Source organism: Brassica napus, chromosome A9 (genome assembly GCF_020379485.1).
Source record: "Brassica napus cultivar Da-Ae chromosome A9, Da-Ae, whole genome shotgun sequence".
In the NCBI taxonomy this organism is placed as follows: domain Eukaryota; kingdom Viridiplantae; phylum Streptophyta; class Magnoliopsida; order Brassicales; family Brassicaceae; genus Brassica; species Brassica napus.
In genome coordinates this window covers 24,180,890-24,321,482 of record NC_063442.1, presented here as the reverse complement: position 1 = coordinate 24,321,482, position 140,593 = coordinate 24,180,890, and the positions used below count along the sequence as shown (strand labels likewise).

The 140,593-nt window shown below is 36.4% G+C and overlaps 15 protein-coding genes, 1 long non-coding RNA gene and 3 pseudogenes across 23 annotated transcripts in view; 7 read left to right on the top strand and 12 right to left on the bottom strand.

The window, feature by feature from the left end:
• Window positions 1–2,591, bottom strand: part of LOC125577572 — a 3,668-nt gene extending 1,077 nt beyond the window's left edge. Inside the window, exon 1 of the long non-coding RNA XR_007315981.1 lies at window positions 638–2,591. This is a non-coding gene — a long non-coding RNA (uncharacterized LOC125577572). The remainder of the gene's footprint in view (window positions 1–637) is intronic.
• A 4,376-nt stretch (window positions 2,592–6,967) lies between these two features.
• BNAA09G23490D lies at window positions 6,968–7,804 on the top strand. The gene is made up of 3 exons (XM_013862025.3): window positions 6,968–7,322; window positions 7,402–7,516; window positions 7,598–7,804. Exons 1-3 carry the CDS (start codon window positions 7,095–7,097, stop codon window positions 7,669–7,671), a joined length of 417 nt encoding a protein of 138 aa, XP_013717479.1. The 5' UTR covers window positions 6,968–7,094; the 3' UTR covers window positions 7,672–7,804.
• Window positions 7,805–7,836: 32 nt separating this feature from the next.
• On the bottom strand, window positions 7,837–9,793 carry LOC125574815 (immune-associated nucleotide-binding protein 9-like). Of its 2 annotated transcripts, none has more exons than XM_048739000.1 (6): window positions 9,605–9,793; window positions 9,136–9,390; window positions 8,781–9,058; window positions 8,539–8,703; window positions 8,325–8,459; window positions 7,837–8,149 (listed from the first exon to the last, which is right to left on the bottom strand). In XM_048739000.1, exons 2-6 carry the CDS (start codon window positions 9,380–9,382, stop codon window positions 7,943–7,945), a joined length of 1,032 nt encoding a protein of 343 aa, XP_048594957.1. In that variant the 5' UTR covers window positions 9,383–9,390; window positions 9,605–9,793; the 3' UTR covers window positions 7,837–7,942. The 2 variants fall into 2 exon arrangements, with proteins under 2 accessions (XP_048594957.1, XP_048594958.1); XM_048739001.1 differs by having other exon boundaries at window positions 9,507–9,640.
• Window positions 9,794–15,155: 5,362 nt separating this feature from the next.
• LOC125577571 (zinc finger BED domain-containing protein RICESLEEPER 2-like) lies at window positions 15,156–21,963 on the bottom strand. The gene is made up of 3 exons (XM_048738998.1): window positions 17,936–21,963; window positions 17,523–17,850; window positions 15,156–17,457 (listed from the first exon to the last, which is right to left on the bottom strand). Exons 1-3 carry the CDS (start codon window positions 20,006–20,008, stop codon window positions 17,375–17,377), a joined length of 2,484 nt encoding a protein of 827 aa, XP_048594955.1. The 5' UTR covers window positions 20,009–21,963; the 3' UTR covers window positions 15,156–17,374.
• A 187-nt stretch (window positions 21,964–22,150) lies between these two features.
• Window positions 22,151–25,413, top strand: LOC106421209 (regulator of nonsense transcripts UPF3-like). Of its 4 annotated transcripts, none has more exons than XM_013862061.3 (13): window positions 22,151–22,451; window positions 22,543–22,649; window positions 22,724–22,918; window positions 22,991–23,070; window positions 23,176–23,274; window positions 23,380–23,500; window positions 23,617–23,705; window positions 23,806–24,037; window positions 24,121–24,264; window positions 24,344–24,394; window positions 24,492–24,619; window positions 24,701–24,758; window positions 24,888–25,413. In XM_013862061.3, the coding sequence occupies exons 1-12, from the start codon at window positions 22,306–22,308 to the stop codon at window positions 24,737–24,739; spliced, it is 1,431 nt and encodes a 476-aa protein (XP_013717515.1). In that variant the 5' UTR covers window positions 22,151–22,305; the 3' UTR covers window positions 24,740–24,758; window positions 24,888–25,413. The 4 variants fall into 4 exon arrangements, with proteins under 4 accessions (XP_013717515.1, XP_022546595.1, XP_048594956.1 ...); XM_022690874.2 differs by having other exon boundaries at window positions 23,170–23,274; XM_048738999.1 differs by lacking the exon at window positions 24,344–24,394.
• A 33,929-nt stretch (window positions 25,414–59,342) lies between these two features.
• Window positions 59,343–70,105, top strand: LOC106421072 (annotated as a pseudogene).
• LOC106421071 (agamous-like MADS-box protein AGL53) lies at window positions 70,087–71,676 on the bottom strand. The gene has a single exon (XM_022692006.2). The coding sequence runs from the start codon at window positions 71,206–71,208 to the stop codon at window positions 70,351–70,353; it is 858 nt and encodes a 285-aa protein (XP_022547727.1). The 5' UTR covers window positions 71,209–71,676; the 3' UTR covers window positions 70,087–70,350.
• A 123-nt stretch (window positions 71,677–71,799) lies between these two features.
• Window positions 71,800–77,624, bottom strand: LOC111207990 (annotated as a pseudogene).
• Window positions 77,625–90,450: 12,826 nt separating this feature from the next.
• LOC106373794 lies at window positions 90,451–92,629 on the bottom strand (annotated as a pseudogene).
• A 634-nt stretch (window positions 92,630–93,263) lies between these two features.
• LOC125577570 (putative methylesterase 14, chloroplastic) lies at window positions 93,264–95,464 on the top strand. The gene is made up of 5 exons (XM_048738997.1): window positions 93,264–93,717; window positions 94,260–94,502; window positions 94,578–94,721; window positions 94,809–94,943; window positions 95,040–95,464. Exons 1-5 carry the CDS (start codon window positions 93,481–93,483, stop codon window positions 95,310–95,312), a joined length of 1,032 nt encoding a protein of 343 aa, XP_048594954.1. The 5' UTR covers window positions 93,264–93,480; the 3' UTR covers window positions 95,313–95,464.
• BNAA09G23380D (light-harvesting complex-like protein OHP2, chloroplastic) lies at window positions 95,452–96,627 on the bottom strand. The gene is made up of 2 exons (XM_013862000.3): window positions 96,076–96,627; window positions 95,452–95,712 (listed from the first exon to the last, which is right to left on the bottom strand). The coding sequence occupies exons 1-2, from the start codon at window positions 96,477–96,479 to the stop codon at window positions 95,598–95,600; spliced, it is 519 nt and encodes a 172-aa protein (XP_013717454.1). The 5' UTR covers window positions 96,480–96,627; the 3' UTR covers window positions 95,452–95,597.
• Window positions 96,628–96,852: 225 nt separating this feature from the next.
• On the bottom strand, window positions 96,853–98,694 carry BNAA09G23370D. Its single transcript, XM_013862066.3, has 3 exons — window positions 98,550–98,694; window positions 97,709–98,214; window positions 96,853–97,282 (listed from the first exon to the last, which is right to left on the bottom strand). The coding sequence occupies exons 2-3, from the start codon at window positions 98,212–98,214 to the stop codon at window positions 97,213–97,215; spliced, it is 576 nt and encodes a 191-aa protein (XP_013717520.1). The 5' UTR covers window positions 98,550–98,694; the 3' UTR covers window positions 96,853–97,212.
• Window positions 98,695–110,089: 11,395 nt separating this feature from the next.
• LOC125577569 (UDP-rhamnose/UDP-galactose transporter 6-like) lies at window positions 110,090–112,215 on the top strand. Its single transcript, XM_048738996.1, has 5 exons — window positions 110,090–110,560; window positions 110,664–110,848; window positions 110,927–111,127; window positions 111,198–111,359; window positions 111,703–112,215. Exons 1-5 carry the CDS (start codon window positions 110,431–110,433, stop codon window positions 112,030–112,032), a joined length of 1,008 nt encoding a protein of 335 aa, XP_048594953.1. The 5' UTR covers window positions 110,090–110,430; the 3' UTR covers window positions 112,033–112,215.
• A 16-nt stretch (window positions 112,216–112,231) lies between these two features.
• On the bottom strand, window positions 112,232–113,626 carry LOC106421175 (40S ribosomal protein S18). Its single transcript, XM_013862019.3, has 4 exons — window positions 113,484–113,626; window positions 113,115–113,275; window positions 112,694–112,882; window positions 112,232–112,570 (listed from the first exon to the last, which is right to left on the bottom strand). Exons 1-4 carry the CDS (start codon window positions 113,484–113,486, stop codon window positions 112,465–112,467), a joined length of 459 nt encoding a protein of 152 aa, XP_013717473.1. The 5' UTR covers window positions 113,487–113,626; the 3' UTR covers window positions 112,232–112,464.
• Window positions 113,627–118,331: 4,705 nt separating this feature from the next.
• LOC106421173 (tryptophan aminotransferase-related protein 3) lies at window positions 118,332–120,309 on the bottom strand. The gene is made up of 5 exons (XM_013862016.3): window positions 119,853–120,309; window positions 119,455–119,752; window positions 119,071–119,369; window positions 118,704–118,984; window positions 118,332–118,611 (listed from the first exon to the last, which is right to left on the bottom strand). Exons 1-5 carry the CDS (start codon window positions 120,137–120,139, stop codon window positions 118,397–118,399), a joined length of 1,380 nt encoding a protein of 459 aa, XP_013717470.2. The 5' UTR covers window positions 120,140–120,309; the 3' UTR covers window positions 118,332–118,396.
• A 6,301-nt stretch (window positions 120,310–126,610) lies between these two features.
• Window positions 126,611–129,300, bottom strand: LOC111198734 (probable S-adenosylmethionine carrier 2, chloroplastic). The gene is made up of 11 exons (XM_048738995.1): window positions 129,132–129,300; window positions 128,723–128,836; window positions 128,559–128,641; window positions 128,343–128,419; window positions 128,140–128,230; window positions 127,858–127,911; window positions 127,673–127,768; window positions 127,459–127,548; window positions 127,235–127,348; window positions 127,038–127,118; window positions 126,611–126,935 (listed from the first exon to the last, which is right to left on the bottom strand). The coding sequence occupies exons 1-11, from the start codon at window positions 129,184–129,186 to the stop codon at window positions 126,819–126,821; spliced, it is 972 nt and encodes a 323-aa protein (XP_048594952.1). The 5' UTR covers window positions 129,187–129,300; the 3' UTR covers window positions 126,611–126,818.
• A 100-nt stretch (window positions 129,301–129,400) lies between these two features.
• Window positions 129,401–131,415, top strand: LOC106421031 (probable choline kinase 3). 4 transcript variants are annotated; one of them, XM_013861877.3, is made up of 5 exons: window positions 129,401–129,644; window positions 130,204–130,622; window positions 130,800–130,921; window positions 130,990–131,191; window positions 131,260–131,415. In XM_013861877.3, the coding sequence occupies exons 2-5, from the start codon at window positions 130,269–130,271 to the stop codon at window positions 131,302–131,304; spliced, it is 723 nt and encodes a 240-aa protein (XP_013717331.1). In that variant the 5' UTR covers window positions 129,401–129,644; window positions 130,204–130,268; the 3' UTR covers window positions 131,305–131,415. The 4 variants fall into 4 exon arrangements, with proteins under 4 accessions (XP_013717331.1, XP_013717330.1, XP_022543559.1 ...); XM_013861876.3 differs by having other exon boundaries at window positions 129,408–129,644; window positions 130,207–130,622; XM_022687838.2 differs by having other exon boundaries at window positions 129,414–129,949; window positions 130,207–130,622.
• A 596-nt stretch (window positions 131,416–132,011) lies between these two features.
• LOC111199046 lies at window positions 132,012–134,066 on the bottom strand. The gene is made up of 4 exons (XM_022688492.2): window positions 133,987–134,066; window positions 133,538–133,774; window positions 132,174–133,396; window positions 132,012–132,091 (listed from the first exon to the last, which is right to left on the bottom strand). Exons 1-4 carry the CDS (start codon window positions 134,064–134,066, stop codon window positions 132,012–132,014), a joined length of 1,620 nt encoding a protein of 539 aa, XP_022544213.2.
• A 5,590-nt stretch (window positions 134,067–139,656) lies between these two features.
• Window positions 139,657–140,593, top strand: part of LOC106421032 (probable choline kinase 3) — a 1,110-nt gene continuing 173 nt past the window's right edge. Inside the window, exons 1-4 of the mRNA XM_013861878.3 lie at window positions 139,657–140,177; window positions 140,276–140,323; window positions 140,405–140,505; window position 140,593. The exon at window position 140,593 is cut by the window's right edge and continues 173 nt beyond it. Coding sequence (XP_013717332.1) covers window positions 140,120–140,177; window positions 140,276–140,323; window positions 140,405–140,505; window position 140,593 — 208 coding nt within the window. The 5' untranslated portion in view covers window positions 139,657–140,119. The remainder of the gene's footprint in view (window positions 140,178–140,275; window positions 140,324–140,404; window positions 140,506–140,592) is intronic.

Here is a 140,593-nt window from a genome sequence, read left to right as displayed (position 1 = left end):
CTCTCACATTACAAAGCTTCAAAATAACTAAAGTAAGAGTCATTGTGTTTTTAGGTTTTGGCGAGAAAATGCGTTCTTCGGTTTTTGCAAGAAAATGCGTTGTTTCCGGTTTTGGCGGAAAAACGCTTTTTTTTTGCGGTTTTGGCCGGAAAATACTTTTGGAGTTTTGGCGGGAATATGCATTTTTTTTGGGTTTTGGTCGAAAGGTGTGGTTTTACTGGTTTAGCCGAAAAATATGTTTTAATGAAAATGTGTGTTTTATGTTTTTTGCGGAAAAATGCATCTTGCGATTTTAGCGGAAAAGTGTGTTTTTCGTTTTTGCGAGAAAATACATTTTTTGGTTATAGCGGAAAAATGTATATGCAAAAAAATAGAATTTACGGTTTGAAAATAATATTTTGATTTTAAAAGGTCATTTCTGTCATTTTTCATTTTGGACTGAACTAGATGCATCTGCATCCAGATGCACCATCAAGACTCACCTTCATTTGGATGAGAATTTGAGATGAGTTTATAAAAATTCAGCTGGGTGATCCATCTGGATGTAGCATTATAATGCACTAAACGAACATCAATTTGCATCTTCACCCAGATGGATCAGCTGGGTGAGCAAACGAACAGGGCCTTAGAAACTTACTTGTCTTTGGAGATACGTTTGGATTCAGGGCAAAAGCTGTGTTTGATATTGCGAAGAACATTAGATACAGCATAGTTATCAACCAAACCACAGCTTTATTCATTTTCGTTTTGCTTATGTATAGTATGAGTTTCTTAACGTCAATCCGCATATATATATATATGGATCATGGAACAATGAGAGCCCATTTTACATAACGTAGGTTAGCGTTTACTTTTTGTTTTAAAATTAGGAAAGCTGAACAACAAACACAGTTTCGAAAAGAAATTAGGAACCTAGCATATGTTTCATATTTTCATGTGTTGATAGCTTAACTAGTACTAGCTAGCCACCTTTAATGAGAGATTCTTTCAAAGTATACGAGTTCGAGAACCAACGACGGAAAATGACCAATTAACCAGCCCTAATCAGTGAAAGACCTTTAGATTAAAAATGTCAAAATCTTTTTAAAAATATTAGTAACAAAGTGTCAGGCATATTCACTAATCACTAGTCACACAGTAGAGACATTAGAATATTCCCTTTGATTCAGTTAATATTTGTTGTTGTTTGGCTAGTTCTGAGTAAAAGAGTTTAGGGAAAATTGTTTTTTAGGGCAAAAAATGATAACTATGTCATATTATGTTAATCTCATATATTTATGGCCTATTAGTCTAAATATTTTCAAAATGGCAATATTGTCCTCAATATCAGTTAAAAATTCGAAATTACAATTAATAAAACAATTGTTAAATATTAAAATATAATTTTTAACTAAAATAATTAAAAAAAATCCCCAAAAAAAAACCTAAAGTTCAAAGTTTTTTTTTCTCAAAAGGATAGTTCGATCCCGTAAGCAAGTGTTCGATCTGAGCCTGTCGATACTGATAAATATATCCAGAACAACAAAAATATGCGGAGCGGATATTGATCGACCAAGCCCAGGTCAGTCAATTGCTGAAGCTCGATCCCACTTCGTCGATCGGTCACGTCTTTGGGATCAATCGATCACGTGCCCAGGGTAGTTTTCCAAATCGATTTCTTAGTTTTCGTCGGTTAAATCTGGTTATTCCCACTTGATTTGAACCAAACAAACATGAGCTGAACACTTAAAACTCGATTTCTGATCAATCAAACCCATTTTTCTCTTCTCCTTGAAGAACAAAGGGGATAAGAAGATGGCGTGAGAAGAAGTTTCCAAATTGATGTTTTAATTTTTTTAATTTAAAAATTGATTCTATAAATCACAATTTTTTTTTAAATCGATTTAATAAATATAAGGAAACTGAATATTTCCAAATATTCTCCAACCATATTTTTGGAACTGGTTATCCTTATCCGTAGAATATGTATTATACTTTCTTATATGTAGAACACAATAAACATGTTTGAAATTGGTTTCTACTAATTTTAGATTTATAGTAATGTGTAGATTCTAATTTCTATAGGTTTTAGATTTATAATAATCTGTAGATTCCGGATTCTACAGATTTTAGAACGATAGGTTAAGCGTAAAATGTATTTTCTAAATATTTTTAGATTACTATTATTTACGTAGATCACGTCTTCTAAACATATTATAGATTCAATGAAAAAAGTGGATTACATTTTCAACTGCGTAGAATGTCAATTCTACTTTTTGTAGAACAAAATATAAAATTATGATTTAAACATTTTTAGAACTGGAAAAAATACCAATAAGTTGATATAGGTTTTCATCAATAGTTACTATTTTTGATTTTTTTTTTTGTTTGTAAAACTATTTATTTGATTTATTTTGGAAAATACTAAATGGTATCAGAGGAAAAAGTGGTAAAAAAAAAGAAATTAGCCTAATAGGACATATTATCATTTTTTGGCCTAAAAAAACAATTTTTCCAAGAGTTTAGAATATAGTTTGGTTTAAAAATATATTTGTTCAAATAAGCCTTGATTCAATTTTGTTTGGAAAATAAAACCGAAAACTATCTAAAAAGGATAATTTTGTTTGAGTTGGTTTATTTTTTTTTTGAAAAAATTGTTTTTGTAGGTCAAAAAAATGATAACTATGTCCTATTAGGCTAATCTCATATACTTTATGTCCTATTAGTCTAAATATTTTCAAATTGGCAATATTGTCCTTAATATCAATTAAAATTTCGAAATTACAATTAGTAAAACAATTGTTAAATATTAAAATATATTTTTTAACTAAAATAATTAAAACAATATAAAAATCCTCCAAAAAAACCTAAAGTTTGAAGTTTTTTTTCTCAAAGGGATTGATCGATCTCGTAAGCAAGTGTTCGATCTGAACCGGTTGATCCTGATAAATATATCCAGAACAACAAAAATATGCAAAGCATATATTGATCGACCAAGCCAAGGTCAATCAATTGCAGAAGCTCGATCCCACTTTGATCGATTGGTCGCGTCTTTGGGATCGATCGATCCCGTGCCCAGGGTAGTTTTCCAAATCGATTTCTTAGTTTTCGTCGATTAAATCTGATTATTCCCACTTGATTTGAACCAAACAAACATGAGCTGAACACTTAAAACTTGATTTCTAATCAATCAAACCCATTATTATCTTCTCCTTAAAGAACAAAGAGGAGAACAAGATGGCGTGAGAAGAAGTTTCCAAATCAATATTTTAATTTTTTAATTTAAAAATTGATTTTATAAATCACGATTTTCTTTTCTTTAAAAAAAATAGATTTAATAAATATAAGAAAACTGAATATTTCCAAATATTTTCTTCCCATATTTTTGGAACTGATTATCCTTATCCATAGAATATGCATTCTACTATATGTAGAACACAATAAACATGTTTGAAATTGATTTCTACTAGTTTTAGATTTATAGTAATGTGTAGATTTCAATTTCTACAGGTTTTAGATTTCTACTGCTAAAAACACATATCTTTGAAAGCGAAGCAAAAACATAAACTTTGATTTAAGTCATTTAATTTTCAATTTTAAAACATTTATCCTTTTTAAACTTTATTTTATGTTATTAATTAAACCGTTTTAGATACAGAAAAAGTGAACAATTAAATTGATTTAGTGATAGCTTTTCACGTATTTAAAATAGCTTGACCAAAAAAAATGAAATTTGAAATGGACAATCTTTTAAGTAAGAAACTAGATTTTGACCCGCGTTTAAAAAACGCGGGTTTATTTGTTGAATTTAATAATTTTTAATATAAACTTTTATATAAGATAGTTTATAAGTTTGGCCATATTATCCGGAACCAAATAATCAACCCATACCAAATTGAAAAAATGAAACCAAACCTCAACTAAAATTTATAAATAACCAAACATATAATATATCTCTAGAACCAAAATAAATAGATACCTGAATTTTTAAAATACAAATTATATACCTACAAATATTAATTATATATAATTTCTAAATAACCAAATATCTTAAATATACTATTTATAAGCTGAATTATCCAATAAAAACAAATTACTCAAACATTTTTTCAAATATTTAAAAAATATCTTAATAAGTCCTCAACATTCAGTCTAATTTTCCAAAGGAACCAAAACACCAATAAGTGGTATCCACAGTCAAACCAGTAAACGCACTCACCGTATATAAAAATTCATTATTTAAAATCTTTTAAAATCTAAAACCCCTATTAACTCGTGAATCTATACCAGATGATATGGTAAAAATCTAAAATAACATGATAATATTTTTCAAAATTTGATCAAATTTCTCATATAAATTTTACTAAGATATAAATTTGAATAAACTACATTTTTTTATGTTATACATTCTAGTTTATAGGTTTTATAATGCCTATTTTAAGATTATATTTTTGAGTTTTAGAAATAAAATTATTATTAAGTTGAGTATAGTTGAGTTAACTATAAATGTTAAAAATAAATAATATATTTTATTTAAACATAAAAAACATTCTAAAAATGATATAATTTCCTGAAAAAATATTTATACAAAACCCTTTCCCCCAATAAACCCAATTGTAAAAGATTTTCATCACAAAAATAACCTAGGAAGGTTTTCAAAGAAAACACTATAATTTTGTTATATAATTAAGCTTTTTTTTGTATTATGAAGTATTTCTCTAATCGTAATTGGAAATTAATATGTTTTGACCGTCGAATGGTATCATATTTTTAACTTTCTGTTAACCGTACTTGCATCATGTTTTTATGTTAGTTTGGGTCATAAAACATTTAATATGAATTAAAAATATGGTATTGCTCAGATTTTAATTACCAATAAATCCAAATGTTTTTATAGTAACTGTTGTTGTTAAAGAAAAATGATTGTGGGTATGATTATTAAATCAGTTATAAAATAATCTGTTTTTTTTTAAATAGGTATAGTGACAGAAAAGTAATATTCCATGGAAAAATAAGGGTAAAATATAGCAATGATTCTTAATTAATAATATTGATATATAAATCTTGGTGTATCATAGTAAGTTGAGTAATAAATAAAAGCATTGATTATTTTAGAGTTAGAGAAATATAAGGTAATTGATTATTGTATAGTTAGAGAAATATATGATTAGACCAAAAAATAGTTAAGTCTAGTGAATAGGTCCAACAACCTTTGATAAGTAGATTTTTTGGGACTACTTCCCTTTTAATAGTATAGATTAAATAGGGCAAAATCTTATATATTAAAAGAGAAGTCACAACCTTGATTCATGTGTGATTTTTTAAAAAATGGACCTAATGGATTTATTACTAGAAAATCATGTTACATTTAATTTCTAATCTTATCATTTAAAATTTGGGCCTACTAGAAATTTTTATTGGGCTATCAATAATTGAATTTAAACAATAGATAATTCATTAAATTTATATATATATATATATATTATAAATTAAATAGATATAATTTAATGTTGTAATACTATACCTCCATATGTTAATTATTTAAATATTTGTCGATGTTAACTTTTAAAATTATAAAGATTTTTTTAAATAACAAAAATTATATTATCTAATAATGATTAATCTTTACTATTTTAAACCAATGAAAACAAAATTTAAATTATAGAGTTTATTTTAAAAATTAAACAAAAACTAATTATTTAATTATTTACTCGATAATATAAATCTACGAAGCGAAAAGTTTAATTTTTTAAAAACTTTCTAAATTTGTGAAATGTTACAATATTTTTGAATATGACAATAAAACAATATTTTACTAATCCTTATATATATAGTTACGATTTAATAATGAAATAATAATCCGAAAATATATATATAGAAGAAGATACAAATACATGTGAAAGTTTGAAACAATCTATTTAACGAAAAAAATATACCGTAAACTAATCTTATATATTAAAACAGAAGTCATGACTTCTTTTCATGTGTAATTTTTTTAGTTTGGACCATTTTTAGAAAATATCATATTTAACATAAGTTCATTATTATATCTTTTAATATCTTTATCTTTTTATTTGAAATACAAATGAATATATTTAAAATATTCTAACAAAATCTTTTTAAAATCTTCTTAGAATCTTTTTAAATTTACTTTAAAAAATTAGTTAGTTTTAATTTAAATTATCATAAAATATAATTAGAAATTAAAATTGAATATAGTTTTGGTTTATAAACGAAAATTTAAATAAAATGAAATTAATTAATTTCACAAATACATTTAGTAATAATTTTTAAAGATTTTGTTAGAAATAAATATTTATTTTAATTTTAATTTTTTCAAATTTGAGCTTAAAAATGTGTGATTAAACAACAAAAATATTTCTGTAATATTTATATATATTGAACAAAATATGATAAAATTATTTTAAATTGATAAGTTAACATATTTTATTTTCATAAATATAAAATATTTATACTAAAAATATAATATGTTGGTAGAACGGGTTAATATTAGTAAACTATATAATACATGTATAAAAATTTAACTTATCTTAAACTTTTTAATATACAGTAATTTATTATTTAAAATTAATAAACATTAAAAAATTACTTAAGAAAATCTAACGATTTGAATTACGGATCATGATTATAATAAATTAAATACAAAATTGTTTTCATATATGTTGTTTCAATCATTAAAAAATTTAGTTTAGTAATCAAACGCAAATTCAATAAGACAAATATATAATAAGCAACATATATATGTGATGATTTTAATTTACAGCATGAAAACTATAAAATTATTATATTTGGTATAATTATACAAACATTTAAATATGTGAGTAACATTAAAAATATATAATAATTATGTAAAACAAATATCTGTATATATAAATGTGAAAAGATATACCCGCGCGGTTGTGCGGATGAAAATCTAGTAAAAGTTTAAGATTGTTTATTTTTGTGTGTGTGAGTTGGAAGGTATGGGACAATTTATATCCCAATTGGTAATAAGCACAGCTCCGCAACCAAACAAACAATATCTTCGGAACCCTTATCTCACCAACGAAAAACATAACTCGCGAAAGTTGAGGGATTTGGCCGAAGAGAGAGCAATGGCAAAGAAGAAAGAGCTCTTATCCAAAGCCCCGTGGAGAGGCGACGACGATGACTCGGACAAGTTCAGCGGCGCAAAGCTCAAGGTCACCAAGGAATCTGACGGTATGTCGAAGATGCACGTCCCTAGCCGTGGAGCCAATAAGGTTAAGGGTAGTCTCTCCGATGACGAGGATTCCCTCGAGATCGATCCTCAGCTTCGCTACAGCTTCAATCGAAACTATCAGGTCTCCTTTCCTGTAATTAAGGTCACTTAGTATATAGGTTGCTTGCTTTTTAAAGAAGTCTGATAGTCTTTAATTACAGTTCCTGCAAAGAGTGTTCTCTATAGACACTGTGGTGAAGCCTCTTCCTCCTGCCGTGGCTTACAATGTCTCTCGCAACTTGGGCTTCTTCTTCCGCATTTTCACTCAGTTCTTTGGTGAGACTTTGTCAAATGTTTTCTTTTCATGTGATATCAACAACTAGTTACTGATCAACGAACCTTGTTCTATTTGTGCAGATCCTGAAGGCATTGCAAATGCACAGAAGTCTCTTGGCTTGGGACAGGAAGACAAAGCTCGTCGGGTTCGTTGAACACCTTTGAATGAACCCTGCAGCGTTCTTGTTATGTTATTCAAATGTCTTCTTAAAGATAATTTGTCTGCTTTTTTTTCAAAGTTCATTGAAAATTTCAAGTTAAGCGCTAGTTACATATAGCGCAACAGTTTTTTGATGTTTCGAATGATCTTAGGCTAAATCTTAAACCAAGGCAAAATAAAACCAAACTCAAAACTCAAATTTGTTCACAGAAAATAAATAAGTGAAGCACTTGTCAGAGACTAAAAAAGAAGTAGAGATATCTCAATCACAGATTGATGCACTTTCCAAGCTTTTTCTGGAGTTCCTTTGTTTCTTTCTCAGCTTTCTCCAGATTCTCTCTCAGCTTCTTGATCTCATCGCTCGACCGTTTCTGAGCCTCATTTGCCCTCTTCTCAGCTTCAAGTCTTGCGGCTTGTTCTTCACCAAGCTGCTTCTCCAGCCTCTTTGCCGTTTCTCTCAGCTTTGTCTCCACCTGGACAACAACAAAACATATGTAATAAAAATAGCTTTTAGCTCAGGACAATATGGTTAAGAATTCATCCAGAAAAAATCATCAGGACATTTTGCAAGTTGAACTCTGTTAAACAACAACCTATATGTTAGGATAAGAGATTAACACTGTATTAAAGACTGATAAATAGAATTACCATCTCTGTGATGCGGTCAAGCTGTCGGTCATACGATATGTCTATTTGCTTTTTGAACTCAGATATCTCATCCTTTGAATAGCCCTTGAGCGATTCAACCTCCTTCTTCTGGTCACGTAGCTTGATAGCCTCTTCCTGGGAAGGCAATAATAACAATAATAATCATTCTCTGCTTCAAACACACATTAAAGGAATACATTATTATAATCTTCACCTGAAGTTCATGGAACAATTCATCTGTAAAGGGTTTTCCATTGTTCTTTCTAGAGATGGAATCAACATGTGAAAGAAGCTTCTGAACTTGCGCAGCTTTCTTGCGCTTATCCTTGGTCTTGTTATCAAACAGTACCATTCGATTGTCACATAGCTCAAGCATCTCCTACAAACCAAACAGTTTTAAAAATATACATACGTATGCTGAAAAAGGCAAGAAAGTAAGAAACAAAAGACACAGACTTTCAGAAACTCAGGGCAAGCCTGAGCCAAGTACTCCTCCAATGTCTCTTCATTCTCTTCCAGCTCATCACCACCAGTGAACACAATGATCATATAATCAGCGATCTTACTACCAAACAGAGTTTGCAAGTGATAGAGAGCAGACTTCTCCTCTTCAGAAAGACGTCCCCTCACAGAGAACACCAACAGAACAGCATGGATCCCATCTTCAGCCAAAGTCATGCATCTCACAATTTCTTTACAGATAAAAGCAGCTGCCATCGACACATCAAACAGACCTGCAAAAAGAATACCAAATAAGCCTCACATAACAGATCAAAACTGTAACACAATTTGACTTAACAATTAGGTTTACCAGGAGTATCAACGACATTGATGACCTGGCCATCTTCTTGTTCAACTCTATGCGACTCGCATGTGGTTGTCACTCCTAGAGTACTTACTCTTGACCTAAAGGCTTTCTTCCCAAGTATACTGTTCCCTGTTGCGCTCTTACCGTTTCCAGTACGGCCCACAAGAACTAGGGTTCGAGTTGGGTTTGACGATGAAGCAAATTCCCAATCATCTTCCATCAAATCTCCACCCATCTTCAACAAACTCATATAACTTTCTGCACAACAAATACAAATAAATAATTATTGATCGCTTAAGTAAAGTTCTGATCTTTATGTAATCAGAAAAAAAAAACAACAACTTAGATTATTAGGATTCCGACAGTAACAGTACTTGCTAGCAAAGAAGAACTAACACTCCAAGACAGAACTAGAAGAATCAACAGATCAAAGACAAACGATGAGGTAAGAAAGAGGGGGATAGAAGATTACTTGTTGCTTAAAAAGAGGAAAGCTGAAACGAGGAGGAAGTTTAGATAACAACAATAGCCAAAAAGCAAATATATCTTTAGCAGCAATATATATACGGAATCAGGAAACCTGACTAAACCGGAAGAAGTCTTCCTTCTCTTAATACAAACAGGAAGTTATCACATGCCACGCGGATCACCTTGGTAAAGTGATCATAGACCGTAGGATACAATTTTTTAAGTCTATTTATCTAAAAAGTCTATTTCGTAAATATTAAAGTTTAAGATAAGTTTTGAATGGTAATCTAAAGCCCGATAAAAAATCTATTTCGTAAATCTTAAAATTAAAGAACTACAATGTTGCGACATAATATCTATTTATCTAAAAAAATTACTATATGCAAAGGGATTTTTCGCATTTGAAATCTCACATTAAAAATTAAAACGGTTAATGTCATTGTTATCTTTAGTAAAATTAGATTATAATTAAATTTATTTTATATAAATAAAAATATCAGTTTCATAATTTTACAAAATATTGTAAATAGATATATTATCAATTCAAAAACCACTAGATAAATTATTTTTATGTTTTGAAAATATTTGATATTTAATTTATTATTATTTTTTATCTGACAAAGGTAATTTTTTCAATTTATAGTTTTTTTCTCACGGATTTTAACATCTATTTTTTGATAATTTGTTATTTGTTGATGTTTATGAATTGTGACTGTTTCTAATGATATCAATGTCAGTGGAGTTTTTGTCAATACATAAGCATGTTTCTTAACTAAGCTTTTTTGGATTACATAATGTAAAATCTCTTTAGATACTGATAATAATAAAATTAATGAAATTCATTTTAAATTTACAGGTAATTATACATTAATAAATTTAATTATTTATTAAAGTTAATAAAGATTTTAAGCGTTATAACTTTTAACGTGAGAGCAAAAAAATCATTTTGCAAATAATATTACAATTATTTTTGAAGTCTCTGTCAATTAGGTAATTTTGATTGTCCTAAAAAAATATCTTATAAGGTAGATTATTAATCAATACTATTAAAAGGGAAGGAGTTTAAATAAATCTACTTAAAAAATATTGTTTGGACCATTTCATTAACCAATAATATTTTGGTCTTATTTTGATTTAGACAAACAATATCAATATTATTAAAACAGTGCCACTGCTTTATTTAAAACCTATGTTATTTAATTATATTTATTTTTCACTAAATCTATTTAATTCCAATAACTACTTATTTTTAAATTTCATTTCTCTTCCAGCGTAGTTAGTTAAGATAGCAAACATATCTTTTTTACTGTCAACACAAAACCTACCGGTTTAAAACATTTGCCCTATAATAATTTTTGTGTATACTTTCAACAAATTACTATTAATATACATTAACAAGACTGTTGTTTATGAACATTCTAAATATCATTTTATGGTTCGTTTAAGTATTATAAGATCATATGATAGGGCTATAGAATATGTTTTAATAACATGATAGTGATATACAATATGTATTAATATAAAAGCAGTCGAGATTTTTATGCAAAATTTCATTTTACAACCAAATTTCCCTGTTTAAAAAAAAAAGAAAAAAATTCCCTGTCATTAAATTAACTCATGACACCGTATGACCTACAAATACGCGACTTCAAAACTTTAAAATATTATTGGATTTGTATTATATTTACCACATTAATGCTTAGATATCAAAAATTGTACCCTTTTACACGTATATGCAAGCTAATCTTCAAAGTATCTACACTTAAATAAAACAGGATATTCAGAAATATACCTATCAAATTCAGTCACTGTAGAATACTTAAAATAGTATAATAGAAAATATAACAATACTTAAATTCATAAACTTTTAATGTCTATGAATAGTAAAAATAAATTTTAAATCTAAAATAAATGAAAAGTAAAGCTTTAGGATTTTCAATAAGAAAAAAAAAGAAAACCAATACCAAAACACATAAAATATCATCGTTCAATTTATTATTTTAGGTGGTATAGTGAAATCTTCACCAAAATCTAAAAATCATAAACAAAATAGTTTAACCGATGTTATATGATAAAATCAGAAAGTTCAATACAAGTTTGGAAATAAAACACAGATTTTACTAATCGAAACTTATTTTCTTTTTTTTTTAAATAAGTAAAATCACTTGCTGGTTCAGCCGGTGGTTCAACGGTTGTTAGGTTACCGGATTTAAGGATTTTTAATGATGTTATCGGATTTTTAAATAATGGATATTTTCTAAAACCAAACTGGATTATTTACTGAGTCACCGGGTTTATCAATTTGACCACGGGTCCGGGTCAGACATCAAAACACTGCTCCAGACTCTTAAAAAATTTTAAGTATCTATTGCAAAATCATAAACTAATAACATTAAATTTTAACATAGTCTTGAAGAGTTTTAATTGAATAACACCAGAATCACTATAAAACCTAAATCTTTAGAAGTGTTTATAAATAATCTATCCAATAACACCTTCTTAGTAACATATAGTTTCTTTGTTGATTATTTTACCTAATTTCCCTTGATTCAATATGGTGAGTTAAAAACTCGTGGTATTCAAATTTACACATCTACACAAAACACATTGTGTACACATGAAACGTAATTGTAAGATTATTACTATGCTATAATATAAATTTATAAGTTATAAAATAAAGTATTTGTAAGAGAGACAAAGCGCGAGTCAAAATCTAGTTATATCTTAAAATAAAACCGGTTTAATATTACTAAACCAAGTACAATATAAATATTATGAAAATAAATTTAATACTCCCTCCATTTCATAATACTTGATATTTTGTAATAATGCACAAAGATTAAGAAAATTAAATTTCTCTAAAATAGTATTACAAAGATATAATTTTAAAATCAATTAACCAATTATAAAAGAGACCGTAAAATATAATTGGTTGAACAGTTTCCGATAAAGTTAAAGTTAATCTTTAAATCTCAAAACTTCATGTAAATTAAAACAAAATAATCTTTCAAAAACATCATTTATATTGAAACGAAGGGAGTATAAAATTAACTATGATATTATCGTTAGATTTATTTAATTATTCTCAATATAACTATAAAATTATCAGTTAAATCATAAAATTATTTATTAAAATTAATAATTGAGCATAGAATTTGATTAAATATAAAATTATGGGGAACATGACAAATCAACAAGTTCACTTCTTAAATTATAGTATAGAGATCATATGCCACTGAATTAATTAAAAATACTACCATTAATATTTTTGTCTTTCTTAATTTAATAAATCACAATACCGGTTTGGTTTAAGTGGGAAAATATAACTGTTAGTAAACACAGAACCGATTTAATTGGAAATAAATCGAACCAGTTTAAGGTGAAAAATGCAGGACCGGTTCGATTCAAAATCAATTGATTCAGTTTTTCAAATATAACCGTTAGAAAACGCATCTTTAAATATCTTTTTTGGGAAGAATTATCTCGATCGAATCTTCGAAGATTTACAAAATCGTATATTAGTAAGTGTTTCGTTATATTTAAATCGGTTCACGTTTGAGGATTTTAAAGCTGAGAGTACCTATTTGATCGTTGTTTTGATTCCTGGTTTCCAATTTTTTTTCCCTGAATTGTTCAATCTTTTCTTTTTAAAGAGATCTTGATTTTTTATTTTATTTTGAAGGTTGATCCCGCCTGAAACCCGATGTGATTGTTTGGCTTTCTCTCACTCGTTGTCGAGGTACGTCTCCGTATATCTTAATTATGGTTTTGTAAGATTCGTGTTTCGCGATTTTGTTCTCGCGTTTTCAATTTACTCATTGTGATCTTGGTTTTAGGGTTCTTTTCCCGGTTTCGTTTCATCTTTGCTCTCATCGTTGCTACATCACATACACTGTCCGTTTCTCTGCATGAAACCATCGTCACTAAGGCAATGTCTCTCTGTCTATGAAACTAAAATGCAATTTTGTTTTCGTTTTTAAAATTTCTGTCTTTTTGAGGATGGAATTCTAATCGATTTCATAGCAATTTGAAATCCAAAAATATCATAGGCAAGGACTAATCTAATAGTGTTGTGTCCGATTTTATTTTATTTTATTTTTGGTAAAATGTTAATTTTTTTTTTTTGGTACATTGTCCCTTGAGGAATCTTTTGATTGGTAATGCATTATTAAAGACGGATGTTATGGCGATATGGAATATAAGACTCAGAAATAAGAATCTATTGGTTGACAAAGTCTAAAGACAAAGACTCTATGGGGATGAGAAAAAAGAAATGAGGTTTAGTATCCATTATCTTCTTTATCTTCTTTTGATAGTGATATAAACAATGTAATAAGGTTTAGTATCCATTATCTTCTTTTGTTTTCTACCATCATTTTGAACGTGCGTACATTTATTTACTCCTTACAACTTGGATAAAGATTACAAATTGATCTATGTCAAAGCTACTGGCTAATTAAGAATCTTATATCTTAAACAGGTTTCTGCAACTCTTATCCTTTTGTCTCTTTGTGAAATGTGAAACGTGCTTACTAAGCTTTCATATTCATTCTTTTTTTGCTCACGAAACAAGAAAAGAAACTAAAGGAGAGAATGGGCTTATTGCATCAGAAAAACAACAAAAAAAAAACTAACCGATACATCAGAAATTTCTACTGAAATTCAAAGAACAAAACAAAACGCAGAGGAGAGTCAACAATTTAAGACATCACACAAACCATCACCACAGTTTCTCAATCAAAGCAAATCAAAATTTATTCATTTACTTTATGGAATTGGAGGAAGCAAGAGAAAATTTAGTTCTGGTGTTCCTCACATTGTTCTTTCATGGTAACGTCAATCTCTCATTCCCTACTGTAAATATATAAAAGAAATGAAGAAGTGTCACAACCTCACACTCTTTCCCTTTGTTCTTTTTTTTAATAATTTTGAATTGTGATTGGTGTTTTCATCTTTTTTTTTTTTGGTGGAATCTTTAACTCATTGATTTAACACTAGCGCTATGTATTATATTAGTTTTTCTTGCATAGAATTATGTATGTCTAAGAAACACGTTTTTAAGTTTTCATACCATAATATATCACTAGATTTTGACATGCGCTTTGAAAACGCGGATTTATAAAAGACTTAAATTTTTTATCTTTATTTATCGTATTTCATTTTAAATGACTATTTATGTTTAAAAAATTAAACTTTATTTCTTTAATGAGTTGGTATAACTCTGATATATTAATTTTATTATGTGGTTAATATTTTAATAAAAAAATTTATATACTTTTAATAAAGATTTATACTTTTCAATGAAAAAATTCAATTTGTTTATGAATGCTTAAATTATATTAAGAAAAGAAAAAAAATAATAATTAAGAATAGTTGAAAAAAATTATTTGAATTTGGACTCAATGGCCCAAAGGAAAAAAAAATGTGAGAATTGAATCTGATTTCTTAATCGGCCCAAATGGCCCAAGAGAGATCTGATGTGGGCTGGATCCGAAAAAAATGACCCAATATAGATGTGTTATTAATATTATTTGATTGCCCTTAATGAAACATGCAATGTTAGTAAAGAAAAAAGCAGATTAAGGTAAAAAAAAAACAATAGGATCCTGCTTTAATAGTATAGATTAATGCAATAATTTTGTCTTTTCTTTTTACATTTAAGATATAAATTATATTCAATTATAGGAAAACTCCTCAAAAAACTATTTCCGTCCAAAAATCAAATAAATCATATCATTCAGTACCCATTGTTTTCTAAGTATGGACGAAAATCCATATTTGCATTCTTGTCTTTGGTGTTGGTTATATAAAAAAGAATTTAAAGAAAATAACTTGACAAAATCTATATTGGGCTAGATTTACGAAGCTACCATTTTACATGAAAATATATTGTTGGGATTTATTAAACCCCATGTCCAACTCTATATTCTCTAATTAGTACGATATTGTCCACTTTGAGCTTAAGAGACTGGTCCGCATGGATTTATTTGTGGTTTCCATCCCAAAATGCCTCATACTAATTAGAGTTGGACATCTCTTTATATATTAGCTCTCCTTTGTTTAATTTCCAATATGGGACTTAGATTGACATCTCACATTCTCCTCCTCAAGCTAAGGACCACACTCATCTCGTGTATTCTTCCTTCAGCGGATTATCTTAGCACCACCTTGTACCAGTAATCGCAGGGATTTCCTTTGAGAATGTGTCTTTCATAACACCTCGTTCCTTTGAGAATGTTCTCCCACAACATCACAGGTTCCATGATCTTCTGACGTTTCTGCCACATACCTCCTCTTCCACCTTGAATGGTCTCATTCCTACTCGAATGGTATTTTGGTCTTCTTGTAGTTCTTTGTCAAACCGCTCTGATACCAATTGTTGGGATTTATTAAACCCCATGTCCAACTCTATATTCTCTGATTAGTACAATATTGTCCACTTTGGGCCTAAGAGACTAGACCGCATGGATTTACTTTTGGTTTCCATCCCAAAATGCTTCATACTAATTAGAGCTAGACATTTTTTATATATTATACTCTATTTTGTCTAATTTCCAATGTGGGACTTTGGTTGACATCTCACATATATAAAAATATAAAAAATACAATTACGTGTTACCGCAACAACATCAAAAATCAATGTCAAATGTATTTTTAGTACAAACAAGCTAAATAATTTGTGTTCATATTTTAAGCAAGAGAATTCGGGTTTTACTTAAGAACTAAATTAGAGTTTTTAAAAAAAAATTTAAAACCAATCAATTTAGCAACAATATGAAACCAAAATTTCGTTTCAAAATGGAACTTCAGGACAATAATCGTAGATTTAAAAAATTTCTCTGTTTAAAAAAAAAACAACAATGATAAACTTAATACACACAAAGACATATAACATCAAAAATCAACATAATTCTAATGATTACCGAGAATAGATATAAAAATAAATGAGAATATACAATTGTAAACACAAATTAGTCAAACTGAAGGACCATAATACCTCAGCCACCATAATATCTCAACCTCGAAGATCCAGTATTGCAAAATATTTTACAACATATTATTTTATACTTATATAAATTAACCAAATTTTTTAACCCACAAAAAAAACACTTTAAATAAAACAAAAATAACATTTCTGCCCAAAGCACAGACAGACCACTAGTCTCTCATAGGAATGTCAAACAGGTCGTCCCGTCCCGTCCCGTCCCATCCCGCCGCGGGCTGAGCATCTCGCGGGTCGAAGCGGTCCCGTCCCGCGCGGGCTGCGGTCTAGAGAAAGCCGGCCCAGTCCCGTACCGCATGATTGCACAGGCCCTTACAAGCCGTCCCGCGGGCTGGACGCGAAAGGAGTGCAGCATGACGTTTCTCGACGCTGCAGGCTGCTCCAGTGACCACTACATACATAATGAATGATATATGAACACATGACCCATCTACTATTGGAGCTTAACAACTTTTACATATATTAGTCTTGTTTTGTATTTTTTTTTCAATCTACGAGAGCATCGTTAGAGCCACTGGCTATTTCAGCAACTCGTATATATGTTAATTACTAGCCATTCAATCTGTTTCTTCAGATAATTTTGAAGAACTATAGTTTGTTGTTTGATCGTGAGTATAAAAAATTAAGTCTCAACTAAAGTAAAATTTAGAGAAACACCAAATGGTCCAAATCATAGTATTCAAAACCAAAAATCAGGCAACTTAAACAAAAAAACAGAAATTGTAATTGCAGCAAAACACCAAATCAAGATAACATTTCAAACTTGCTCATCTACTCATCTTCATCTTCCCCATCAACAATGGACTCAAATGTTGGTAATTTCTCTTCTTCTCCATCACCATCGATTTCTTCATCTACAAATATCAGTGTACAAGTCAGTAATGTTACTCTTACTAAAATTATAAGGTGAGTTATTTACCATGTGCGTAAGATTCATATCCTTTGATCCAATTCCTAGTGCATATCAGAGCTTGCACATTTTCTGGGAGTAGACGACTCCTATATTTGTTTAGAACTCGCGATCCAATACTGAAGGAGGACTCCGAAGCCACTGTTGTGATTGGAATACTTAGCAGATCACATGCCATTGCAGCCAAGTCACCATACCGATGCGCATTATCTTTCCACCAATCGAGGATGTCCAAGCTCTGGAAATTAGTAATGTCCAAAGGTGGTTCTTCAAGATAAGCTTCTAGAGGTGTCTTTCCACTAACAATTCCACTGACTTTGCGAAATGCAAAGAAATCCTAAGAAAGTTTTAAAAAAAAATATCAGAGAGGAAAAAAAAAATTGGAAGCTGACGACAGAAGGAAAAAAATTGAAAACACTCACATTGTAGTTCCCAAACAGTCCCATTGATCCTGCCGCACAAGCTTTTTGCGGAACAGTGTCACGTGGCTCAGTGGAAGGTGAGTTATTCTTGGAGTTTTTGTCGTATGTCTCAAACAGAATACTGAGCTTGTCACGCAAGTTCTTCACCTTTGCATCACGTGTACTTATGTCAAGCTTCCCTAAACAACATTCAACAATTGAAAGCTTAAACCGTGGATCAAAGACTGCTGCCATTGCAAAAACACCACTAACTTCATCCCAATATTTGTCAAACTTCTCCTTCATCGGTCGCACCATGTATCTGACAATCTCATCTGCGCTTTCCTCATTTCTCCGAAGCCAATCATGGATCAACCAAACCTGATAGAAATACAGGTTTGCAGTCGGGTAATTCGAACCAGACATCAAGCTTGTGATCACAGCAAAAGGACCCAAAAAATCGCAGATATTAGCGGCTCTAGTCCATTCCTCATCTGTGGGCGCTGTTTTATAACCCTTCTTATCAAATGTCTCCAACTTAACAAATGCTTTACGGTACTTGAGGGCTCTTTCAAGCATATAGTAAGTTGAGTTCCATCTCGTCGACACGTCCAGTATCAGCCACCCACTTTCTACTACACCCGCAGCATCCACACATTTTTGGAACAATTGTTCACGGCTTTCCGATCCTAATACATACTTAACACTCTCTCTTACTTTCTGCAAAGAGTCTCCAATAACCTTCAACCCATCTTGCACTATGAGATTAAGTATGTGAGCTGCACATCTTACATGAAAAAACTCTCCTCCACACAACAAATCATCATTCAAATTCAGCTGCGACTTCACAATGTCCTGCATGGAGTCATTACTTGTAGCATTATCTAATGTGACTGAGAACACCTTCTTATCAATTCCCCACTCTTTCAGTGACGTGAGGAGTTGAACCGCAATACTCATACCGGTATGTGGTGGTGGTAGAGCACAAAACGTCAGGATCTTGCTGTTCAACTTCCAATTCCGATCAATGTAATGTGCTGTCACACACATGTATCCTTCCCTTTTCACGGATGTCCACAAGTCAGACGTGAAGGAGACTCGTCCAGGGAGAGTCGCTAATTCCCTCTTGAGTGTGTCTCTCTCGCTTTCATAGAGTCTATACACATCTGCTCTCGCCGTGTTTCGACAAATGGTTTGGACATCAGCATTCAAATACTTCCACGTGTCTCTCACTCTTTCATACTCCACGTACGAGTAAGGTAGATCATGCTGGACTATTGTCTTAGCTACCATCTGCCTAAACACAGTATGATCATACTTGCGAGATACCACTTTCCCTTCGATATTGAGTTGTTGCTGCCTTCCTCCATTCCTTGGATACATTTTACATCTCTCCCGATGTCTTCTCAACCCACTGGTTCCATGCGAATGAGATTGCCATGCATACTCACGTTTGCAATGATTGCATGCAGCTTTCAACTTTCCATTCGGTTTTTCGACCACCTTGAAATCTTTCCAGACATCTGATTTTTGCCTCTCTTCCCTTTCCTCTTCACCGATTTCATCCCCATCAAACTCTTCTTCATCCAGTTCATCACCAAGCTCGGGTATGTCCTCTGCGACCTTCTCCTTCTTCTTTTGCGACTGAGTAGGCGAAACCTTCTTCTTTTTGGACTTAGTAGGCGACTTTCTTCTCCCTCCACGAATCACAGACTTCATAGGAACAGACTTCCCCTTACTACACGCCTGTGCAGACGAGCCAACACCACCATCGATAGTTGATTGCAACATGGGTTTCCCCGTGGCTGTTCCGAAACTGGTCTGTCTGCGAGGCTTGGTTTTTTGGGTTGGTTGACTGATTTCAACATCAGAATCATCAGTATCATCAACAAGACTGATAAGCCTTTTTCTGCTTCCTTGATGCTTCCCATCAGCACGAGTTACACCACGTTCCTGAGAAGCGATCTGATCACCAGCCTCAGCTGCTGCAGCAAGAGTAGCTAAGACTGCCTGAGTTGCAAAGTCCACAGTATTTGGCGGGGTGTAATTCGGATCAAACGTCGACTGATCTTCGGGCTGGCTCCTTGATCCCATGGTCTCTCTCGCTCTCAACTCTCAAGTTTTGTGTTTTTTTTTCACGCCGTGGAATGAAATTAACTTTTTAGGGTTTCCTAAATTTTGTCTATTTTTTAAAAAATTTCTTAATATATTTTTTAAAATCTGTTATAATTGTTGATTTTCAAAATTCCAAATTTTATTATACAAGTACACAAACACAAGTAATCAACTAATCAAGCAAAGCAACGTAAAAAAGCAAAGCAACATAAACAGCAAGTGATCCGATAACCTACGCAAAGCCATCTAAACAAGTTAATGTTCTATCATATACGGAATCAACCTAAACAAGTCAGTGATCCGATAACCTACACAAAGCCATCTAAGTTTCATACGTTTAAGAGCTTTCTAACCTGAGAGCTTTCTAACCTGAGGTCCTTAAAGATCCTATATCGGCTGAAGCTGGAAACTACTCGACCAGGTGGTGTATGTACTCGTGCAATCCTTCATTGTTCTCATCACAGGACACAAACAAAAAAAAAAAGACAGTTCATTCAGTTCATAGAACACAAAAAAAAAATAAGTACACGTGATGAAACAAACGATACTGAACAAACATATCAGATACTGAATGAACATTGGCACACAAACATTGTTCAGTTCATAGAAAAGACAGTTCATTCAGTTTATAGAAAACAAAAAAAAAAAAGACAGTTCAGGACACAAACCTTGGCACGCAATCTCCTTTGGCGCCAGCAACCGTCTTGGTGAAGTCGTTGATGAACATAAAAAATTGAAGCACGCAATCTACTACTCCGCTTGATCTCTTCTCTGTATGTACAAAAGAACAAAAGATGAGACATATCACTACTCAACACAAGACAATAAGATTCGCCGAACTAGTCAACACAAGACAATGAGATAGCGAGTTCTCCTATCACTGATTAATAGTTCTGGGTAAGAGAGTGACTAACCTGATGTTCTGAAGCTGTCTAAGAGGAGAAGAAGATGACCAAGTCGCCTACTTTCTCACCATCACTCCATCACCTCAACACAGAACACAAAACAAATACAACGCGACAAACAAACATATCAGAGACGACTCTGCATTCCTTAGAGTTGGTTAAGTTCGTTACTAAACAAATACAACGCGACTAAGTCCAAAACCAAAACCAAAACACAGGTTTTAAAACCAAAGAGTTGGTTAAGTTCGTTACCAGTTTCGTCGGACAATGTTCTTTGCAAGGCTTTAGCGTCTGGAGCGTTTCTAAAGACTGATCCGGTGAGAAAGCCGTGTCAAGAACCGGGAAATAACCTAAAGAAGAAGACATAAAAATGATCAAACTTGTTGTTCAATTTGTTTACATGGATCGCTAACCTAGATAAGACATAACACAAACTATAGATCGCTAAGCTACATCACTACCTTACGGATCTTGTTGGTCTTCTTATCTAACAACCTGGAAAAAAAAAACAAGAGTTACAGCAGAGATTATAAGTCCAAAAGAACTTCAATTTTCTGTCTGAAATACTAACTCTGTACATGCATGTCCGATCTGTGGAGTTTGGAAGCTCAGAGGGAAGAACGGAAGCGACATCGAAGAAGAAGAAACTAGGAATGGCGGACCCTCATCGTTTTAGCTCCACTGCTGCAGACTGCAGTTCGAAGACAAGTTGTGAGATGAAGCAGTGTCGGGAGAGCGAACCGCCGTCGTCATCGGTGGAGCTCTGTTTCATTCCACGGTGGAGGTCGCAACCAAATCGCCTTTCACTCTATCTCTCTGACTCTCTCGCGTTTTTTTTTTCAGGTGCTGAGCAAATGGAAAGTCGATTAGGGTTGCGGGACATGGAGAAACCCGCGGGTCACTGTGGGCTTGCCCGCTTTGGGTCCGGTTCCGCGACAAGCCTCTCCCGCGAGGCCCGCTTCTTTGCGGGACGTGAAATCACGGGCCCAAGCCCGCCCCGCCACAGGTCTAAACGGGCCTATCCCGCGGGCCGCAGGTTCCTTTGACATCCCTAGTCTCTCAATAAAAAAGAGAGTTTAGGATATATCATATTGGTTTGGTTTGGTTTGGTTGGTTCAGTTTCTATAGACTCGAAAGCAGATGCGGGACGAGGCACATGATAGGCCCAAATCGTGGCCCATATAGACTCTCGTCTGGTTTCGAAATGAGAATTTTCTTGTTTTTATTTTATTCAACGTTTTTTTTTGGCTTTGTAATGTTTTACTAGAGAGGAAGGGAAACGAAGAGTGGGGAACAAAAACTAGGGCAAAATTGCGTTCGATTTATTGACTGATGTGTGTCACCCCCTCTCTCTGAATCTCTTTTGATCTGATGATGATGAAGGACCCTTTAGCGAAGAGGAAGGTGGTGGTACGGCACTTGCCGCCTTCTCTTGCTGAGTCCGATCTCTTATCCCAAATCGACTCTCGTTTCGGTGATCGTTACTATTGGTTCTCCTTCCGCCCTGGCAAGTCCAAGTAAGCCCTATTTCGATTCTCGATTAATCGACGAAGATTACCGATTCTTGATTCTTGAAAGTGTATCTTTCTTTATCTTTTGTTCTCTCAGCTATAGAGCTCAGAAGCATTCACGGGCCTACTTTGGTTTCAAGGCACCAGAAGATGTTTATGACTTTGCTGCCTTTTTCAACGGCCACGTCTTTGTTAATGACAAGGGTATTATTATTTTGAACTTTAATCTGTGTTTTTTTTTTCTTCTGGAGATGTGATTGTATGGTTCTGTTGTTTAGGTGCTCAGTTCAAGGCCATAGTTGAATATGCGCCTTCACAGCGTGTGCCCAAACCATGTGACAAGAAAGATCCTCGTGAAGGCTCTATTACCAAAGACCCTGATTATCTTGAATTCCTTAAGCTTCTTGCTCAACCTGTTGAGAATCTCCCCAGTGCTGAAATCCAGTTGGAGAGAAGAGAAGTTGAGCAGTCTGGTTCGTCTAAGTTCCCTTTTCTTTTTTTTAATGAATTCATTGGACTTACTAACAAAAATCGCTTTTTTTTAGGCGCTTCTAAACCGGCTCCCATTGTCACTCCTCTTATGGAATTCATACGTCAAAAACGTGCTACTGTGATTGGATCACAGGTACGGATACGCAGTAGAAAATCAATAATTTCCTTTGGACTGTAGTTTTATATGTTCCGAAATTGAATATGTATTGTTGATCTCTGGTTTCTGTTCAAGCAACAGGGTTCATTAGATGGCCGAAGAGGAGGCAGGAGAGCCAGAGCTATCTCTGCAAACAAGCCAAGTTCGAGACCTTCGAAACGAAACTCTGAGAAGAAAAAGGTGTGTCTCTGACTTTGTAGGAGTGACTTGTAGTCTGCCATGTCACTCGTATGTGTGGTGAATCAAATTTTGCGTCCATTTTCAATTTCTTACTTTTCTTAATAGTATGTGGAAAAAGACAATTCGAAAGGTGTGCCCCGGACGGCTTCATCAGATGCCGGCAGCTCCAAGCAAGATTACAATCAGGCAAATTCAAGTGGAAAGGACATACCTGCAACTGGAACTGGTAATCAGTCAACAGTTATATATGTATTCCTAACTAACTTATCGCATATTTTCCTTATTCTTAAAAGACCCACTGTGTTTCTGATCTATTTTTTTTTTTCCTCTACGCAATTGCAGCCACTGTCATTGATAGCTCTCTCCCAGGGATTGCCTTGACTATGGATTCTGGGAAGAAAAAGATATTGCTCCTTAAAAAAGACCCTGTTGTAAGTTTTTGGCCTGTGCAGAACAAAAAGCCTTGATTTCTTTTTCATTCAGTATAGTTGTAGACAGAATCATTAGTCATTTGGCAATGTGTTTTTATAGAACTCTCCACAACAAGCGGAACAGCAGACGGAAGCTAATCTCTCCGGAAGCTCCTCGACTTCAAGACAGAATCAGAAGATCGATGTTGGTGGGAGGTTGATCAAGGGAATACTTCGGAGAAATGAGACGCGGCCTAGCCAGGCTTCATCTTTGGTCCTGCCTGAGCAAAGAGTGGAACCCACAGACGCAGAAAACTCCAAGCGTCCTCCTCGGCCAGCCAACATTCGAGCAGGTTTTAGTGGAGTACGATTTCAGTAAAAATGTGAGCTAAGCAAGTTAGGCTGATAAATTAAAATAGAGATGGTAAACGTGCAGGGAAAGATTATCATGTTTCTGGTACCAGCAGTGAAAAGCTAGAGAGGCGTGCAAGAAACAAGGACAGACCTGATCGTGTTGTGTGGGCTCCTCGCCGTGCTGATGGCTCCAATATCACCGAGGATCAGCCTACATCTTCAGCAGGTTCTGTTCGTGTTATCTACAAATATGTAATTAGTGTAGGTTTTTTTGTGCATAACATCTGAACTCATCATCTATACAGCAAACAATGGAGAAGTGGTGAACTCCTCTGGTGGGCACACTCTTGAGAATGGTTAGTTCATTTGAAGTTGGAGCATAATGTGCCTTGTGTCATTATATGAATAAAGAAAACTGATACTGGTTCTGCCAAAACATTTGACTCTATCCAGGTTCTGCTAGACATTCTAGTCGCCGTATTGGAGCTCGCAATAGAAAGGAAGACGGCTTTGCCATGACTATTGAGGGTAAAACATCCCGGAGAGGTGGTGGTGGTGGTGGGGGTCCCAGTTCACATGAGGTAAGCCAAACTAAAGCCTTTTTACCGCCTTATTCTCATATAACACAATGTTTAGAAGACTCATTTTTTAACGTGCTGCAGAAGCAAATGTGGATCCAAAAATCATCATCCGGTACTTGATATATTCACTTTACATATGGTAAGCTTTAGTTGCTCGCGCGCCTTCCTTCTATCATTTCCAGCGTTAAACATCAATTTCTTGTTCTCTTCATGAATTATTAGAAGATGGATATATCAAGAAAATGTTAAGTTTGTTCTTATTTTTCAGGCTTTATGTATCAAGCCAATTCCAATGGACTATGATGTCCTTCAACGGGAATCTATAGATCTGAATCGAAATGGGGAGTAACACTATCAACATCACTCTTGGTTTTTGGGGACATTTGGTCCATCGTCGTAGGTCGTAGTATTGCAGATAAAAGAGACCCTTCTCATAGTAGGAATCAGCTCAAGATTTAAGGTTTTAAGACAAGAAAGACTCGGTTGCTACTTGCTTGTGAAGGCTTTTAGCAATTCACGGTACCTGCATTCCCTTTTGGCTTGTGCTGTGTTACAGACAAGTGGGTGAGAAGTGACAACTTACTCCCGAGTCTTTAAGTAATGATTTAAAGTCAAAGTGTATAGGGAGCAGGAAACACCTTACCGGGTTATTATTTTTGGTTCCTGAGAGGTCTCGGACTGTGATTTGCAGGATTTAACCATAATAGTTTTATCACTTTTCTTGTGGGAATTGGGTTTATTTCATCTGATTGTTATATAGCTTATATTCTACCAAAAGAATGTTTCGCATGCCACCAAGATTGCTCGGTTTTCTTGTGAAATTTCTATGCATCAAAGTAATAATAATAACGTGGATCTGATAGATCGGAAATTACAGTAATGGAGATTTTTGGAGAGTCAAAATCTGAGTACTTTGGTTGCCAGCGAAAAGAAAAAAAAATTGTATCACCATCTCCAAGAATCAAGAAGGTAAGGAAATGGATATCCATTAAGGGAACAATTGTTGGTAGATTAAATTGGTGAAAGAGGTGTGATTGTGATTGATAACGTTAGTGCGGTACGGATTTCATATACTGTAGATGGAATTGACAAGATGCTACCATTCATAAATAATTTAATTAGCGGGACGGTTTTGTGTCAATAACACACTTGACTAAAATTTTTTTTAAAAAGTTTTTTGTTTGTTCTATTGATATCAACAAACCGCACTTCTTGCATCCCACATCCAATATGGTGTGGTTTTGTGTGCGTTATTGGATTTTGCGACTGTTAATATTATTATCATTTAACTTAGAAATTGATATTTACTTTTTTAAAATTACATATATTGTAGTTAAATCAGTTATATGTATTTACTTAAATATTTAATCTTTGTTTTATTTAAGATAAATTTTCTAAGGTAGTTCTTTTTAAATTTTTGTCACAAAAATAATCTTCAACGAATAAAATGACCAAAATAAATTTTATTAAAGGTAAAAATGACCAAATATGTATTTTTATCCTATGATTAACTAATATAAACTTAGGGTTTAGAGTTAAGGGGTGGGGTTTTGGGGATAAGGTTTCAAATTTAAAAAAATATTAAAAATTTCAAAATAAAAAGAAGCTATTTTAGTCATTTTTTTTATTGAAGGCTATTTTTGTGACAAAAAACTTTTTTAAAAAAACTATTTGAGAAAATTACCCTTTATTTAAATATAGCAAATTATGAAAATTAATTTTACATTAGTTTATTCTTATTCAGGGTCGGCTACTGGGAGAAACGGTACGACCATTATGGATCCAAACCCGTGTCACTATATATTAATAGTTAAAGGGGTCTAAGTTTTTTTGTAAATGTATATTTTGCATAAAAATATATATATAATATATAAATTGAAAAGCGTCCAAAAATATTATATATTTTATCACAAAATATTACTGATTAAGTTTTAAATATTATAAATATTAAATAAATATAAATTTTAAAGGATTAAAAAAAATTTCCGAGGATCCGAAACAGTGTTAAGTCGACCCAGCCTTTATTATAAAATTAACCAAAATTTATCAAAACCGCACTATTTTTCTATCAAAATCGCACTATTTTTTATCAAAACCGCACTACTTTTTAATCAAAATCGCACTTATCCCGCAAACTGCATGAACCGCTGTTGGACCGTACCGCACTTCAAATCCGCTCCGCTTATATTACCAAATCCACCGTTACCATTCGGACCCATAAGACTACAAGGGAAAGCACTTGGCTACAGTTTTTCCTTGATTACAGGAAAATACAGAAATTTTCTGAAATAGTTTTTTAGTTTATTTTCACAAAACAATCATCAAGTAGAAAAATGATCAAAAGTATGAGTTAACTAAGTTAGATTTAGTATTTAAAGTTAAGAGGTAAAGTTTTGAAGGTGAGATTTCAAATTTTTTAAAAAAATTAAAATTAAAATTTTCAAAATAAAACGGGACTATTTTGGTCATTTTCTTTTTTGGAAGCTATTTGGTTGATAAAAAATTTTAAAAACCTATTTGAATTTTTTTTTTCTTCATAAATAAATATTTGTTTATAAAATATTTGAAAATATAATATTAATATTTTAAATAAAAAATAGAGAGAATTACAAAAGGTCAAATTTACTTACTAGATTTTGAACCGCGGTTATTGTTTTGATTAATTTGGTTTTAAAAGCAACACTAAAATTGGTTTTAATTTTAACATTTGATCGAGTTTGTTTTGAATCGGGTTATGTCTTAAATAGCTCAAAATCTAAAAAGAAAAATAACAAAATAACAAAAATACTCAACCTATATAAATTATTTTAAAAAACAAATTAAATATTCTAAACTAACTAAAAGCATTCAAAATAACAAATAAAAACTACAAAAACACTTCAAATACTAAAAAAATATCTAAATTACCTTTACATAAATGAAAAGCTAACATTATTAACTAGTTTCCGATATTTTGGATCCTAGTTCGGATTTTCGGTTCGATTTAAGGTTGTACCAGAATTCGAAAGTACATAGGTCTTAAATCCTGTTCAGATACTTTTTATAGTGGTTCAGGTTTTGGGTTTTTTGGTTTGGGTTAAGGTAGGATTTCTGTTTGGGGTTAAAAACGCTCATGCCTAAGAATATGGTTGAGAGGATCCTAAAGTATGTGAAAGGCACACCAGGGAAAGGTATATGTATGGGTCGATATGCGAGCGTAGATATTGTAGGTTATTGTGATGCAGATTGGACACGATATATAGTTAAATGAAAGTCCACAACTAATCATTGCACCTTTGTTGGGGGAAATTCCGTTACTTGAAAAGTCAAGAAGCAAACAGTTGTTTCAAGATCGGGTGATGAGGCTGAGTATAGAGCAGGGCAAACATAATGCATGAGTTTGTATGGTTGAAGAGTCTACTCAAAGACCTTGGAGTTGAATCTTCTGAACCGATTGTGTTGCATTGTGATAATTAAGCATCTATACACATTGCATCTAAATTAATATTTCATGAAAAAACTAAATATATAGAGGTAGATTGTCATTTAATTTGAGATAAGTTTCAAGCTGGTATTATACTTTCTTCTGATGTAGAGTTTGAATCATCTAGCTGATGTAATCATCTTAGTGCATCTTCACTAGCCAACCATCTTGAGGGGAAATATTGAAATGAAGTAATTATTATGTACATGTTCAAAGTGGTCATTTAAATTTTCTAAAAGTGACATCCAAGTGGTCACTTCAAGTTTTTGTAAAGTGGTTACTTTGGTGCTCTAGAGAATAAGTTTACACAAACTTTATTCTGCCACCCATAATTCACTTCAGCCACTCTAGGACTTAGCATGGAATATATATCATCTCTCTTTCATGTAAGGACGACCTGGTCTTACTCCTACGTGCAAATATGTCGTTTAATATCTTGATCGTATATGTATCTCTTTGTACAGAGAAATATATGCAATATAAAAACATTTTTTGTATATTCTCTCTTTGTATCCACGATCATACTCTCATTATACACTCCTAATCCTATCATTTCCTACATTCTAAATGGCTACAATATAGATTATTTGAATTTTTTTTGGTGAATATTGAAGTAAGAATTTCAAATGGTGTCTCCGGTGAACCCTGGCGACGGTGTGGAGCATTGTTTTGAGCTAAGTGTCCCTCATTGCACATGTTTTTGAGTTTAGTTTGTGGCTTTTCTCCATGCTTTTATGCTGAAAAAGAGATAAAAAAATACTTATATTATCCTTGATTTTTTGTAGAGTTGAAGGCACTAGTTCCCTGACGAAAGGTACATGTAACCATTTAGAGGACTCACTAGTTTCTTGTTTCACTAATTATATTGCATAGCCATATTAATGTGAGTGAGCAAGTGAGTGAAATAGTAGAACCAAAAGTCAAGATATATAGTTCTATTTCGTACTTAACAAGTGGTATCAGATCACGTGGTTTATGCATCATGATATTATGAAGAAGAAGCAAAGGAAATTAAAGCAACATAAAAAAATAGATAAGGTTTTATCTCGCTTGATAAGAGGAGTATACATGCCATTATTGACTCATTTATCAAGGACTCTTTTTGGGTTTTATCAACTTAAGTCTTTTGGTTTTCTGGATTCAATGTATTATTGGATTATCTACTGACACTTGGGTATTATCTGCTAAGCGACTATAGTCTACTGGTTTGTGATTGTTGGTCCTCTATGTACCTGCAAAAAATTAGAGAAACTAAAATCATCAAAAAGTTATGGAACCAACTTTAAAAAAAGTTACGTTTGATGTTGAAACATATGATATAAAATGTAATTTCAGTATGTGGAAATACAAAATGATGTGTCAGCTGTAAACTAAAGTATTAGAAAAAGAAAAAATTACTAGAATGTTATAGAAAAGTTGGTTTATTACTAGAATGTTATACATCTTTTGAAAATTACTAGAGTGTTTTGATATCCTTAGTAAATGACAATAAGGGCATTTGGTTAGTTTTTTTAATTGAAATTATTTTTAAACATTAAATCCACATCACTAATTAAGTATCCACATAATCAATAGAGAACAATCAACCATCTCTTTAATTACATAACGTTGAAAAAAAAACAGCATAACACAGCACAACTTCGTCGAAAAACTAAAGGAACCCTAACCACATCGTCCCTGAAATCGTCATTGACATTGTGTTTACTGCCTCTTCCTCGAACTAACTCTCTGTCATGTCTTCTCCGATATTGTCTTCCCCGAAATTGTTGTCTCCAATCGTTTTTACGAAATATTTTTCAATACAATCGCCCGAAATCCTCTTCTCTGCTGCGTTTTTCAAGTTTGTAGCTAAGTTTTAATTTATGTTGTGGCTGAGTTACTTTTCTTTTACGGCTGGTTTATATATGCAGTTGTGGCTGAGTTACGTCTCGCCAATTTTCGAAAACCTTGTTATAAGAAGTGTGCATTCCGAGGAGAAAAGATAAATACATTCCAAAAAACACCCAGATCGGCAATTGTGAGATGTATTTAATTAAGTTTGTTTGTAATTTCATACCCAAGATAATCTAATTTTTTTTCAGATCTGAGTGAAAAAGAAATTTGAACAAAAAGGAAATAAAGGAGACAAAAAGAAGTGACAGATTCAGCAGAGACGACACAGAGGAGTTCATTGAAGCTTGGATACAGGGATGAATACCAGAATGGTGCAGAAAACATGTATTTTTGGTTTTCTATGTAAAAAACATAACTCACCCATGTATTGTGTGTTTGATTTATGTTTACACTATTCAGCCGTGTCGTTTATATATCACAGCCGTGTCGTTTACATAACTCAGCCATACCTCAAACATACCCTAAAATCCAAAAATGTTTAGATAACTCAGCCGTATCGTTTAGATAACTCAGCCGTATCGTTTATATAAATCAGCAATACCTCAAACATACCCTAAAATCGGAAAACTGAATTCAAGTACTTTAAGAACTTATATTGAAGATCATCTTATCAATATCAAGTGAATATAAATCAACTGAATGTGTATAGTTTCTTGAATTTCAAGTTGAGACTTTAACTTGATCTTGAGATATATGTTCTCTTACAATCACTTATACAATTCTTACTTACAAGACTCTAACTTTAATCTTTTCTTAAATATAAACCTCAAACCATAAACTATAGAATTATAAAGTTATAAAAATTTAAAGTTTATCTTTGAACATTAAATCCAATATTTTTATTATTTTTTAAAGTTTAAGGTTTAGGTTTAAAGTTTAGGTTTATAGTTTAAAGTTAAACTCAAATTTTAATCATTTAAAAAAATAATCTTTAATTTAAAGTTCCATTTTAAATTTTGATTTAAACCCGTAACTACATTTAATAAATTTAAGCAATTTTTTTAAAAAAATTGAAAAGAACTAATATTACAAATTATATTGCTTTTTTCATGACCATTCATTGATTTTAGTCTAAGGGTTCAATATTTTCGATATAAAATTATAATATTTTATAACGTTTTAAAATTTAAACTACTATAAGGTTAAATATTTTCAAAACATGATCTCAAACCATATCTATTTCGAACCTTTAACCCTAAACCCTGAGCCACATACTTTGACCTATACCATAAAACATTAAACTTCAAACTTTTTTAAAACATTAATTAATCATCTACCATAAATTCTAACTACAAATGTTAAAACTCTAATATTTTTGTTATTTAAAAATATAATCTTAAATCTTAAATCGAAACCCAAAACACTATATACCAAACCCTAAACTCACTCGGTTATATACTCTTTTTTTTTGAAACACTCGGTTATATACTCTAAACTTTAAACTTCATATTTAAACCACACATCAAAAAATCAACATATAATCGTAAAATCCAAGTTTTAAAATTTAAAGCTTTATCAAAAATACACTTTAATATAAAATATAATTTTAACCATCAAAATTAAAACATTAACCATTGATTGTTTTAATCTAAGGGCTACAAATCCATCTAGTGGTTATCTTCTAACTTCTTTCTCATTGGTTAGTTTTTTTAGTACAAGGATTACAATTCTTGACCATTGATTAGTTTTGATCTAATGGTTTAAAATGCATTTTTTTCTTCACTCTCTCTTCTACAAATCCACACTGGTCACCTCTCTCTCTTTCAATCTCTCTCGCTCTTTCTCTGTCTTTTGAATTTGTTCTTGTTACTAGAAGGTGGATAAGTCAGAGGAGCTTGATGGTGGAGAAGATAACAAAACCGTTGTGTGGCTTGAAGACGTCGGAGCTCTCATGGTAACGGTACTGCGGTGGCGAAGGAAAAAGACAATAATGGCTCTCGTGATATGGAAGAAACACACAGTGGTTTAGTTAGGTTTAGATTTTGTCGACACGGCTGCAAGCTTTTTTGTTTTTAGGTTTTAGATTAGGGTTGGTTTATAATTAAACTCAGCCGTAACGTATGCATAACTCAGCTGTAAATGTACATAATTCAGCCGTAACGTTCCTATAACTCAGCCGTTAAATGTAATATGTTTCACGACGTTTCGTATTTTGGGCGGGAAAAAATCATTCATTCAACTCTGAACACAATATTTAAACTTTAATATTTTCTTAAATTTGAACCTCAAACCCTAAGCTATAGAACTATAAAGTTATAAAAATTATAAAGTTTATCTTTTGAACACAATATTAAAATTTTAATCTTTTCTTAAATTTGAACCTCAAACCCAAAACTATAGAACTATAAAGTTATAAAAAATTATAAACTCAATCGTAACCTATGCATAACTCAGCTGTAAAGTATGCATAACTCAGTCGTAACGTATCTGAATGGTATAAGTCAGCCGTAACGTATCTGAATGGTATAAGTCAGCCGTAACGTTCCTATAACTCAGCCGTTAAGTGTAATATGTTTCGCGACGTTTCATATTTTTGGCGGGAAAAAATTATTCCTTCAACTCTGAACACAATATTTAAAATTTAATATTTTCATAAGTTTTAACCTCAAACCCTAAACTATAGAACTATAAAGTTATAAAAATTATAAATTTATCTTTTGAACACAATATTAAAACTTTAATCTTTTCTTAAATTTGAACCTCAAACCCAAAACTATAGAACTATAAAGTTATAAAAATTATAAATTCAGTCATAACGTATGCATAACTCAGCCGTAATTTGATTATAACTTAGCCGTAATGTATGCATAACTCAGCTGTAAAGTATGCATAACTCAGCCGTAACGTATCTGAATGGTAAAAGCCAGCTGTAACATTCCTAAAAATCAGTCGTCAAGTGTAATTTGTTTCGCGACGTTTCGTATTTTGGGTGGGAACAAAATATTTTGGGCGGGAACAAACTCATTCCTTCTGCTCTGAACACAATATTAAAACTTTAATCTTTTCTAAAATTTGAACCTCAAACCCTAAACTATAGAATTATATAGTTATAAAAATTATAAAGTTAATCATTTGAAAACAATATTAAACTTTAATCTTTTCTTAAATTTGAACTTCAAGCCCTAAAACTATAAAGTTATAAAAATTATAAACTCAGCCGTAATGTATGAATAACCCGGCCGTAACGTAAGAATAATTCAGCCCTAACGTATGTGTTGGAGACTTAATGTATGAACTAACGTTATCATATTCAGATGACGCACCATTTGAGTCATCAAACATATAAACTCAGCTTTCAAATTTATCATCTTCTTCGTCTTCTCTTTGAGTCTTTTTTCTTCTGCAAGACGACGAATCCAATGAGAGAGGGAGCAGCAGGATATAGGACCGCCATATATGAAACTGGAGGAGGGGAAGCTTCTTCTTTAACCGATCATCATCGAAAATGACGACGACTGTAGTAATCTGTCTCAAATTTTCAGTTTTAAAAAATCTATGTTTTTAGACCTAGTTGAGGAAACAAAAATTACCAGAACCATAAGATCTTAGAGAAAGATAAAGAATAAGTTGAAGAAGATAGATAAAGAATATGAAGAATAACATAGACCCTTATTTTTTTGTTGTAACATTAGTGATGACATGGCAAATCCGAATTGATGACATAGCGGATAACATGGAAAATCAGTTAGCCAGCAGCCAAACAAATATATAACTCAGCCTAAATAAATCAGCCCTCATGTATAATGTAAGTCAGCCGAAACGTGGATACTATTTCAGTAATTAATCTTTTGCTAATAAATCAGCTGTAATTAGGATGAAAAATCTTAAGTCAGTCGTATCGTCAAATAAATCAGCCGTCAAATAAATGATATTCTAGTAATTAATCTTTCTCTAATAAGTCAGCTGTAAATAAGCTGAGTTTACTATTAATCCATCCAATGACGGCTGATTAAATATAACTCAGCCGTAACAAAATCTCATAAGTCGGCCGTAAATTCAATAACTCAGCCAGTCGATGTTCATTAACTCAGCCGTAGAAACATAACTCAGCCGTGTCTTAACTACAACTCAGCCAATTTTTTCAGAAATCAAACCGTTGATGTATAAGTCAGCCGTAACTTGTGTACGTAAGTCAGCCGTTATCCCATAAATCAGCCAGATTTCTGTAAATCAGTCGTAACTAACGGCTGATTTATGTTCTTAAGCCAGCCGTTTTCTCTTAAGTCAGCCGGATTGTTTAATTCAGCCGCAACGTAGCAATAACTCAGCCGTAATGACGTATGTTGCTCTTTACAGCCGACTTAATGAAAACACGGAACCGAATTCCTACGTGGCGCCAGATTTTTGATTACGTGGCATAAAAAAGTAATGACATTCTTGTAAATACGTTTTTTTCATAACGTAGAAAAAAGACACGCTTGGTATTTAAAAAATGTCAGTAATAAAAAAAAAAGATGTTTGTTGTTCATATCTAGTGGCCAATCGAACTATTCAGATCCTAACAAGCATGCCTCCAAAGTATGAACTAGGCCTAGTATGAACAACACACACTTAAATATGGTATTGGGAATGATACACTCGATGTGAATGATGTTGTTACTTCTGCCTATGCTAAAAAGGTGAGACTAAAGGAGAACGATTTACTCAACAAACTGATATCAACTTTTAAAGAACTCTTTGTTAGTTCTAAAGGCATACCAAATTAAAGAAACAAAGGATTGGAACGTCTAAGAGTAAAAAATATCACAGTCAAGACCAAATATTGACAAAATTGTTAGGAATATGAAAAGGAGACATTATCCTAAGAAGAAGAACAAAGACCTTCAGAATAGCTCGTACGATCTTTGAATGTGGCATCGAGCATCTTGGTTGAGCCATTTGCACTCATAGAAAGTGTGCAATATCCTAAAGATGAGTGGATCATGGATTCATGATGCACATTCCACATTACTGTAAATAAAGATCTATTGTTTGATATCTTAAAAAATTTGAAGGAGAAAAGGTGCTAAGGCAAATAATACACATAGTGACATCAAGAGAATGAGGAAGACAAGGATTGTAAATCATGATGGTAATCTTGTAATTCTAATGAGGTAAGATACTTGCCATATGTAGGAAGGAACCTCATATTATATGGACTTCTAGACAAGGCCTGTTGAAGATATGAAGGTAAAAATGGCATATTATAAAAAAGATCAAAATGTGATCTCAAGAAATTATATGTTAGTTATACCTTTTATGATTATGAAGGTTATTCATTAGAAGCAACATCTTCAAATGTCACATTTAAAAAAAAAAACTTCAAATGTAAAGTATCAAAAATATCATTGTTTGTTGAACTTAATTAATATTCTCTCTCATGGCGTCTTTAACATGATTAGTTGGAATTTAATTATAAAGACATATTATGGACACACATAGAAACTTCATCCGTTTCACAATAAGTGTTTGTTTAAGGTTTTTGCACATAGATTAAAAAACTAGTAATTTCTCTATTTCACCTTTATTTAATACATTGTTTTGTTTGATTTATTAATTATTGTATAAATAATGGTAAAAGCTGGAAAATTCATTTAATATATGCACTGAAAATCTAAAACGACACTTATAATTAAACAAATTTTAAAATTAAAAATAATAATTAATATGAAACGGAAGGAGTAATTAATAAACATTAAATAAAATTACAAATGATATTGATATGATATTGAGCTAACTTGAATTAGGTTTTGGATTCTAATAGCAATGTCATAAACAATTTTTCAGAGTGACAGTAACAATAGAACTGGAGGCTATAATCTTGAAGAAACTGGTTTTAAACAAATTAGTAATGATTTTGAAGAAACTGCTAAGAAAATTTTATGAAATATCATACTCTAATAGATAGGAACTCACGGTTTTTGGAAATAATTTTTTTTTTGTCTTTAATAGAATGGAAGCATCAAAGAAATTTAAACAATAATTATTTTAATGTTTTTCTTAATTTTTACTTATTTTTCATTTGTATTTTGCTTAATTTTACTTGTATTTTGCTTTTTTTGTTCATATATTATTTTTTTGATTTGTTTAATAGATTAATCGCGTGACAAAAATTAGTGATTCTACCGTGAATTCCATACTGTCGCAGAAAATTTAATCATTCTATAAATTTAGAGTTTCTCAGATGATCCAAAATAGTTTATGAGCTTTACAAGTCTGCATGTGTTTTTCTTTTAGCATATGCTAGTATTTTTGTATTTTTACAATAAAATAAAAACACTATTTTTCTTAAAAACATTGTTAACAACAAAATGTAGTTAACATTATCATGATATTAAAGATTAAGTAAATATATCATTCCTCATTGGCCACTAGATATTTTATCAATCTTAGTAGATCATGAGATTGCGGTGGTGTGGGGAGATGAGATTATAGATTCTCACATGTTTGGCCGGCACACAAAGACCCAGATGGGTTTTGGAAATCTTCCCAAAGAAAGTTGGAGAAAGCGTTATTTCTGAAACCTGAAGACTATAGACAGCAATAACATCCTTTAGTCAATGATTGGGGCAATTATTATCATACCAATAATTGGAGCAGTTATTTCTTCAATGGGGGATCAAGATCTAACCATACACATTTAGAAACCTTCCATTAAATTTGAGTTTTTCACATATTTATCTCAGTTTTAGTTTATTTTCCATGATCATTTAATCTATTTTCTTATTATTATTTGTTCAATTAGGACTCTTTTTGGTTCAATTAATCCTTTCTTGTGAAGACTTTGTTTATCGTGATATAATTGATGTATTGTTGAGGTTCTAAAACTTAATATGAAAAAAATTGATTTAACTTTTGACTCCATGTAGAATCTTTTGAAGTCTGTGTGAAGATTGATGATGGTGTTAGAGCTTTATGGCTTCCTGCAATTATAGAATCTGCAAATATAGTTAGAAAAGCAACTTTTCAACTCGAGTTGTACGTATCGATATTTGCAGATTAAATGTCTAAACTAAAGTTAAATTAAGTTTCAAAAGACTTATTGTAGTACAATGTTTTGTGTGGCACTACAAGAAAATATCTAAATAGCTACGAAATTTTTTGCGGCTATCGATTGATTTTTGTTGCTATTTGACTTATAACTACAATAGCAACCAATATAATTCGGAGAGAGTTACACTCAGGGACACAATATGACTTTATGTATCGCTGAGAGACACATAGTAAAGTTGAGACACATTCTGTGGACACCTGTATATTTTGTGACATAATTAATCCTGCTTTTATCTAAAGAGAAGTATGTTGTAACTAGATATATATGATAAAGTGAACTGTTTTTGGACCACATAATTAGAAAAGTTATTTTTTTTTTCATTTTTTTGTTTCTTCTACGGGACTGAACCAGTTTCTCTTTCTTCCACCTCCATTATCACGATCCCCCTTTCAATCACCACCTCCATCATCATATTCATATCTGCCATCGCCACCTCCTCCACTATCTCATCCACCTCTGTTACCACCTTCGTTTTAATTACCACCTCCATTTGAATCACTATTTCGATATCTCGTCTATCTCTCTTACCACTTTCGTCCACCACCAAGAGCTCCATTTGCAACTCTTCTGGTCACATCAACAACATCAACACAACCACTGAACATGAGATCTCCGTCCACAACTCTTCCGACCACATCAACAACATCTACACACACATTGACCAAGCGAGCTACCATCACCTCCATTAATCACCACCTCCAATATCTATTCTCCCTCTATTACCATTTTTGTATCCACCACTGAGAGCCTCATCCGCAACTCTTCCGGTCACATCAACAACATCAACACAACCACTGACAACGAGATCCTCATCCACAACTCTTACTGATCCTCATCCACAACTCTTCCGACCACATCAAAAAATATCCATGCACACATTGACCAAGAGAGCCACTGATCCAATCCACAACTCTTCCGACCACATCAAACAATATCCACACACACATTGACCAAGAGAGCCACTGTCACCTTCATAACTACCACGTCTCCACCGCCTCCACCACCTCCACCACCGCCTCCTTCGTAACCACCACCGCCTCCACTATGGTATCCACTGCCATCTCACCACGGTGTCCACCACCGCTTCCATGGGACTAAGCGCCTCCGTTCATAGCTACCACCACCTTATTCATAGCCACCTTCGCTTCCATAGACGGTAGAGAAGACCGATAGATGTATGCTTGAGAATATAGATGGAGAAGATGTTGGCATGGAAAAAGGGGGTTAGGGAGAATTTTGGATCGAGAAGATTACGGTTCGTTTCCAGAATTTGATACGATGATAACGCGAAACCCAAATCCAGATTTAGGTCCAATTTCAGGTTTTGCCTTCTGGATCTAGAAGAAATCGGGGGAGAAATAAATTAGGGTTAGTCTCACCGGTGACAGATTTGTGAAGTAAGGGGAAGAAATAAGGTCATCTGTTTTGTAAAAAGTTAAAATTTTACGATTTTGTAAAAAGATAAAAATAAGATATCGGTTTTGGTTAGTTGGGTTGGTAACGAGTTTGGTTAGTTGGATGAGATTTCTAGTTAACTCAAGATGTCACTTCGTTGAGGGTTATTTTAGTAAACCTAGCATGAGAAAGTGTGCTAAATATACAATGTGTCTCTTAGTGATATTGTAAACTCAACTTGTGTCTCTCAGAGTAAATATTTCTATAATTCGTTGACTATGAGCTTGTGGATATCAATCCAATGTTGCTATCTGTGGCTTTCTTTCTACGACATTTCCACAAACGATATTCGTAGTTAATATCCACAAATATCATTAGATTATCTTTGTGGCTATTCAGTAGGGGTGGGCAAAAAAATTGAACCGAACCGACTGAACCAAAACCGATTCGAACCAAACCAAAGTCCATTTCAAATCTTTCAGTTGAGATTTTTCCAATCCGAACGGTTCAGTTCAGTTCGGTTTAAACCGAACTGAACCGATAAACCGAAGTGTTTTTATAGTTATTTAAATTTAAAATATTAGTAACATCAAGATATTAAAATCCTAATATTAAGCCCACGTAATTTCCTTTTGCACGAAGGAAATCCTGATATAATTTGATTTCCATGACACTTCGTCTAACTTTTGTAATATTCGTCATTAAACCCACATAATTTTCATGTTAATTTTTTTCCAATAGCGTATACTTTTACATACTTAATTTTTGATTATGTCCAACGCGATTATTTCATGACAACCATACATTTATGTATTAAAATATGATTTCTTGTACAATAAATAAACTAAGAAAAATCCGATTAAACTGAACCGAACCGAAATACAAACCAAATCGAATACAAACCAAACCGAATATAAACCGAACCAAACATAACCGAACCGAAATCGATCCAAACCAAACTAACTATGGTTTACTTCAGCTGGAAAAATTCTAGAACCGAACCAACCAAACCGAACCGAACTCGAACCGAACCATAAAATAACCGAAGTGTCCACCCCTACTATTCAGCCACAAAAAACAATATATTCGGCTGCAGAAAGTATTTTATTTCAGAAAATATTAAAATTACAAATCACAAAAATAAAATACAAATAAAAATATGTATGATATAATATACTGATTCACGAATAAATTTTTTAAGCAATTTTTATTTATAAATTAAAGTCAGTTTACAGATTAAAACTCATTTACAAAGTAAACCAAATTAAGTACAAGGAGGGATTTTTGCAAATATGACTCAAAACTTAAAGTCAAACACAAAACTAACCCATGTTTATTTTTTTGAAACTTTGACTTGTCTCTTTCACCCCCAAAGTACAAATTATTTATGAAAATGCCATCACTTTTTTTTCTTTTTTTTTTCAAAAATGCATATTTTACTCTATTACCTTCATCTTTCTCAAGTATTCATATATTGTCATTGCCATCAATACACCAACCACCATGAACAACCAATTTGAAGCTCTTAATGCACCTAAAAATTGATTTACACTCTTTCATTCTACATTTTTATGAACTAAAAACAACATCTTTTTCACGTTCTCTCCATATTCATCCAAGAAACCCCAAGATTTTGATTCTAAAATTTTTATGGTTCATAGAGCCATTGAAGCTTACGATTCTTCGGTGTGTCACTTTTATTTGAGATTCTTGGTTCTTGGAGAAGACTTATGTGTGTAAACAAGTTATCTCACTGGTTGAAACGAACGAAATCAGTTTTTTCCCAAATCTGTTCGTCCAGACGACTTACTTGTAAGTCGTCTGGCTGTAGACGACTTACATGAAAGTCTTCTGGTCAATGCAGATGTTAATTTTGCAATTGACTTTTAAATGTTTTTTTATAGACGACTTAACTGGAAGTCGTCCATCTTTGTTTGTTAAAAAGAAAATTCGAGACAACTTCCATGTAAGTCGTCTAGAGAAAACGGGTTAGTTATTTGACCGGATTGTGTCAGAAATTTAACTTTTCCTGGACGACTTACACGTAACTCGTCCGTCCGATGACTTACATTGTAGTCGTCCATGATTTTGTTATCAATATTTTGTTATCCCTAGACGACTTACATGGAAGTCGTTTAGGTATAACAAAATATTAATTTTTTATTTTTTATTGGACGATATATATGTAAGTAATCCGTTCAATTACAAAACTAACTTGTTTTCCCTAGACGACTCACATGTAAGTCTTCTCGAATTTTTTTTTAACAAACAAAGATGGACGACTTCCATGTAAGTCGTAAGGTTAAAAATACAAACTAACCTAAATGGACGACTTCCTAGAAGTCTGCCAGACGACCTCCGTGGAAGTCGTATGCGTCAATGTTTAATAAACTTTCATTTTCTCTAAAACTATAAAGAATTTTTAACATTTTCTTGTTAATTCATGTCTATTAATCAATATTTTAGCTGCTGAATGAAATTTATAACTTAATTCGTGATATTATGAGGTTACCAACATTCATGTTTATTAAAGTTTCTAACTGATCCGAGAAGACTTTCGTGGAAGTCTTCTACGCTAGTTTTTGAATAATTTGTATTTTTAAGAGTATTAAGTTACTTCAAGATATGTAAAACTTATTTTTCAAAATATGTTTTCTCCCTTAGTTTTACTAAATTTGACTAAGTTTTTCAACAAACATTTAACCATATGGGAATGACAAAACTCAGAATCACCAAAAAGCGCTGGAAGAAGTACAAACAGATAACAATAGATCACAAGAGGATATTATTGAGATTTCCAGGAAATTACAAGAGGCCTATAAGGATGAGGAGGAATATTGGCATCAGAAGAGTCGAAATATGTGGTATTCATCTGGGGACCTTAATACTAAGTTTTACCATGCTTTAACAAAGCAACGTCGGATCCGAAATAAAATAGTGGGTCTCCATGACGAAGCGGGTAATTGGATCACAGAAGAGAATGGTGTTGAGAAGGTGGCAGTAGATTACTTTGATGGTGTGCTTAGTTCAACAAACCCAACGGAGTTTGATGTTTTTTTGGAGGAGATATGGCCATCAATTTCTCCCCAGATGAATCAAATGCTACTGCGATTAGCAACGGAGGAAGAGGTGCGACAAGCTTTATTCATGATGCATCCGGAGAAAGCACCAGGCCCAGATGGAATGATAGCTTTCTTCTTTCAGCACTCCTGGAATGTCACTAAAAAGGATGTGGTTGAGTTGGTAAATAATTTCTTGGTCACAGGAGATATGGACCCACGGTTAAACATAACTAATATTTGTATGATTCCAAAAATAGATAGACCTACAAGGATGACAGAACTAAGGCCGATAAGTCTATGTAACGTTGGTTATAAGATTATCTCAAAAGTTTTGTATCAAAGGCTGAAAAGTTTTCTTCCCCCATCTAATTTCGGAAACATAATCGGTTTTGTGGCAGGAAGGTTAATATCGGATAATATTATTATTGAGCAGGAAATGTTTCATGGTTTGCGAACCAACAAGTCCTGTCAAAATAAGTTTATGGCAATTAAAACGGATATGAGTAAGGCATATGATCGGATAGAGTGGGATTTTATTGAGGCTCTCCTTCAAAAAATGGGATTTTATCGTCATTGGGTTAAATTAATGCGGGGATGTATATCTTCGGTCCAATATAGAGTACTTCTCAATTTACAGCCACGAGGCCTTTTAATACCTCAGGGGGGACTACGTCAAGGGGATCCCTTATCTCCTTATTTATTTATTATGTGTACTGAGGCTTTAATTACAAATATAAAAAAGGCGGAGCGGGTGAAACAATTAACCGGTATGAAGGTAGCAAGAGCGTGTCCAGCAATTTCTCATTTGCTATTTGCAGATGATAGTCTGTTCTTTTGCAAGGCAAACAAAGAAGAGTGTCAAACTATTCTCAAGATACTGAAGGATTATGAGGCTGTTTCAGGGTAACCAATTAATTTTCAGAAATCTTAAATTCAATTTGGACATAAGATTGATGAATCCAGCCGTCAGGAGTTGAGAGATATTTTGGGGATTCAGAACCTAGGTGGAATGGGTTCTTATTTAGGCTTGCTAGAAAGTTTAGGAGGATCTTAGATACAAGTGTTTGGTTTTGTACAAGATCGTCTAAATAATAGGGTGAATGGTTGGACTTTTAGATTTTTTACCAAGGGAGGAAAAGAGGTGACTATTAAGTCGGTGATCACAGTTCTGCCAAACCATGTGATGTCTGTGTATCGGCCACCCAAAGCTACAGTAAAGAAACTAACGAGTGCAGTAGTTCAGTTTCGGTGGAGTCCAGGAGGAAGCATAAGAGGTATGCATTGGAAATCATGTGATAAATTATGTGTACATATAAGGATGATGTTGGGCTAGGCTTCAAGAATTTGACTGATTTTAATACAGCGATGCTTGGAAAGCAATTATGGCGGCTGATCGAGAAGCCAAATGCTCTTTTCTCTTGAGTTTTCAAAGGACGGTACTATAGGAATGCTTCACCCCTGGAACCAATTCGCTCATATTCCCTGTCATATGGCTGGAGGAGTATTATCTCTGCTAGATCTCTGGTTTGTAAAGGACTAATCAAAAGGGTTGGAACAAGGTCATCTATCTCAGTATGGAATGATCCTTGGATCCCATTCACTCGCCCGAGACTAGCTAACAAAAACTTTCATAACAATTACCGGACCTCACAGTGGATTCCCTCATTAATCAGGAATCCCGATTATGGAATTTACAGGCAATTAGGATTTTGGTGGAACCCCATGATGCAAATCCAGATATGAAAAACCTGCATATCAAAAAACGTTCAAATGGCTTAAAACAGAAAAAATGAATAGAAGATTAGATAAATCTACATTTATAGAACACACAAAAAATACATATCTAAAATTAATAGATCTACATTTAAATGAGTGGAAGATGAGAACCATCTGACTAAAAACCTGCAAAAAAAAGATAGATTAGTGAGAAAGACATGAGACAAAACTGAAAAATTCATATGAATTTTGGTGTTTTCAAGTCAAAGAGATTAGAGTAGGTTTGGAGAGTTTTAGTTTGGGAAAAAAGTAAGAACTTTATACAACAGGAAGTTACCAAATGAAGAAAAATCAGACAAAAAAACTTACCAAAACGCTCAGATCTGTTATGAAAGGGAGACTTCGTCAGATACTTCCAGGAAGTCATCTAGCGCATTATATTTTAGACGACTAACAGGTAAGTCGTCCCAGAAGTCGTCCAGATCTGAAAAATCTGCATATCCAAATCCAAATATGAAAACTTGAATATCCAAAAACGTTCAAATGGCTTAAAAACAGCAAAAATGAGTGGAACATTAGATAAATTTACCTTTATAAAACACGCAAAAATACATATCTAAAATTGATAAATCTACCTTTAAATGAGTGGAAGATGAGAATCATGTGATGAAATACCTGCAAAAACAAGATAAATTAGTGAGAAAGACATGAGACAAAAACAATAAATTGATATAAAGCTTAGTGTTTATAAGTTCAAAGAGATTATAGAGAGGTTGAAGAGTTTAGAATGATGAACATTACATTTTTGTTGCAGCCATTGAGAGGAGGAGAGAAAATGTGTAAATTTTTCTTTATATAGGGAGACAAAAAATCCAGTTAGGTAAAATATTTTTGATTCAGACAATTTCCTAGACGACTTACTTGTAAGCCACCCAGAAGACTTTAATATTTTTAGTGGAAAATTAAAATATTTTTAGCGGAAAACTAAAATAGAAGACTTCCTAGACGACGACTTACTAGTAAGTAATTCGTCTGGTTTAAATTATTTAAGCGGTAAAATAATTTTTTAAAACATTTGAGGCGGAAATATTTGAACGACTTACATGTAAGTCATATGTTTTAAATTATTTGCCAGAGGACTTACAAGTTAGTCGTCTAGACCCTAAACATAACCCCTAAACTTAATTAACTAAATAAACACTTTATAAAATCAAATTAAACTTCAAAAGTATTTACTATACACAAAAATAAACACTTATAGGTAAAAATTTAATTTTTCAAAAAATATTTAAGCTTTCCAAAATCTAACCCTAAGAATACATACAATAATACAACATATGTTGTCAAACCCTAAAACCAAAGAATATCATGATTAACTACTTTCACTCATCTATGCTGAAAACTATTCATTTTTATTATATCTTAATTTACATTACTTAAAACTGTTTATAATTACATGATTTTAATTTTTTCGTTTGTCAAAATATTTTTTAAAAGATTTATAAATTATTTTCAAGATCAACTACACCAGACGACTCAGACGACTTACTGGAGTTATATTCGTAAAAATGGTTTTTTTTTGTTTGGTCACAAGAGACTGGCTGTAATTTCACAAGTATTTTAGGTTAGTTTTGCATTTGATTCAAGTTTGGGTACATGTTTGCATTTAAAATAATGTAGTGAGTCATATTTGGCAAATCCAGCAAAAAAAACCTAAACCAAATTAATTTTGTTTTTAAATAAACCAAAAAGAACTAAACCTAAAAAAAATTGGTCTTCATCTTCTCGGCCTCTTCTTTGCTTCGAGTTGACGGTGAGCACCACTGCTTCCGAACCGCTTCTCTCTTCCACTCGCTCCTCCTCTTCTTCCACTTCCTAAATCGGCTCTTCTCTCACACAAAATCTCAAGCAACTGTGACAATGGAGTTTTGGCGTGGTGAGAACGATGCGGTGAGCACAGGATTTGTGATGATGGAGTTTCAGGAATTCAATCTGAAAAGGTAAGCAGATGTCGACGTGTGAGAGAGCAAATGGGAAGTATATCGCTTGTTTGTTTTTGAGTATTGCGTACAAAGAATTGGTAATCATTATGGTAGCATTGAAGATAGAGATTAAATGTTGAAGAAAGAAGACACATATTGATTAAATCCGGGAGAAAGAGAAATAAAGAGAGTGATTAAATCTGAGAAAAAGAAAGAAACATACGTAGAGAAGAGAGATTGAAAGGAAGATAAAAGAACAAAAGAAAAACAAGATTGGTTAAATCTAACCATTGGATCAAATGTGACGCAGTCGGAAAACTTTAGGAATAGCAAACACTAAACATAGAATGAATTCAAGTCTACAAGCGATGAACTTGAAGAAAAACTCTGAAAATCCACCAGATTAGATAAAAGCTCTCAATTAGAATAATAAGTTGTGTCTTACAAAAACCTAGAACCTCTCTTTATATAGAGAAGGATCTCAACCATAAAATAAGAAACAAATCAAACGTGAAAACTAAAAAAGAAAAGCTCAGAAAAATAGAAATCCCAAAAAGGAAATACTAGGAAATCCTTCCTACATCAGTCTCCTCCACCTCTGAAGAACTTGTCCTCAAGTTGTCTTCCGGATATAGAATCTCATATGCTTGATACTCATGAATGTCAGCTACGTTGAAGGTATTAGAAATGTTCATAGATTCTTGGAGAGCCACAACATAAGCATTATCATTAATCTTTCGTAACACCTTGAATGGTCCATACTTGCGTGGTTGCAGCTTGTTATACGTTCCAACGGGGAACCTCTCTTTACGGAGGAATACCATCACATCGTCACCTACTTTGAAAATTTTAATCCTCTTACGTTTATCAGCAGCAACCTTGTTCTTCTGCCCAGTAGCTTCTAACTTAGCTTTAACAGCTTCTTTAACAGTCAAAATTTCTTCAGTCATAGCCTCAGCTGATGCACTAACCCCGGGAGCCTTAGGCAGTTTAAATATTAAATATTTAACTAAATCAACCAATGATGCATATAATAAAATATATAATATTAAAAAACCTTAGTAAGGTACAATACAACTGGTATTTTTATTTTGTTCCAGATTTTAGTTAAATTCATCTCAATTAGTTTAATATTTTAATTTTTTTTATAAATTTAAACATAATAATCACTGAAAATGTTATTTTACTATTGATATATATATATATATATATTAATTTTAATGTAAGCAAAATAAATCGTATGCTACAAATTCAAACCTTTAATAACCTCTTAGGGAAATAATAAACCATTTTTACTATTTAATTATAAAAATATTTAAGGAATTTAACAAGGTCTTTTTATACTAAACAATCTACACAATAACAATATTTTTGCACTCTATTCCGTCCAAAATGTCTCTATAAAAATTGTGTTTTTCATTGAAAGCATCAAAGAAAGCGATTTAAGACTTATATAACATTTTGTAAGCTGATATATTCCTTTGCTATTAAACATCTCCTTAATTAATGTAGAGCCTTGTGTTAAATCATATATACATGGATTTTTAGATTTTGCATGCATGCATATAACTTGCGGCATGTTTTAATCCTTTGAGAACTTTATGTTTGTCTCTTTTAAAATAGAATTCATTTATGCCAGATAAAAACATGGCTTCAACATTGTTATTAAGAAGTTACTATGTTTAGATAAATACTTCTCATTGTATGGAGGTTTTTGAATACGTTCCTAATTTTTAGATTTTTTAAAAAATAAAAGTATTTTTTGAGATTCTATTAATCTCTTTATTGACCAATCTACAATTCCAAAATCTTTATTTGACTGATTGAAAATTTTCGATAAAATATCGCATACAATATCTTCAGGTAGTTCCATGATTGAAGTTGTAGCCAGTCTTTCTCAACAAAGAAATCATTTATACGCACAGTTATGCACTTGCAAAAGGTATGAACCAAATGTTACTATGGTTAAAACATAAAATTAATGTCTTCTGTTATACCGGTTTTCAGTAATTTAGTTATGTAACATATTCAGTTAAGTATTTAATAGAGAACTTCGTATATAAGTACTTTTCAAAGTGTCAATTATTCAACTTAATCGAAAATTTTATTTTATCTGTTATGAACCAAATGTTACTATGGTTAAAATATAAAATTAATGTCTTCTGTTATACCGGTTTTCAGTAATTTAATTACATAACATATTCAGTTAAGTATTTAATAGAGAACTTCGTATATAAGTACTTTTCAAAGTGGCAATTATTCAACTTAATCGAAAATTTTATTTTATCAATTGTTTTAGTAGAAATTTTATATTTGATTGATATTTATACTTATGTAGTTTCATTATTTCCGATAATTATTTAAAATTATCAATTGCATTAGTCTCAAAATGTGTAAACAAAAATGTTATCCCATCTCGTCTGCAAGAAGATTAAAGAAACACTCTCACGACAATGTTCACGCGTTTCTTAACTTCAATTTTATCAACTTCAATTTTATCAATATTACATTACCGCAGACACGGTTTGAAATCATTTGCGTTAGTTCAGCGTGTACCTATTTAACCATGCTGGGTCACAAATGTATAGTAGTCAAATATATTCACAATAATAAAAAGAAACAGTTGACAATGTTTGAAACATAAAACTAAATATTACAAGTTAACATAGATATTACAAGTTAACATAAATTTTAAATAATAATAGAGTGCCTATAAAAAACAAAGTGAACATGCAAAAAATGCATGGTTAAACTCGCATTCTGGTAATGGACAATACCAAGTTCTTTCAAGTACACCATGACCAGTAACACAAAATTGCAACAAAGTCAATTCGATTTCTTTGGCATATGAAGTCACCACATTTAAGTTGTTGTTCCAGTCAGCTATTCCATTGTCAAGTACATCAACTCCAGATTCAGGTAATCCAAAATATACAAAAATGATAGCATTCATAACTATTGCCTTTTCATCACCAATGTTTGCGGCTCTTTCAATATTAAAGCATCCATTGTGTAGCTCTCCAAATACACATAAACTTTCAAAACCATGACGATAAATGGCTTGAGGATTATCATCTTCAACACAATCATGGAAAAAAATTGATATTTCTAGAAACAAGTTGACTGTTTTGGAGAAATGGAGATAGATCTACTCGTTTTCAAAATTCAGGATTAAGAAGAGATGCGGCGAGGTGAATGTGACGAGCTTGCGGTGATGGATCCCGCGGAGACAATGAATAGTCAGATCTGAAGAAGCTGTGGTGTGGATATGGCAGAAGTTAGGGTCATGGTGTGGAGGTGGAGCCAAGCACGAAAAAGATAGAGGTGGCAGCTAGATGATTGAAGATGGGGTTTAGAAATTTAGGTTTAGTTTCTATTTTTTTCAAAAATTGGTTTAGCTTCGTTTAGTTTGGTTTAGTTTAATATACCAATCTTTAAATATGTAACTAATATCGATATATTAAAATTTTAAAATATTTTTATTTTTATTTGTATTTTTTCTAATACTATAAATAATAACAAAAAATATACGCTATTAAAAAACATTTAATCACATACAAAAAAGTGCTATAATATATAACAATACAATAGCAGTGCAAAAAACCGATATCCAATGTGTCTGACCTACTATGACGGGGGATGATACAGTGCTTCATAAACCGCTATTGTATCGTTAGATAGCGTTTTTCATCCGCTAAAAAAAGCCATTTTTCTTGTAGTGGGAAAAGTATAAGAAAAACAATTGTTATTATGTTTTAGTTGGTGTTCTAAATAAAATAATGAATTACATCTGAAAAATATAGACCAATTTTGAAAAGAGAAAGTAAATATGGGTGTGTTGTACTTTATAAATATTAAATTATAATTAATTATATTAAAATAGTAATTTGTTTTTTTTTTTAACGTCGAAAGGCCATTCTATTACTCAAGCTAGAGGTGGTCTGGGTAACCAGACCGGAATAGAACAACCAATAAAAAGTAACTCCCTATGGAAGGATCTCGCAGTTTTAGCTAAGAAATCTGAAGTCTGATTGCGCGCTCTTGGTACATGAGTAATGCTGAAGTCCGGGAAGCATACTTGAAGCGTTTCTATCCTCTCCAGTTTCGTCGCAAAGCTTGGCCAAGCATGAGGTTCCTTTATCATTGCGATCAGGTCCTTACAGTATGTCCCAAAGCTCTGACATGTCGAGTGTTGAAGCATATTCTCTATTGTCCATCGCAGTGCTTCTAGTTCCGAGTGCATGGCTGATTCGCGTCGAGTGATATTTCTGGTCCCCATAAGCTGTATGTTCCCTCCACTGTCCATCCAAACCCATCCACATCCACTAAAGTGAGCAGCATGTGTCCAAGATCCATCTAACAAGCAAATATTATCCAAGCTTAAGACTTGAGGTTCCTCGGTGATGTTTTCCTGCATCACTGATTGTGTCACTTCATTCGCATCAAACCAGGCTTGGCATTCACTTTCTGCATATCTAACTAGTTCTAATGAGTCTCTGTCTATTCCCCTGAATAGTAATTTGTTTAAGGTAAACAATAACGGCATAATTAAAGGACAAAGACCGTCAACTAATTAAACACTTTTCAGAAAGCTTATGGCCACATGGAATACACATAATATATTTGTATCATACAGTTTATTTTGCTTACATTAAAATAAAAATGTATATTAATGTCTATCAACACCTAAAGAATTAACTGTAGATTGTTTATGTTTTGCAATGACTATCAACAAGTATCAAGGTCAAAGTCTTAGTAGATACAAAACACAAGTTTTTTAAAAAGGTGTTATTTTTATAACTGCTCTTTTAAAACTGAAACCCTCAATCAGCACCCTTAACATAAACACCTTTTAATTCAATATATAAACAGTTACCATTATTTGTAGTGACACTTCAAATTATTGTAGAAACTTTTTTTTATATTAGACAAAATTTTATATTGTTTCTGGTAAATAATATTTTATTTACTGTTTATATTACTTAGTATTTTAACTATCACGGCATTATTGGTTTGTTGAGTTAGTAAATTTTAATTTTCTTAAAGACATATTTGTCCAAGACTGTCACTCTAGCACTTCTCCAATTAATTATTTTTGGTCAAAGTGGTAATGACGTTTTTGTTTGTCTTTAATTTCTAGAATCACAAAATATGGAACTTTTCAATTATTTAAAAATATCTGTAATTAAATAATTGAAAAATATCTGTAATTGTTACAAAGAATGATTTTTTCTCATATTTAAATGTCTCACTAAAACATTGCCTGTAAAATTACAGTAGCACACGGTAACGATTTTTCCATCCTGATGTCGTATTTTCTTAAAAGTTAAAACTAATAACTTAAATAATGGTAATTATTAGACTACAAGATATGAGCCCGTTGCAATGCAATGAGTTTTGTTTGATGTTTTAATTTACTAAATATCATAAAATAATAAATAATTTTATTATTGTTTTATGATTGTTTTTTACATATTTTATTTGAGATTTATTTTATAATTAAAACTCGTTTTCAAGTTCAAGTTAGTATTTGTATTTTATAATCATGGTGCATAGATGAATTGTTATAAACTTTGTACATAGGATTAGAGAAAATATTATACCTAAACGTTTAAACTGAGCACAACCTGAAATAAGAAATTGAATGAAAAGTAAAAAAAAAATGAAAGTCAAATACACTAATCGGGTCAATGACAACATTATACATGTTTTTATGTACTAATTTAATGTTTTATTAAATAAATCTTTAAATTTTTATTTTGCTAGAATTTTTTTAAAAAGGAAAACATTCTATTTTATAAATCTCTTTTTTATTTACAATAAAAAAATAAAAACATTAAATTAAATAATATTTTACATTTTTTTAAAGATTTTATAAAAGGAAAATTATTGTCATATAACCTATTACGATTATCTTCTCTTTGGAATTTCAAAAGAATTGCTATCAAATAATTATTTTAGTTATTAATATATAATTTTAAAATTACTATTTTTACAATTCGTATAAATACTAATTTTACACTTTTTGTTAAGTAAATAATTTTTAGTATCATGTTCATCATCATATACTCTCTATAAAATAATATCAAATAAATTTTTGCAATTCTCTTTTGGTTAGGACTTAAAAATATGATACAAATTTCCTTTTCTACAATTTTTTATAAAAAAACAAAACAACTATCAGATATTATTTTACAGGTTTTTAAGATATTCGAAAAGGAAATTAATATTATATAATCTTTTACAATTATACTTTGTCTAGGATTTAGAAAAATAAAAAGATTTATCAAACAATTATTTCCATTTAATATTAATTTTTTTAAAAGTTGCCATTTTCAATATTCATTTTTCAATATCATTAATATTTTAACAATTTTTCTTGTTAATTAAATAATTATTACTATCATGATTATCATTAATTTTTTAAGTAAAACTTACTATTAAATAAAATTTTACAATTCTCTTTGGTCATGATGTAATAAATAAATAAAAAATCTTAATCGATTAAGATTAGAAAATAATTTTTTTTTAAATCTCTTTTATTTAGGATTTTAGGAAAAGAAGAGGTTATTTTCACTTAATGACAGTTTTTATTGACATATTCACAATCTACTTTGCTTAGTTGACACTAACACAAAATTATTAAAAAGTAAAGTTAGTTAATTATAAGAAAAATAAGACTACTTTTACATTTTTATTTTATATAGACTTTTAAAAGGGAAACTAATTATTTGATAATTAGTTTTTCTTTTATATTTTTATACAGCTATTTTATTTTTAATAGAAACAATTCTGTTAAAATATTTATATATTTTGTCTTATACATACAAACACATGTCACAATATTTCAAATAATCTTTTGCAATTATTTTTTATTAGGATTTTAAAAAAGAAAAATTACTATTAAATAATATTTATAACTACTTTTTAATAAAAAAACAATTATCAGATATTCTTTTACAGTTTTTTAAGATATTCGAAAAGGAAATTAATATTATATAATCTTTTACAATTATACTTTGGCTAGGATTTAGAAAAATAAAAAAATTTATCAAACAATTATTTCCATTTAATATTAATTTTTTTAAAAGTTGCCATTTTCAATATTCATTTTTTCAATATCATTAGTATTTTAACAATTTTTTTGTTAACATTTCCAGACATTAATTATCATCTAAAGTATATCGAAAAAAAACAAAATCAATGAAATATGGTCGAGATTTTTGAAAAAAAAATTGCATTGACATAAATCACAAAAAATAATATTTAAGCCTCTAAACGTAAGACATTGTCACAAGTTTCCAAAATCTCAGGGCCAACACTGAATATGGTGATGATTTAAACAAGTGTTGTTATCAAAATTCAATGGTTTTTATTTCATGCCTTAAAACTATGAATGAGTTTTAATGTCTCTAAGATTATTAAAATCTAAGTACTAACTATACTGCTCACTTTTTAATAATACAACCTTTGATCTAATCATTCACAGCTGTCTCAAGCTGTTGGAACTTTTACTTTTGGTCTAATACACGGTTGTGGTCTCCCTTCAAACTAGGATTTGTTTTTCTTAAAATTTAGTACCTCTGTTTTTTTTTTGTTACTACTACGTTACTTTATACCTCTAAACTACTAGAAAAAAAGTAATCCTCACAGAAGAGGCGAGCTTGTCTCTACTTCATGTAGCTTCTCTTGGCTACGATTTACTGGACAGTAGACGACCTCCCTAGAGGCGTCCACGGCGAAGTCAAAGCTTATAGACACTATGATCAGTTATTTAGGATGGAGTTAACGGAATAGACGTGTTTTAGGATCTTGTTTTTGTTTTTCGCTATGTCCATTGGGAGAAAGAATAAGAGGGCTTAGCCTAAAAAAAAAAAGAATAAGAGGGCTTGAAAGTCATATTTAATGTAAAATTTCGAAGAATAACTTTTACTCTGGTAGCAACCGTTTGAAATTGATGATATGTTCTACATATCTGTGTGTGCTCGGTATAAGCTCTGGGTATAAGTATAACCAGCTATTTTGTCAATATTTTCAGTTAATCTTGTAGTCCTTATTGTAAAGCTTTTTGTTCCCCACGTTGAACCCTTATTTATCAAAATCTCGTAACAATTAATTGATAACGGTTAATTAACATCTTCTGAAATATTATCTTCATAACTAAAAATCCGAAGCTTAAATACTCTGGACGGTCAAGATAACGTAGTAGATTTAGCCATACTTTTGTTTTTGTTTTTACGTTTCTGTTAATTACTACTATTTTAAGTTTTCATTTAAAACCAGGCGTCCCTCCAAAAATGTTAACGTACCTGACTTCTTTTCATATGGTTGGTGTCAAAATAAGCGTATTTAACAATTATTCAAAATTGCCGTTTCAATGCCATATCCCACTTTTCAGAAACAAAATAAAAAAATAAAACAGTTGCTCGGAATAGTATTCAAAGTAGCCAAGAGATGACACAAATCTTTGACCATTTGCTGACAAGAAAGACTATAGTAGGTAGAAGTTAGTAACCTACTATAGTCAAATTTTGGGATTGGAAATGTAAGACGGCAAGTCCGTCACTAGTGATTTCATGTTACGAGCTTGTTGGATCAAGTACTACACACTATAACTTAGCAGGAAGTTGCCTAATCTTTTGAACTTCTCTTCTTCAAAGTGTTATTGGATGGATCAACGACGTCAATTTTAATATATTACTAGGATAAGATCCGCGCCTTGCGCGGATTAATTTATTATTTTTATTATATTTTGGAGAATGAAACAATAGTTTGGCTTCATTTGGATTACGGATGTTCAATCCGAATATCGGGTTGGTTTCGGTTCGGTTCGGTTTTTTCGGTATTTGGTTAGTAAAATATAACTACTATTCTAAATCCATATTTACTTTGACTTTAGTCTTTCACATACTTTTGAAAGATTTCAACTCGACGACTAAATTGATCAGCCAATCTTATTGCTTTAAATCATTAGTGTTTATATATATATATTATTTAGTTTGAATATTTATTAAATAAAAATTCATATGTGTTATATTTTATAATCATTTGTAACTTATTATAACAAAAAAATAATCTATTGATCACAAAATTTTCGGAGTGGGAATATTCAAATTTCTAATAATATATAGACGTTTTGAAAAATTCAAATATAACATATAAGAAAAAATATAAATGTTTTTATTATATATTTAATACGATTTTTTAATATCTTTCAATAATATAAAATTAAAAAAAAAGAACTAAGATACCAAAATTGTTATCAAATATTTATTATTCATAATAATTAATTTTTATATATACGTTAATCATATTAGGTAATTTCGTAGCTTCTAATTAAGGAAAGTGCAAAAACAATTTTGGTAGATTATTTATCAATTCGATAGTTAGTTTAATAAAAAATATAATGTAAGTCAAGATGAACCAACCTATTTTTCTAAGAATAGTATATTTTATATAGTCATTTATTAAATGAGAATTTATAATCATACAGTTCTATGATCATTCATATCATTTTATAACTGAATATTTAAATCATCGATAACAAAATTTTCAATGTGAAATCTTTAATAAGTTTATAATTTATAAATGTTTTTGAAAATTCATTGAAAGTTTTAATATTAAAATATTTATGTAATCTTATGGTATATAGTATAATCTATATATATATATATGTTTTATTATTAAATGATATTTTTTACTCATATGGTTTTAAAATAATGTGTATCTTCTTATAATATTAAATAAAAGTTCATATTAATACAATTTTATGATCATTTGTAACTTATTATGACAAAAAAAATAATCTATTGATCACAAAATTTTCAGAGTGGGGATCTTCAAATTTCTAATAATTTATAGACTTTTTGAAAAATACAAAATATAACATATAAGAAAAATTATAAATGTTTTATTATATATTTAATGTGATTTTTAAAGATATTTTAATGATATAAATTTAAAAAAAGAACTAAGATACAAAAATTGTTATCAAATATTTATTATTCATTATAATTAATTTTCACATATACGTTAATCATATTAGGTAATTTCGTAGCTTTTATTTAAGGAAAGTGCAAAACATTTTTTGGTACGTTATTTATCAATTCGATAGTTAGTTTAATAAAAAGTGTAATATAAGTTAAGATGGACCAACCTATTTTTTTAGGAATATATATTTTGTATAGTTATTTATTAAATAAGAGTTTATAATCATACGGTTCTATGATCGTTCATATCGTTTTATAACAAAATATTTAAATCATCGATAACAAAATTTTCAATCTGAAATCTTTAATAAGTTTATAATTTATAAATGTTCTTGAAAATTCATTGAAAGTTTTAATATTAAAATATTTATGTAATCTTATGGTATATAGTGTTTAATATATATATATATATATTTATTTATTTTATTATTAAATGATATTTTTTACTCATATGGTTTTAAAATCATGTGTATCTTCTTATAATAAAAATGTTAAACCATTGATCATTAATTTTTAACATAATAATTTTAATAGTTTTAGTCATTTATTGTCGTTTTTAAAAATTCAAAATATAACATATACGAAAAAATCTAAATTTTATTTTTATAGCTAATTTGATTGTTTAATTTATTTTAATAATATAAAATTAAACAAAAAATGATGGAGGAGATATACATTGTTATCAAATCTTTATTATTAAACTCATTAATTGTCATATATATATTAGTCATTTATGGTAATTCTGTAGGTTTTATTTAAGGAAAGAAAATATCATATTATATCATTATATCATATAGTTTGACCAACTTATATATCTAACAACATATAAAAATCGAATGTGGACCTACTTATTTTTCAATTGAATGTAATTGACTACCTAATTGAGTGTCACCTATGCATTGGGGCCTCTTTTAATTAATACAAAATTGAGGTTATATCTTTTCAAATGTTCCTCAATTAATATATAAGAGATTATATAATTATGACGCAAATCAAACATTTGGAAATATTTCAAGCAAAGAAAGTTTTACACCTTTTAGTAACAGTTCAATTTCATGGCTCATTCCACACCTCAATTCATCATGCGAATTCTTTTTTCAACTTTTTTTTTTTTGGTAAGAATGTTAAGTCTTCTTTCTCATCTTGCCAATCTATTCTGGTGTTTTCATTTCGTTACATTATTGTGAAATTTTGTGTGCCTCCATTATTGTGAAATTTTGTGTGCTCCATTAATTTTATTCGACGTTGTGTTGTGTCCAATTAAATATGTGTACACCATTAATGGCAAGTAAAACTCCTATGAAACAAATACTATGATTTTAAATAGCAAGATAATTGGCTAACAAAAAAAAGCCAGACGATTCAAAATATTACATGCGAGATAGAGCATTGCGCGCCATTATAAAATTTTGAAGAAATAGTTCATCTAATGTGAATACAGAAACTATAATTCTCTTCTAAATTTTTTTTACACCTACAGACACTATGAGTTTCCATTTACAACTTTAAGACACATTGAACTTGTCACACACATTTTGTGTGTCAAAAGACTCAAATACCCTTATTGTCTCTCTCTTTACCTTCTCTCTCGTTACCTCTTCTTTTGATAACTAATCAGTAATATTTTTTTTTAATAAAATCTCACAAACCACAATCTTCTCGTCGATGAAATCTGTAATCTTCTTATCCATGAAATCCCTAACCCCACCGATGAAACCTCTCTCTCTATCGTCGATGGAGCCAAATCCCTAACCCAATCAATGGAACTCCAGAGGAGAAAGAAGGTCTTGTATCTTAGATCTGTAAATTCTCTGACTTTTGTGGTGATTCCGGTAACTCGAGATGTCATGATGCAATGAGTGAGGAACAAGTATGTCCATGGAAAGATAATGGAGACGATGAGTTTTGAGGAGAAACGGGATGGATTGTGGATTCAAACTCGGGCCTGGTGGTGGTGAGTGAGGAACGAGTCGGTCCATGGAGAAGAAATGTTATGTTTACTGGATAGATCGAGCGACATTGAGTACGGTCGTTTTATGTGGAGTTGGTAGAGAGCGACAAGAAGCATAGGTGGTGGTCAGGAACGTTGGTTTGAGAGAGATTTCCATTGGTAGGAAATTGAAAGCTTTGATCTTTATGGTTGATTTATATTATCCATACTTCAAAGTAAAAGTCCAAAGTCTTTCTCCAACACCAATCTCTTGTTTCAGTTAAAGTTTCCTCCTTTTATTTTTGTTTTTGTTTTTGTTTTTGTTTTTGTTTTTGTTTTTGTTTTTGTGATGATGATTTTTTTTGCAACAGAGGTTATGAATGTGGATGGCCACCATGAAAAATTATGTCGCTGTTCAGCTACTCTCCTCCCTCCGTCACGCAAACCAACTCTTCTTCTCAAGTCGCCTCTTCACCGTGGTCACCTCATCTCAGATTGCCGTCTTAGCTTCCAATGCAGTGAGTTTTCACGCCGTGCTCAGCTCCTCCTTCGTGTTGTGCCTTCAGCTCGTGCTCGCCGTCTCCGTGCACCGTAACAGACTTGCCGTCTTCTCTCCTAGGTGGAAGATTGAAAACTAGCCAACAATGGTGAAGTTCATATTATTTTCACATCAGATCCTCCATATTTTGTAGTTTTTTTTTTGTTTTTGACCCCAAATTCTTTGGTATGCAAAAATATCCTCTTGATTTCGTCTCAAACTTTTAATTGTACACTTTTCCAAATATCCTATTTTTGATAAATACAATTCAAACACTCATCCACTAGATTAATTTATCTCATCCACTGCAATATTAACACTTGTCCACTAATTGTTTTTTCTTGTAACACAAACGTACAACAAAAATTGTGTGGACGAGTGTTTGAATTGTATTTGACAGAAACATGAGTGGACAAAACTATCATGCTGCAACTTCATCCATCTATGTAAAACCCATCCACACATGACCGTTTTATACACCACTATCTCATATAGACACCATCTCAACATCACCCGTACACACATCACCTGTCCACACATCACCCGTCCATATATCCCCGTCCACGCATCACTCATCCACGCATTATCCATCCACAAAATGTTCATTAAGGATAAAATTGTCCAGAATCTACCGCTGGCCCACAACAAAGTGTCTCACATATAGGATGTGCCTCTGAGTGCAAGAGAAAGACAAAAAGTGCCCCTCAATGTAATCAACTCAATTCTAAACGATACCATCATACTATATTTCGAAACTTACGCCTTAATAATTAGAAAGAGAGAACAAACTAGTTTGAAATGATGATATTGCGTTTGGTAAAGAAGGTTCCACCGTTACCAAATAATCAAGAAAAAAAAACAGAAAACGAAGTTTAACATTTTGTATAGTATCAGGGCCGGTTCAAGATGTTAGTGGGCTGTTGGGCAAAAATTTTTTTAGATTTTTTCACATGTATATATAGATAATTTAAAATTTTTGGATCCCTATCCTAATTATTTTTAAGAAATTGGGCTCCTTTTACATAATATTTTTGTTAAAAAGTGTTTGGGTCCTGGGGTCCACGCTCCCTTGCCCTATGCCCTAAGCCGGCCAGTGTAGTATTTCCAAAAATTTGAGAAGTACATGCCATTATACAATGAAATTTCCCAAATTAGCGCAGATAGCATGAGCAAGTCTACGGTCGCGTATAAGGGGGAAAATGTGAATAGTTAATCACTACCACACTTTTGTTTCGCTACCAACACGATGAATAGTCGATTTTAAAACTAGAGTTAAAAAAGCAACAGCTAATAAGCATTAATTGACCAAACATTAATCGAAATAAAATATAATTCTTTAAGATTTTGAATTACAGAAATCACCTATAAATAGCTCTATACCCTGAGATTAGTGCAACATGTCAATTAGAGGCATTAAGATTGTGGAAGCCTATGATGTTGAGAATGGGACTATGTATATGTTGGTGTTAGGTCTGAAATTATTCAAAAGTTATTGGCAAGATCCAAACAAAGTGTTAATGCATCCGTATACAATTCTGACAGCGTTATAACATTACAAGGAAGCTATTTCCCTTGATTGTATGAATTTTTAACCAACTTCAGCAGGTGTCTTTGACTCTTTGCATAGTGAGGTTTACCACAATAAAAGTCCTTGGTTAATCGACCTGAACCGAACTGATAATCAAAACAACTAAAATCGGGTCTCTTATCCTTATCCGTTTGATTGATCTGAACCGAACCGATATTGTACTAAATTATCGATCAAGAAAAATAAACCGGATTGAACCGAATCTGTAAACGCAACCACCACTCTGGCTGCAGTCGAAATATATGCCGAGTCACAAATACGAGCGGTGGTTGCTCACGCGCGACGAAGTTAGGGGGTTTGGTCGGAGATGTTATTGTGCGCTCCGAGGGTGAAGCTGTTAGTGTTTCAGCAACGGCGCACGCTCACCTCTTCTTTAGCAAAGCGTTTTAGCTTCAATGCACAACCACTCAGAGCGTCTCAAGCTCAGTTTTTTTTTTCTTTTTTTTTTCGTGTTCGCATATTCTTGGAGAATTTCAGACAAGGCTTTAGTTTTCTTGTCTAAAATTCTTCTATTGGGAAACGTAAAACTAAAGACTTCCCTCTAGCATAGCAAATGAAAGATGAAACCTTTATGTTCTTCTTCTCTCAACGGAAAGATGAAAGTGTTGAGTTCTTGATTTGATAAGCTGATTAATGTATGAATGATGTCATCATATGTTTCGGCTGCTTTGGATAAGGATTGCATTGATTTCTTACCTTGGTTAGAGCAAATTGCTGGAGCCAAGCTAACTAACACTCTTTCCATTGGTAAATCCGTTTATGGCAGGTCAGTGATATCTCTCTCTCGTTGAATCTTTTGCGACTAGTTTTGCTTATACAAGTTATGATCTTGGTGTAATGGTTTGTTTATAATGCCAAATACACTAACCAGTTTTTAACATAATTTGACTTTTGAGCAGGGCCTTGTTTGCCTCAAAAGTAATCCATGCCGGGGACTGCATTCTGAAAGTTCCTTTTAATGCGGTATATTATGAAAATGAGCTTTTCTTCTTTTTGTGTGAGATCTAAAACGAGTTTCTGAAAATTAATACATTTTTGATATATACTGTATGTTGTTCTAATTGAATTTTCAGCAAATAACTCCGGATGAGCTTCCAGCTGATATTAGAGTTTCATTGACCGATAAAGTTGGAAACATAGGAAAGCTTGCTGCTCTTCTTATGATCGAGATAAACGCTGGTCAAGTAAGCTGCCATCAACATTTTTGGGTTGATGTAATCTTTAATATGGGAATCCATTTTATGTGGGCGTTTTGGTTTTTGATTTGAGTTTATGATTGTTTTCTGATCAGAACTCTCGATGGTTCCCTTATATCAGCCGACTTCCTCAGCTTTCAGATATGCACAGCGCGGTGGGGTTTCCACTCTAGTCCTTATTTTGGTCAGAAGTTCTGAGTGTTGAAAATTTTCTCTCGGCCAATAGTAGAATACTTATAATAATGGTTTTTCTCTGTGGTCTTTAGATCTTTTGGGATGAAAACGAGTTTAGCATGATTCGTTGTAGCGCAGTTCACAAGGAAAGTGTAAAACAAAAAGCTCGGATAGAAAAGGAATTCTCACTTGTATCACAAGTAAGTATGTTTCCTTAGTGGTCATCATAAGTGTTTGTTTCTTGTGGCAAATTCGATTTTCCTGCCTTTTTTCAGTCTTTTGACCATTGTCTTATAGATAGACGGCCTGCTTTTCCACACCTCTAATTATAAAAACAATGTGGCTGCTTTATTTTGTCCCTCGATTAGTATATTATCTTGCTTTTGGTCATAAAAGTATATTGTGTTGGGGTTCCTGATTGTTCCTAAAGGCCTAGAAGCAATTTTTTTTGTGTACACTTTATGAAATCATTACAAAGGCACACCCATATGTCATGGTACTAGCAAATATTATAGACATATGTCATGGTTCATCATGTCTCTTAGCAATGAATCCACCGAGTACGTAGTATACATATGTGAATTTACATGTTATTGGAGATAAACATATGTATTGTTTAAATAATGTGCTTATAGATAATGATTGATTTGTCTCAATCTTAGATCAGATAAGTACGGTGTAATTTCCTAGTTGTGATAGGAGTTAAGGTTTCCTCGTTGTATATATATGGCTGAGAACATTATGAACAAAACACTACAGTTCAATATCTTTCTCTACATGGTATCAGAGCATAGATCTTTCTAAAAATCACAAATAAGTTCTCAGTTTTCGTTGTTGTTCATAGTTTGAACAAAGTTCGTCGGTATCAATGGCAGACGAGGATTCCAAAAGCAAGGAAGACGCGACTGGTGTGGTCGTGAAGGCTTTGTCTGAGTCAGCCTCTTTGTCACCATATAAGTTGTATGGATCTGATAATCCAGGGTCTGTGATTACTTCAGTCATGTTGAATGGAGAAAATTATAATCAGTGGGCGAATGAGATGCTAAACGCACTTCAAGCCAAAAGGAAAACAGGTTTCATTAATGGAACTCTGAAGAAACCGTCATTGGAAAGTTCTGACTACAAGAGTTGGGTTGCAGTGAACTCAATGATTATTGGTTGGATACGTTCGTCAATTGAGGCCAAAGTCAAGGCTTCGGTTTCGTTCATCTCAGATGCAAGTCAGCTCTGTTCTGAATTAAAGCAAAGGTTTTCTGTTGGTAACAAAGTGAGAATTCATCAGCTCAAGTCTCATCTAGCTTCGTGTCGTCAAGATGGACAAAGCGTGCTTGAATATTATGGTCGATTGTGTTCCTTGTGGGAAGAGTATGCAATTTACAGACCATTGCCAATGTGTACTTGTGGTGTAGCGTTGGAAATTTCGAAAGAAAGAGAAGACGACAAGGTGCATCAGTTTTTAATGGGTCTTGATGATTCACGGTATGGTGGGCTGTGTACTACACTTATTGGGATGGATCCGCTGCCAACCATTGGTGAAGTATATTCCAAAGTAATCAGAGAAGAACAGAGGTTGTTAGCTTCTCGTGGACGTGAACAACAACAGGATGCAGTTGGGTTTGTTACTCGACAAGGTGAGATGTCTACACCTAGTGAAAGTCAAGTCAACATAAGAAGCGATTCTATACTGCGTGGTAGGGATCGTGGTGTAAACTGTTCTCACTGTGGTCGTTCGGGTCATGAAAAGAAGGATTGTTGGTCTCTGAATGGATTCCCAGAGTGGTGGAATGAACGTGCAGACCGTGGTGGATCGGGCAGAGGTAGAGGCCGAGGTGGTAAAGGTGCTGGTAATGGTTTTGGACGTGGTAAGAGTCAGGCTACTGCAGCACATGCTACAAGCTCGAACGCTTCTGTCTTCCCGGAATTCACTCAAGATCTGTGGACGGTTATGTCTCAGATGATTCAAGAAAAGTAGAGTTCAGATAAATTGTCTGGTAAGAATAAATTTGGTGATGTAATACTCGACACATGAGCCTCCCATCACATGACATGACAGCTTTCCTTGTTAACAGACATTGTGTCTATACCACCGAGTTCGGTGGGTTTTGCTGATGGTAGCAGGACGTTTGCTTTGAGCATGGGGAGGTTCCCACTCTCAACAAAAATTTCGTTAACGAATGTCCTATATGTGCCTTCACTGAATTGCACGCTTATTTCGGTTTCCAAAATCTTGAAACAGACGAGTTGTTTGGCCACTTTTTCTGAAACAATTTGTGTTTTACAAGACCGTTTCTCGAGAACTCTGATTGGAACCGGTGAAGAGCGTGGTGGGGTTTATTACTTGACGGATGTTGCTACTGCGAAGATTCACACGGTCAGTGCAGCAATGGATCAGACTTTGTGGCATCAACGCTTGGGACATCCTAGTTTTTCTGTTGTTTCAGCTTTACCTATGTTTTCTTCTACTTCTGTTAGCTCTAGTTCTTGTGAGGTTTGTTTTCAAGCTAAACAGACTAGAGAGGTTTTTCCAGACAGTATTAATAAAACAGATGATTGCTTTTCTTTGATTCATGTTGATGTATGGGGACCTTATCGTGCTCCATCATCTTGTGGTGCTGTCTATTTTCTGACAATTGTTGACGATTTCTCACGAGCAGTCTGGACGTACTTACTACTTGAAAAGTCAGAAGTTCGTGGTGTTTTGGTGAATTTTTTCGCTTATACTGAGAAGCAGTTTGGAAAAACAGTAAGGACGGTTAGGAGTGACAATGGGACAGAGTTTATGTGTCTATCTTCTTACTTTCGTGAGCATGGAATGATTCATCAAACCTCATGTGTTGGTACACCGCAACAAAACGGTCGTGTTGAGCGGAAGCATAGACATATACTAAATGTCTCACGAGCTCTGTTGTTTCAGGCGAGTATGCCGGTGAAATTTTGGGGAGAAGCGGTTTTAACTGCGGCTTACCTCATAAACCGAACTCCATCATCAGTTCTAAAAGGGTGTTCTCCGTATGAGATCCTTCATGGAAGTAAACCTGATTTGTCTCAGTTGCAAGTGTTTGGTTCAGCTTGCTATACTCATCGTGTGACTCATGACAAAGACAAATTCGGCGAGAGAAGTCGTGTGTGTGTGTTCGTTGGCTATCCTTTTGGTAAGAAGGGATATAAAGTCTATGATATGGATCGTGAGGAGTTCCTAGTATCGCGAGATGTAGTCTTTCGTGAGGATGTATTTCCTTACGCAACTGGTGGTCCTTCTGTTTCTTCACCTACTCTAGCAGTTGAGGGAGTTGACGGAGATTGGGACTCAGATATGCCTGTTGACGTAAGGGGGAGTATGAATGTGATTGAATCCAATCCGTCTGATGAAACAGAGGAAATAGTGGAGTTTAATGAGAATCGTGGTGTACAAGAAACTCCTCAAAGTGAAGCTGAAACCGCGGTTAACTCAGAACCTGAAGTCCTTCCGCAACAGACTGAAGAGTTGCAGGCTATGGGTACTGATTTAGAACCAACTCCACAGTCATCCAGTGCACCTCTTGGTCGTGGTTTTCGACCTCATGTGCCGTCAGTAAAATTGAAGGACTATATCACCTACAATGCAGAGGCAAAGGCACTAGTCTGTATGTCGTCAAACCCCCCCCCCCCCCCCCCCCACGTTCTCACTCATCAGTCCTCAGTCTCGGTCCAAGGTAACTCGCTTTATCCCTTGACCAACTATATCTGACTCTAATTTTTCTCCAGTGCACCGTGCGTTTTTGGCTAATGTAACTGCAGCCAAAGAACCTAAGCATTTTAAAGAAGCTGTGGGCATCAAGGTTTGGGATGATGCTATGACTGTTGAAGTCGTTGCGCTGGAAGATCAGCACACCTGGGATATCGTTGATTTACCACCAGGAAAGGTCGCAATTGGTAGTCTTTGGGTGTACAAAATCAAATATAATGCCGATGGAAGTATACGGAGATACGAAGCACGTGTTGTTGGATGTGGTAATAAACAAATTGCTGGAGAAGATTATGGTGAGACGTTTGCTCCTGTCGTTAAGCTGACAACTGTTCGAACACTGCTAAAGATTGCAGCTTCTAAGCAATGGGAAGTCTATCAAATGGACGTTAACAATGCCTTTCTTCATGGAGATCTCGAGGAGGAGGTTTATATGTTGCTTCCACCCGGGTTTCGTCATACTCACCCTAACAAGGTATGTCGGCTTCGCAAGTCCTTGTATGGACTCAAGCAGGCTCCGCGCTGTTGGTTTAAAAAGTTGACGGATGCTTTGGTTAAGTTTGGTTTTGTTCAGTCGTATGATGATTATTCACTCTTCTCTTACACGCGAAAGGGAGTTGAGATTCGTGTGCTCATCTATGTAGATGACTTGATCATCTGTGGTAATCATAGTCACATGATTGAGAAGTTTAAAGAGTATTTGAGTAAATGTTTTTCGATGAAAGACTTAGGCAAGTTGAAGTACTTTCTTGGAATTGAAGTAAGTAGAGGGCCTGAAGGAATGTTTCTGTCGCAACGGAAATACGCAATGGATATTGTGTCTGACACAGGAAATCTCGGTTCTAAACCTGCTGCTACTCCACTTGAACAGAATCATGGTCTGGCGTTAGTGAATAGTCCGCTTATGTCTGATCCAAAACCCTATCGACGTTTGATGGGTCGTCTTATTTATCTTACACACACTAGACCGGAGTTAAGTTACTCTGTTCATGTGCTAGCACAGTTCATGAAGAAACCCAAGGAGGCTCACTGGCAAGCAGCTCTCCGGGTAGTACGCTTTCTCAAAGGAACGTTGTGTCAGGGGATTTTCCTCAGCTCGGGCTCAGACCTGTCTCTTACTGTGTTTTGCGACTCAGATTGGTCGTCATGTCCGTTAACAAGACGATCTCTTAGTGCGTTTGTTGTAATGTTGGGTGATTCCCCTATCTCTTGGAAGACTAAGAAACAGAAAACTGTTTCACACTCTTCGGCTGAAGCAGAGTATCAGTGTATGGCAGTTGGTCTTCGTGAAGTTAAGTGGCTTCATAAGTTGTTAAAAGGGTTGGATGTTGAACAGAGGAAGCCCATACGTTTCTTTTGTGATAGTAAAGCTGCGATTCATATAGCTACTAATCCGGTCTTTCATGAGCGTACAAAGCATATCGAAAATGATTGTCACTCTGTTCGTGATGCAGTAAAAGCTGGTCTCATTGATCTTCATCATGTTCGCACTACTCAACAGGTTGCAGACATTCTGACAAAGGCGCTAGGGCGTGCTCAGTTTAGTACCTTGTTGTCCAAATTGGGCGTTCGGAATCTTCACACTCCAACTTGAGGGGGAGTATTGGAGATAAACATATGTATTGTTTAAATAATGTGCTTATAGATAATGATTGATTTGTCTCAATCTTAGATCAGATAAGTACGGTGTAATTTCCTAGTTGTGATAGGAGTTAAGGTTTCCTCGTATATATATGGCTGAGAACATTATGAACAAAACACTACAGTTCAATATCTTTCTCTACACATGTGTATATTTTTTTCTTCTCTTCCTAGTTAATAAGAGTTGTGAAATTATTTTTGGTTATTCTTAGGCATTCAAGGAACATCTTCCCAAAGCCATTGAACGCCCAGCTCTGGAAAATTTCATGTATGCAGGGCCGGCTGAGGCATAGGGGCAAGGGGGGCGTGGGCCCAGGGCCCAATTTTTTTTTTTGCATAATTAGTGTTAATATGGGGCCTGATTTTCAAAAAAAAAATTTTAAAAGGGGCCCAAAATTTTTATGTTATCCATAGAGTATATGTAAATTTTTTTTTGAAAAACTATTTTGCCCAGGGGCCCATAATTTTCTTGAGCCGGCCCTGCATGTATGCATATACATTAGGTGAGAAAATTACTCTACATTTAATTCTATTTGGCGCTATATCTGTCTCTGATTTTACTCAACCACTATATGTGTTACCACTGAGTCACTGACATTCTTTAGTTATTCAGAATAATCTGGATCCTTTTTTGTTTTTACTTGATATGAATAACTTGTTGCTCTGGACAGTGGGATCACGTGCTTGGGAAACCTCGAGAGGCATATCACTGGTAAGTGTCTTCAGTATGATTCTGCGTTTTTTGTCTTCTCAAGGTGATCTGACCATTTAACAGATTCCGTTTGCAGATTTCATGAACCATGATGGACTTTCTGCATCAATCGTTTTGACTGATGAAGACAACCAACTATCTGAGGTTTACTTCCCATTTAATATTCTGACTTCTCTTCTTCCTGTGTCTGCCTACATCTACTTGCTATTCTCTGTCACCTCCATATCTCATTTGATTCCCTGTTTACTTTCTCTCGTCTCCATAGGGTTTGTAACTAGTTCATGATTTTTAAGTTTTAAAACTTTGCAGGTCACTGCAGATCGTGACTACAGTCCTGGTGACGAGATATGATCTACTAATAATAGCAATCCCAATTAATTCCAAAGGTTATGAATCTTACTTATGTTAAAATGTTGTGTCTTTTCTAGAAGATCTAAACGGTTGCGTCTTTTCTAAAATTTCAATGTTGAAAGGTTGTGTATTTTCTAAAAATTATGTTGTGTCATTTTTTGTTGTTTTAAAAGTAAATTTTGATAAGTTGTGACTATTAGTATCATTTAAAAAGTAAAAAGCTGTGACTATTTTTATAAGTATTTTTTCAAAATAACTACCTTTAAATTGGAAAAATATGACTATTCAAATTGAAGAGTTGCGACTATTCGAATTGAAGAGTTGCGACTATTCAAACTGAAGAGTTGCGACTATTCAAATTGAAGAGTTGTGACTATTTAAATAGGTTTTTAAAATCTATAAATAGTCTCTGCCATGCATTTCTCAAAATATTTTTTTTAATTCAAAAGGTTGTGAATCTTACTTATGTTAAAAGGTTGTGTCTTTTCTAGAAGATCTAAAAGGTTGCGTCTTTTCTAAAAGTTCAATGTTGGAAGGTTGTGTCTTTTCTAAAAATTATCTAAAAATTATGTTGTGTCATTTTTTGCTGTTTTAAAAGAAAATTTTGATAAGTTGTGACTATTCATATACGTTTCATTTAAAAAGTAAAAAGTTGTGACTATTTTTATAAGTATTTTTTTTCAAAATAACTATCTTTAAATTAGAAAAATGTGATTATTCAAATTGAAGAGTTGTGACTATTCAAATTGAAGAGTTGTGACTATTCAAATAGGTTTTTAAAATCTATAAATAGTCTCTGCCATGCATTTCTCAAAATATATTTTTTAATAAAATGGTAGACTCAAAAATCCAAGAGGTACGCACATGTATTTTTTTAACTAAAGTACGTACATGTTTTGTTAGTCAGTTTGTAGGAAATTCATTAACAAACTTAAAAAGGGCACTAAGAGTTAGCATTTGTTTGGTTAAAGTTGAAAAGAATACCAACTCAAGTGCATAAATTAATAATATAGACTTTCTGCATTATGAGAGTTTGTATATTGATTCATGTAAATAGATTCTTCAGCGGTAGTGATAATATGGATGAATTTTTTTTATTGTGGTAAAACCAGTAAAACAGTAATTAGAAAATTTCATTAAAGATGTTGTAGAGTCACGAAGAATACAAATGTATGAATAGTTGCACCTTTTGGTTAATATGTTCTATAATATTATTTGTGTATGCATGAAAAGTTGCATACTAAATTCTAGAATTATAGAAACATAATTTTCTTATAGAAACATTTATTAGATAAAATATTTGTGAAAGGTCACAATTTAGGATGCCAAGAGGTGTCAAGTATGTGTGATTTTCAAAATTGCAACCATTAGTCTTTTATATAAGACACATATATTGAGAAAAAAAAAAGAGTGTATGTGTGATTTTATGAGACAAATATTTTACTGCACATAGATCCCTTAAAGTTACAATGCAATCATAATACATGTATTTTTACACACCTTCAAAAATTAATTAATGTTCTACATGTCGTTATCAATTATTTTATTAATTTAGTAAATGATTAGATTTAAATGTGTTTGTTTGTTTTAATTAGTTTCAAAATATCAAGTCTTGTTCAGAATCTTTGAATAAGTTACCTATAATAGATCTATTTTTATTGGTATTTACATATTTATATTTTAGCTATTATTTAAATTATAAAACAAATACGCATTCTTAGTAAAAGTAAAAGAAGAATATAGACACATGCAATTTAAGTTGTGAGAAGGGCACTTTCTTACAAACAAAAATAAACATCTTTTATATAAAATAAAAATTATAAATGTAATATTTTTATTTTTATAAAATGAGTTCCCACGCGATATCGCGGGGTTCCTTGCCTAGTTATAATACAATGAGATTTTCTTTTGGAAAGATGTTATTTTGGTGACTGGTTAAACTCACAGTCTCTGAAGCTTACCAGAGATCTCTGTGTAGGTTCTCATTAGGTATGGAGAATTCTCAAATGCTACACTCATGTTGGATTTTGGATTTACACTTCCTTACAACACTCATGACGAGGTTTGCTTTCTCTATCATTGATCGTCGCCATAGCAATATTGATCTGTAGATGTTAAGAGTTAAAGATGCCTACTCACCAACTTTTAACTTGATGGTCATTTGATTGATTGACTAGGTTCAAATCCAAATGGATATACCAAATGATGACCCTCTCCGGAACATGAACCTGGGACTTCTCCAGACCCACTACACAAGAAGTGTTAAAGATATCAATATCTTTCACTCTTCTTATGACACTTTCACAATCAAGTAGGTGTTAATGCTTGTTGCATATGTGATTAAAGTCTAGTTTTGATTCTCTCTCTATCTCAGGGAAGTGAAATCAGCTACAGGGAAAGGAATTCCTCAGTCTCTCCTAGCATTTTGCACGTCTTCTCTCTTGTACCGCTCCTCAAGGTGCTCAGATCAAAACTAGTTACTCTCTTTTGAGGCTGATCTTGAAAGTATTAACAGTAATAATGATTCTCAGAGCTAAATGATTTGTCAAAAGAAGCTGAGCAAAATGATGGCCGGCTAGCTCGGCTTCCCTTTAAAGACAGGAGCAGAGAGTTGGAGGCACATAAGATCATCTTGGCTCATATCAACAGTTTAATTGTGGATCATAGTGTTTGCATCAAGGTACTACAGAATTTCGACTCGATTAATTGCCACATAATGAACTGAAATATAGGTTTTGATAAAGGTTTATTTATTGGGTGCTTTTGCAGGAACTAGGAGCATCTAATTTCCGTTTTGAATCACAAAGGCTTACTGTTAGAACTTAGAAGGCAGATGGCAAGAGAGCTCATCTTTGGGGAGCTTCGTGTTCTGAGATCTGCAGCTGAATGGCTTATTCATTATTGCACAAACTTGTTTTCAGCACCTTAAACGAGCCCTATTACTTGTATAAGTAGTCGAGTTTACTTTCTTCCTTGGTCAGAATGTGAAAAAGGAAAGGATGAACATGTATGTTGGATCTGGATGGTAACCACGTGTATGTTAAGATCATGAGAATGCAAACACAATCTATGATTCTGTTGCTTGACTTTGAGTTAAAAGAGCTATTAGTGACAACAATATCGATATACCAATCATATCTTTCGAGAGAGATACTAAACAACGAAGATCTTTCTGATCAGGCCTTGTTGGTTGTTGGATGAAAACAAAATTCGATGTGATCCTAAAGGTTATATATTATATTATGTAACAAAAGGAGTAATGAGATTAGTCAAATCGTATATCACAGAAACAAAACAAAACAAAAATAAGGACTTGAATGAAGAATATAAACGAAGAATAAGAATCATATACAGAGATTGTTGAAGTCATACCCAAAGTTGAAGCCTTGCGTATTATTGAGACTGTTGTTGTAGTATCCAAAGTTAACTTGCTCCTCAGGTAAAGCAGTAGTGACATTGTTGTTGCCAAAGCCAAAGTTGAAGCCTTGTCCCCCAAGCAAAGCCCTGTTGTCACTGAGATTGTTGTAATAGGTTTGCTGAAGGCTTGAGGAAACAGAGTGAGGCAATTGAGTAAAACTAGCGTTTTCGTGGTTAAACAGAAAGATTGAATATTTACTCTGATGATTCAACAACTGATCAGTTGCTGCGGCAGAGTTATAAACATCACCACGACTCATGTCTTGCTCGGTACTTGTTGCTGATACACTCTGTTGTTGATGATCAGGAACAGAAGAATAATTGGGAAAGTTGTGGTTTTGTTCTGACATAATGCTCTGATCTTCACGAAGAAGTATGTCTTGTAATAGCTGTAACTTGTCCACCAAGGAACCTTCGAGTTCTTGGACTTTCTGTGAGAATTTAATTGAAAATCTCTTCTTCTCGTCGTGCATCTTCTTGTTACAGAACTTTGAAAGATTGGTGCTCTTCTTTTGTTTCTCTTCGTGGGTGAGTTTGCTGTATCTTTCGGCGACGCCTTGGACTTGGGACTCATCTTCGGGCCAAGTTTTCACGAGGTTTCCGAGACGATCGTAATGTATAACGCAAATTAGGCTATCGCAGAGAGTGGAGAGCTCGCCAGCTTTTCTCAGAATCGTCTCTTGTCTTTCGAACAAACTGGTAAATGGTTTCTTGAATAGGGTTGGCTTTCTCACGGAAAATTTATTGACCTTCTTGTTGTTTCTCGAAGAAGAAGAAGAATCCATTGTTGTTGTTTGTTTACTGCCAAATACAGAGAGAGAAGACAAGTTTGAGTGACGAAGAGAGATCAGACAAGTGCGAGTTATTTTAGGGAAGGATTAGGGTTTATTTATAGATCAGATTAAAGATAATTTCCATTTTTCATTTAATGTAGCCGTTGGGGATTATTAAGCTGAGATTCGGTTGATCTTTAACAGGAAAATTCTGAATCTATGGGACAAAATGTCCAAATTACCCCTTATTATATACAAAAGAAAAATACTGATTACAAAATCACCAGAACTAAATTGGGTGTCTTAAACTCTTAATCATGTCCATGGTTAATCAACCCGAACCAAACCGATACAGTACTGATTACAAAATCACAAGAACTAAATTGTGTGTCTTATCCGGTTGGTTGATCTGAACCGAACCGATGCTGTACTAAAATTCTAGATTAGAATGCAAACACAATCTATATAACTCCCTCCCTGTGATTTTGTTGCTCGACTTTTAATCAAAAGAGCTATTCTATAGACAGCAAAAGGAGATACTAAACAGGGAAGATCTTTCTGATCAGGCCTTGTTGGTCGTTGGATGAAAATAAAATTTGATGTGATCCTAAAAGTTATATTATAATTGTGTATCAAAAGGGTAATGAGATTAGTCAAATCATATATTACAGAAAAAGGGACTTGAATGAAGAATATATGTATACATACGAAGAATAAGAACATAAGCACAAGGATTAATACGCAATGAAATAATAGGATGAAGCAGACGTGTTGTGTGATCAATAAGAGTTTGAATGTGAAGTCAGGCTGATACAACTTCACACCATCATGTACAAAGATTGTTGAAGCCTTGCGTATAGTTGAGATTGATGTCATATCCACCAAACCCTTGTGTACCAAGAAGACTGTTGTAGTATCCAAAGTTAACTTGTTCCTCAGGTAAAGCATTGTTGTCATAGCCAAAGTTGAAGAAGCCTTGCGTAGTACTGAGATTGTTGTTGTCGTTGAAGCCATGTGCCCCAAGCAAAGTCCTACTGTCATTGATATTGTTGTAATAAGAGGGAATCAAGGATTGCTCAAGGCTTGAGTGAGGCAATTGTGATAAAGTAGTGTTTTCATGGTTAAACATAAAGATTGAATATTTACTCTGATGATTCAAAGAACCGGTTGCAGTGGAGTTGTAAACATCACCACGACTCAGGTCTTGCTCGGTACTTGTTGGACCAGTCCTGAGAAGATTCGTAATGCTCTGATCTGGCTCGGCGTGATGATCCTCACGAAGCATCATGTCTTGTAATAGCTGTAACTTATATACCAAGGAACCTTCAAGATCTTCCACTTTCTGCGAGAATTCAATTGGAGATCTCTTCTTCTCGTCGTGCATGTTCTTGTTCAGGAATACTTAGAAAGATTGGTGCTCTTCTTTTGTTTTTCTTCGTGGGTGAGTTTGCTATATCTTTCGGCAATGACTTGGACTTGGGACTCATCTTCGGGCCAAGTTCTGACGAGGTTACCGACACGATCATAATGGATAACGCAAATTTCGTTACCGCAGAGAGTGGAGAGCTCGCCAGCTTTTTTCAGAATCGTTTCTTGTCTCATCAACAAATTGATCGATGATTTCTTGAAAAGGGTTTGCTTTCTCACTGACAATTTGACCTTCTTGTTTCTCGAAGAAGAAGTAGAAGAAGAAGAATCCATTGTTGTTGGTGTTGTTTGCTGCAAAATACTGAGAAGAGAAGTTTGAGTAACAAAGAGAGAAAGACAAGTGCAAGTGATTTTAGCGAAGGATTAGGGTTTATTTATAGATTTTGGTTATGTCCCTTTTTTCTAAGTATAATTAATCCCATAGTTTCCTATTCTTAAAGTATTAAAACGATCAGATCATTGATAATTTCCATTTTTCATTTAATGTAGCCGTTGGGGATTATTAAACTTAGTGAGATTCGTTTGACATAAAATGGCCAAAGTGCCCCTTAAACACCGATTTGAGATAACGTTGTGGAGGTCAGAGTTGTATTAATGTCGTCTTTTCCATTATGTCTTTTTTTTGTTACAATCGATATTTATTTCGTGATATACAAAACAAAGAACTGTTTCTACAAAACGATGAAAAGTTTATTTGTAAATGCAATATTCACAGATTAGCATATGAAGAAAACTGAATACTGACCTCCACTTTGGTTGTGATCAATTAATAATGCAACCAAAGTGAGGATTTTTATGGGCAACTGGGTTCATGATATGTATGCCTTAACTTAGTCCGTGTAGTTGTAGACAAGCTCTGTTCTCGGACATTTTACTTCACCTCTGTTCTTGTCCGCCATTTCCTTGAGAGCCTGCAATAACATTACACCATCAACGCAAAGCAAAAGTTGTTGGATTAAGCTTGAAGAAAAAAGAAAACTTGAGAAATAAGTTAACTTATAATCCTACCGAGTTATGGTTTAAAGGATTAGGAAAATATCCAAATATGTTATACCTAATGAGTTTAGGAAATTTGAGATATATATAAGGAGATGCAAGAACGTTGTATAACTTATGAGTTTTGTGATTGTGTGAGAGCTTAAGGTTTTTGAGTGAGTTTTCCTTAAGAGATTAATGAGAGAGTTATTCTTATTATTGAGTTTTATACAATTCGAGATTCTATATTTGGTATCAGAGCGTAGGTTCGGATCCTTTGAAGAGCGCATAAACGAGATGATGGGATGCATCGATAGAATCATCGCGATGATGGATCGAGGGTCCTTGGAAAGCGAGAAAACAAAAGAAGAAGTGACCAAAAAATCAGAGGTGATTGTGAGTGATGAACCGACCTTGAATATGATCCAGCCGGTGACAACGAAGGAAGGTAAGAACGAGATTCCACTGATTAAATCAGATATGAAAACAGAGGTGATGGCCTGTGACGGAGAAGATGCACCTCTTGCATCCATAAGCGACGAGAAAACAGACAATATGAGGAAGAAGAAGAAGCGGTGGAAGAAACGTTCGATGGAGGCTCAAAATCGTTTGAAGGGAACCCAAACCGTATATCCTGTGAAAATCAATGTTGACGGATCTCTGAAGAAGAGCAAATGGATTCTAAACAATTGTCTGTTGATGACTGTTGTTAGTGCAAAAGGAGACACTACAGTAGTACTGCAGAAAGTAAACTGAGAGACAAAACACTACAAGAAAATACTTATGCTTTATTAGAATCTCTTTTAAACAATCTATTACAAGATCTGCTTAATTCAGCTTTTACACATCTAGTGTTAACACCCTAACACACGCTACTGAATGATTCCTAAGCTACTGAATGATTCCTAAGCTACAAAGCTTATGTCTCTCTTCCGTCAGTACTTCAGCAACTGCTTCAGCACGACCAAGACCACACTCAAGAGCTTTTCTCTCTCTCTCTAAATTTAGCCTATGTGTCTGTGTCTTTCCCGACGACCCTTAGAGCTATTTATCAATAACTCCATGTTCTTGAAACCCTAGTCTCCAAGGCAACATGGATATGGACATCTTCCATAACATTAAGTGCAACTTTCCTTTTCTTGGAATGCACTTATTTCTCTTTCTTTAAGTCATAAACTTGCTCCTCAAGTTTATTCCTCTTGCCTTTTCTCCAAGATACTCTCTTGCTCTCTAAGTCTACACGACTCCAGCTCAGCACCTTGACTCCACATGATCTTCACCACTCAACATGACGTCTGCTTCAGCAACTACATCAGCGAGTACTTCAGGGCAGACATCTTACATCTTCAATCTCCCCCTTTTAGCTTTGTGTGCCGATCAAGCACAACAATCTTCTGGTTCAGCAACCACGTTGCAACCACGTTCTTCTCCTAGAAACTTCCACACCAAATGTGCTTTTCTCCCCCACGAGATGTGCACCACACCATTTTTCTCCCCCATGAGATATGCATTCTCTGTACCAGAACATCACCATTCTCCCCCTGCTTGATTGCAAAAGAACAAACTACCATCTGCAAATAGCAAGTGAGAGACAGCTGGACACGATATGGCTACCTTCATACCGGTCAATTTTTTCATCCGCTCTGCTTTTTTATATTCATAATTAGAGCCTCTGTACACATAATAAATAAATAAGGAGATAATGGATCCCCCTGCCGTAGTCCCCGCTGAGGTATAATGAGACCTCGTGGCTGTCCATTGAGTAAAACTCTATATTGAACTGAAGATATACACTCTCGCATTAATTTAACCCAATGCGGATCAAATCCCATTTTATTAAGTAATGCCTCTATAAAATTCCACTCTATCCGATCATATGCCTTACTCATATCCGTTTTAATTGCCATAAAATTATTTTGACAAGATTTGTTGGTTCGCAAACCATGGAACATTTCCTGCGCAATAAGAATATTATCCGATATTAACCTTCCTGCCACAAAAGCCGATTGCGTCTCCGAAATTAGATGGGGAAGACAAATTTTCAATCTTTAACATAAAACTTTCAAAATGCTCTTGTAACCAACGTTACATAGGCTTATCGGTCTTAGTTCCGTCATCCTTGTAGGTCTCTCTATTTTTGGGATCATGCAAATGTTTGTTATGTTTAATCGTGAATCCATATCTCCTGTGACCAAAAAATTATTGACCAAATCAACCACATCCTTCTTAACGACATTCCAGGAGTGTTGGAAAAAGAGGGCCGTCAGTCCATCTGGGCCAGGCGCTTTCTCCGGATGCATCATAAATAGTGCTTGTCGAACTTCTTCCTCCGTAGCTCTTCGCAGTAACAATTGATTCATCTGGGGGGGGAAATTGATGGACCTATTTCCTCCAAAAAACTATCAAACTCCCTTGGGTTAGTTGAACTAAACAAACCAGCAAAGTAATCCACTGCCGCTTTCTCAATACCGTTCTCTTCTGTAATCCAATTACCCGCTCCATCATGGAGACCCACTATTTTGTTTCGGATCCGACATTGATTTGTCAAAGCATGATAAAACTTAGTATTTAGGTCCCCAGATGAATACCACATATTTCTACTCTTCTGGTGCCACTATTCCTCTTCATCCTTATATGCCTCTTGTAATTTCCTGGAAATCTCAATAATTTCCTCTTGTGACCTATTATTATATGTTTGTACTTCTTCCAGCGCGTTTTGGAGATTATGAATTTTATCCTTCCCATATGGTTGATTATTTTTCCGCCATGATGAAATTTCATGACGACAATTATTAATCTTTGTCATAAAATCTTCAGAAAGGCTTTCCTGATTTTATGTCCACCCCGATACAATTGATTCCATGAGTCCTTCTTGGCCAATCCATCGCTTATCAAACCTGAATTGTCCTCTTTTCCGTCCTGTAACCTTATCTTCCAAAAAAGCTACCACAGGTCTATGATCCGATCCCACCAGTCTCAGATATTCTGTATAAGAATATGGGAAAAGTGTATGCCATTCCTCATTAGCCAAGGCTCTATCCAATCGACATCTAACCGTAAATGCTCCTTTCCCTTTGCCTCTTCGTCCTTGCCATGACATCTTATTACCCCGAGCCGGAAATTCCAGTAAACCACTATTCCTTATCATATTATTAAAAGGAATAAAAGAAGCTGCATTGCGTAGAACCCCCCATCCTTTTCATGATTCCCAGTTATCTCATTTAGATACCCAATAATAAACCAAGGTTCAGATCGTGCTAGCCCATACCGAGTTAATCTTTCCCATACTTGTTCTCTAAGCGTTTGAACCGGATCTCCATAAACAAAAGTAAGGAAGACTTGTTTCCCATTAGTCACTGCTTCTATATCAATCATTTTGTTACTAGAATATAGGATCTTTACTTGGTACTCGTTGTTATAGAAGAGAGCTGAACCACCACTCCTCCTGCTCGGATCCACAGTGACCAGATTATCATATCCAAAGTGAGATTGGAATTTTTGAACAAATTCAAACTCTTGTTTAGTCTCTGAGAGAAATAAAAAATCTGGTTTATGTTTATGCCGTATTTCCTTGAAATAACTTATGGTCCAATGACTTCCAAGTCCTCTGCAATTCCAACTTAGTATTTTCATATATAAAAGTGATTGAATTGCTCATACGAGCTAGAGGATTCAGGTACAATGCCACCCAAAAACCAAACAATTCCAGATTTCCATGAACACCATATCAAGGTGATTAATACACCTGCAACACCCGTATATAAATCCGTCACACCTTTGGTTAAAGTCACACTCCGAGAACCATTATTATAACCATCATGAATAACACATAACGAGACGACCCAAGAGTACTTAAGAAATATCATTTGTATCAACATAAATTTCCACAAAGACCACGACTGAGAAATATCCATACAATTGCCTTGATCAAAATAAACACTCCATATTTGCATTAACTGTTGAGTCCACTCCATACCGAACATTTTCAACTTCACAAAAACATCAGAAACAGGCCCTATTAACATCATTTGAAAAACCTTGGACCCATAATCCATGCCCATAGCCGTTTTCTCAGTGTACTTCAATAGTGTCTGTGTTTGACTTAAGGAGGCCAAACACATGAGAAGTAGCATAGTAAGACGTCTCATGCCATCACTACGTAACCGGATTTGCAAAAACCCTCGACCTTTTGTATCACTGAGCCTCCAGACCAAAAAAAAACACTTCCACAAGATGGTTTGTATTAGAAAATATAACCCATTCCCGAAATCAAACTCTAATGAATTATACGAAAAATAATCCGTAGCAAACCAATTTACATAAACCAGACACCATGTTCTCTCGGCCCCTCTTCCGCTCAGATCAGTAACAGAATTGTTTCCTTTCCTGAAACTCTTTCCATTGACCAGATATACCATCCAAACATCATATGTACTCCTCATTTGTTCTGAAAGAATTGTAATTACAACAGGAGGATGATAAACATCAAGCTTTATTGATACCATATCGTCCACCTGTGCCACCATGAAGAAGAGCTCCATAACCGTTGTAATATCAAAGATGGATCTCTGCAACTGGGTTGATGAAGCCAGGCAGAGAAATTGACTTGCTGCGAGTGATCCATGCGTTGCAACCAAGACAACCAGAAAATTTATATCAAAACAATGTGACCAAGTAACACCAAACCTCCCTCTTAGGTTCCAAATAAAAACCAAACACCAATGTGAAACTGCCCCAATGAAGATCCACCAAACAGTATCAACGCTTATCAAAAGAAATAACCTATAATAATAAGCATAGTAGCCATTTTTATTCCAATACTTCATCTTGCTTAAAGAGCTAACCAACATTATTAACCCAAAAAGAAATAAAGAAAATATAAAGAAAAGAACAAATATGCTCAAAGAGCTTACTAAAACATTAGAAACAAAGAAATCCACGATCACAAACTGCTCCCATAACTTTTTCCCTTTCTTAAGCTGATCCACATTCTCAATAGAGTTATTCTCCTCTGCAACACCACTAGCTCCATCCAGACTCTTGTCCTTTTCCTCCCCATCCGTCAGGTTTTTAAAGTCATTATCAATACCTTCATTCTCCCCTGTCTTTTCTATATTAACCTGTTCCTCACTTACCTCCATCACATCCTCATCTAAAACCTTAACGTCAACCTCTAATGCTTTATTTGCTAGTACTAAGCCATTCTCCATCTCTACAAAATTCATAATTACCTCTGTAGGGTCTGTCTGAGCCAGGTTTGTTTCCAGCTGGCCCACTGAAGGGATTGGCTTAGTTATCTGATCCTCCCCCTTTTGAACGCTCCGTAACACGTTCTCCTGAATCTCTCCTTCTTCATGTGGATCCTCTCGTATATTGCAGAAAGGACTTATTTCCGTTTTTGAGCCCCTGCAAGACCGACCCAGCTCCTCCTGTGATGTGCCTCTTAATGATAGCCGAAGCCTATCAATCCCAATCTTCCCCGCATACCAATAAATCCTTCATGAATCCGAGAAATCTCGTAGTGATTTCGGTAAAACCCTTGTAACCATATACCCTTGTCGATTCCATGTCACTCTGATATTGTCATCTTGACAAAGATCTACTAGATCCTGTATCCTCCACTGATTGCCCGGATCCCATCGTAGAAAAAGCATGGAAACCCTAGCAAGTTGTCGCCGTCGCCATCGTCGCAAGCGATATCTTCAGTTTTTTTTTTCCAATTCTAATTGGTATATATTATAATATATATGAGGTGTATATCACTTTTAAAAACATAATAATTTTACCATATTTTTTGTATTGAATTGGTTGTCTCAAACTTTCACAAGTTATTAAAAAATTAAACTTTTAGTTTCATAGATTTATATTATCGAGTATATTAGGTTGTTTAAACATACTAATATTAGATTATACTTGTTCTCCATCAAATAAATTGCTTCAAACTTTCACATGTGTTTATTTCTTCTTATATATTACTTTCACATGTGTTTATTTCTTCTTATATATTTCTTTTTGTTGGATTAGTATTTCATTACTGAATAAATAAATAGAAATAGAATTTGGAAAATATTAAAATATTATCATCTTCAAAGATAATTAAACATTTCACAAAATAAGAAAGTTAACAAAACTTAAAGCTTCTTGTGTAAATTTTATAAAGAATTTAATTAAACATTTATTTATTTTTGTAAATAAAGTATATACAAAACTCAAATCAATGTGAAATTAGTTTAGTTTTAAAAAGGTACCTGATTAGGTGTAGAAGTCTTGAGAAATATTTATGCCTCTTGTAGTCTCTTTCAAACATGATGGTACATGATATATAAGTAAAAAATGATAACATAGTTTCTAGATAGTTATTTAGTTCCTATAATGTAGCAATATTGTGTTATAGACATATTATTTAGTTCCTATAATCTAGAAAGTGAGTTATTTAGACTCATAATAATGATAAGATTAGAGATTAAATGTAACATGACTTTGCATATAACTGGTGCTCCAGTTATACTCTGTTAGAGATTAGAGATCAAACTCTGTTATACTAGAAGGCGATTTCGGTTATGCTCTAGAGGTTTGATCGATGATACTACTCTAACTCCAACTAGATCCATCACAGGTATTGCAGTTCCTATCCAAGTGTCTTAACCCTGATGGATTTCAAGATCACTGAGAATGTCTGGTACACACAACATTGTCCTTACTATTATGTCACTCCAATCTCAAGTTTCCATGATTTGATTCTCTGACCTGTTTGTGACATTTGTTAGAGATCAACTACTTGGTGCAGTTAAGTCACCCTAACTTAGTTAAACTGATTGGTTATTGCTGTGAAGATGAACAACTGCTTCTTTTGTACGAGTTTATGCATAAGTAGTCTTGAGGATCATCTGTTCACAAGTGAGTTCATAAATCAAAATTTATTGAAACTATCAGGCGATTGTTTGTTCTTATGTTTTAATAGTGTTGAAGCAGATTATGTGCAGTTAAAGACATCACGCAGAGATTTGGTGCTTTGCTGTCAGCAATCGTGGTGACTTTCTTTACAGGATCTCATGACTGCTCCATGCGACGCTGGGATCGTACTGAAGAACCGTTCTTCCTCGAGGTAAATGACCCACTGCTTGAAGCCTTGAAGTTAATCCATTAAATTTTTCATAAAGAGCCAGAATCAGAAATATATAATAGATGCAGAAAGGGACCACATGTGAAATTTGAGGAAGTTCTTAACTGTATATAAAATTTCTTTTTTCCCTTATTTTGGTTCTTAACACGTGTTAAGGTTGCTCTTAATGCAGCTAAAGAGCTTGCATTTCTTCATACGACCCTGTTTAGGTCATAGACACCTTCTAAGATCTTGCTCTATTCGGTATAAACCCTCTTTCCAAAGTCTCAGTGCTGTCTTAATGAACTTCAAATGGTACTGACGTGGTTCTTTATGACAATCTATGACTACAATAGAAAACTATCAGACTTTGGTTTAGTGAAAGACTGTTCAAAGGGAGAAACAAGCTATGTTATTACAAGAGTCATGGGTACATTTGGCTATGCGGCTCCTCAGTATGTGTCAACAGGTACATTCTATAAATTCTCATATACCAAATTGGTTTTATTGTGAATTTTCAAGATTAGCCAAAGAAGCAATCATATATAATTCTATATGTTTGTGTGATTCTCAGATCGGGATGCTCGCAGATTATCGAGAAAGTGGGATTGATAAATAATGTTTGCGAAAACGTAAAGAGAGAGCTAAGTCGCCGCTTACAAAGCGAAGATGCAAATATATATATAGAAAAAGGAAATTTTTTTTTCTTTTACTGGAAAGATACAATTTTTTTTTGGAAATAATATTAACAGTTTATATTATTGCTAAGCAGAAACTATTTAAATTTTAGTGAACATTTAGAAATGTATATTTTCCCTCAGTTGAATATAACCCGAACTTGCAAAATAAAATAAGTGTCTGCAAAAAATATCATAAAACATAAATGATGGGGTTTATTTTCGGCTTTCTCCATTTATGATAGTTATAATAAAAATCTATTTATATATAAAAATGTTGTCTCTCTCCTAGAGAGCCACGTCACTAAGTCACACTCTGTGAAATCGACAGGCGTCCCTTGCCATAATACTCTGCGTTTCATTTAATATTTTGTGGGCTATGCTATGTGGGCTTTTTGTTTACTTTCCTGGGTCTTTCTTCGTAATTTAATTTAGTGAAAGTTGTAATAACAACCGGATAGATAGAGACTGATATCACTACAAGAATAATGCCTAATCTCCGACAGCCATAGTTTCTCCGTAATGAGTATCTCCTACTACATTCCGACAATCAAATTTTAGTTGGATTTTGGGTCTCGGAAATCTCAGTTTCTCCGAAATTAGTCGGAACTCTGTGTAACACCCCAAAACCAGCCCAATTAAAATTTTTAAAGTTAAAGGGCTCTCTACGGCCCAACTAGAAAACCCTAGGGTTTTCCCTTTTCCTCACCTTATAAAAGCAAGCCTCCACCCCTTAGTTCCTCATCAGAAACTTGGAAGCGAAGCCCTGCAGAGAACTCCCGGAGATCAGAAGCCCTAGCCGTCTCTCTCTCCCTCTCTCCCCCGCGCCGTCTCTCTCCTCCTTCTCTCTCTTCGCCGCGTCTCTCCTCTCTCTCTCTCTCTCTTCGCCGCGCCTCCTTCTCTCTCTCTCTCGGCCGCGTCTCTCTCTCCTCGCCGTGAACAGCCGCGAGTGGTGGTGGTGGCCGCGTGGTGTCATAGACCTCAGATCCCGTTTCTCTTACCTCTATTCTCAGATCCAGATCCAGATCTAGGCTAAGGTGAGGTGTTCTACCCAGATCTGTTCTATGTTCTTTTATATCGTTGAATGGGTTGCTAGGATTGATTAGATCTTGTTTGTTGTTAGGATGATAGATCATATTGCATTAGAACCCTCGTACTGATTTAAGATTCTAAATAAACTGGGTTGATGATTGATTGATTGTTTGATTGGTTGAAGACATGTGGTTGTGATTGAGAACTAGGATGGTTATAAAGAAATGAACGTAGGGTAATAAGAGAACTGTTAACCGGACTGCTAGATGAATGATAGGAAACCTATGAATGACTGTTGAATGGATTGAGTGTGACACCGAGAACGGGTGGCGTCTAAAAAGGAAAGCAAGAAAGAGTCTAAGGGTTTAAGGAAAAAGGAAATGATAAGAAAAAGGAAATGATAAGAAAAAGGAAAAGTTAAGAAATGGAATACGAACCACCGAGGGACTGGTGGGGAGTATGGGAAATGAATAGAAATGGAATACGAACCACCGAGGGACTGGTGGGGAGTATGGGAAAACGCGGCGGCCGTAGCGTTCAAAAACGGCAAGTAAGAATAGAGGCGCCGGTAAGATTGAGTCACGCCGAGTCTTGGCGGGAAGGGGTCGTAATACACTGCAAGGGGTATGGACTACATCCAAGGGAACCGGATGCCGGGTGTACCAAGGCAGGCGACCTCATAGGGATGCAGCAAGAAAGGGGAGGGTCGGTCCGCTTGAGCTGTGTAGGTCAAGAGTCCTAGGATGATGGGAGTCTTTGAATATAAAAACCGTATTATGTGAATTGAGTGATGACTGAGTTCATTGCAATGCTTGTTTTCGTGAAATGGAACTATAATAGCTAGTTAAGAAATGGGTGTAGTGACTAGTCGGTTCTCGTTTCGCATTGAGCGGTATAAAAGCTCATGGGGGAGACTGGTCTAGAATCGCTTCACTGAGTATTAATACTCACCCCTCTTTTCCCTCTCCCATTTTTTGCAGAACTATAAGTGGAAATGTCGACGGTAAGGAAGGAAATGCACCTGAAACTCATGGGACCAGAAACGGGACACACGGAGATGTCGGAAAAGTAGACATGTGTGTCCTAAACCCCGCGCCCTGGAACCCCGGTTGGAAATGGGGAGGGACGGGTGTTTCAATTGGTATCAGAGCCAGGTTAAGGTCCCTTAATACTAACTTAAGGGATCAGCATTTCCACTATTGCCCATTTCCCTTATGGTTATGTTCGACCGCCATAGTTAATGTTGAAGGAGAATTCGATCATCTCAGAGTCTCCGGCCAAGATCAGAACAACCAAAAAGCCCTCGTACCGCAGTGTAGTGGAGTTTCAGAGGTTCAGGAATGGAAAACAAGGAGTTGTAAGGCAAGTATACAGAGGGATTAGTCGCTTAGCACGCCAAGTTAAGGAGGAATGGAAAGTCGGACATACGAGCATGGGGGAAGCGTCTCGCGGGCGACACCGCCCCACACCGGGCCGGGGAGGCCGGGGAAGGAGAGTCGGACACAAGGCCGAGGTGTGCGCAGCTTCACGGAGGAATTAAACCCTGCAAAGAAATGGACTTCTGGCATTCCGATATAACAGTCAAACTCGTTCAATATAAAAAAAAAAAAAAAAAAGAAGAAGAAGTATGGGCGCGGGTCCCACCACCAGGGCGTGGGCCCGCCGACGCGGAAGGAGCAAACCGGGGCAGCCAAGGGCGGACGGACGAGACAGTGGGAGAGAACCGATTTCGAGTTATGGGGACTAGGCTGAGGATCATCTTGGGGTAAAAAGGACGATGGAGGATCAGCTTGGGGTAAAAAGGATGATGGAGAGTCATCATGGAACAGAATGCAGAATGCTAATAAGGATATGAGATCTTCTTAGGGAAAAAGGGGTGACTGTAAAAAGGATCATCTTGGGGCAAAAAGGGAGGATAAGAACCACACCGGGAATATTGTCTGTTTAAGCAGCGCTAGTTTGAGAATTGATTGAAAACTGCCATCTATGCATGACTACTACTATGTTCCGATCAGGTCTTTGTTTTTACGCTGCAGGATGTCTTCACCAGTGCATCACGAGCTCGGAGAAAGACGCATGCGCTATGGACCAAAGGGGACAAGGGCTTACGCCCGCAAGCCCTACCGTGACGCTTGGGGCGATGTGGTCCCTGCACTCTTCCCAGACGAAGAGGAGGTGGAGTTCATGGAGCCGCCGAACGCCCCCATCCAGGAGACGACCGTGAGGCGTCGGATTCTGATGCCCCATTTCCAGCGGGCAGCAGAGTACAGACGATTGTACCAGGGTCAGGGTACTTTCCAGTTCGCACCGGAAGTGGACATGACGCCGCCCACAAGGGGCCGAGGGCGCCCCAGGAAGACGGGGCCGACCAGGGAAGGTCCGGGACCGATCCGGATGGAGGACAGTGTACCAACTAAGAAGCGGGGACGCCCAAGGAAGATTCCGAGCATTGATGCAGGGAGTCTGAGGAGAATACCCGGAATATGTCAGTGTGGAACATTGACGCAGGCCAGGCAAGGACCGCGCTCAGTCCGGGAGTACACAGAGGAATTCCTGGAGTCAGCCAAAAGATGCAAGCCCAAGACAGCGGAGGATTGGTGCCGGTGGTATACGGCAGGACTCCGCGAGGAGATTCGGGGCAAGCTGATTGGTGTGTTGGAACCATGGGAATTCGCCTTGGTGAACCTGATGGCCGGTCAGGCAATGGAGGCGGAACGGACACTTGCTCGTCGGGTCGTCGCCATCTCGAGCTCTGAGGAGGACGTTGAGGTGGAGGAGGATCCATCGGAGGACTCAGCGTGGGACGAGGAACCGGCGTCGTCGACGGGGAGTGGCCGTGTGGCTGGTCCTAAGCCGGAAGGGGAGCAGAAGTCTCCAGTTCGAAGTGGCTAGCTGTGATTCCAGAGTCAGCTAGTAGGAGTAGGACACGGTTTTTCTTCTTTGGTTTTAGCTTTCCTTTTCTTGTTAAGGGTATTCGTGGATTTTGACGATGCCTTGAGACCTATCTATTTGTTGTAGTCCTACTCCATTTCATTTATTAAATTATTGTCGGTTTTAAATGATCTTGAGCAAGTAGGACGTCTCTTTCGTGCTTCCCTTGATTGTGTTTGGAAACTCGCCCTTGTTTTGGGATGTTAAGTTCGAACTGAAGGTTTAGAATTCGGGACGAATTCCGAATAAGAGGGGGAGAATTGTAACACCCCAAAACCAGCCCAATTAAAATTTTTAAAGCTAAAGGGCTCTCTAAGGCCCAACTAGAAAACCCTAGGGTTTTCCCTTTTCCTCACCTTATAAAAGCAATCCTCCACCCCTTAGTTCCTCATCAGAAACTTGGAAGCAAAGCCCTGCAGAGAACTGCCGGAGATCAGAAGCCCTAGCCGTCTCTCTCTCCCTCTCTCCCCCGCGCCGTCTCTCTCCTCCTTCTCTCTCTTCGCCGCGTCTCTCCTCTCTCTCTCTCTTCGCCGCGCCTCCTTCTCTCTCTCTCGGCCGCGTCTCTCTCTCCTCGCCGTGAACAGCCGCGAGTGGTGGTGGTGGCCGCGTGGTGTCATAGATCTTGTTTGTTGTTAGGATGATAGATCATATTGCATTAGAACCCTCGTACTGATTTAAGATTCTAAATAAACTGGGTTGATGATTGATTGATTGTTTGATTGGTTGAAGACATGTGGTTGTGATTGAGAACTAGGATGGTTATAAAGAAATGAACGTAGGGTAATAAGAGAACTGTTAACCGGACTGCTAGATGAATGATAGGAAACCTATGAATGACTGTTGAATGGATTGAGTGTGACAACGAGAACGGGTAGAGATGTCAAATGGGCGGGCTGTAAATGGGTGGCCCGTGTCCAAATCGATATGGTCCAAAATGGACAGACCCAGATTAAACCATAATTAAAATTTGTCCAGATGGGTGAACCCAATTATATTTATGGGCAACATTGGGCTTAACCATTTGGACAATGGGCGGCCCAATAAACTTAAATGTCTAAGGTTTGGAAAATTGAAAGAAAACACAAATCATTTTTTTTCCGTCTCACTCTTGCGATTTTTCTTCGTGTTTGATTCTTTCTCTTCGAGTCCTCGTCTTTGATTTTTCCTCTTCGTGTTTGATTCTTCTTCCTCGTCTTCGTTCTTCTTCGATTCTCTTTCGGTTCTTCTTCACCAACTTATGATTTCATTATCTCTTAAGGTTTGATTTCGTGATTTGTGTTATGGGTTTTCACTATTAGCTACTGATTCGTATCATCTATTAATATTGTGTCATGGGTTATGGGTTTAAAAAGATTCGGTGATTTGTGTTCATAACGAAGCTGGTGGCGAGTCTGGCGACTGTTTATGTTTCCGCAAATCAGACGAAATCACGAATCTTTTGAACTTGTCTTGTGTTTTTTATAACTTTGAAACATTTTTATAACTTTGAAACATGAAGTTTAAAACATAATGTTTAAGTATAAGGCATTTTTAAAATTGAAAACTTCAGAATCTTTAAATCTTTAAAACTGAAATTATGTTGTTTAAATTAAGTGGGCGTATGGGCCGTCCATGGATAACCCAACAAATCATGGTCTTATTTGGTTATGGTCTCATTTGGACATGGTTCTATTTGGGCTTCGACCAAAAATGTCCAGCAAAAAGTGAAACCCATTCGGACACACCCAAACCCGCCCAACCCGCCCATTTGACATCTCTAAGAACGGGTGGCGTCTAAAAAGGAAAGTAAGAAAGAGTCTAAGGGTTTAAGGAAAAAGGAAATGATAAGAAAAAGGAAATGATAAGAAAAAGGAAAAGTTAAGAAATGGAATACGAACCACCGAGGGACTGGTGGGGAGTATGGGAAATGAATAGAAATGGAATACGAACCACCGAGGGACTGGTGGGGAGTATGGGAAAACGCGGCGGCCGTAGCGTTCAAAAACGGCAAGTAAGAATAGAGGCGCCGATAAGATTGAGTCACGCCGAGTCTTGGCGGGAAGGGGTCGTAATACACTGCAAGGGGTATGGACTACATCCAAGGGAACCGGATGCCGGGTGTACCAGGGCAGGCGACCTCATAGGGATGCAGCAAGAAAGGGGAGGGTTGGTCCGCTTGAGCTGTGTAGGTCCTAGAGTCCTAGGATGATGGGAGTCTTTGAATATAAAAACCGTATTATGTGAATTGAGTGATGACTGAGTTCATTGCAATGCTTGTTTTCGTGAAATGGAACTATAATAGCTAGTTAAGAAATGGGTGTAGTGACTAGTCGGTTCTCGTTTCGCATTGAGCGGTATAAAAGCTCATGGGGAGACTGGTCTAGAATCGCTTCACTGAATATTAATACTCACCCATCTTTTCCTTCTCCCATTTTTTGCAGAACTATAAGTGGAAATATCGACGGTAAGAAAGAAAATGCACCTGAAACTCATGGGACCAGAAACGGGACACACGGAGATGTCGGAAAAGTAGACATGTGTGTCCTAAACCCCGCGCCCTGGAACCCCGGTTGAAAATGGGGAGGGACGGGTGTTTCACTCTGTATTGAAAATATACCCGAACATTCCGATGAACTTCAGGAATACAATCCCAATAATTTTCCAATTTTCCATATAAAAAAATTAACCATAAAAATCCTATATAAATAAAAAAAGAAATAAAAATAAACTATATTTACTATTGGTCGGTGTAAATTGCAACGGTGGTGCTCTCTCTTCGACAGCGTAGGTGTAGGGTGGAGTGAGCGGAAACGGCGGGGGAGTAATTGCAGCGAGGGTTGTGGAAGTGCGGCGGTGGCGGTGCAAGGAGTTGCAGAGTTGGCGATAAGAGAAGTTGCGATTGTGACGGTGGCAGTGAAAAGGTTGCGGTAGAGACGGCAGTCGTGCAAAGAGTTGAGTGAGTGGTGGTGATGTTTTGAGCGATTCACAGATCTTACTTAGCTAAAAAAAAATACAGATCTGAAAGAGGCATAAAGAAAGAGAGAAGGGGAAGAACGAAAGAGGAAAAAGGAAAAAGAAAGAATAAATAAAGGATGCAAAATTAGGAAAGGAGGAGAAGAAAAGGAAAAACATTGAGCTGCTCTTCGATTCGAAAAAGATCAGCTCTTTGCAGAGATATGTGGAAGAAAAGATAAGAGGATTTTTTGTTTTGAACACAAAAACAGGGAATCTATGTTATATTAAATAAAAATTTAGTAAATGTAAAAATGCATGCAATTGATATAAACCACACACGTGGATTAGAGAGTTAGATATTAAGATTAAAGTATTAGATATATAATTAACAGTATATTTAATAAATATATATCTATTGAAACACAAAAAAAAATTCCAACTTCGACTTTCACGGATATTCATCGGTAAACAATTTACTTTATTATTGTCCATTCTCCGATGAATAACTCCGACAAAGTACCGAGAAACTTATATGTCGGTATAATCTGAGATATTCCTAAAACTTCAACGACAATTTTCCGAGAAACGTTTTTTGTCAGAAAAATCTACAATTATCCTTATATATATATCAGTTCAAAAAAAAATTTATCCTTATATATAAAGTAATGTTTATTCAATGGAGAGAATGCCACGTTGTAAGATCATTGGATTGGATTCCTTGCTTCAAGTTCTATCAGGCTTGCTATTGAGTAAATTTTTTGCATGATTTTTTTTCAAAGCCGAAATTCTCTACTCTAGATTATATCTGACTTCATAAAAAAATTGGACTCGATGCCACTGAATATGCCAGTGAGATGCAATGGACTGCAGGGTATTTGGTAGTCAGTAATGTGAATATGCAAGAAAGTACCCGCTGAGTTGTTAATATCTCAATCCATGCAATTTTGCATGAACCTTAAAATTTCAAGAAATCTCATAACGAATCGTACTGTAACGATTTTATTCCCGATACGAACCACTCACCACCCAATCGGACAACCCAAAAAATCCAGCCCATTATACAAAGCATAATATGGTTAAACAATAGAAAACTCATCTCTGAAAACAACACAAATTGTAAGGCCATGGTTATTAGAATTTTCTTTTAAAATAACATGGTTAACAGAAACAACTGTTGCAAACAAGCAAAATATATGTTATCACATATAATTCCTCCTCACCTAATTTTTTCTAAAAGACAAAAATCATTATCACACATATTTTGCAAATGCAAATTAAAAACAAAAACTATAAACATACAAAAAATAATAATCTAGAACACAAATAAAGTATATCCCGCCCGTAGGGCGGGCCGACCCTAGTTCACTATAAACTTATACACATAGTTTAAACCAAATAAAGTGTGATAGTTGTTAAAAAAAAGAAGAGTGTGATAGGTACCATGCATATACGTCAGTACATTTTGAAAGAAAAACATACCATAGCCCTTACACTAATCACTATTTTTTTTATCAAATACACTATGTTATTTCAATAGAGAAAGGTATTAAACAATTAGCTATGTTTTGACCAAAAGATAAATAATTAGATATGTAGGCACACTTATACACACACAGTTAAAAACCAGAGAAATGCTCTGGTTTAAATGTTAACTAATTCATTAACTAAACCAAATGGTTAAGCAAACCAGGTCATTACAGTTTTATAAAAAACATAAAATGCTTCTACTCATTTTTTTTCTCATTGACAAAGCTTCAGTTCAAAATTTAGCTAATTAATTAACTAAATCAATTAGTTAAGAAAATCGGGTTAAGTAAATTTTGTTGGTGTTACATAATCATAAATTTTTGAAAAATTTAAATATTTTTTTAAATATACTATTGGTTGTAAATTTAAGGGGATAGTCCATTAAATTACTTAGAGACTAATCGGAAACAAACGTTATAAATAGTTTTAAGTGAACTGAAACATTATAACAGTTTAACCAATTAAACACCATAACTAAAATTTTATTAATTTTTGATCATTCTGCTCTTCACCTTATATATAATTTTCAATAACAAAAAAAAAGGATACAAAAATTTTTGAATAGCGTAAGACAAAAACATTAATTTAAAATTATTTTATATTTGTCGATAGCTACTTATATGTTTATAGTAGATTATAAAATTTATATATTAAAATAAACATACAAAATACATAATACATAATCAAAAGTTAAATTTAAACAAAAACCCAAGCGTAGCTCGGGCCGACCCTAGTTAATTATATTTTAGGCCAAATTGGCTGGAAATGCACAAAACATAAGTTAATTAGTAGATCATGCAACAGAAAATATATTTAGATAGTTGGAGAGAGAAACATAGGCGAAAAGACTCACCTGACCCGGGGAACTTCACTTGTGCTGTATATAGCCTGCAGTGCTAGGGTAGGATAGATAGGTCTGCAATAGGCTTTGTGTCGGTTAATACAAGTGTGGTCGATCAAAAGGAAAAAAAAAACAAGGAATAAAATTACCCACAAATTTACGAAGATGAAATCTTTAACTTACTCTTATGGCATTTGGAGAAAGGATAAATATTTTTTTTTAAACACTGTCTTTCTAACCAAAGCAAGATACAAAGGTAGGGATACAATGAATCGAAACATTAAGCCGACTGACCATATATTATTGTCACCGGAAAGAAAACTGGCGAAATAAAAGTTTCCTAGAAACTACAGCCCTACCACAAGGAATCAAACTAACAAAGAACAAGATGAACAACAAGATAAATCCAGAATAAAATATAGAATAGAACACAAAATTAAAACCAACAGATACCAAACACCCAAATCAACCAAAATCCTTGTGAACCTTCAACAAAATTACCAAATTCATTGATAACTGATTGATAGCCGACCGCACCTAGCCGCCGTAGTTGTGATTGGAGCTCGTCTTCTTGCACCGAGGATCTATGCGCCTCTCATCAATCCACCCGTCATGATCGTAGGTCGCACTGGAGGATGCAGGTCCCGGAGAACCGCCATCGACAAACAAAGATCTCACATCAATCGGAAAAACCCTAACACTCCGATCGCTAACTAGCAGAGTCTTCGACGGCGTCACCGTCACCCTCTAACAGTGAGAACCACTGCCGTAACCGACGAGCCACAAGGGCACCGGAGCTGTCATATGGAACCGCCGCACCAGAATCCCCACCGATACCCAGATTGAGAGAAACGCCACAAACAATACGGACCCACATCTGTTCCGTCACGCCTCTCAGATTCCGAAGGAAAGGGGTGGGTGGGAGACCGACGACGTTGGAAAGTCTCCATCCAAACACGAAGATGACAAAGCTTGGGAGGAGAGAAAATGCTTGGCTTGTGTAACTTACTGCTTCCTAAACGCCACTCGATGCTCGTGGGAAACTTTCGAGAAACTCACGGGTTGCCACGTCGGAGACCAAGCCGACGGCCTCTCCAAACTTAAACAATGCTTCAGCTCCGCCTCCGCCGTTGCTAACTTCACCGACGACTTCACGACGGCGCGTCAGAGATGAACTCCGGTAGGAAGCTCCGGCGCAGTGGCGCGTTACTCGTTTTCCCCTAGGCAACAAAACTTCTTCCTCCTTGACCGACAATTCACTCTCCATCATCACGGCGTTGTTCTCTTCCTCCTCTTCTTCTTCTCCGTTAAGCTTAGATTTCAGTTTACTAATCTGCATCAAAACGTTTCAGTCTTCAACATAAAGTTTCAATCTTTAAGCATAAAGTTTCAATCATCAAACATGTAGTTTTAATCTTTAAGCAGAAAAAAGTTTGAATTTTTGTTACCTCTTGAAGAAGAGATTCATTGTCACGGAAGAGGGAATCGAAGTTATTACGAAGAGAATCGTATTGGGTTTTAAGAACGCCGTAATCTTTCTCGGGCTCTTTTGTCTTCCACCGTGCACGGCGGTTCTAGAACCAAATAGCTACTTGACGAGGTTGAAAACCAAGTTCTTGAGCTAACTTCACTTTCCTCTCAGGCTCAAGTTTGTTCTCTAACTCAAAGTTTTTCTCCAAGGCTTTGACTTGGTTAATGCTTAACCATCACTTTTTCTCAGCTACACACACCGGTTTGGCCTCTTTCCTCAGTTATGGCTTCTTTATCCTCCTCCTCGCAACCTTCAAGCATCGACTGAAATTCTCTCCTGTATCTTCTTGGACTCTTCTCATCTGTTTGAAAAAAATTGAGGTAATTTAGGGTAAAAATTATGAAATTAAGTCGCGGTGGCCGAACCGAACAAGGAGACGCGTTGGTGGCAAGCGCAAGAGGTGCTGGCGGAGAAAGGACGTGAGGAGATGATGCAATGTGGCGGAGCAACGAGTTTCAACAAATATTTAGAGTTTCTGATTTTTTTTTCGTCTTTAGATCCATAAGAGAGAAGAAAGGGAGGAAAACTAAATAATTTCTTAAAACAAAAATATGATGTGCAAATACAACTGTCAGAAGTAGTGTAGTGCTAGAAAAATAGGGGTAAAGTTTGGGATTATAATTTTATCAACAGTGCATTGTTCAGTTAGTTAAATAATGTTTCAATCGTGTATATCAAGTACAATTGCCCTATATTTTAAACCTCTGAAGCTTCTTTCAAAAAGTTTTGTTTTTGGTACAAACAAATGAAAATAGAGAGAAGCTAAAATGTCTTACCAAAATCAGTTCTAGTATGTAATGTTTTGACGGAATCCAGTATGTTGAAAAAAAGGTGAAATCCTCGTTTCTACATTCCACCGAAGTAAAATAATATTTTGACTTCCCAGTTCAAAATATAATATTTTGATTTCTTAGCAAAAAAATAATAATAATATTTTGACTTCCCAGTTCAGAAAAAAAATGACACTAAGTTGAAATCGCTAATCTAACCCATCTACAGCAGCATCAACACACCACTTCGTTTTGCTTGCTCATGTCCAAATCTGTCTCTATCCTTTATTTTTTTTTCTTGCGGTGGTACAAAAATTCAGAAACAACTGTATAACGCAGTTAATGACCGATTTTAGTTTTTTAGTTTTTTTGTTTTTTTCTTGCTTCCTTCACCTACTCTCTCTCTCTCGAAGTCAAGTAATAAGGCGATTGATTGGTTGATCCCCATCTAGGGCAAACGAACTTTGACTTTCTCGAGAAAACATGCCATAACTTATTTGAATTCAGGCTTTCTGGGTCTTGATTTGGAAGAAAGGATGGGTAACAAGATCATGTCTATGATGAAGAAAGATGGATCTAAGAGCAAGAGAATGAATCGCTCTCAGAGGAAACTGCTCGCTGATGAAGAGTTGCTGCATCGCCGAGCTCTGTCCATGGCCATTCACCAGACTCAGCTTTCTCAGCGATTCGACGGATCCATGTCTAGACGGGTCGGGTCTACTAGCACCAGGAAACAGCGCACCCTCTCTGACCCTTTCTCTAATGGCAAGCAGGTTCTCTCTTCTCACAACAAAGTTTGTATCTTTTCTTGAAAAGTTCAAATCTTTTACTCATCTAATCATTTTATACATATGATGTAATGATTATTTCGACTGGGTCTTTGCCTTTTTTGGGTTTAATGATTGTTGGCAACTTTTTATATGTATATGAGAAGAAAAGGTCAGGTCATAACGAAAGTGGAGAAGAAGATAAGATTCTTTTTGTTTAAAATTAGAAAAGAGATGTTGAAAGTGCGCAGAGATTCCTAACTTATCTGTTGGAAATGCTAACTTTATCCAAATGTTATTGTCTGAAACACTTTTGTCTCTCCTCTTTGTTTCTAAAAGTCATGTAAGGATTTGCTTGTCTGCTACTTTACAATTTGTGCTGCTATGACTAGAAGAATGAGCCGGAAGAGAGGCTCCTGATTGTTCATTTTCACACATCGATTGATGCAGTTACTGCTCTGAAATTGGTTTAAGATGTTGTAACAAGGAATGGTTATAGAAGTTTAGTTTTGACTCATGTGAGACGTCTACTCTCCTTCTTTCTTCAGGTACCAGATTTTTCATCAGAGAGCTTGACAGTGAAGAAATTCGTGTTGGTGCACGGTGAAGGCTTTGGGGCGTGGTGTTGGTACAAAATCGTTGCTTCACTGGAAGAGTCTGGACTCTCTCCTATTACAGTCGACCTCACTGGATCTGGTTTTAATATGACTGACACGAACACTGTCTCTACCTTGGAGGACTACTCAAAACCATTGATCGAGTACCTCGAAAATCTCCCTGAAGAAGACAAGGTTAGACTTTGTTTTGAAGGAACATTCGTTTGATTTGAGATAACGAGAGATATGAGTTTGTTTGTTATATGCAAGGTTATTCTGGTTGGTCATAGCACTGGAGGTGCGTCCATTTCATACGCGTTAGAGCGGTTTCCAGAGAAAATCTCCAAAGCTATATTCGTATGTGCAACCATGGTTTCTAATGGCCAACGACCCTTTGATGTTTTCTCTCAAGAGGTAACAATAATAAACACTCTTTTAGCTCATTCGTCCATTAGAGAAAACGCCATGGCATATTGTGAGAAACTGTCTACAATGCTGCAGCTTGGTTCCGCAGAGAAGTTCATGAAAGAGTCGCAGTTCTTGATCTATGGCAATGGAAAAGATGAGCCTCCTACAGGGTTCATGTTTGAGAAACAACACATGAAAGGCTTGTATTTTAATCAATCACCCAACAAGGTACAGCTTTACACACTGAGTTAGCGTTTTTTTTAGTGGTAATCCACTAACCAAAGTGTACACCTTTTTAATTGATTCTTGGTAAATGGTTTTCAGGATATAGCACTGGCAATGATGTCGATGCGACCTGTACCACTTGGACCAATGATGGAGAAGGTAACACTGACCGCAGAAAGATACGGGAAAGGGAGAAGATTCTATGTTCAGACACTAGACGACCTAGCACTCTCACCAGACGTTCAAGAGAAGCTAGTGAGAGAGAACAGCCCTGAAGGAGTCTACAAGATCAAAGGAAGTGATCATTCTCCTTTCTTCTCAAAGCCTCAGTCTCTCCACAAGATCCTTCTCGAGATTGCACAGATTCCTTAAGGTCGTCATCTGATACTTGTTTGAATATTGAACATATTCTGAATTGAGAATACTTTTCTTTTCTTTGGGACCTTCTGTACACAATTTTTAGAATCGAGATCCATAGATCATACTTATAACATTTGAAAGATAAAAGTGGTTGAACAACAAAAGGGCCCTCTGTATTAAAGATCTTTAGGGGATGCATATACAGGAGGAAGAATAAACAAGGAGAAGAAGATTGAACATAAGGAATCAGAGAAAGGATCATATACACCAACAACACTCTTTTTATTATTATTATTATTATTCCAAGTCTAGAATGCCGAAATTGGAGAGAAGGATTTTAACTTGGTCGACAAGGTCTGATCCTGTTGCATACTCTGTCAGCATCCCCACCGCAAAACCAAACATAGCCCACCTGCAAACAAACAAAGACACAGAGATAGATATGGATGCTTTAAAACACCGAGAAAATGAGTTTTCAATCATCTTTAAGCTCTGTATGTCTAAATTTGAATACTTATGCTGCAAATGAAGAAACATCAGCTTAAACCAGAACTACCCTAAAATGCAAACAAGGTCAGGGGTTGAGAATATGTGGAGAACAACATTTGCAAACTAGTGTATCCATCATAATGGATACATATTTAGCTTATGAATAAAAACACTAAACATCATCAAACTGGCAGACAGTTTGTTCTCTAACTACAAGTAGAACACAGCAATCAAATTCCAGGACTGAGATCATTAGTTAAAAAAAAAAAAAGTAAAAAGGAAGTACCTTCCATTGGAGATCTCGTTTTTGGGTTGGAAACCAAAAAAGGGACCTTGACCAGCAGCTTCAAGCTTCTTCTGCTTAAAGTAATCCTGAAGCTCTTTAGCTTTCTGCCTCTGAAACTCCACGGTTGTTACTACGCTCTTACCGTCAACAGCCACAGCTTTCTGCGGTGGTGGAGGGGAAGAAGACGGCGTAGGAGTACCAGGTTTTTGGGGAGGTGTAGGCTCCCGGAGAGTAGGAGGAGCAGAGGGCCTTCTCAAGGGACCTTCCGCCTGAGAACATCTGATGATGAATACACATGGCTTACTCTTTGAGAATCTCAAAGACGACCAAGTCGTCAAAGAAGATGATGAAGAAGATGATGGATTTATAATTCTGATGCATTGAATCGGCGAAGCTAATGACATCTTTTGCAACTTTTCAGGTTGTGTTCTAATGGAATTGGTTCTGTAGTGCGTCTTTTGGTAATGTGTGTGTGGATGAAATATCGCCAAGTCTCACACATTTTGCACAAATGATCTTTTTTTGTCAAATGGTGCTTCGGAATCATCCCACGCGCGTGGATAGCGAGTGTACCACAGTTAAACCTTTGAGTTATACATTAGGCTCTTGTGACTGCGGTTTGAACGGTGAGGGACAAACGGTGCGGTTTTAACAGTTATAAAAATATATAGATATATAATATATATAAAGATTTTTGTTACTGTTAACTGTGGAACGGGACGGGACGATGGTCACCATTCGAAGCCTATATCTGAATTCTGAAGTTATAAACACAAAAAAAAAAAAAGTATAAAGATTTTTGTTGGATTTTCAACTCCAAAAGCTGTGGTGTGGATTTATCATTACAAGACAGGGCATAAGCATTAAGAGTACATTGAATAATCTCACATAATTGACGAATCATCAAGTGGCTACAAAAGGTACACATCCAAAAGTTCCTCTTCTTATCCAATCGTATCCCTCTCTCTCTCTTTATATATCAAAGGTGCACATGAAAAGAGAGGACAAGAACTTGGTGAGCATCTACCTCAACTATATGAGCTGCGATTGAAAGCCCTTTGTTTCTGAAAACATGTCTTTTAGCTTCTGCTTTGTTTGAGTTTATATGTTGGCCAATACCATTAAGGGAGAACCTGGTTACATGATTGCACACATACAGCTTTTTCTATTTTCGTGATACAACTCAGCATCTGATTCATCCACTTCACTACAAATTCAATCACAGTAAAAATGTTTTCAACATATTGGTTCTTGGTATGACAACAAGAAAAGAAAGACAGCCTGATTGATTGCACAACTACAAGTCTAAAACGCAACTTCTATAGAAGAAGACAAACCATTGTGTATAAAAATATTACTAGTCTACTACGTAAGGGAAACTCTGAGTAGTATCTATTCACGAACAAATAAGTTAAATATATTTTCTTGTTTTATTAAACTGCAGCGTGTTCATGATTTAGAGTGTTATATTACTATCAATCATGAAGTCAGTTGTTTCCCTATACGAGATGCATTTGCTTTTTATGGAAGATTGGTTATTCCCTAATCTATAACATACGCCAAAACCAACATCTATTAGCCACGGATACAACACTTTAAAGGAATGTAATTTCATAAGAGAAAGCATCCGTACCTAGGCTCAAATTCTTTGACCTCAGCAATCTCAATTCCACAGGTGTCAGGCCACTGAACTTTTCTTCTGTCAGCATGATCCAACACGCCGTCTCTACTACTCACATCATCACCATCAGCGAGAAAAGCATCGCTAAATGATGATCTTTTCTTCAAGCTGCTCTTAAGTGCAAACCTATTACTGACTTCACAGTTAAAGTCAACACTGGGTGGTGGTGCATGATCCTTGTTCCCCTCGCTGTCAGAAGAAGGAAATTCTTGTGGCTGACTATCAGATTTGCGACCAAAGCATATAAGGGAAGTGCAGCGACGTGAGAGCCAATTCTTAGATGAAACCGAGTGGAACTTGGTATCAGTTTCTTCGGCTACCAAATGGTAATGGCTCCAAGGTGATACCCTCACAGGTTTTTGGTCATTCTTATGGCCAAGTAGAAGCAGTGCTAGACCGTTGCTATACCCGGAAGCTGATGAAGAGAAGAATCCTCCTCCTTCTGCTGCAAATAACATCTGCCGAAAGATTTCATCACGTCATATTTTTTGAAGAAACCAATTTGCAGATATCGAAACAAAAGGTATCAAATTTAATTTTTGTTCTCTGATTTGTCAAGAAAATATGGACGGAAATAAAAGCAGAGAAAAACAAAAAATTACATAAAAATTCATTGAATTAGTAAGTAAAATAGTTTAACAATCAACCAAGCTACGAAATTTAAAACACCACTCTACATAGTGAGTTCAACTTTGTTTCACCTTCAGATTTACAACGAAACAGTGAAACAAAAAAACATAAAGTGAGAAATAAGGTATCAGATGGCTAAAAGGGTAAGAGACTCGCGACTCACCTGGCGGATCTGAGAGACGACGAAGCAATTAACGGAGAAAATACCGGCGTAAGCGCAGAGAGAGAGAGAGAGAGAGAGAGAGAGAGAGAGAGAGAGAGAGCGGCGATGGGAAACAAAAAAAAAAGAATGCGATGAAAAAGAAAACTTTGATAAATTGCTTTGGCGATGAAAAGGTGACACGTGTGTGGGTCCCGTTTTGATTTTCACTCATGTTTTAGAAACCGACCCGACATAAAATGGGTTGCATTTTACGATGATTCTACTAAATATGATTTCCAGAATCAATTCAAATCATTTTGGTTGGGTGTTCAAATGTCGGAACTTGCTTTCTTTTCTTCTGATCTGACAATCAATCAACTACCTGAACCGTTAGGGCTGGGCAAATAAACCGAACCCGAAAATCCGAACCGAACCCGATCCGATACAAATGAATCCGAATCGATTCGAACCCGACATAAATACCGAATGGATCTTGTTTTTTGGTATTTTGGGTTATGGGTATTATCTGAATCGAACCCGGACCTAAATGGATATCCGATAGAACCCGAAATATTTAAAATCACAAAAAGAACTTCTACCAAAGATGATCTTAATTCTTAATATGTTTTTGTGGAAGCACCGTAGCCTATTGGTTAAGGTTTAAATGCTTCTACACCCAGGTCTGGGGTTCAAATCCCAGACTATGCAATTTATTGCAGATTACAGGAAATCCAGGTTTCAAGTTCCGGAGAGAGCGGTTTATTAAACAATTATGCAGACTACAGATGAAAGACTTGCAAGGGATCTTCAACATGGTGCAAGTAAATCTGGCCAGGCGTGGATCTTCATAGGACGGCTCAGGTGATGCAGTTAGGCGTAGGTCTTCATAAGGCAGGTAGTATTGTCGGTTGTCGAATCGTCTGTGTAATATTTCCTATATCATAATTGTAAGATCATAATAAATCAGCGTTAAAAAAAAAATTCTTAATATGTATCTAAAATACTTTAAGATATTATTGAACTTCTAAAATAATTATATGTTACATGAAGGTTGATGGTGGAATGTGGCGGTTGATGCCTGAAGTTTTTAGATTTTGGTTTTGTTTTTATTGAATAATGTTCCTCATTTCATGAGAACTTATTTTTTGTTTTATGATTTCATTTATCTGGTTTTCTTTCTATCACTAACTATGTTTATCTTTCGCTTGATTTTGAATGATCACGTTTGATGTTTTTTCTTATTTTTGAATCGATTTTACTTATGTTTTGGCTATTAAAATATGTACAAATCATGTATTTTAAATCCGAAGAACCGATTTCATTTATGTTTTAGTTACAAAATAGGTACAAATCAGGTATTTTTAAACCGAAAAACCGATTGGGACCCGAACCCGAAAGTACAATGGGTTATACCGGTTCTTTGAAGATTTACTAACCCCGACCCGAACCCGATAGAACCCGAACCGGTCCCGAACCGAACTTTTATATAACTCGAATGGGGTTGATTTTGATAAACCCGAAAAACCAAAATCCGAATGGATAAAACCGAAACCCGATTGGGACCCCGAATGCCCATGCCTATGAACCGTAATGCATGTTCAAACTAAAAAATGCTAACAGTGGCTATGGACTTCTTTTTTTTGACATCGAAAGCTCTATATCTTATTAAGGCTCCGAATGAAAAAAACAGATCAAGCGTTGCGGATCTAGCGGATTTAGCGGAAAGAGAGCGGATCTAGCAGAACAATAGCGGATCTAATGGTTTAAAATATTTGTTTGAAATGTGAAAGCGGATAAAAGGTGGTTCAAATTATAATTTGAAATGTAAAAAAAATTATTTAATTTTCAGATACTGTCTTTTATTAAAAAAATTAATGCAACAAATACATAATATATTATAAAAAAGTAACATAAATTTAAATACAACATTGGTAAAACATATCACATAGTATTTTTATTTCCCTATAGTAAATTTGCAATTTGTTCTCTGATATTATCCATCAAATTCCCGTTAGTTATATCTGGTGTTTCCATCTTATTTGTATCAATCTCTGCTTCGGTGTTTCCAATATGTGTTTGTCCCATTATTTCTGCAAAATCATCATCCACAAAATTCGAAATTCTAATAAAATTATACAGACCCATTGTAGCCAATACCACTCTTTTTTGCACTTCAATATTATATCTTGAAAAATCACAAAGAATCATCCATTTCTTTTTCCAAACTCCAAATGTCCTTTCAATAACTGAACGCAGAGATGCATGCCAACGATTAAAAAATTCATGCTTGTTCAGAGGAGGATGAGCATTTTCGAATTGTGACATATGATATCGAACGACCATGTTTCGTGAAGATCTATATGGAGCAAGAAAACCTTATTTATTTGGATAGCCAGAGTCAACAACATAATACTTATCTGGTGGTGGTAATAGAAATTCATGATCATTGTTTTGCGCCATCGTAAGAACTGCTGTATCATGACAAGATCCTAGGGCTCCATTTCAAACATATGTGAAAAACATATTTATATCACAAATGGCCATGATATTAAATGATGTTCTATCATGTCGATTCCAATACATTCCTTGTAACTCTGCCTTGACCTTCGCACACACATGAACCCCGTCCATCGCTCCAACAAATCCACTAAAAAATGGCCAATATTTTCCATCCATAAGTTTTTCGGGAATCCTATGGAGTTTTTGCCGTGTTGGAGTGTGGATATAGTCACAAGCAAGTAACTCTGTTGCTTTAAGAACTTCAAAAAATTTCCTCTTTACGGTTTCTTGAGTTCGACTAAATCGTAATCCAACATCTCGCTAAACTTCATTGTGCCCACATATACGTAGAAACGTACGATTAATCCAATACACTGTTGTTTGAACACACTCACCCTAGTAATGTAAAGGTAGACTGGATTGAAACAAAAGTGCTTTAGCAACATTGAGAATGTGCTGATGTTTTCTTTCTACGATAGAGTTTTGTTGTGGAGTGTATGGACAAGGAAAGAAATGAACTATGCCATGCTTCTTAAGAAGAGACGTCAAAGCCAACTCGGGAGCATTGTCAGAACGAATAGCTTTGATATGAGAGTTGTATTGTGTTTAACAAAACTAAGAAACCCAAGAAAAATTTGTGCAACATAACTTTTATCCTTCAACAAATATAACCATGTGACTCGAGTACAATCATCAACTAGTGTGAAAAGTATTTATAACCATCGTGTGTTGGAATTTGGAAAGGACCCCAGACATCTAGATGAACTAAATCAAATGGAGCTTTTGAAAGATGTGGATTAGAGGGAAAATAAATTTGTTTTTGCTTAGCCAAAGGGTAAATCTTACACAATTCAGAATTATCACTTTTTACATATGGAATGTTTAAAAACTTTGAAAGAACTTGAACTTTATGCTTTGATGGATGTCCTAATCGCTGGTGCCAAACTTCAGATGAAACAAAAGAGACGCTATAATCTTGAGTATGATGCTGAGTAATAATCTTATGTGAAGCAAGAGATGATGAATGCAATGTGGAAAGAATTGATGAAGATGAATCATGAGCATCTAAGACATAGAGATTGTTGTGGAGGTTACCCCTCTCAATCATGTAATCCGGAGTACACTCCTGAATAGCAAGAAAAAGGTTATCAGGAAAGATGAAACACACATTTTCAGAAAACAAAACCGAGATGGTGCTATTCTTATTGAGAGCACTAATGCTAAGAATATTGAATTTGAAATGAGGAATGTACAAAACGTTTATTAGAGTTAGTCGTGACGTAATTTTTATAGCTCCAGAGGTATCAACAGAGATTCACATGCCATCAGGTAGAATCACAAACGTGTTACTAATTGAGTTAGTATCAAAAAACATTTTCAAATCAGAACAAACATGACAGGAGGCCCCAGTATCTATAATCCAGGTAGGAGCTAAAACAGTAATGTCATTCTTCATTCCCGCAGAAACAAAATGAGAGTTAGACAACTTACTTGGTGGAGGAGAATCAGAAGATGTGTGAGTTAAAAGGTGAAGTTGTGGTTTAGAGGTCGAAGTTGTTCCATCAGAGAGATGAATAGTGCAACCAGAAACCTGAGAAACCGTGTCTGTAAGAGGAGCGTTTTGAAGGCTCAAGACACTAAGAAGTTGTTGAACTTGTTCATGTGTATTTGTGCCCAAGTGAGTCCCCTATTGAGTGTGCATGGATATACCACCAATGTCCTGAAGAATTATATTTTCAACATTCTTCTTGCGGGTTGGCCAATGTTGATTAAACTTCTGAGTGCCTGGAGCTTGGACCTGATTTGGCGACTTTGAGTTAGAACTCGGTGGCTTATACCCTTGTGGATAACTGTGAAGCTTGTAACATCTGTTAACCGTATGTCCAGCCAAACCACAATGAGAACAGATAGGGCGAGGCATGCTCTTGTTATAACCACCAGGGTAAGCTGCAACATAAGTTTTATCAGGAATGTTCCGTGAAACATTGAAAGCAATGACACTTGTACTCTTCATCGACCACTGTCTTTCCTCCTGAGAAATCAGATTAAACACCTTAGAGATGCGCGTGGCTCCATCATTAAGATTTGACCTCTTGTTGCAGTAAACGTGTCATTAAAACCTGTAAGAAACTTCAGGATGTGATCTTGCTCTTCTCGATCCACAATCCGTTTGAGGCTATCACACGCAAGGCAACCACAACAACAGATGTAAGGCCTCTCATGATTATTTTACTCCTCCCACAGCTGCTTCAGCTTTTATGTAGTAATCACTCACACTCTGAGAGCCTTGTATCTCAGCAAATATCTGTTGTTCGAATTCCGCAGTTCTTGGTCCATTGCTCTGTTTGAATTGATCATGAATATCTAACCACATCTGCCTCGCAGTAGGTAAATACATGATACTCTTTTCAATTGATTTCTCCACAGCATTAACAATCCAAGTACAGACGATGTTGTTGCAACGAGACCAAGACGCATAATCCGGATGGTTCTCAGCAACTACAGGGTAAGTTCCATCAACAAATACAACTTTGTTTCGAGGTCCTAGTACCATTGTCATCGATCTACGCCTAGTATTGAAGTTGCCTAAACCAGCTAGCTTCTCAGATTCAAGAGATATACCAGCATGATCGGCATTATGAAGGTAGAGAGGATTAGAATTCGGATCCTGCAAAGATGGCGAAGGATTACGAACTTCTTCAGACGACGCAGGCATGATGACCAAAGTGAAACAAAATCTTCAGAATACTCCAAGAAACGACGAAGAACCTCCAATCGAAAAACGACGCAATCCAAGATTCAGAACTTGATTGATCAAGAAATGACCAAATCAAGCTCAATGAAGAAAGACAAACAGATTCAGAACTCCGATGAACGACGATAAGAAGATATAGATCGCGAAAATCTCCAGAAACAAAGAATCCTAAAAGGCGAAGACAGAGATCGATATACTAATGAAATCGAAGAATGAGGTATCGATCGAGAAGGAAATGGAGAGAATCAGAGTGATTTTCCGAGAAAATACAAAGCAAGAAACGATAGTTTCACCGTTCTGATACCATATTAGAAGCTTAAGCTCAAGATTTATCAGAGAGTTTGTTATGAAATGTGAAAGTGTATTTCGCTCAAGTTAAGTTACAAAGTGTATCTGTACACGTATATATAAGACCGGTTTAGTAAATGAAAGCTAAACCATTGGTTAGACAAAAAGAAACCTTAACCAATTATGAATTGATAATCTATTACATTGTCTAAACCACGACATCATGTCCTCTTGCATTGTGTGGAAAAGGTTTGTAGCTTCTGCTTACAATATCTCAAACAAATTTGCCTAGTTTTAACAAACCTTACATTCTTCAAAACTCAATACAGACCTAAAATAAAGAAGAGCTGTGGATCATATCTAATCCAATAAGTACTTTTCAGTTTCGACTTGTCTGAATCCTAATTTCATATTTAGGCTTCGAATGGTGATTGTCGTCCCGCCCCGCCCCGCAGTTAACAGTAATAAAAATCTCTACATATACTATATATTTATATATTTTTATAACTGTTAAAACCGCACTGCAGTTGAACCGCTTGTCCTGCACCGCTCAAACCGCAGTTAGGCTTTAGAGAAAAAGAAGGGTATAATAATAATAATAAGAATCGAATGTAGGTAGAAAAAAAAAAAAAAAATGGAAACGAAATAGCTGGAGCCTGACTAGTACTAGTATCGCTCCACGAGCCGTACGTTGCCCAACTGCCTTTTTTCTTCAGAGAACTTTTTTTTTTTCTTTATCCACACTCTCTCGCCGTCTCCGGCGCCGGTGCTCTGCTCCGATCACCTCCGCCTCATTCAATCTCTCTTCATACTGTGAGGTAACACTTCTTGTTCTCGTATGTGATAAACCCTGAAGATTAGGGTTTATCTCGTGACAGAAAGGGGAGAGGAGAGAGAGAGAAGATAAGATGAGAAGATAGATATTTTGATTAATTGTTGGATCATGTTTTTCACACACATAACTCGACTTAAGTAAGCCTAAAGAAAATACCAAAACGACAACGCATAACTCAAATGACTTAACATAATTATTAAGACCCTCTCTCTCACTTAGAGCCTTTCCTCCACTTCTTCTCTTCTTCACTTCAGCCACTTCTCTGTCTCTTTGATCTCGACCTTCTCTGAGCAAATGCTAAGGGAACTGCTAGCTTATCAATACTCCCCCGAAGAAGAGCCAGCTTGTCCTCAAGCGGGAATTGCGGAAACTGTTCCTTCAACCTCTGCACTGCTTCCCATGAGCTCTCAAAATCTGGAAGTCCTTTCCACTTAACCAACACTTCAGCTCTCTGATCATTCTTTGACTTACGTACTTCCAACACTTCCTCAGGTATTGTGTTCCACTCAAAGGAAGAAGAAAGGATCAAGGGAAGTTCTTGTACCTTAGTCTGCGGTTCCACTGCTTTCTTCAACTGTGACACATGAAAGACTGGATGTATAAGACTGCCTGCGGGAAGCAAGAGCTTATACGCCACCTTACCGACGCGTTTCTCAATCTGATACGGCCCAAAGAACCTCGGAGCCAGTTTCTCAGCTCTTCTCATGGCAACGGTGATCTTTCTGTAGGGCCGTAGCTTCAGGTAGACCCATTCTCCTTCACTGAACTCCACATCACGACGCTTCTTGTTCGCTGAGGCTTGCATACGGGTTTGAGCTTCTGCTAGATTCTCTCGTAGCTCCCGTAGCAAGTCATCACGACTCTGAACTAACACTTCGACCTCCGCATTTGAAGTAGGAACATCTCCATAACGTAACAGCTTTGGTGGGTCGCGGCCATACAAGGCTTTGAAGGGAGTGGTGTTGGAGGAAGAATGGTACGAGGTGTTGTACCAGTACTCCGCCCACGGTAACCATTGACTCCACGACGTTGGCTTGCGACCTGCAAAACACCTCAAGTAAGCTTCCAGACACCTGTTAACAACCTCCGTCTGTCCGTCTGACTGCGGATGATAGGCGGTGCTCTTGTGAAGGGCGGTGCCTTGCGTTGCAAACAGAGCTGACCAAAATTGACTCAGAAAAACCTTATCTCGATCAGACACCATTGTCTCTGGAAACCCATGCAGCTTAACCACTTCCTTCACAAATACTTCCGCTACTGTCTTGGCCGTAAAAGGATGCCTGAGAGCTAAGAAGTGTGCATACTTTGACAACCGATCCACCACTACTAAAATCACATCAAAGCCCTTCGAAACTGGTAACCCTTCAACGAAATCGAGACTGATATCAGACCATACCTGAGTCGGTATAGGCAAGGGAGATAAGAGTCCTGCTGGAGAAAGCGTTGAGTATTTATTCTTCTGACATTCCTCACAAGACTTGATGAACTCAGTAATGTCTCCTTTCATTCCTTGCCAGTACACTTCCCGTGCCATTCTCTTGAACGTCTTTAACACCCCCTCATGTCCTCCTATGGCGCTTGAGTGAAACTGCTTCAATAATGTCGGAATGAACCTAGACTTCGCGGGAATTACGAGTCTCCTTTCCTTAAACAATACACCCTTGTCTACGGTGAAGTCTGCATAATCCTTATTTCCCTGCTGAATGCTTCTTATTATCTTCTGAAGCATATCATCCTTCTCTACTTGAAAAGCCAATTCATCCATGTCAATAGAGAGTGGAGCTGTTAACTGAAACTCTCGCAATTCCTGAGACTCCTCCTTCTTATCCATACGTCGAGACAAAGCGTCTGCCACCCTGTTCTCCTTCCCTGGACGATACTCAATGATGAAATTAAGCCCCAATAGCTTAGAAGCCCACTTTTGTTGCTCCACTGAGACTGCCCTCTGCTCCAACAAGTGCCTTAAACTCTTCTGATCAGTCCTAATTGTGAACTGTCGACCCGTTAAGTAGTGTCTCCACTTGGTGACTGCAAACACTATTGCCAGTAGCTCCCGCTCGTAAACTGACTTAACTCTGCCCTTGCTGGAAAACCCTTTGCTGATGAAGGCAATAGGGCGGCCTTCTTGAGATAACACGGCCCCTATGCCGCTACCTGAGGCATCTGTTTCTACCACAAACGGTTTCCTGAAGTCTGGCAATCTCAAAACCGGTAAGCTACACATTGCTCCTTTCAGCTGTTCAAACGCATGTGTCGCTTCCACTGTCCAATAAAACCCATCCTTCTTCAACAACTCTGTCATAGGTCTCGCAATCTTCCCATAAGAGAGCACAAACTTCCTGTAATACCCCGTGAGTCCAAGGAATCCTCGCAGAGCCGTTACGTTTTTAGGTTGTGGCCACTGTTTCATAGCTTCCACCTTCTCGGGATCAGCTGACACTCCTTCCTTGGTGATCACATGTCCCAAGTATGCTATCCTCTTTTGTGCAAACGCACATTTCTTCTCATTTGCATAGAACCGGTGTTTCTCCAACAGCTGCAACACTATCTGAAGATGCTCTTGGTGCTCTTTCTCGTTCCTGCTGTAAACCAGGATGTCGTCAAAGAAGACTAGAACGAACTTACGCAAGTAGGGCTTGAATATATCATTCATAACGGATTGAAACGTTGCCGGTGCGTTGGTAAGTCCGAAAGGCATTACTAAGAATTCGTAATGGCCTTCATGCGTCTTGAACGCCGTCTTCCCCACGTCTTCCTCTCTGACTCTTATCTGGTGATAACCCGACTTCAGATCAAGCTTGGAGAACACCGCAGCTCCCGCCAACTCATCCAAGAGCTCCTCAATTACGGGAATTGGGTAACGGTCCGGTATGGTGCTCTTGTTAACGGCTCGGTAATCCACGCAGAAACGAAACCCTCCATCTTTTTTCTTCACTAGCAAGACTGGACTGGAGAACGGGCTGATACTTGGCTTAATGATTCCCGCATGGAGCATCTCCTGTACCAATTTCTCGATCTCATTCTTCTGCAGATGCGAGTATCGGTAAGGCCGTATGTTGATGGGCGAAGTTCCTTCTTGTAGGGTGATCGCATGTTCCCTGGACCGTCTTGGAGGAAGGCCAGTAGGCATGTTAAAAACCCCACGGAATCTCTTTAGTAATCCTTTTAACTCAGCACTACGCCTCTCTCCTTGCGGTGGCTCTTGAGGATTCTCGAAGAGGGTTTGTAACTCCAATAAGTATACCACGTCTTCACTTTCACACAGCTTCTCCATAGAGTTTAGAGAGACTTGCTCTCGCAGCAACGCGGGATCGCCGGAGATAGTCACCCATTCCCCATCTATTTGGAAACGCATCACGTGCAAACCCCAGTTGATTCTTGTTTCTCCCAATGAAGCCAACCATGTGTAGCCTAACACCATGTCGGTCGCTCCTAAGTCAAACAACATGAAGTCTCCTTGTATCTCAATCCCTTGAATGATCAGCTTAAGGCCTTCACACTTCCCACTGCTTGTCATGATTCTACCATCTCCAATAGCCACACCGAAGTCTGGAGTCGCTACAACAGGGAGTCCTAGCTTCTCCACCACTCTGGTCGCAATGAAACTACATGAGGCTCCCGAGTCTATCAGGACCACCACTTCTTCACCCTTAATGTGACCTTTGATCCTCATTGTCCTCTTGGTGGTGAGGCCTGCCATTGACTGCAACGACAGAACTTGCAGTTCCTGTTTCGCGGGAGCTTCAGTTTCCTCCGCTATGTCCTCCTCTGATTCATCGCCTTCTTCAGACCTTTCCTCCACCTCCAGGCATTTATACCTTTGGAAGGTCTTACAACGATGGCCCGTGAAATAACGCTCTCCGCAGTGACGACATGGGTTTTGTATTGGTCGTCTTTGGTCGGTAGCCTTGTTATCTCGAATTGAATCAGCAGACTTCCTTGCGGGAGTGTGATCACCCTGCTTTCCCGGGCTGTAGTTGCTACTCCTCTGGTTAGAGTTTAAAGCCGGAGCTGAGTTAGTCCTTTGAAACGGCCTCGACTGATAGGAGTGTCTCTCGTTCTCCTGCTCTTCAATGATTGTCGCCATATCCACTATCTCGTCCATTCCCGCTGGTCTCAACCTCACTACCTGCTCCCTCAAGCTTCTCTTCATCCCGTGTAGGAAGATCTCTTCCAGAACGTCATTAGGAACGTGAGGTACTTCAGCAGAGAGCTCCTCAAACTGCTCCCTATACTCAGAAATCGTACCCGTCTGCCTCAAGCGAAGCATTTGACTGAGAATAGTTCCTCCTTTCGTGGTCTTGAATCTCCTCTTAAGTTTCATTTTAAAATCCCTCCAATCTAACAACTCATCGCGATCCTGTATCATTCTTAACCACGTTACAGCACATCCCACTAAACAGTCCATCGCTAAGGACAGCTTCTCATCATCCTCCGTTTGATTCACCTTGAAGCACTTCTCAACCCTGAATATCCAGTCGTCGGGATTTTTTCCTTCAAACTCCGGTAAGTCCATCTTTTTCGGGGAAGATCCGTTCTTCTGATGCGAATAGTAACCAGATGATCCACCCTTGTAACTCGGGGTGTTAATCTCGGCAGGTCTGAGAGGGGTCGCCGTTGGTGGTAGCACGAGCAGGCCCGTGTCAACACGTTTGAGAGATCCATCAGTCTGGTTGTTCGACGCTTCTACAGTGACCCGCGGAGCTTCGACGGTGATCCCATTCTTAGATCTAGGGTTTCCGGAGTCGATAGACACTACCGGAGCCTCGATCGATGGTTTCTCCTTCGCCGCCATGGACTGGAGGTGACGTTCTTCCGCTCGCTTCTCCATTTCCATGAATCGCTGGTCACTCTTCTTTGATGCTTCTCGCAGCTCGTCCAGGATGCTAGCCACGCTACCTTCCAGCGCAGAGATCCTATCGGAGTTGGAATCTTGCTTAGGCGGCATGATTGGCTCTGATACCAATGATAAACCCTGAAGATTAGGGTTTATCTCGTGACAGAAAGGGGAGAGGAGAGAGAGAGAAGATAAGATGAGAAGATAGATATTTTGATTAATTGTTGGATCATGTTTTTCACACACATAACTCGACTTAAGTAAGCCTAAAGAAAATACCAAAACGACAACGCATAACTCAAATGACTTAACATAATTATTAAGACCCTCTCTCTCACTTAGAGCCTTTCCTCCACTTCTTCTCTTCTTCACTTCAGCCACTTCTCTGTCTCTTTGATCTCGACCTTCTCTGAGCAAATGCTAAGGGAACTGCTAGCTTATCAGTATGCTTCTTCGTTTTCTCTTGAATTTGTATCGTTTCATCTGATATTGATTGATGATATAAATGTCTGGAGGATCGATCCATCGTCTTAAAATTAGGGAGATTGATCTCTACGGTCTTAGATCTTACGGGAAAATTCGCTCCGATCCGATTGAAAATTCGCTCAAGTCAGTCTCTGGAGAATGGGACATTGAAGAATAATAAGAAGAAATAGAGATTTGAGGAAGAGAGAGAGAGAGAGAGAGAATGGCTCCTGTGAGTAAAGCCGATAAGAAGACAGCAGCAGATGCTGGGGCTTGGATGTTCAATGTCGTCACTTCTGTTGGTATCATCATTGTCAATAAAGCTTTAATGGCCACTTACGGTTATAGCTTTGGTAACCAACCTCTCTCTCTTTCTTTCTTTTTTTTTTGGGATCTGAACGTGAATAATATTCCTCTGATTTGTTTTCTTACTTATGTCTCAACCCCTGCCTGCAGCTACAACCTTAACCGGTTTACATTTTGCTTTCACAACTCTCATGACCATTGTTCTAAGATGTCTTGGTTACATTCAGCCTTCTCATCTTCCCTTTACCGAGCTTCTCAGATTTGTTTTCTTTGCCAACTTCTCCATCGTTGGAATGAACGTCAGTCTTATGTGGAACTCTGTTGGTTTTTATCAGGTAATTATCTTGCTTCTGAATATTGCACATCTTTTATCTTCCATTTAACAAAACAAATGTTATGTGTTGCCCTCCCAGATTGCAAAGCTCAGCATGATTCCTGTATCCTGCTTGTTGGAGATGGTGTTAGATAAGATCCGTTACTCCAGACACACCAAGCTTAGCATAGGACTTGTTCTTGTTGGTGTTGGTGTCTGCACTGTCACTGATGTTAGTGTCAACAGCAAAGGCTTTCTAGCTGCTTTTGTTGCCGTCTGGAGTACTTCTCTCCAACAATACGTAAGGATACAAAACTAACATATCATTCCTTTTATCTTAAAACTAAGATTGGTTTTATACATGAACGCAGTATGTACATTACCTTCAGCGCAAGTACTCCCTTAGCTCATTCAACCTTTTGGGACATACCGCTCCAGCCCAAGCCGCAACATTGCTGGTTGTTGGTCCATTTCTTGATTATTGGCTCACAGAAAAAAGAGTTGACATGTACGACTACAACTTGGTCTCCGTGGTAAGCAGCCACTACAAACCTCAATATAAGTTTCATACCTTAGTCTCATTCGCATTAGATTCAACTTGACTCTTCTCTCACAAAAGCGAAATACCATCACTATGTCAATACCGATAAATATTGTCACTACCTTATTAATCTTGTTGTAGTCTGCTATTATCTCCACAGGCTTGTTTAAAATCTGCATACTAAGCCAAGCACATTTAAATACGAGCCTTAGCTTGTTTGTTTCATCCACTTCAATGCTGTGTCTACTTAAGAACACATTACCTAGCCAGATCGTGGTGTCTCAAAATGGTTATAAACTCATTTGAAACTTGACAAGTTATTTTGAATTCTGCAGCTGTTTATAACCCTCTCCTGCACAATAGCAATCGGGACCAACCTAAGCCAGTTCATCTGCATCGGGAGATTCACAGCGGTGTCTTTTCAAGTCCTGGGACACATGAAGACAATCCTGGTGCTGGTGATGGGATTTTTCTTCTTTGGTAGAGAAGGTCTGAACTTGCATGTGGTTATTGGAATGGTTATTGCAGTACTTGGTATGATCTGGTACGGTAATGCCTCTTCCAAGCCAGGAGGCAAAGAACGAAGAAGCTATTCTCTTCCAACTACTCGTCAACAGAAGCTTGGAGCTGCTTCGGATTCTGATGGCAACGAAGACAAAGCCTAGTAGTAGTATTAAGTAGTAAATGATCAGGATCATCACCCACATCTCTGTTTTTATTTATGGTGTTATGATCCTCCCAGACGTTTGAGATTGTTTTGTAATGTTTTTTCTCGGAGTCATTGTTTACAATTGTATCAACCCATAATATATGAAATTTCTTTTTAATAACTAACAAATATTTTTTAATTTAACCAAACAGAAATGCAACGAACTATTGCCGCACTTTTATTACTTAAACAAAAGATATTACTAGAGAAGTGACTCCAAGATCCTGCGACGAAAATAATATAACGAAATGTAAAAAAACAAGAAGGATGCCTTACAAAAGAAACCTAAAATCCAGATATTGAGACTTGCAAAATTGTACGAAACAACAAAACATAAAAAAAACGGCCTTCTCAAAGATCCAATCCAGCTGCAGATAGTATCATTCTCTTAACGCTTCTTAGAGACACCAACAGTCTTTCCTCTGCGACCAGTTGTCTTGGTGTGTTGTCCACGGACACGGAGACCCCAGTAGTGCCTCAGCCCACGGTGGTTCCTGCTCGTTGTCAAGAAAAAAAGAGAGTAAAACCACCGTTACATAAAAATCATTCAATTCAAATCACAAGAGAACACAAAGTGGTAACGAGTTATATGATTGGAATGAGTAAATGAGTTTGACCTGATCTTCTTGAGGCGTTCAAGATCATCCCTGAGCTTCATGTCGAGGGCATTGGAAACAACCTGGGAGTACTTTCCATCCTTGTAGTCCTTCTGTCTGTTCAAGAACCAGTCTGGAATCTTGTACTGCTTCGGGTTCGCTACGATGGTCATGAGGTTGTCGATCTCAGCTGCAGACAACTCACCGGCCCTGAGATTGAAGATCATAAGAGGATGTTCAAACTGTTATACACAAGACCATTGAATTTCCAACACAACTTAAGCTAACATTTTCATTTAAAATGGAAACATAACATCACTTAGAACTTAGAGACAAAAACAAAAGACAAGACTACTATGTTCGGTCTAAAGGAAGTATTAATTACTTTTGCGTGAACTTCAGTGACATTCGACAACACACGTGAAAGAGAGACAAAGCATACCTCTTGTTCATGTCGACATCGGCTTTCTTGCAGACAATGTTGGCTAGTCTCCTTCCAATACCCTTGATGGAGGTAAGAGCAAACATAATCTTCTGCTTGCCATCGACGTTGGTGTTGAGCACACGCAGAATGTGCTGGAACTCCTCGTTTGCTACCAGCGACTACACATTAACAATCACAAAATAGATCAAATACTTTGAAAGAAAATCAAACGATACTCAGTAACATGGTTCTTCGCTCATGTTTTTTTTAAGGCTGTTTCTAACTTCTATAAACGGGAAAAATGGGAATCAATAAAATAGATCTAAGAGATGAAAGCATTCGAGGAACTAACTGGAAAATGCTAAAGAAAGCGTAAGAGCTAATTACCATTGTTCGGTTGGAATAGAAGCTGCCTGAGTGAGAAGAAGAGAGAAGCTCTCGCCGTTTTACACTCTAAACTCTCTCGCGCGAACCGATTAGAAAAACTAGGGTTTCTTAAGAGGTGGTTTATAATCTATCTATAGACTCCATACAGTTGGGCCCAAGCAGTGTCTTTTAAACGGCCCAAGTTATGTGAAATTTGTGTAAAAGAGATTTTTATTTGGGCCGAAGCAGTGTCTTTTTTTTTTTTGTCTAAATCTAGTTTTAAAATATTTTAAAACCACATTTAATTTTTTTTATTTAATTTTATGTGTAGAAAATATAGAAAAACTTTAAACTGAGGTTAAAAATATTTTAAAACTATATATTACACATATAAATAGATATATTTATTAAATATAATTTTTTGTAAGGATTAATAAGATAAAGACAAAATATACAAGAATCATAAATGTGATATGTAATTGTAAGCAATATAATGCAAATAAAATATGAAACTTTAGATTTGAATTTTCTTTTTAGAAAGTAAAAATTTCATATATGGAATTACAGTGTCTTTTGGAAATGCTCTTATGCTATGTTGAATTAGAGTTTTAACTATTCGATGAACATTTAACAAATGAGCTTCTTTCTTCAAATATTACAAATGTTTGAACATTTAGATATACTAGCTCAAAGTCACGTGCGGACATGCGCTCACGTGTAGGTTTGGGACCAGTCGACTACACGTCAGAAAATGAATTTTCCGTTGATGATCCTCCTTGTCTCTGATCGTATCATCAATCGATCGAACTTGTTGGTACTAGATTACATCCTCCCACAAGGTCCATCAGTCGGCAGGCCCGGTCCAATAGAATTGGAATTGTCGGCTCGGCGCCAGCGACTGAATCGACTTCCTCCAACGGCTCGCCAGAGCGCTTTACTGTGAAATCCCGACTGGCCGAGGTCCAAAAGCGCGAGATGAACTAGGTCAAGAAGGGTCGAAGCAACTATATAAGGAGGGAAATGGACATCAAGAAAGGGATCCGCAAAATCACCACACACTTACTTTCGCCTAAAACTAGGGTTTCATTTCTCTTTCTCGCCGACTTGTATCTTCCGGCAAACTAGCTTTCGCCGGATTGCTTTCTACCGCTTCATTCCCCTTTTATAACTCAACCGAACGATTCTCCGATCTAATAAACGCTTTTATCTCGACCCACCGACGAGTTCTCGTCTCTTTTCTTTACTAGTTTATCGACAGTTCTCGGTTCAAACAGTTGACACCCACCGTGGGGCCTGACAAAGTAGCATCAGCAAGATCATGGTTCACTCAGACTCGCCGTCCGGCGACGAGTCACCTCCGACCGAAGTCGCTCCAACAGCAGCAGATTTCGCAGACACCATACTGGAAAGAATGGCTCAGCAAGATGCCATTCAGAAGGCAACGAACGAGCAGCTCGCCGCTTTCACCGCCATCTTAGCTGCCTTAGCAGGAAACTCGGAAGATTCAGCCACGACGGTTCGAAAACAGCTGTTAGACACCTATAGAGCAGCCGGCGTCAGGAACACGACAAATACAAAAGCTGTACAAACTTCCGGCGGTCCAGATCTTACAACTATCCAGGAGCTCGCCGAGCTTAAGCAGTCAGTTTTGGATAGCAGGGACAAGATCCTTCAGGGACCCACCTTGGCGCCGTTGATCGAACGCGTTCTCGCTGAAACCCTAAAGACCCCATTTTCCCGACGATTTACCGACGTATGTTATCGACCAGCGGAGAAAATCCGTGTTCCATCTTCTGCCAGAAAAACCGACCCACAAACCATATTATTGCTTTCAACATCGCGATGGGGCGAACTAACTTTTCCGACAAAGAAAGAGACATTGGGTATTGCCGACTCTTCGTAGAGAGTCTTCAAGGACCAGCGCTCAGTTGGTTCACCGGATTAAAAGAAGACTCCATCAATAATTTCCATGACCTGTTGGCCGCCTTTCTCAAACAGTACATCATGTTTACAAGGCAGAGATCAACCCTATATGACCTTTGGAATCTATCTCAGGGCGAAAACCAGAGCCTCTGCGAGTACATGGAGAAGTTCAAAACCGTCATCTCAAAAGTACATATCCGAACAGCATCGCCGTCGACGCTCTGATGAACACTCTCTTCTTTAAATCCCTTTTTTGCGAAGATCTTTATCGAAACCCCACCAATTCGCTTCAAGACGCTATCGCCAGATCAAACAATGGAGGAGGAAACAACAGCAATACTCAAGAAAATGAACGTGACTACCAAACCAGCAGTTCCAAAAGCTACTGAGACACGCCACGAACCTCAACAGCATGCCCCCATCAATAAACCGAACCAAAAGAAAATTTTCGTTTATGTCGTCGAGGAAAACACGCTCTCGGGGTCAAAATTCGTCGTGTGCGAAAAGGATGGAACGTCTAGAATAAAGAAACTGACGAACAGCCGCAAACTTCTTCAGCGCCTTCAAGTTCGAGTCTTAGCTCCACAGACCTAAATCAATGGTGAAGCTACCACAAATCCAAGGCGCACGACACCAGAAACTGCAGGCATTTAGTCGACACCCTCTTCTCATCCTACGAGAAAGGGACGTTAAACGTCGAGCTACCCAAGCCAAGGTCGAGCAACGCCAAGAGCTGAAGCAATACCAAAGAAAAGAAAGCCCAGAGGCCTCAGGACAAGGCCGGTGCTCGCCCCAAACGCATAGAGGATGACAAACCGGACGAACAAGAAGAGAACGAGGCATGTGTCGACGCAGAGCAAAAAAATTTGTGTCAGAATGGGGGTAAAGAAAAAGAAAAGAATTAATAATACTAAACCTAAAGGCGATCAAAGTTCCCCAGCAACGGCACCAAATTTGATACCACTCAAATTACCATAAAGAGTGAATTACTCTCTCAAATAAGAGGTTCAATTGTAGTAATTTGGGATCGAATCCACAAGGAGCTAAGGAACCTATTAAATCTAGATGATTATTAATTCTAAGGTTTTGTTGTTTATTGGTTTAAAAGTAAATAGCAATCCTAAATTAGCAAGTCTATTGCTCGACTAACAAGATGATTGGGGGTATAACTTATTGGAAAGATATTAGATGCATGGTTTCTATTCAAGTGTAGGATATTATAATCCTATAGATGCCTATCAGTTGTTTGCATGATATGTTAGAACTCAACCCCTTAACACAGTGATCAGCAATGGTAATGTTTCACTGGTTAACTAACAGATCTTGGATCTCAACTGTCGTTTATTGACCACGAGAAAGTGTCCTAGTTAACCACCTTTCGCAAGATCGATCGATGCTTCTAGTTAAGCCCTAGGCGCAAGTTGATAATGAACACTAGCTTCCTGGTTCAGCGGTAGCCTTTTTCCTATCGTCTTGTCTGACAGATTAGATTCAGGACTGTATGGTCAAGGTTGCTTGACTCATTGAGATTCCTAGATTCAATATTATAGGTAGCTAATCTAGAACAAGCATTAAGATCAATCTATCAATAAATGCCACAACTTAGAAATCTATAGTTGTGGCTAATCCCTCTAACCTATTTGAACCATGAATCTAACAGGTGAACTACTCAGACATAGCTAAGCATTTCATGACACAAAATGTAAATGAAAACTGTATAGAATAGAATAGATGAATCAAATGGAGTTCCAATCACAAATCTCTCTATGATCTTCTCTCCTAAAACTCTTTACAGAAAATAAGAAAACACAAAAGGTGGCTGAAAGCTCTCTTGCCTCTAAACACTTAGCAAGTATATAATCTATTAGGTTAAAAACTCGTCAGTGGTATTCTTGTAATTTGGTGAAGTCTTTGGTTTAAAGTCCTGCAACTAGGTCGTGCGTCCGCGTCTCGGCATCGATCGATGGTACAGGATGTACATCGATCGATCATATCGTCGAGGCGTCTCTTCTGTATCGATCGACGACACTGGATGTGCATCGATCGATTGTCTCTCCTTCGTATCGACCTCTAATGGTCAGCTCGGATGAAATCTCATTTAAGCTCCTAAATGCTCCATAATCATCACTTTACTCCAAGATACTTCTGAACCTGAAAACATACCTAATAGGATAGAATATATAGTATATAGATAATAAAATACTTATATACCATAGATGAAAATGAGTCAAATCCATGGTATATCAGTTAGAATCGCCGTCATCCTAAAACTTAGATTTATAAAGAGTTATAAATGTTCAAAAACTTAATGTTCACGATCGGAAAACTTTTTCTCTTAGATCCGACTATTAATAGATAACTCTTTCCCTTAGATCGAAACAACAAAATCTTAGAAAATTACTTACAATTTGTGATTCTTGCTCGATCTTGTCTGCTTCGTGCATGAGAGAGGATACACTCGATCTCGTCGTCGCTCGATTTCGTCGCCGTCGTCGCTCGATCTCGTCCCTGTCGTCGCTCGATCTCGTCGCCGTCGTTGTCTGATCTCATCGTTGTCGTCGCTCGATCTCATCGCCGGCGTCGATGTCGAGAGTGAGAGATAGGAAATTAGGTTAGAATTGTAAGAGGGTTATTTTTATCTTTTGCCTATTAATGATTTAGGTATTTCTGAAAATGTCCTCTTTCTAAGTGTATATTTGAATAGTAGTACTAGACAAAGTGTAAAAGTGCAATTCCCCCAAATTTTATTAAGAAAAAAGGAGATAGAAATATATAAACTTTTAACTAATTAAGATTGTTTATGTAATTCGTGAGCACGACACATAGGAAAATGACTTCTAAAATAATATTATAGAGATTGATTTGTAAATATTTTTAGAGTTAACAACAATCAAAAATCTTTTTTTTTTCCTCAAAAACAATCATAAATCTTTCATAAAATGGGCATAATGTATGCTTATGAATAATTTTATATGATTGAATTGAAAAGAACTGATGTCAACATTAAGTTTTTAGATGGAGTCAGGTCGTACAACTTCCTGAGATACTAACTTCTTCAACATATCAATTAGCTGATCAAAGTCGTCTTGTGTCCTGATGAGACTTAATCGAACCAAACGTTCCTCTGATCCAAATACTTTTCCTTCACGTCCTTTTATCTTTGCGGCTCTAAATATCTCATAGCAGTTTGCATCTTCTAATCTTTCACACTTCACCCACGCATAAGCTTTCAAATGAAAAACAAGAAAAAACAAGTTATGAATTTTAGATAGTACCAAAGCAAGGTCTCACTTTCTTGCAAATAAAAACTCTACTTACAAGGAGTAAAGTGTCTGCGTTTCTTGAAATAGTTGCAGTATTCAGGCTCTATAGTCTCGAGCGAGAAACGCATGGACATCGAAAAGATCTTGTTTAATACCTCCCATCTCTTCTTCATTGTTTCATAACCAAAGTGGAATATCCCCTCGCCTCCATCACCAACTACTACTTTGAGCAACTGCAGAACACGAAGCTGTGTGTCTCTTGAAACTCCCATACTACTTAGAGTTAAATACCTTTTCATTCTTTCATAAACAGCTTCGTCCTTTACCAATGCCCATCTGAAACAAAGGAAAAACACTTGTGATTGTTGTTATGACCGGCTCAAATCTTTGTTTTAGAGGACTACTCAAGCGAGGGAAATCACCCGAATCTTGAGCCAGCATGACCAGTAGTCTTTGTGAGACTGAACAAGCTCACATCTTCATCAGCTGGATGTGTAATAGGTGTGAAATGAGGCCAGTAGTACGCGTAATCATGAATGCTTTTGATATTGGGACCTTCAAGAACCGCTCTTTTCAGCTTCCCATCTGGATTATTAGGAGAAGTCACTATCTCTATCACTCGTGTCGTATTATCATTGTGCTCACTCTTCTTCCACGCAGACGCGTCTCCTTCAAACCTAAGATTTGCATAATTAAAGAACTCAGTTTGTTCTTTGTACACCTACACACATAAAGACTGATCAGAACCATTACATAAGTTAGTTTCTTACATGCATAAAGCCAAGAACAGAGCTTTTTTTTCTTACATTGTAGTATGGAATAGCAGACACAAGTCTTGAAGGAGATGCTGCGTTTGTCTGAGACAAAGCATGAACAGAGGCTGCAATCAACTGCGTGGCTCCAGTTCCAAAGATTACGAATCTGTTATCAGTAACTGCGTTTCCAACTACGTTATGCAGCTTCCTAATGATCCTCTCGAGCTCTGCTGACACATATGAGCCATCTTCGTAAAAATGATAGCTCATCCTGTGCCATCCTGACTCAACAACCGCACTTCCCTCTGCCTTTTGCATCCAAAACGGCTCCAAGAACAAAGGGTCTCCTCTTCAAATGAATCCACAACAAAAAAAGAAGCAAAAATACAAACTCAATACAAAGTCTTATAATGATCTAAAAAGAGAACTAATAAAAAGTTGTTGCATACGAGTTAGCAGCAGCATGACAATCTGGGAGAAGAAAGGAACAGTCTTTTCCTGTGTAGCAGTTGTTGCACTCACAAGGAGGTTTATTGCCGTCAAGGACACCTAAACCGTCTACATAAGTTCTGCCATGGCCTGAGCATGAAACAGAGGCTACGTCCTCTGCCTCCTTGGCGGCTCTATTAGTCCATGACGGATTCCATGTGGTTGAGTTATTATAAAGAACATGAATGATCAATACGAGATTCAAGATGATCGACGCTGCAACGAGTAGCATCTTCTTGTGTATCATCTTTTACTTGATCTGTAGGAAACTAAAGAGTGGACTTTTATCGTGCTTTCTCATGTGTAAAGAGAAGGAATTCAGGATTATTTTATTGAAATCTCTGACGAGGTATTGAATAAGACCGCTCAACTTGTAGACCAAACCCATATATCTTATATAGACTTTTCAAAACGGATATAGGCTTCGTCTTTTTTTTTTTTTTGATCAAACGAAATTGCATTACTAAGGCGGTTTTACACTCCAATATTGGAGTTCATTACAGACAGGACGAGAGCTGATTTTGCCACGGTATCAGCTTCCGCATTAAAGTTGCGAGAAATGAAATCAAAGGAAATAACATCAAAGTACTTGGTAAAATGATAGATATCAAACATGATACCGAACAGTTCAGGTTGTGTCCCTCCCCTTTTCAAGAGCTTGATCAGAGATAGGGAATCAGAGAGAACCGCCAGGGATCGGACGTTTGAGTAGACAGCAAGGGCAACCGCCCGATGTACAGCAATAGCTTCCGCCATTAATGCTGAGGAGACATGACTGTAAGCTTCCGAAACGTTTGACAAGTTCCGATCGTTAGAGCCACAGAAGATTCCACCAATACCACATCCTCCAGAGGAAGCATCCCAGGCCGCATCAACTTTACACACAAGTATCGTAGCTGGGAGTGACGGAGGTGGGACTGTCGAGTTGCAGTGAGGTCGAGCCGGCGAGGGGTTGTCTTGGGGATGAGATTTACCTCCAGGTTGTGCATCATTCCATTCCTTTGCATCTGTGATACTTTTGAGAACAATTTCCTGAGCTGAAAAGGCTCTATTCTCAAAGACCAACTTGTTCCTTGCTTTCCATAAATTCCACATCACCCATGGCCATAATGGAGCATTTAAACCCGTCGGTGGCAGTGGGACATATTGTTTCCCCTGCTTTATGAGTTCGGGGACAGAAGATATGGAGCTTCCAGGTCCTTGTGTTATCGGAATGAGGCTCCAAACTTCCTCTGCAATAGAGCATGATAGAAAGACATGCATGTCATCCTCATACCCGCCACACTTCTTGCAGTTGAATCGTGGAACACCTCTCCTCTCTAAGTTGGAACTGACCGGGATAGCTTTTTTCACAACTCGCCAGATAAAGTCCTTTAATTTGGGGCTAGTGTTGACGTTCCAGATATCCTTCAGCCAGTGGACTGGTTCATTTGCAACCAGCGTAGGTCTGTCCACCACCATTCCCAAACCGTATCCAGTTTTAGTAGAATACTCCCCTGATTTTTCCTTGAGCCAAACCATTGTATCCGGAGACTGTGTTGAACTTGTCTTAATGCGCAGTAAGTCCTCATACTGAGGGATGATTCTTCTTATTTCTTCCAAGTTCCATTTGTTGGTGAGAGGACATAACAGCTCCTTAACCAATAGAGATTGAGTAGCCATATGAGCCGGCCCCATCGGTCGCAGGGGGGTATCAAAGGAGAGCCATGGGTCATCCCAGATTCGAATTGATTCGCCATCACCTACAGCCCAACTCAGCCCTTTCCGCAAGATCTCTCTTCCAGCTAGGATGCTTTTCCAGCCATGGGAGGCTGTTGTCGGTATTGGACAGTCCAGGAAAGATTGGTACCGAGAGTATTTTCCCATCAAAACCTGAGCTAGCAAAGACTGTGGCTCCTTGATTAATCTCCAGCCGATCTTTGCCAGTAAAGCGTCATTAAACGTTTCAATATCCCGGAAGCCGAGTCCTCCCGCGAATTTCGGTAAGGCCATTGTTTCCCAAGAGACCCAGCACATCTTTTTCTTGGCCGGATTCGAGTCCCACCAGAACCGTGTGAGGAGGGACTGAATTTGTCTACACAGAGACACCGGAAGTTTGAAACACGACATGGCATAGCACGGCATTGCCGCAAGGACTGACTTAAGCATCACTTGTTTTCCTGCCCCGGATAGAAACTTTGCAGTCCAGCTGTGTGCTTTTTGCCTGATCCTATCCAGTATAGAGGCAAAAATGTCTCGCTTCTTGCGTCCAAACTGCTCGGGTAAACCGAGCTATTTTCCCACTCCACCTTCCAAGGAAATCTCCATTGTTTCCTTTACTCTTGCACGGATTGGTGCTGGTGTTTTTGCAGAGAAAGTAATGGCCGATTTCCGAGGGTTGATCTTCTGGCCCGAGACAGCTTCGTAGGTCGACAAGATGTTCACTAAGGCAGAGACACACGATGGTTTGGATTGACAAAAGAACATGGTGTCATCGGCAAAGAGGAGGTGATTAATTGCCGGACTACCCCGAGCCACTTTCACCCCCGGTAAAGTTCCATTTGCTTGGCCTTTTGCACACAAAGCTGAGAGGACCTCCGTACACAAGATGAAGACATACGGTGATAATGGATCGCCTTGCCTGAGCCCACGCGAAGGTCGGATGGATCCCTGGGGTGTTCCATTGATCAGGAAAGAATAGGATACCGATTCTATACAGCTCATTATCCAGGAGATCCATCTTGCATCAAACCCGAGCATGCCTAGAACTTCCTTTACAAAGCTCCACTCTATTCTATCGTATGCTTTGCTCATGTCTGTTTTCACAGCCATCGAGCATCGCTTTGTCGCTTCTGAAGTCCGTAGAAAGTGGAGGGTTTCATGTGTGATGAGAACGTTGTCCGCGATAGCTCTACCCGCTACAAAAGCTGATTGTGTGTTGGAGATGAGTAGAGGTAGTAGCATAGGCTTCGTCTTTGCTTAAATAATATGAGTTACTATGTTACCAACATATTGATTGGTAACTTTTTTTTCAATATATAAATTTAATACGTATTATTTTAAAAATATATAATAAAATTAAATATACAGTTAATAAAAATATTCAGAGAAAAATAAATATATTAACTTAAAAATTAACTAAAGATATTCAAATATACACACTCACACACACACATATATATATATATATATAAATCTTCCATATATATAAAATAATTTATGTACATAATAGTTACCAAACAAAATTAACAATTAAAAATATAAAAATAAATCAAGTAGATAGCTATATTTATATTAAAAGATTGAATATATATTGTACTAATTAATAAAACTAAACGTACTAAATTATATGATCATGTGTATTGTAAATTGTTGAATTTGTTAAAAAATAAAAAATAGACGTAGAAAGCCCAAACATTTTTTAGCTCAAGTCTTAATACATGAGAATTTGGTTGATTTAGCATCTGAGTTATCACTTTTATAATCATAACTTAAAATTGCAACACAAAAATATCAATCACAACTCACACACAACTTCAAAAATTCAAAACTAATTCATGATTAGTAAAAATTTTGAGTTATATCAATAACAAGTTATATCATCACAATAATAAGCGGACTTTTGACATTAACAGGTGATGGATCATAAAATCCACTCAGAAATAGGGTTAGGGTTTTCGGTTGATTGTATAGTAAAGAAGCCTTCAACAGGTCTCTTGATCTCCATTCCGCATTGATTATCTTATGTCCTTGCAACGAGGAGTTTCTTCAACTTCGGGTCATATTAAATTGCATTGTGTTTTCGAGATCAGAGATCTCCAATCCTTGTCCATTGAGAAAGATTCTAAGGGTTGGCCACTGATGAAATAAAATATATTATGGTTGTGCCTTTAGAAAGGCTACCTACATACCTTTATGGTTTTTAGGTAATATCTTGTCTACGATCAGACTTACTGGTGAGATAATGATAGCATTCACTATAAGCAGCTCTATCGACGATCTCCTGAATTACGCTATTACTTGAAAATTCGTCATGTTTACACAGACTCAAACCATCACCCCATTCCTCTATATACTTAGTCGATTTTATGGCTGGTGGCTGTTCAACAAACTTATCAGTGGTTGGAACAGCGGTATCTGTCTCCGCAACAGTGTTAGTGTCCGCATCGTTATTAATCTCCATAGCAGTATCCGTCTCCATAGCGGTATCCCTCCCCAGTGGCATCCGTCTCCACAGTGGCATCCATCTCCGCAGTGGCATCATCATTATTTCCACCCTCTATCGTCTCGTTATTTCCCTGCTTATCTTCTACGTACAAAGTTATGGCTTTAGTTCCAATTTCATCCTCCAATGCCTGCAACTCTTTGTAGTTCTTAGCATCCAAACTTTTTACCCAGCCACGAGAGTTTATCTACAGGTTCCGGTTCCACTATTGGTTCCATTCGTTCCAATATTTGTCGTGATCTTCCACTACTCTCTACAACCAAAAGACTTATTCGGTTGTCTTTATCCATGCCCGTTAGGTAAACAAAAAATCCTCATCATCAACAATATTTAAAGGTGTCTCACATCCTACCACCAGTGGCATGTAGCTCAATTCCAATTTTTCCTTGCTTTCATCCAACCCAAGCTTCTTATACATCCTCTCTTCTATCATTGACAAAGTCGTATCCTTTACTGATGTCTTCAGAGTTATACTAAACATCCGGTCTTTGAATTTAAAATGTACGCTGACATGATTTCTCATTGTATCCTGCCAAAAAAAATGAAAAAACTCAACAAATTGAATTCCGTATCAAGTGCGAACCGATCTACGCCCCTACTGCCAATACACTCCCATTCAACCACATAAATGCATTCTGTACCACTTTACTATACTGATTGACCCAGACACGAAACAATGCCGTTGTGCATTATTCCTAAATCGAATTACAATTCAATTACGATGAAAGCTCGAGGCGGAGACCACAACTTACCGGCTTCGACGGAATGCTAGACGTCGGGAAAGGACTAGTCTATGGCGACAGATGGCGTCGCTCCACAATCTTTGGGAAAACGAGAACGAGCTGCGGGGATGGAGCTGTTCGGTTAGCATTCTGACCGATTTATTTCTTTTCTTTTTTCTTTTTTTTTACAAAACCACCCAAAACTAGACCGGTTTCACAAAGAAACCTAACCATAACCATACCTGTTCGGTTAACATTCTGACCGATTTCCTTTCAAATTCTCAATTTTTTTAACTAAGGGCAAATTTGTCAATTCGCATTCGTTTAATGAATCAGGAACATAGGAGATTATGAAGATCCATAGAAGATTTGGCCATCACATCACATGGAGGGGCAGGCGAGCCATTTCTCCTTTTTTCCCTTTATACATTTCAGAAATCTTCCATTACCCTATTTTCTTCCATATTCCTCTTCAATCAAGGTAATCCGTCATTGAGATTGGGCTGCTTCACATTCTAAGTCGTAAGTGGCCTATTTATCATGTTTTAGGTTGTATCGTACCATCTCGTGACTTGCGTGTTTTTACAACCTTAACAGATAAAAGTTATCAACCCGCTCGAAGATGTGATTTTTGTGTCGTTGGTCACTCGATCTACGAAATGATAAAAAATATTTCGTTTAATCAAACACATATTGGTGTTCAAGTTATCATTTCCGACGTTTGGTTAAACTTTCGTAAAATCTTAACATCAACTCCGAATGCGATGAAACAAAGGGGGTGGTATTCAATCCAAGAATTTAATAGAATTTGAAAGAATTCATAAATAATAATTTTTGTAGTAGTTTAAAAGATTTGATGAGGATTTAATGCATTTACATAATTCTCATGTTTACTTTTGTTATGGATTTTAAAGGAATGCACTTAAATTTGATAGAATATCAATTTCTCTAAAATCAATTAAAATTTTGAATCTTTATTATATTGAAAAAATAACAAACATTATTTTAGTTATAAAACTGAAAGAAATATAACAGTTACTACTACTACAAAAGTTCACTGATTGTAGCAATTTTATTGCATAAAACAAAATAAAGGTATATTTTAGTTGTGCTACACTTTGACGATGAAAAATATTTGTGTTATTTCAATTTTGTCACTTTTTGTTTTCATTACTTAAAAAATGAAAAGAAGCTTGACTAATTGTATTTCTCGATACAAGAAACATGAAACGTGACTAATACCATCTCGTTCACGTTAAGGTGGTCGTTGAGTTACCCAGGTCCGTTGAATAGCCATCTCGTCAATTATAATACCATACTTGTAAGAAGAATGGAGATGAGGATTACGAACATCACAAAATTTCAGACTTACGATGCCAAATCTCCTCATAAGAGGAAGGAATTGGTTCTTCACATTTTTACATTACATTTTCCATTAAATTCTTTCCAAATAACATTACTACAAAATCTATCAAATATTGAATAACATTAGAATTTAAAAGAATTAGAAAATTAATTACAAATCTTTAAACCAATAACACAAGATTTTGAAAGAATTGATGAAATTCTTAATTGAATAACAGTAGAATTTAATGGAAACTATAATTCTTTCAAATTCCATCAAATTTCTAGATCCAATATTGGACAAAATTCAAAAGAAAACAATATGAACAAAGGAGTGGGAGATGAGGAAGAGTGAGATATGGGCGATGAGGAGAGAGAGAGGTCACGGGCGATGAGGAGTGGGTTAAGTAATATCCAGGTTTTTCTGGTCATTTGATAGATTTTGATTATAATATTGGACTTGAAATTAAACAAATAAGCCACCAAGATCGCAATCCTTCCGGAAGAAACGAAGTCCTTATGGAGCAAAAGGATAATAAAGGTAGAGACTGATAGAAAAATAGAAGAGATGGCCTTAAAATCAAGCAAGAAACGTAAAGAGTTTAGATATCTACATCATTGATGTAGAATCTCACTCAGAAGTAGAATCTAACAGTTTAAGCCTTATGAATCTTTTGGCTGCTCTGATCTGAAAGAATCTGTTTTGTCTTTTCCAGAACTCCAAAGAAAATTGAACCTCCAATACCTATCCACAAAACCCTCGGGCCCATTCCCTGTATAATACATAGTTTCAGACATGTCAGCAAGTTTGCACAAACATGCGCAAAAGTTTCCATCATAACGCCTACTAAATGTGTGTACAGAAATGAATTCACCTTCCACAAAGCTGATGACCCTTCTTCTCTCAATATCGTCTTAACGCAATCCGAGACCCCTTTATACTGATTCCCTGCGCCCTGCCAAATGTCAAAACGAAAAGCGTTGGTACTGTAGTACTGGAGCTTCTTATTCTCCATCCAAGAAAAACATGTTCTTCTTTCAGTATTGTGTGTGTTCATTCGTTCTGACATACCTGAACCATTAGTCTGGTTTTGATTACGTCTAGAGGAGTGGTCAAAATCCCAGTAACAGCACCAGCAACTGCACCAAGCATTGCGTTCTCTGGATCATTTAAATCTCTTCTCGCCTGTTCTAAACATATCGATATCTTAACGGTCATAAACCAGCAGAAGTCATAAACCAGCAGAAGCGGATGTGTTTTTTCTTTCACTTATGAATGTAGCAACAAAAGCTTACAGCTAATTTGTATCCAATCCGTAACTGCTCATATACACAAAACTGAAGAGCGTCAAAAGGCAAATCTCGCAGCAAGAAAGATCCGAATCCCTGCATGTTTGGACAAGTAAGATGGAGATTTTATTGTTTGTTTAGCTTACACGATGTTATTAATTCAACTACAAACTCAAGTAGTGCTGCTGAAAAGCAAACAGTCAGGAAAGAACATAGATACCGCATACATGCCTCCAAATCCTTCTTTGGCTATAATAAGTCGAACAGCATCAGGGGCCGAAGCAAATTGTCCAGTTTGCATCCGCTGTTTAACAACCTGTTGAAGTTTCCATTAGAAGATATACAGAAAGCATATAAAACCAATACAGAATAATAAAAAGAAACAAGAAAAGTAAAGAAGATTACTTCGGTTGGTACACGAACAATAGATGAAACAGCACCTCCTAAAGCACCTGCAGCCTGATTCAACTCGCTAAGACATATATATCTCGTTTCAACAGAACATACTATATTCTAAGGGACTCTGTCTCAGATCAGTAAGTTTTAAAACTACATGTACAAAGCCTGAGAAGACATCCATCTTTATTTTTCTCAATAAATACTAAGAGAAACTTTTTAGCTAAAAATATCGGTCAGAGAGACTAATATTGATGCGTTACTGTAGGAATCTCTTAAGTTTGTACATACCAAATGTGCAACCGCGCTAAAATTTTCAGGTAGAACCTTGAGCAGCTTCTGTTTGGTAGGTTCATATACACCGAAAAATAAGGCAGAAGCACTACACATGACGAAAAGAAAAAACATTATTTGATCTGAAACAAGAGTCACAAAGCAGTTCAAACGTACTTGATCATTTATTTTTCTTCTTTCTTTCTGACTAAAATACTTACGGTAAGACACCAGCAAGGTTGCCACCCAGACCAGAGTATAACCCTTTCCATATAATCTTCCCTCCATCTCGAGCTACCTACCCATGTCAAAAAAAAAATAGAGATAGTAACTGAAAAGTCAAACACTGGCTTCTCCACGAAAGATTATGAAAACATCTGGGCCATGGTGGTACTCTCCCTGAAACTAGACTACTGTGAAAAGGAGGAGAAACATACCTGCACTCGAGTTTTGATAGTATCAATTGGGTATAGAGCAGCTTCTACCACAAGACCAGCTAATCCTCCTGCTATTAGACTCTCTACAAAACAACATTTGATCAGATTAAATTGGTATTTTTATAAACACTCTCATTAAGATTTTTGGGGTTTTGCAACCATACCATAAAGAAGACGCAAGAAATGGCATGGATCATCATCTTGTTTAACACAGATTGTGCCACAACCATTGATCTGCTTCTTGATAGGATTTTTAATATTCTTGAATGCCAATGCATCTTCAAGTAACATATACATATGACCAATCAATTAAAAATGTATAGGTTGCAGTTAAAATTGATTTTCTTTAGAGACATGGGACGAGTTTGATCAAACCACTTTTAGTAACTTACAGAAGAAGAAGAAGAGTAATCTTTGATTTTTTTTTTTTGTATGCACTGGTTAATCAAATTTCAATTCAAAGTATAAACATTTATGTGTCAAGATTCCACCATTCTAACACTAAAATCTAAAATACAGAGAGCGACCAAAGTATGGGAGATCCGATTGAAGTAGAAGGTGGAAATTTTTTACCAGGCGAAGCAGTCTGAGATCCATCTCTGCTACTAGAAGCAATCCCACGATCCATCTAATTACAAGAAATTAAAAAAAAAAAAGCTGAAGAAGAATACCGCAAAAATTTACTCGAGCGAGCTAGAGCAATACAACAGAAGGCAGACAGTGGCAGTCTCAAAGAGGGATCTTCTCATAAAGTGGAAATTTATTATTCAAACCGAGCCAACCGGTCGAACCGGTCTAACTAATTTTTTATGTTTTAATAAACAAACACCTTTAAATTTGTCTCCATAAAGCTCAGATAGAATCGAATGTGTGCGAGTGCGTTGCTTCTGAGTTCTGACAAAGACATATATCTCCAACAAAGGCAGCAAGAAAATAAAAGAAATCTTCTCATCGTTTTTATCACATGCCTGCCTGCCCACACTTCTATTGTCCTTGAGTTTAGTTAGTCTTCAAAGAGAGTTTCTCTTGGTTTTCTTCTCCAATAATAATATTTCCAGGGTTATCCTCATATCTGCAATCTTCTTGGTAAAGATTCATCTTCCCATTTCTTTTCTTCTCTTCTTTGAGGTCGATTCTGAAATTCATCATGCACATGCACTGGATCAGAGAAACTTGTCTTTCTTTGAATCCTGGCCTCAGATTTGCTATCCATTCCACCTTTTGATAAAATATACTTACTTCAGACCTGTTATTTTATTTTTATCTTTTGCTCTTTTTGTTCTGCTATAAATTCAGTATTATGTTTATTACACTGTTGAGGAACATCATGTTGATCACGGTTTGACTTTAAAAAAATAAACAGAGCCGCGTGGACTTTTTTGGAAGTCTAGGTATGGATGATTTGGCCAGAGATTGAGTTTTGTATAATTACTTTTTAATCCTTTTAATATTTAGGGTTTTTAGCTTTAATTAAGACAATGAGCCTCAAATTTCGGCTGAAAACAAAATAAAATTCTGCAGCATTTCATTTGTATTCTGGATCATTTCAACTTCAACCTGTCGTCAAAATCAAAGCTGTCTCTCTCTCTCTCGATCTTTTTTTGTTTTTGTTCTTAATCTGTAAATTTCAAAATGTTTCGTAAAGCAGAGAGCTTTTGTCGTAGCTTCTTCCAGACATCACAGAACTTGCGGAGAGATAGAAAAGAAGTAATGGGAATAGGAGTGTTGGGTTTGATACCAGTTTCATCACCAGACAGTCTAAAGAAAGTACTTCAAACACTCTCGGGGAAATGGGGAGACGTAGTGGAAGATCTCGAGAGGATTCAGGTGAAACCCATGAAAGGTGCAATGACTAACCAAGTTTTCATGGTGAACTGGCCCACTAAGGATAACCATTTTCACCACAGGAAGCTTCTTGTTCGAGTTTATGGCGACGGAGTTGATCTCTTCTTCGACAGGAAAGACGAGATTCGTACGTTCGAGATTGTCTCTCGGTACGGCCACGGTCCTAGACTCCTTGGTCGGTTTGCTGGCGGTCGGATCGAGGAGTTTATCCATGCCCGGGTATGTAATGTTCCTCTTTTCTTTTTTTCCATTTTTCTTGCGCAATAACCCTTTGATTGTAATTCTTCTTGGATATTGGGTCAATGTCGAACCGGGAAATACCAATTGAGTTATACCCGGTTTAGCTGTGTGCTGACTGAGATGCTGATGATGGTCATTTTTATGACTTTTGAACAGACTTTATCGACCGTTGATCTACGTGATCCGCAACTATCTGCTCTCATTGCAGCTAGACTAAGAGAATTTCATGGTATAAAGGTTCCTGGTGATGGAAATGTGCTCCTTTGGGATAGGATGAGGTAACTAATCTTTGTGATTCTCCGTATTAATTACGTGGTCAAATCAATAACATAAAACATATTGACAGGAATTGGCTTGGACAAGCCAAGAGTCTGTGTACACCTGAAGATTCAGCAGAGTTTGGTCTAGACAACATTGAATCTGAGATCAACTTGCTGGAACATGAGCTGCTATATGAGTATAAGCAGCAGGAGATTGGGTTTTGTCACAATGATTTGCAGTATGGTAACATCATGATTGATGAAGACACCAATTCCATTACTATAATTGTAAGTTTCTCATTACACTTACAAAATATCATCATCACGCATGAACTAACCTGATTTTTCTATAACAGGACTACGAGTATGAAAGTTCAGGGACTACCAAATATAAGAACTAAAACACAAGATACCAAGAACACTTTCTTGTATATTAGAAATCTGTTAAACAATCTTCCTAGATCTGTTTAATCCGAATTACTCTCAGTCACACACGACTAGAGACGGACCAATTCCTAATCTGTCAAAACAGAAAGCACAAGATACACCCACGAGTACTTGTCTTTCTTAAGCTCTCAAGAACAAACCTCTTGCTCTAGCTTTTCAATCAAAAACGGCTAACCTTAATCTACACAAAGTAATCAGGTTAAATAGCCTTAACACAATACCCTAGTCGCCTAAATATTGTGATAAGCCCAAATCTTCCAAATCTTCTTTGCTTCACGCCAAAGTAAGATCTTGGAACCAATGAGACATTGACACGTCATCATCTCATAACCGACTTGTAACAGCAAGTCACACTTCCTATATTGTGCATAACACATCCTCTGTTTCTCATTCCGACAAGCTCCTTTTTCTTGAGCTTACATTCTCCCCCTTTTTATCTGAATGTGACAACCTATGCAACCTGCAATGTAAACATCCAAGCAGCACACATATCCAAGACAAAGAAACTACTCAACCAGTGATCATCAACTGAAAACACAATCCTTTAAATAAATTGCACATTGAAATGATAAAAGCACAGTCGAAGCACACAGTCTGAGTCTTAATTAGTACAAGCTGAATTAAAGCATAAAATGTCATTAAGCACTAAGACATGATCATCCTACGCGTCTTCCTCATCTTCATCCTGCTCATCGTTTTCTTCAAACCCTGGATGAGGAACATGCTGCTCATAGTCTCCCCCTGCATAGGTGCACATTTAGAAAAAAAACATTCGTTAGACATAGAGTAGAAAAATCTACAAAACACGGTGCATCTCCCTTACTCCTCAGGCGAACTCTAATGGCTTTGAGTCCCGTAATAGCGCGATTGATGTCATCCTCAAGGCTAGCAGCACTAGAGTCTGCTCCAGACCCACGACCAGCCTTAACATCCTTGACAACAAGCTTCGGTGTTCCAGTGAACTCATCATGAAGCAAGTCAGGAGTTATAGTTCTCTGAAAATGGATGACCTGCTGAATCAGGTTAGGGAACATGATACACCGAGTCTTCTCTGTCTGAGTGTTCGCTGCCATTGCTACTATCTGATCATAGACAAGTTTCCCGAAGTCAAATCCATCATGATGATGAAGCATGTAGACGAACCTGAGTCGCCTTTGGTTCATTGAAGTGTAGTTCCTGGTGGGAATCCAATTCGAGCAGACGAGCTTATACAGAACCTGATTCGTAGCTGTGAGATACTTTGAACTCATGTTCTCACCTCGTCTGATTCGCCCATCTGTGACAAAACCACAAACTTCATCAAGGCGTTCATCCATCCAATTAGGATCTTCTTCAAACCCCGGAATGCAATACATCGAGTTAATCAGACTCGGAGAGAAATCAACAAGCGATCCTCGAACATACACCGCTACACCATCGTCTCGTTCCTCGGCTTCCGGAAGATTTGCAAGGAACTCCCGGATTACATTGGGCTGATAAGGATCGAGATCAGTGAGGGTATGAATCAGGCCTGCCCCGATCACAATTTTTCTGACATCCGAGAGATTCTCGTCCGTGAGAGAGATAGATTGCTGAGGAATGAAATTCCTCCCTCGGAGCTCTCTGAAACGCTCAGTCGCCTCTATTGAGAAGAACCGTTCAGTCATTGGCCTCCTTGAAGGTCGCATGAGCTCTGGATAGAACTGAGCCTTAGTTTGATACACACTCCGACTCTCCTCAAATCTCTGTTCTTTGGAGCGATTCGGAGGAGTGTCTTCTGCCATCGGAGCTTCGGCGGAGTGATCGTCTGGTGATTCCCAATCCGAGAGAGACTCGACTTCAGAAGCGATGTTTGGGGGTAGAGGGGCAGTGTCACCAGCTGAGACGCGACGGCGGCTCCGCTTGCCTGAGGACGACCCAGAGGAGAGGTCGAGCGGGTTCATCGGAGTAGACTCGACATTCTTCAGTTTCATGAGCCGCGAGCTTCTCCTTGTGGGTTGCATGTTGCTGGTGAGAGAGATCGAGTGCGCCGGCGAGAGAGAGAGAGGATGTAACACTTGAATACAGCTGCATCATACCATCCTCTAAAATAACCCTAATCACACTCACAAGGCCCGTTAGAGACAAAAACACTAGGCCCAAGACATGAAACCCATGATTTGAAAGACTAGCAGTAGACACAGCCATAATTTTAAAAGAAACTAACACCACAGTATGTGAGACAGAGAAATGATGAGATTGAAATTCATGTCCTTGCCAGCAATGCAGCTCACAAAAGGAACAGCAACTAAAGCACCTCGCCAGAAGACATACTCCAGAATGTCTTTTAGCGTCCAGAGGAGAGAGACAGAGGTTGCTTCCCACTTGTACTCAGCCACCAAAAAGTTTTTTGATAAAGAATCAGTGAGACCAACCCACATCTGTAGCTGTTTCTCAGCCGAGTAGCTGTCACAGACATGATTCTATCATGCAGCTTACTCACACCTGAACTCCTGCAGCATAGTCATTTGTATGGTCTGGAAACACAGTGCAGACATCTTGTATGTCTGTCTCTCCAACTCGACAGTTATGATAACCTTGATCTGTAGCTATTTCTCAGCCGAGTAGCTGTCACAGATACCCACTTGTTATTATTTATTTTTTTTTTTTTTGTTTACCAATCAGAGTTGACATCAACCCTGCCCCATCCAGACAGTGATCGAGAATAGAGTCTGAAGGTTGTGTCCTCCAGCTCCATTACGAGTGTCCATCATTCAGGGTCTTTTGTTTTTTTTTTTTTCTTTTCTTTTCTGTTTAATGACTCAGGGCACTCTTCTTACCCAAATTTTACTCAGTCTCTGCTGTGTTTCCTCATTCAATCCAGACAGTGATCAATGCTCAGATCGAAAATGTTGCAGCATCTTGATCCAAGATGAGTGTCTTTCACCAGTGAATCAAATGACTTAACTGTTAAGGAGACAGGTGAAACAAGCTGTACAATCGAACTTGTTGACTCAGGGTTTTGTGGTTGTGGTGGCACATTGACAAGCAGTAACACATATATACAACTGCCATGCTCTCCTCTTCTGACATGACTTATTCAGAGATTCACAATTCCTAAAGCCTTCCGAAGGCCTAGGAACGTGTTGTAGTCCAGAGGTTTGGTGAATAGATCAACCAATTGCCTTTCAGTAGATACATGCTCCAAAATCACGATTTTCATCTCAACTAACTCTCTCACAAAATGATGACGAATGTCAACATGTTTGGTGCGTGAATGTTGAACCGGATTTTTAGACAGGTTTATGGCACTCATATTATCACAGTGAACAAGCATAGGGTCAGAGATGATACCATAATCAACTAGCATTTGGCGCATCCAAAGTAACTGAGTGCAACAGCTTCCTAGAGCAATATACTCAGCTTCAGCAGTAGAGAGAGAGACGCAGTTTTGTTTCTTGCTATGCCACGCCACCAAGTTGTTACCAAGAAAGAAACATCCGCCAGAAGTACTATGACGATCATCCAGACAACCTGCCCAGTCAGCATCACAAAATCCTGCAAGATTCACGTTAGTCTCAAAGGTGTAATGAAGACCAAAATCCAATGTACCTTTCACATATTTGATAACCCGTTTTACTGCATTCATGTGTGACTCTTTTGGATTAGCCTGGTAGCGAGCACAAATGCCGACACTTAGACACAAGTCAGGTCGACTCGCGGTAAGATATAGCAAGCTCCCTATCATGGCTCTATACAGTTTCTCATCAACGGGTTTCCCATCCTCATCTCGTGACAGCTTTGTAGTTGTGCTCATCGGAGTATTGGCTGTCTTGCTCGTCTGCATACCGAATCTTTTGATGAGATTCTTTGCATATGTGCTTTGTGAAACTGTGATTCCATCGTCTAACTGCTTGACTTGTAGTCCAAGGAAGTAACTCAGTTCTCCTACCATGCTCATTTCGAATTCAGAGGTCATCGTCTTTACGAACTCATCAACCATTGACTGAGATGTTCCTCCAAATATTATATCATCGACATATACTTGAATGATGAGGATATCTTGCCCATTCTCTCCAATGAACAGAGTTTTATCAACGCCTCCTCTTTGAAATCCAACCTGAGTAAGGAACACTGTCAGACGATCATACCATGCTCGAGGGGCCTGTTTCAGACCATATAATGCCTTCTTGAGTTTGTAAACATGATCTGGAAAGTGAGGATCCTCGAAACCTTTAGGCTGTGTGACGTAGACTTCTTCTTGCAGTACACCATTCAGAAATGCACTTTTCACATCCATCTGATAAAGTTTAATCTTCAGATTGCAAGCCATTCCAAACAGCAGTCTGATTGACTCAAGTCGTGCAACTGGTGCAAACGTCTCGTCAAAATCCACACCTTCGATTTGTGTGTAACCTTGTCCCACAAGTCTGGATTTGTTTCTGATCACGTTTCCTTTCTCATCGGTCTTATTCTTGTGAATCCACTTAGTGCCAATGATATTCACACCATCAGGTCGTGGTACCAGTTCCCAAACTTGTAATCTATCAAACTGTTCAAGCTCCAAGTGCATGGACTCTGTCCAAAACTCATCGTTCAGTGCTTCTTGAAGCGTCTTAGGTTCAATCAACGAGACAAAGCACTCTAGCTCGTTCATCTCAGCAGTGAAGCAAGCAAGCTTGACCATTTGCTGAAAATCAATCTGTTTCTTTCGTGTGACTCTTTCACCAAATACCTCACCAATCACATCAGCTGAAGAATGATTCTTATGCACTTTAGCTTGATTCAGATCCACTTGCTGTTCTTCAGACTGATCGTCCTCTTCTTCTGATTCTTCCTTGATCTTCACGTCAGAGGATGCTTCAGCTGGTGGTGTAACACATTCTATCTTATGAGTGACTCGAGCTTGATAGAAACCAATGCTGTCGTCGAACACGACATTTACTTTGTCTCCAATAAATTTGGTACGCTGATTGAACACTCTATACGCCGAGCTGTTGGTTGAATATCCAAGGAACATACCTACATCACTTTTTGCATCAAACTTACCAAGATGGTCTTTATCATTGAGTATGTAGACCAGGCAGCCGAACACATGCATATGACTGAGGTTTGGGGTCTTCCCTCTGAAAACTTCATATGGAGTAGTCTTTGTGTTAGGTTTGACATACACTCGATTTATGACATAGCATGCAGTGGCTATAGCTTCTGCCCAAAACCCGGATGGCACACTGTTTCCACATAGCATCGCTCTTGCCATCTCCTGTAGAGTTCTGTTCTTCCTTTCAACTACTCCATTTTGTTGAGGGGTTCTAGGAGCTGCATATAGATGCTTGATTCCTTGACTGTGACAGAATTTATCAAACTCCTCATTCTGAAATTCACCTCCGTGATCACTTTTGATCTGCACAATGCCACCCTTTTCTTGTTTAAGTTGTAAGGCCAAAATACGGAAACTCTCCAACGCGTCAGACTTATTTCTCAGGAAGTCCACCCACGTATATCTGGAAAAGTCATCTACCAGGACAAAGATGTACTTTTTCCCTGCAATGCTGTCTGGAGTTATTGGTCCCATGAGATCCATGTGTACTAGCTCGAGTATTCCCTTGGATCTAATTTCTGAAATCTGTTTGTGCTGGACCTTCACTTGCTTACCTTGACAGCACCCTCCACACACTGTATCGGTCTGTTTCTCAAGTTCTGGAATTCCCCTAACAACCTCAGCGTTAATCAATCGGGTCAGACCATTAGTATTCATATGTCCCAGCTTCCTGTGCCACAGATCCAATTTAGACTCCTTAGCTGAGTAGCATAGGTGTGACGGCTTCCACATGTAGCAGTTGTTTCCCGACCTTACTCCACATAGAACAATGTTTCCTTTAGCATCAACAGCTCGACATTCTTTGCTGTTGAAGATAACTTCTAACCCCTCATCACACAATTGACTGACACTGATGAGATTTGCTTTAAGACCATCCACATAGAAGACATTAACAAGCTTAGGTAAGACAGACCTGTCCAGTTCTCCAACTCCTCGTATTTTTCCTTGTCCTCCATCACCAAAGGTCACTTTGCCTCCTTTGATAAACTGAAGTTTCTCAAAGAAATCCTGATTTCCAGTCATATGTTTTGAGCAGCCACTGTCGAAGTACCAGGGGGTATCAAACTGTGAGTTAGAGTCAGAGCTTGTGTACGCAACGTTGCTTACCAGCTCAGTTCCAGTGGATAGGGTCGTGAAGTTGCAGATGATGGGTTGCTCTACGTCTGTGCATGTTTCAGACTTTTCACTGTGTGTAACAGTCACGGTTTTCTGCTTATAGTTTGGGTACAGATCTTTCTTAGCTATCCACACATGACCATACAGTGATGGTTCCATAAAACAAAGATTCATCCTCCATGCACGTTGATACTGACTTTGTCGAAAGAAACAAAATCTGACATTGTGACCACGTTTTCCACAGAAATGGCACCCGTTTCCTCGTCGTGTAGTAACATTCTTCTTTAGGTTCTCTCCTTTCTGATTATTAATCTGTTCCTTCGTCGCGGTTTGAATTTCTTTTTCATTCGAACTCCCTTTCACGAACACTGTTTCTTCCGCAGATTTGGAAGTAGCTCCTTGAAAACCTAGTCCCCAGTTACTGCTAGGACACTGACCAATGGTGAGAAGATGATCTAGTGTTGTTGTACCAGTAGTGAGCATTCTTACTTTCTTGAGATTGTCAGCTAGTTGATTCTCAAGTAATTTGCTCTTGTCCATCTCCTTGGTTAGTAGCTCATTCAGACAATTCATCTTCAGCTCAACCTGTTTTTGAACTCTCTCTTGTTCAGTCATTGCTCGTTTCAGTGATAGCAATTCTTGGTCTGAGTTCTTGAGTATAGACAACTCAGTGGATTGTTCAGAAGGTTTCTCCAATTCCAGAATATTCACCTGAGCTTTCAGCATTGCCTTATCTTTTAGTAGTTGTAGATTCTCATGACTGAGTTCAGCAAACTTGTCGAAAAGAGACTTGTATTCTGATTCAAGATCGTTGTTGAGATCATCCTCATCCTCTTCCATGCCTGAATCTAATTTTGGTTCTTCTTCCTTGCTGACAAGTGCCATGAAGTTTAGATGAAGCTCATCTCTGTCGCTGTCACTCTCCGACTCTGTATCACTGAAGCACATAAGTGACTTGTCCTTTTTCAGATTATTAGGACATTCACTTCGAGTGTGTCCAAATCCCTTGCAGTCAATACACTTGAGTTCTTTGCGTTTAGCTAGTGGGCACTCATTGCGAAAGTGTCCATACCCCTCACACTCATGACATTGTAACTCCTTCTTCTTAGAGTTCTTCGTGTCTTGCCTGGTGTTTTGAGAGCTGTTTCGATCTGAGTCGTTCCTCTGAAATCGCGAGTTTGATCTGTTTCCTCCTTTATCCATTCGCTTAATGAATTTGTTGAAGTTTCGAGCCATAAGCCCCAAATTCTCTTCTATCTTTGTGACTCGGTCCTGTTCGTTTGAGTCTGACACAAAGGCGATGCTCTTTTGAGAGTTTGTGGTTCGATTGGATTTCTCCAGGTCATGGACCTTCAAGATACCAGACAATTGATCAAACTTCATTTCATCTGTGTTGACAGCTATATCCAGTACTGCCTTGTAAGCTTCAAACCGTGGAGGCAGACATCTTAACAGCTTTTTCACCAAATCCTTCTCATCATATTTCTTTCCTAGAACCGAGGCTTCACTGGCAAGTTCACTGATCTTGGATATGAATCCATCAATTGGTTCATCATCAGTCATGCGGAGATTTTCAAACTTTGAAGCTAGGTGATCGATCCTTGTTCTTCGCACGCTGGTATTTCCTTCAAAGTGGTTGGTCAAAATATCCCAAGCTTCTTTAGCAGACTCACATCCCTGGATGATTTTGAACTGATCCAGATCTACCGAAGAGAAGATGGCGGTAAGAGCTTTAGAGTTGAATTTGGAAGCTGCCTTTTCAGGATCAGTCCACTGATTCTTTGGTTTTGGAGCAAGAGTTTTGTCATCAATCATCATCGTTGGCACGGACCACCCTTCTTCTACTGCAGTCCACGCATCCTCGTCGATTCCTCTGATCAACTGTCGCATCCTTGCCTTCCAATGACCAAAGTTGCAGCTGTCCAGCATAATGGGTTTATGAATTCCGAATAGTTCCTTCATGGTGTCCATGAAATCCGCAGGATCTCAACCTGTTAGTAGTGTATGATACCACAGAGGTTTCCCGCTCTGATACCAAATGAAAGTTCAGGGACTACCAAATATAAGAACTAAAACACAAGATACCAAGAACACTTTCTTGTATATTAGAAATCTGTTAAACAATCATCCTAGATCTGTTTAATCCGAATTACTCTCAGTCACACACGACTAGAGACGGACCAATTCCTAATCTGTCAAAACAGAAAGCACAAGATACACCCACGAGTACTTGTCTTTCTTAAGCTCTCAAGAACAAACCTCTTGCTCTAGCTTTTCAATCAAAAACGGCTAACCTTAATCTACACAAAGTAATCAGGTTAAATAGCCTTAACACAATACCCTAGTCGCCTAAATATTGTGATAAGCCCAAATCTTCCAAATCTTCTTTGCTTCACGCCAAAGTAAGATCTTGGAACCAATGAGACATTGACACGTCATCATCTCATAACCGACTTGTAACAGCAAGTCACACTTCCTATATTGTGCATAACACATCCTCTGTTTCTCATTCCGACAAGCTCCTTTTTCTTGAGCTTACAGAGTACGCTAGTTATAACCCAGTTGCATACGACATAGCAAATCACTTCTGTGAAATGGCGGCAAATTACCATTCTGACACTCCCCATATCTTGGATTACTCTCTGTACCCAGGTACTCACTGGTTAACCAGATTTGGGATCATAGACAAATAACATATGCATTTGTATCTCAGTGGTTCTGAGTTCTGACCGATTGGTTTTGGGTTGCAGGAGAAGAAGAACGGAGGAGATTCATTGGTAACTATCTCAGATCTTCAGGTCAGTTTCTCAAGGAATCTTAGTTCCTTCTTCGTTTACTCAAAACGTCTTGTGGACCAATGTGCCTGCTTATTTTGTTAGGGGAGGACCCTAGAGAAGAAGACATAGAACAGCTCTTGGAAGATGCTGAGAAGTACACATTGGCAAGCCATCTCTTCTGGGGATTATGGGGAATCATCTCTGTAAGATCTTTTCCTTTTTCCAGGCCAGATATAACGTTACCAAGCCAAATAAGAAAATTGTTCTGAAATGTGAATGTGATTGTACAGG

What these genes read in the sequence shown, in the direction of transcription:
- LOC106421175 (XM_013862019.3), bottom strand. An exon ending in GATGTCGACATGAACAAGAG is followed by an intron (nt 112,883 to 113,114) that starts GTATGCTTTGTC and finishes CTTCAATCTCAG; the next exon opens with GGCCGGTGAGTTGTCTGCAG. An exon ending in GAACGCCTCAAGAAGATCAG is followed by an intron (nt 112,571 to 112,693) that starts GTCAAACTCATT and finishes GACAACGAGCAG; the next exon opens with GAACCACCGTGGGCTGAGGC.
- BNAA09G23490D (XM_013862025.3), top strand. Translation starts at nt 7,095, where the DNA reads ATGGCAAAGAAGAAAGAGCTCTTATCCAAAGCCCCGTGGAGAGGCGAC. An exon ending in GCTTCAATCGAAACTATCAG is followed by an intron (nt 7,323 to 7,401) that starts GTCTCCTTTCCT and finishes CTTTAATTACAG; the next exon opens with TTCCTGCAAAGAGTGTTCTC. An exon ending in CATTTTCACTCAGTTCTTTG is followed by an intron (nt 7,517 to 7,597) that starts GTGAGACTTTGT and finishes CTATTTGTGCAG; the next exon opens with ATCCTGAAGGCATTGCAAAT.
- BNAA09G23370D (XM_013862066.3), bottom strand. Translation starts at nt 98,214, where the DNA reads ATGTTATTTGCAGCAGAAGGAGGAGGATTCTTCTCTTCATCAGCTTCC. An exon ending in GTCAAAGAATTTGAGCCTAG is followed by an intron (nt 97,283 to 97,708) that starts GTACGGATGCTT and finishes TTGAATTTGTAG; the next exon opens with TGAAGTGGATGAATCAGATG.
- BNAA09G23380D (XM_013862000.3), bottom strand. Translation starts at nt 96,479, where the DNA reads ATGTCATTAGCTTCGCCGATTCAATGCATCAGAATTATAAATCCATCA. An exon ending in AACGAGATCTCCAATGGAAG is followed by an intron (nt 95,713 to 96,075) that starts GTACTTCCTTTT and finishes GTTTGTTTGCAG; the next exon opens with GTGGGCTATGTTTGGTTTTG.
- LOC125577570 (XM_048738997.1), top strand. Translation starts at nt 93,481, where the DNA reads ATGGGTAACAAGATCATGTCTATGATGAAGAAAGATGGATCTAAGAGC. An exon ending in CTTTCTCTAATGGCAAGCAG is followed by an intron (nt 93,718 to 94,259) that starts GTTCTCTCTTCT and finishes TTCTTTCTTCAG; the next exon opens with GTACCAGATTTTTCATCAGA. An exon ending in ATCTCCCTGAAGAAGACAAG is followed by an intron (nt 94,503 to 94,577) that starts GTTAGACTTTGT and finishes GTTATATGCAAG; the next exon opens with GTTATTCTGGTTGGTCATAG.
- LOC125577571 (XM_048738998.1), bottom strand. Translation starts at nt 20,008, where the DNA reads ATGGGATCAAGGAGCCAGCCCGAAGATCAGTCGACGTTTGATCCGAAT. An exon ending in GACTGTTTGGGAACTACAAT is followed by an intron (nt 17,851 to 17,935) that starts GTGAGTGTTTTC and finishes AAACTTTCTTAG; the next exon opens with GATTTCTTTGCATTTCGCAA. An exon ending in ATATGAATCTTACGCACATG is followed by an intron (nt 17,458 to 17,522) that starts GTAAATAACTCA and finishes TGATATTTGTAG; the next exon opens with ATGAAGAAATCGATGGTGAT.
- LOC125577569 (XM_048738996.1), top strand. Translation starts at nt 110,431, where the DNA reads ATGGCTCCTGTGAGTAAAGCCGATAAGAAGACAGCAGCAGATGCTGGG. An exon ending in ACTCTGTTGGTTTTTATCAG is followed by an intron (nt 110,849 to 110,926) that starts GTAATTATCTTG and finishes TTGCCCTCCCAG; the next exon opens with ATTGCAAAGCTCAGCATGAT. An exon ending in GTACTTCTCTCCAACAATAC is followed by an intron (nt 111,128 to 111,197) that starts GTAAGGATACAA and finishes ACATGAACGCAG; the next exon opens with TATGTACATTACCTTCAGCG.
- LOC125574815 (XM_048739000.1), bottom strand. Translation starts at nt 9,382, where the DNA reads ATGAGTTTGTTGAAGATGGGTGGAGATTTGATGGAAGATGATTGGGAA. An exon ending in CTTGCCCTGAGTTTCTGAAA is followed by an intron (nt 8,704 to 8,780) that starts GTCTGTGTCTTT and finishes TTTGGTTTGTAG; the next exon opens with GAGATGCTTGAGCTATGTGA. An exon ending in AATTGTTCCATGAACTTCAG is followed by an intron (nt 8,460 to 8,538) that starts GTGAAGATTATA and finishes TTGCCTTCCCAG; the next exon opens with GAAGAGGCTATCAAGCTACG.
- LOC111198734 (XM_048738995.1), bottom strand. Translation starts at nt 129,186, where the DNA reads ATGGATCGTGGGATTGCTTCTAGTAGCAGAGATGGATCTCAGACTGCT. An exon ending in ATCTCAGACTGCTTCGCCTG is followed by an intron (nt 128,837 to 129,131) that starts GTAAAAAATTTC and finishes TGTTACTTGAAG; the next exon opens with ATGCATTGGCATTCAAGAAT. An exon ending in GGATTGGATACAAATTAGCT is followed by an intron (nt 127,349 to 127,458) that starts GTAAGCTTTTGT and finishes TGTTTAGAACAG; the next exon opens with GCGAGAAGAGATTTAAATGA.
- LOC111199046 (XM_022688492.2), bottom strand. Translation starts at nt 134,066, where the DNA reads ATGGAGCTGGAGGACACAACCTTCAGACTCTATTCTCGATCACTGTCT. An exon ending in TCTCTGTCTCACATACTGTG is followed by an intron (nt 133,397 to 133,537) that starts GTGTTAGTTTCT and finishes GGTATGATGCAG; the next exon opens with CTGTATTCAAGTGTTACATC. An exon ending in CATTAGAGTTCGCCTGAGGA is followed by an intron (nt 132,092 to 132,173) that starts GTAAGGGAGATG and finishes GCACCTATGCAG; the next exon opens with GGGGAGACTATGAGCAGCAT.
- LOC106421071 (XM_022692006.2), bottom strand. Translation starts at nt 71,208, where the DNA reads ATGGATTCTTCTTCTTCTTCGAGAAACAACAAGAAGGTCAATAAATTT.
- LOC106421031 (XM_013861877.3), top strand. Translation starts at nt 130,269, where the DNA reads ATGGGAATAGGAGTGTTGGGTTTGATACCAGTTTCATCACCAGACAGT. An exon ending in CTCCTTTGGGATAGGATGAG is followed by an intron (nt 130,922 to 130,989) that starts GTAACTAATCTT and finishes ACATATTGACAG; the next exon opens with GAATTGGCTTGGACAAGCCA. An exon ending in CCAATTCCATTACTATAATT is followed by an intron (nt 131,192 to 131,259) that starts GTAAGTTTCTCA and finishes TTTCTATAACAG; the next exon opens with GACTACGAGTATGAAAGTTC.
- LOC106421209 (XM_022690874.2), top strand. Translation starts at nt 22,306, where the DNA reads ATGATGATGAAGGACCCTTTAGCGAAGAGGAAGGTGGTGGTACGGCAC. An exon ending in GAAACTCTGAGAAGAAAAAG is followed by an intron (nt 23,275 to 23,379) that starts GTGTGTCTCTGA and finishes TTTTCTTAATAG; the next exon opens with TATGTGGAAAAAGACAATTC. An exon ending in TGGGCACACTCTTGAGAATG is followed by an intron (nt 24,395 to 24,491) that starts GTTAGTTCATTT and finishes GACTCTATCCAG; the next exon opens with GTTCTGCTAGACATTCTAGT.
- LOC106421173 (XM_013862016.3), bottom strand. Translation starts at nt 120,139, where the DNA reads ATGATACACAAGAAGATGCTACTCGTTGCAGCGTCGATCATCTTGAAT. An exon ending in TGTCATGCTGCTGCTAACTC is followed by an intron (nt 119,753 to 119,852) that starts GTATGCAACAAC and finishes ATTCATTTGAAG; the next exon opens with AGGAGACCCTTTGTTCTTGG. An exon ending in CATGCTGGCTCAAGATTCGG is followed by an intron (nt 118,985 to 119,070) that starts GTGATTTCCCTC and finishes CCTTTGTTTCAG; the next exon opens with ATGGGCATTGGTAAAGGACG.